Source organism: Acanthaster planci, linkage group LG20 (assembly GCF_054643075.1).
Source record: "Acanthaster planci isolate LZ-2023a linkage group LG20, COTS_SCS, whole genome shotgun sequence".
NCBI classification, from domain to species: Eukaryota; Metazoa; Echinodermata; class Asteroidea; order Valvatida; family Acanthasteridae; genus Acanthaster; species Acanthaster planci.
Window position 1 is genome coordinate 3,650,020 of NC_141796.1, and position 141,641 is coordinate 3,791,660.

The window sequence follows — 141,641 nt, forward strand, 5'->3', positions numbered from 1 at the left end:
GGAATTGAAAACCTGCATGTAAGAACAACCCCCTCTTCATGTTTTAATAGAATAGTATACATGTATGTAAAAAGACACGGCAGGATCTCCAAGACTCAATTGAAAAAGAAAATTAAACCAGGCATGAAACATGCATTCCATTTAAGATTTGTAAATGCCTGACGAGTAATGCATTTTGCACATACTATTGTAACCAAGGCAAAGCTGTCTTTCAAATGCCGGTTGTAATCATCAGTTTTCAAACGCATGTATGGAAGATGGCTCCCACTTGGTTCCAGAGATGAAGATTTCGGTGCCACCTACAGCCAAAACTTTCAGATAAAGCCTTTGCCTTGAGTTGAACAAGGTTAAGATAAGAGGTCATGCCGTGTGGTTTATAAGCAACAGTTTTTGGGAAGATTTGGAACAAAAATTTGCCAAATTTGAGGAATATGGTCCGGACAACTTGAAAGCCAAAACTCAAACTCTTACAAACTCATCGAGTTCATAAGTTGCAGCAAGTTTTCCCTGAGGATCCCTTATATCTCATTGAAAGTTTCTGTGAACATTTACATGTTATTGAGAACAAGATACGTACATGTACGTGTATACATGTATGTACGTGAATACATGTACACATGTACTGTACATGTACATCCATATTATGTAAAGATATCAGTAGATAACACTGAAATAATAATCATGGAACATTTCTCCTTTGAAAGTTGACATTGCAAACATTGTACACTGTTCATAAAATGTACTTTGTGCACAGGTTGGAAAACCTACAGTATTTGAGACAAATATAATCGTAATTGTTTGGTAGGTTGTAGAGTTGTATACATACATGTATTTATGGACTGTATGATTCCATTTTGTTGATTGATTGGATAATACCTTGGGCATACATGTTACGGACAAATTAATGAAAACATTGTCAATATTTAGTATGTTATGAGGTTTGGAAATGAATCTTGGATATTTTCAAGAGGGACTGATGAAAACTTAATAAAATTAATGAACATTCAGTAAAATAATTGGCTTTGACAGTGTGAGGAATATCTATGTAAAGAATCTAAGGTTTTGTTAAATCTTTCCAGAACAGAAGTTTTCATATTTTAGGTGATTTTGTTATAAAATGTATTTTAGTTTAAAATAGTGATTTTGAATTATTGTTGTACATGTCCAAGTGTTGCAGTTAAGTGACAATTTAACTTAGGGATTTTTAAGTATTGTTATGGAAAATTACAATGTATGTAAGAATTATCAATCTGTTTTACTATTTTTTTTTTGCCTACTGTGATGGACAAGTGAATTATATAACAACTTGAAAAGATAAAAAGACCTCATTTTATGCCTGGTTTAATTTGTACAATGGTTTTGAATAGAAATATCTTGTGCAAAATCCGTTATTTGTGAACTCTTCTGAAATCTCTAAAAGCCTGCACAAACTGTGAGTGCAGAAAGTTCACCATGAAACCAGGATGCTTGAAGCGTGGAAAAAGTTTCACAACACTCCATGCATGCTTGCAGCATGCATTTATATTTTCTTCCCTAATTGCAAATCAAGACACTGGTGCAAATGCGGTTCAATTTGTCTCCCCTCACAAAATTTCTAAAATCAGCTACAAATGGTGTAATTCAACAAGAATTGGAAGCCTTTACAGAGTACCGAAGTGAATACGTCACGCGCACAATTAGTGTGTAAAAGGCATGAGCACGTGAACCAGCCATGAACCAACACGCGCGCGTACTCCATTCCTTTGCACTGCACTTTCTGGTTCATAGTGACATCACACTTCGGTATTCTATTGTGGTGGTACAACACTTGCGCACAGGTGGTACACACGTGTTATGTGCCTCTTCAACCAACATGCCCTGAGCTTTAAGTGCGCCCCATTGGCAAAAGAAAGACAGGTGGTTACAAGCAGGTTCTTGCGTGCGTTGTGTGTGTACAGAAAGACCATACAAGCTGGAATAAATTAGTTATGCATACTCAGCGTGCTTCGTGTCAAACACATACATGTATATACTTGCGCGCCTTGTGGCGTGCTGGAGCAGATAGAGCCTGAAAATAAAAGGTGACGTAGCCTATTTATGTGATTGCTCCGAAGCAGTCAATTGCTGATACACTGTACTAATGTTGTTATCTTCTTTCTACGTGTAATGTTTTCTGAGCAGAGTTCCCCTTCCAAAGGAATTATGCCCTATACCGCAAATAACAAGTTTAAAAAATGCTTGGGGGTGGCACACAACAGATTGGCAGAAACATGACCGGGGGGGGGATACACAGTACACAAAAGATTTGATGTCCGTTGGTCAAATACAGGTTTGCAAAAATCCAGCTTAGTAACAAGCTTAGTAACTTAAAATAAAAGACATACATTCAATCAAAATGCCAACAACACGCAAAACCTATTCTGAACCTGTGAACGAAAAAAGTCAACTTCGATTTTACAGAATTGCTGACTAAAAGGAATTGTAAAAAAAGCAGAGTAGTCAGAACTTACGTGACCAAGAAAAGGTTTGAAAAATATATGAAGAATACAGTGAACAGAAATAAAAGAAATGAAATACACTTGACGTACAGAAGGCTCGATTTACCAGGTGCCTGTATGGACCAGTGCATGTAGATTTTTGCTTGTGCACGCAGCTTTTTCACTGACCATGCACGACCTGCATGTAACTTTTTAACCACCAAAATACTCATTTCCTGCATATACAGTATTTACCAATAAGTGAGAATAAGTATAAATTTGTTGAATTCTCGACCAGATAGTGTACAAACGTGTTATTTCTTTCTCCCATTCCTCGCAGCAGATTCATAATACATATACACTCCTAACCTTACGTGTATCTTTAGCTTATAATCCTTAAATTGCTACATGTATATACAGGAATATGCGCTATCGGTATGTACAAAATTATGGTACATGTAGGTTTTTCCTGGTGCATGTAGGTTTTTGGTCAACGTGCACTAGTGCATGCCACTTTTTTTGTAAATCGAGCCCTGGACGTACATTAAATCAAAACTGGAACGATATGGAAACTATCGACTGGAAAAGTTCTGCAAGATGTGTTGGCTTAAGTGTTCATTCTCTTGACTGGCACTCAACACAGGTAATGACCGTCGTCTTGCGACTGTCACTGTGTACCAAGCAAGCAAAGTGATCACATTCACTGCACCGACGTCTTGTTTTCCTCTTGTCCCCACGGGGACAAAAGTCACATGCTCGCTGTGGTAGCAATTGATGGAGTCCAACGGGTGCCTTGGGTGCGTACTGGACATTGAATCCTGCGACCTCCATGGCTTTCAGGGTAGTCTTGTGTAGTCGCTGGGGCTGGGCTAGGCGCAACATCACCTGTTGGTTGACCAAGGCCATGAGGAGCTGGTGAATGAAGTCGTGGCGGGTTTTTTGCTCACCACGCAGATTGGGGTGCAACTGGAGGTAGAGGACGAAGCTGTTGATAACAGCACAGTTCAGAAGGTGATAAAATACCACCATGGGCCAGCGTCTGGTGATGCGAGCACAGTTGTAGAGGGAGCACATTTGATCCACTGTGTCCACGCCGCCCTTGGTGGCATTGTAGTAGGTGATGATCTCTGGTTTCATGGAGGTGGGGTTTGTTGCAGCGTCATGATGCAGAGACGACAGGAGCAAGACGTTCTTTTTGGGCTTGGGCACAAATGAAACCAGTGTCGATGTTTGCGTGAACAGAAATTGTGATGATTTCACTGGCCGGGTCTGTGTATTCTCCTTCCGTATTTCCTTAGGAACCTCATGGCGATTGCCTCTGATCGTTCCCACCAGTGTCATGTTCACTGTGTAAAGATAATCGGATAGGTCCTTACTGACAAAAAAATGGTCAGCAGTAATATTCCGACCTGTACCGAACAATGGCTCCGCAAGTTCCTTTACAACTTGGGACCCCAGTTGGCGTCCTGTCCGTGAGACTCTCTTTCCGATGTAGGGTTGGATGTTGCATATGTAGCGGTATTTGCTGTCTACAGATACCCAGAACTTCAGTCCGTATTTTGACGGTTTTCTCGGCATGTACTGTCGAAAAGAGCAGCGTCCCCGAAATGCTACAAGCTGTTCATCAATGGTGATGTTTTCAGAGGGGTTGAAGTACTGGCGACAGGCATGAGCAAAAAGTTCAAAAACTTCTCTGATGGGAGCAAACTTGTCCGTAGCTTTCCTTTGACTCCGAGTTGCCTTGTCATCAAATCTCAGCATAGTTATAATGTCTTGAAATCGCTTGCCGCTCATGGTCGCTTGGCATAGCGGTCTGCCGAAGACCCCTTGTCTCCAGAAAGAGCGCACTCTTTCATGCCCGGATTTTGTCAGTCCCAGGTAGAGCAGGAGACCCAAGACAGACTGCAGCTCCATCAGTGCCACATTCACCCACTGCCTCCCTCTCTTCATTGCCCCTTGGGCATTGGTATGTTGCAGGATTATCTGCAACATGGCAGCAGGAAAGAACAACTGGAAAAGCTCCAATGGTGTTGTTGCTTGACCAATATTTTGGGGGCCAGCTGTCTGGGTTAGTATGTTGGGCCTTGCCGCTCGTCCAGCTGGTTTTGGATCCGTGTCCCAAATGGTTCCATCTGGTGATATCATTTGTGTTGGCTGGGCTGGTGGGGGTGGCTGGGCTGGCGGGGGTGGCTGGCCTGGTGGCTGGGCTGCACGGCCCCGGCCCCGAGGACGGCCCCGACGGCCACGCAAAGGGGTAGCAGGGGCCAAGGGGGCGGCAGAGGGAGGCGCTTGCGCTGGCTGAGGAACTGGCGGTTGTCCTCGTCCTTCAGGAGGAATGTTCGCCGAATATGTGGGACGTTTCTTTCTAGGTTGAGATTTCACATCGGAGTCCTCACTGTCGGTGTCCAGGGTGATGTCGCTCTCACTCGAATAGCTAGGGGCTTCAGAGCTGCTTTCTTCCGAAGAGGAGCCGCTGGAATTATCTGAATCTTCGTCAAAAATACCTTCTAGTGCAGGAGCACTGGATATCTTACTTACGGAAGCCATGCTAACACCAGATCTGAATACTTTACAACATGCATGATGTAGGCCACGCGTCAGCTGAACCTCTAAATTCTTTCTTTTCGTTCCAGCAACTGCGGGAATAGATTTTCTGAACAGAATAAGTACATTAATTACCAGAAATAACAAATGCAAAAATTTTCCACGTGCTATCCAGCAGTTTTTTAATAATTAGGGTAGAAAGAGTGAACTATTTTGCCGTCGGGGAAGCTGCGTGTGCGAAATTCGCCACGTTTAAAAATCGTTCGCGATTGAAATAATACGACCACTTGATGTAAATTGTCCAATCCGAGACTGGGACGAAGGTCATGGGTCACACAAAGCAGGGCACAAGGCTGTTTTCCAATACTCAACTTAGTCTCCGTCCCAGGCTTCGTTCCCAAAACCGTTTAAATTACATTGGATTACTGTAATTTTTGGATTTCTTGCATCTTATTTGATGTTCTGTGGCACTATCAGACTGATTACTGCACTTACAGCTTCAAAGTCAGCTATTAAAAAAAATTGAAGCTTAAACGGAGCCGAATTGAGTATTGGAAAACGGCCAAATCAGTAAACATGGCGACCTTCAGCGATGCAGACGATATGTGCATCAACGCCGACGAAATTCAGATGTTTAATGCATGTAGAATCGGTCAAATTCTAAAGAGTAAAATCCCTTACGAATGTCTGATGGAGAAAGTTCACTTCATGTGCAAAAATAAGGGCTTGATTTATGCGGCAGAGATCGCGAAATCACCGAAAAAACGAGCGCGATGGGCAACTCGCGATCTGCACAGACAATGCCTGTCATTGCCTGTGTGGCGAAGCATATGAATTAGGCTACGTCACGTGTTCTACAGGTGTAGGCCTACATGTACAGAGGTTTTCACGAGACATGCTTGAGTAATAAGTAGTACATGTAGTACTGGCGTTTTAAACGCCCAAATGCTGCTAGAAAACGAAAGTTACACGAAGATTCTCCCTCTGAAACTCCATCTTCTCCTAACTCAGACTTAAACTCTGGCACGTCTGGGCTGTGAATCAAGATTTTCTTCTAGCATGTCTGGAAGATCTCCAACATTGTTCAAGACTCTGGCAAAACATGCAAAAAGTGGCATGCATGGTACATTGCCTTAATTTGAATGCATCATTGAGTAAAGTTGAGCTGTTTGTCACTCGACATGGGAAACGTGTCAAGGATTAGCTGTTGCAGACAGAAATTTCTGATGGAGGTAAACTGCAATACAATCACATTGTAATCAGGCAAGGGCATGTTGATTGAAGTAGCTTTCAAAATTTAATAACAGTATTAAGGTCTATGTTGCTTTTTAATTTTAGCCCATCATGCCCACTATTGAAGCTATCCAAACCTATCCAAACCTTTTAGTATTGGAAAGTTGAAGTACAGTACATACAGGCAAAATTTGTTGTACTCGTAGTTCGGTACATTTCATGAAGGGCATTGTGCACAGTTGCAATTAAGTGCCCTTATATCTAATCACTATTTTGACTCATTGAATTGTACAAACATAATTGCCTAAGTAAGGCCAAGTCACTCTTTCCTATTTGTCTCTTGCGTTTTCTCAGAATGGGTTCAAGGGGTGTGATGGGAAAATCTGTTTTGATGACCTGTATAAAAAGTGCTGTTTACTGTCTGATTGTATTGAAGGAGTGAACTTCAGATGGAGCACCAAGAGGCCTACGAGATGTTCAACAGAGATAGTGATTGATGGCCTCACTCATGAGTATGGCAAAGATTGCACAACTGTTTGTGACAGCGATCAAGAAGCACGACGGAACTTACCTTCAATCGCATCGGTATGCAGAATGCGAAATTAGACCAAAAAAGTGCTCGGACAAAATGTCGTAACACAATCAGTTTTGTTCTGCCATTACCCTCTTTTAATCTGCCATATTATATAAAAGCTACAGTTGTAACATGCAGTGTCAGGTGTCGAAATACACCTTTTTCCTGGTCCTACCAGAACCGCACACGCAGCCGCAATTTGAGCAGTCCTTGTTCGCGAGCAGGGCTTGACAATTTCTTCTTTTTATTTTAGTTTGCCCAATCTTGCAGGCCTGAAATTACACCAATTGAGTTCTTAATGGATTTTGCTTGATCAGAGGATTCCAAGGTAATCCCATAAAAGCTGAACTGATACCAAATTTATGCACTGGTACAAGAAATTGCAGAAGGAGTTGACACTGATCACAAAGATCGTGCGCAAGGGTGCACCGAGCTCAATTGGCTACACGTAGTGCGGCGGGCAGCTGGGTTAGGAAGCTGGATAGATGAATTGCTGGATGTGGTTCTGGTAGGCAAAAGTATAGGCCCTACATATTACAAAACATTCTTAACTTGCCAGTTTTTGTCTGCACTTTCTGTGCTCAGTCAGGCAGTGATGTCAGGGAAACAGAACTCACTCAAATTAGCTCTGAATTTGCACTGACATATCCCGAGAAACTTGAACTCTGCAAATGGCCTTTTTAACATTTAGGTATGGTTCCCTTATGTCCAAATGATGAAAAAGGCTATTAACAGTGATTATGTAAGTCCTATGTGTTCAGCACAATCCAGTGATTAACTTGCGCATATTCATTAACTCCCTGCTGTACCACTAAGCAAGGAAATTATTGTGATGGTAAAAAGGCCTACTGTTGCATTGACATACAGACAGATTGCCAGTTCTGATTAATGCAGTCATGAATCAAAGTTTGTGTGTACAATGTATGTCTGGGAGGGTACATCCATGTACCACCAACATAAATAGTTTCCCCCATGAACAGCCACCTGCCCCCCCCTTAACACTTTCTGTGACCTGAAGGTCCCCACATACTCCTCATTTAGTGAGAACGCAAGGTTGCTGTGCCAATGAATACATGTGCACATGTATGCTGTATTTGCACGTGTTCAAGTTCTGACACAAGTTTGTATGTGAATGTGTGTGTTTGGGGGGTACATCCATGTACATGTACCACCATTATAAATGGTTCCTTCATCAACACCCACATGCCCAGTCCTCCACTTTAACATTCAGGTCCCCACATACTCCCCATTTAGTAAGAACCCATTATGGCACTGAATACATGTACACAAGTATGCCATATTTGTGTTCAAGTTCTGACAGTTTTAATTTCCATGCATCGGCATATGTAGTGCAGCACTTGTAATAAATGTTTTCCTTTTTGCGATGATACAGATGTTCATCAATCAGCACAGACATGAGGACAGTCTTCGTACATGGTTGATGTCCCTTATGCAGTTTGAAGATGAAGGTCGGCAACCAAGCAAGGAAAATAACAAGGTAATCAGCAATGAGAAGGCCTGCTGTTGGATATTGACACACAAGAGATGGCCAGTTTTGATAAATGCTATCATGAAGCAAAGAGAGGTGGGGGACCCATGCGTATACTTATGCAAATTACTCATTGACCAACACCCATGTATCCAGTCCCCCACTGTAACATTCCTTCCATATGTAGCCAAGTGATATCAAAAGTGCTGAAAGTTCTTACACCTTTTTTCCATGCATCAGCATATAACTGATGCACAATGAATTAATATTTTCCTTGTTTTTAGATGACACAGAAGAATTTTTACCAGCACATACACAAAGGAAGTCTTTTGACACGATGGTGTGGTCGATGGAAATGCATTTCGTACCAAGACTGATCTACAGAAGGACTTTAACGAAATATCATGGTTATCTGCAAAAACTACCGCCAATAGGACATGAGATATATAACTATACGAGTACACGTGCCTGGCATGTTTTATTCAAGATACTGCAGAAATTGGGAACACGGATTTTGGAAGCATTATACAAAGTTTTCAGCGGTCACAAGATCCTGATATTTTAAAGGTGTTCCCGTGTCTTCTTTAGTATGTAGGGCAAAATAATCTTTACCGGTATTTATATAATATACAATAGTGAAATGCCCTAAAGCACAAATAAAGTTTTCCTCTTTTCCTTTATACATAGTAAGGACAGTTAAACAATCTTTAACTCTGATAATCCTTCAACTTCTGGACCAGTTTCACTGTTCAATATTTTGAGTGTAGTTATTAACACACCCTTTAATTCCACAATCAGAGTTTGTGCTGCTGTGCACTCGCGAATACAGTTGTTAAAAGTAAGCAAATCCCTGATCGGGCAATCTGTGCATCAAACCCCTTATGAGAAAACTGAAGTGCGCCCTCACTTGATGAAATTCCACGTTTGCATTACCTGACTGATTAATAATTCAAAACATTCGACCATAGTATCGACAGGGATGAGGTAAAGAAGTACGGAGTGAATTGAATTAAGCATTCACATTTGAAATAACTATTCATGAAATCATTTGTTGCCCATTATTCTTTCAAGTAGGCAAGGTAAACATACCTTGCTCTTATTTGAGATCGCAATTTAGGTCATCTTATTCCAAACAGATATTGAAGAGATGTTGAACTTTTGTTTACAAATTAAACTGAACTGAAAGTGTACAGTTTGTGGTGGTGTCAGTTAAATTTGTACATGTATTATGAAAAGAGTGTAGCAGGCCTTCACTTGATGGAAGTCAACATTGTGTATTAATTGTGTCAGTCATTAAGATAGTTAGTAACGAAGGTGTTATAGACGAAAATTGACGTGTGATAATGATGTCATTTGATGACAAGTCACGTGACATTAAAGGTGCACGCTTTGAAGCCCTGTATCTCCAGAAGTGCATGCCTGAGCGGGATGAAACTTTGCAGATATGCAATCACGACGATGACATTTTCATTGAAAAGCGACAAAGCCCTGGTTCTGTTGCAAACAGACGTAGAAGCTCTCATGAACTCTCTTTTTGCATTATATCTTTTTATTCTTATAATCCAGATCAAAATCTTTTAAGAAAAACATAAAGCCTTTCTGTGGTGTCACCTGACAAAAATCATATGCTGTCTTTTCTTAATTTTTTATTTATATTCATGATACAAATCAAAATTTATAATATTGAAGCTCTGACATAATCACACATCTCTAAGTTGGAAGTGCCCAAACAATGCCTTGGAAGCGTATAGCGTATGATGCATTATAGCATACAAGACTATGGCAAACGTTGAGATGGGATTACTAAAAAACTGCAAGATTTTTTTGGGAGAACTTTTAACATAACATGAGAATTTGGTTTGCGTGTACACCCTGGAATCAATCTCTTTTGGACGAGGAGTGGTCCTTAAAAGAACTGGCGAGTATAAACTCGACGTTTTGGCCACTCGCAAACCCATTTCTCGTGTTTCATTCACAATGCAAAACTTCAAATCTTTTAACATAACATTTGGGATGTATAGAACCTGACATTTATGCATTCAAAAGTATTCCCTGCGTTGCTGGAACGGAACTCATTTTTTACAGCCTGTTTCTTAGCCTCAGCTGGCAGCTTACTGCCCAGCTATAAAACAGTAAGCTTTCGCCCTACCAATAGGCAAGAGAAAAAAGTTGTAAGCTTTCACCCTACTGCTGTCTCATCTCTCAGTAACAGGCAAGAGAAAAAAGGAGTAAGCTTTCACCCTACTAAGTTGTGTTAAGGCCAGAAATATGTCCGCCGAGCTCATACACTCAAAACATTCTATATTAGAGGATCCTGAGAGCCAAGGAACTGGGGAATTGAAGAAATATGAGACTGAACCTCTAGGCCGGACTCGGGGCTTCCCATTCTGAGTAATTGGGATGCAATCGGGTCCGAAAGTGGCACTATTTGAGCCATTTTGCAGAGGGATGCTTTTTCAAAATGGCCACTTTCCCGGGCAGTGAAATTTCCTTCGTTTTAGGGATAGTCTTCTTTGGGTGAGAATTTCTCAAAAAGTCATGGTCAACCCACTAAAAATTGAAAGGAAAATGAAAGAGGACGTAGTTGTGGAACATCATTTTTCTGTGCAGCCTGAACACCTGTGAGAGTTGTTAGTATTTTAAAAATATTTTTGAAATACGTGTATGGGGATTTATCACTGCCGTCTATGGGAATTTATTTGTAAGGATGCGCCCAAGAGACCCGCTCACCAGCTAAGGTAAGGTAGCGGTGACACCAGGGCAGGCACGAAGATCACGTGATGGCCAAACGAACGCTCTCGTTTATGTTTGACTTACACGTGTACGCTAATCGAACGCACCCAGTGTATTCACCAAGGCATTCCGGGAAAAAGGTCGCATCCCTGCCATGTTCCATCGTGTCGATGCTCAAACAGTCCATCCATGATGTCATTACACTCGGGCAGCGTCCAGAGACCTGCTCGCTGGTCGTGGTGACTTACACGTGTATATGGTGCGCTATTTACGACACACATTTCTCTCTCTCTCTCTCTAGCCTCCCTCAAGGCGACGCAACTACACAACGCGACGGCACGACGACTCCCTTGCGTCGTGCCGTCGGGTCGCACCGTCGCCTTCTTGCCATTTCGTTTGTACACACACGACGCATCGCGTCGTGCGTCGCGTCGTGCCGTCGCCCGTCGCGTCGTCTTAGGTCCTTTCTTTGTTGCATTTTTTTCCGCCTAAACGTCACCCCTTCCGTCATCCGTCGCGTCGTGTCGTGCATCGCGTCGCCTGAAGCACGACGCGTCGTGTTCTGTCGCATTCTACATCCTGGTGTTTATAGAGGGCGCCTTTACTGTTCTCTTTCATTTCCGTCCACCTTTCTTGCAAAGTACATGCAATTCGCTCTTTGGTGTTGATTTTTAATTGTTTTTATCTCAGCGATTCGTTTATTGAGATTAATTTCAGTCATGTCTTAATTGAAAAAATGATAAAAGAGGAAAAGAAAAACCGCAAGCTCAGAATTCGTCACGCCTTAATTTTCCAGCCAAGGATTTCTTTTGTTTTCTCTCATTTCCGTCCAACGCGCTTGCAAAATACATGCCTTGAGCCGCAGGGTTTTTTTTGGGGGGGGGTGTTTCACCGTTCATCAAATTGAATTAGTTTTTTCATATTTCATGGGGGAAAAAAGAAAACAGGCAAAAAGAAAATCTGCGTATGTAGGTGCTCTGACATTATAAGTGTAAGCCCAGAATTTGTCACTTTTTAATTTACCCGGCTGATCCTTGTTCCAATGTCCGTCCAATTTCTTTTTAAGACCGTTGATGAAGTTCCCATTTGTGGGAGATTTGTAACCTTATATTTCTCTCTGGTCCGTGCCTGCAGTTTCCAAGTAGTTCTCCCACTCCTCCAGATAATTTGTCTACAATTGTACGACTGCAAGTTTGACCACGGGTTTAGGTAGTTACTATCCAGCCTGCATTACATTATTTCCCTCAGAATATACAGTCTACAATAATTATCAGACAAATCAGAATTAGATCAGGAAAAGCTAAAACATTGTTGTGGCTGACGTTAATGTTATATATTTCCTGAAGACAATGCTGTTTAGTCGCGAAGCTCTTTCTGATCACATTTCATTTAAAACAAAAAGGAAAAGAGTTTTCTTCAACAACTCACTCTTGATGAAAACACAAAGTTAGAAAGAATGCAAGAAAAAGAACAACAGAATGAAGGCCTTGTACCTATGGCATGTACTGTGCACGGGCCGGGGGAAGGGGATGAAAGAAAACAGTAAAGGCGCCCTCTATAAACACCATGAAGTAAAGGGAGACGGCACGCAACGCACGAGAGCACGACGCGACGGGCGACGGAAGGGGCAACGTTTAGGCAGAAAAAAGTGCAACAAGGAAAGGACCTACGACAGCACGATGCGATGGGCAACGGTACGACGCGACGCGTCGTGTGCGTACAAACGAAATGGCAAGAAGGCGACGGTTCGACCCGACGGCACGACGCAAGGGAGCTGTCGTATCGTCTGGTTGCGTCGCCTGGAGGGAGGCTAAAGAGAGAGAGAAATGTTTGTCGTAAATAGTACACCATACGTGTAAGCTAATCGAACTCTACCATAGTGCTACATGCATTGATCGCCAGATCGAATTGAAATAGTCTCAGATCCTTGCAAGTGTTTTGCGACTGGTACCAAACCATCTCAGAAATGTTGCCAGCTTTCACCAACTGAAAAACCCGCAACATTATTTTGACAAAGTTTAGAGAAGCTTTCCAAGTTACCGAAGTCGCATTCTGGCCTTCACGTAAAAGTTCGCTGAGGGTGCCAAACGTCGCCGTCGTGAGGAGGTCGAACTAATATTTTCCGACTTCTGCCGAATTTGCAACATAAAATTGACCACAAGTTGACAAAAATCGTGCCACCATTGTAAGATATTGCATGAATGTCGCAGAAAATTCCAAACAAAGTCGCGACTAGTCTCTGGCAAAAGTCGCCCGAATCGCTTACTCTCAGTATAGGCCCTATGAGCCACCTTAAGACCGCTTGAGTTGCCCCAGAGCATCCTAGCCAGACCACTTTGCAGATACTTCATTGTCCAATTCAAACCAATAGGTCTATTTATGAGCCTCCTGTTTCTGCCGTGCCTGGAAAAGAGGGATATGATTGCAAGTAGCAAATCTTTGCGTTTTGAATTTCTTCCTTGGCCACCACGTGGGCCGCGCCCGAAGGACAAATGATACTATCCCATTATCTGCTGATTGGTTGGCACGGTAGGATGTCAGCATTAAACATCTTTGCGTCTTGAAAATGGGCGTAAATCCCTGGAAAGATGGGGGTATATACTTTTTGAGGTGGGGGATAGGCTATTGATCCCCCCCCACACACACACACTTTTTGTGGTGAACAAAAAATTACAGCCCATTGTGAAGAACTTTTCAGACTTCCGTCGACTAAAGTGCGTTCATTGTCACTCATAAAAGGAAAAACAATTTTAAAAGCCATAAATATGCCCTGAACACGTATTACAGATACACATCAATATCACGAACCTCGACTTCTAGGCCTATATAGTCATATGGTTTCACACCCCACCCCCGCTTTTCAAGTTTGCATGGCCGGGCAAGTCATCCCCTACACCTTTTCCCCCATCCCTCCAAATTTCTGGTACAGATTTACTAACACCGTGCACTGGTCTCAAAACATGAGTCTGTAAAATCTTATTCTAGCCGAAAAACATGTTAGGTCCGTAAGATTTTACTGAGTTTAGGAAATTGCATTAGAGATTGAAAAACTCTCTGTTTTGAAAAAAATGCATTCTGTTACTCGAAAGGCAGGAAAAGCAGTTGCTTTTAATTGCTCTCGGCATTTTTACGCCTTCTGATTTGCTTTGGTTCTAATTTGGTCTTTCGTCTATGTGTTGATTGTGAACGGTAGATTGTGCGCTCTTGGAGAGCATTTGTGATCAAGTTTGCTCTTTTGGTGATCTTTGGAGCTGTTTTTGGACCCTATACACCATTGATCTCAGCGTGGTTGTCAGCCAACGGTACTCGGGAGGCCTACTGCAATGACAATCCATTGACTGTGTTGTTAAATCGCACGAGAAGCTTATTTTTTCATTGATAGGTTGTTTTAAATTTGCGTCAATCTCCCACGGGAGGCGTAAACCTAATGCAGTCGGTGTGATGAGTCCCCTGGAGGCTTTGCCGACTGTGTCATACAGTTACAGCATGTCCCTATACCTGTTTGGAGGCTGGGCCGTTTTCCAATACTCAACTTCCGAGTCGGCTCCGTCTGAGGCTTCATCAGCTGTGTTTTTACTAGCTGACTTTGAAGCTAGAGCGCAGTAATCAGTCTAATAGCGGCACAGAATATCAAATGAGATGCAAGAAAGCCTAAAATTACAGTAATCCGATGTAAGTTAAACGCTTCAGGCCCACAATCGGGGATTGGTTTTGGGAAGGAAGCCTGAGACGGAGACAAAGTTGAAAAAACGGCCCTGCTCTTCGTTTAGGATCTGTCATATACTGTACATGTACATTGTGAAACTCGCTCGCACGGCACCGCGGCGCACTAGAGGGCGCTGTCAAATACAAATGTCGCCCTCTCTCGATATACTTTTTTGGCACTGTGCTTAAAAACGGATTTTCCGACGGCCGGGCGCGGACAGACGGCCGGCACGGTACTGAACTACTATTACTAAGTGGCTATATTTTCTAATATTTTATGATAGCCGACTGTCATTGAATTGTTCATGCTTTGTGTTGCAGGTGAATATGTATTAATTGTTACATTTACTCCCATAAATGTTTGTATCTAACGGCAGGAACATTGGAAAGTTGAAATTAAATTGACATCTATTTTTCTATGATTGATGATCAATCAAGACGATTAACCACCGACACGTACGGGATCAGGTCAACTCGGACCCAAACCAACTCGGACCCATTCCAACTCGGACCCATTCCAACTCGGACCCATTCCAACTCGGACCCACGCCAACTCGGACCCGATACTAACTCGGACCCACCACCATCTCGGACCCACAACCAACTCGGACCCACATCAACTCGGACCCACGCCATTTCGGACCTAGCCCCACTAGTGTGGGATGTGGCACGGATCACTCCCGATTTATCGGGAGTGATCCGTGCCACACTAATGGGGCTATTTCGGACCCACCTCGAGTCAACTCGGACCCACTCAGTCTCAAGGTTGCATTACACCAAATACGCGCCCGTAGACCGAAATAGCGCCGACTCGTGAACCTCGCGAAGAGGTTGGTCTTCATTTTTTTGGCTGGAAATTCAAGATTATGGCCAGATTGATCACTTTTCGTTTCAATTTTATGAACTTTTTTATTCGCTTTTTCCCAAAGATACCCCCCTAATAGTAGTAAAACTATGCGCTCATATGAATGTACCCGCCTGCCTCTGTCCAAAATAGGCCCGCATTGTAGGGCTTTTTGTGAAAGAAATACTCTGAACCGGAAACTATCAATCCCAAATTCGAGATTTATATAAATAATTCTATGATCCCTCGTGATTATGGCACGTCTTATTGCAGAAAATAAGAAACCGTGGGATCACAAAACGTTAATAATGAGCTCGCGAGCAGACATACGACGCTTCAAAACCGTCTCCAAGTTTAAGCCAATAGGAAATATTCCACATTTTTATTTTAAAATGATTTGATTCGTGTTGTTCGAAATTACCAACCTATTTGCGTTATTTGGACAGTCAGTTAAGGCCTGTATGGATGAATTCCTCCATCTGCCTAAATCTTGCCGGTATTGGAGGTGGGGGAGGGAATGGGTCAGGGTGGAGGTGTAAGACTTGCCAGGCCAAAAAAAAAAATGAAAAGTGAGGTGGGGGATAACACCATTAGACACTGTATAAGGTCAATGTTCGTGACATTAATTCATATCTGCAGTATCTGTTGTACGTATGCAGCATCTCTTATGTACATCAGAAGGGCCTATCTGTGGCTTTTTATTGCAACAAAAACTTTGGGGACTGTTTGGTGAAAGTTCATTCGATTTCTGCTGGTGATCTGGAGTGCCAAAAAAACTTCGGAGAAAGGGCGTCAATGATTTGGTACTGTCAATCACACTCCAAAAGCTGCTCCCATTGGTTGTCCCAAGCTCCCACTCCCCGATCATAGGGTTTCAAGAATGGAAGGTGACAAAATCAGTCTTTCTGGTCAATCACGCCGGTACCTCGGAAGCTAATACCTGATTCAGATTCCAGATTACAAGCGGCAAGTAAGACATCAAAGGAAATGTGCCTCCATAAAAATATGACGCTCGTTGGTTACTTATCACTTGTTCCAAGACATCACTGATATCAAATCTAGTCCTGTACGGTTTTTAACCACCATGCCTGTTCAAACTCGAAAATGGAAAAATTCTGGGAAGCCTGTGCCACTGTTTCCATGCGTAACGTGTAGAGAGGACGTTAAATCTAGGCAGCATGCAGTGCAAAAGTGTCATTTACCAAATGCTAAAATGTAAAAGTGGACAAAATAAACATTTTCAAAAAGTTAATCACGCTCCTGGGGTTGGGTCCAAGTTGACTCAGGGTGGGTCCGAGTTAGTATTGGGTCCGAGTTGGTTGTGGGTCCGAGTTGGTCGTGGGTCCAGGTTAGTACTGGGGCCGAGTTGGCATGGGTCCGAGTTGGTCGTGGGTCCGAGTTGGCATGGGTCCCAGTTGGTATGGGTCCGAGTTGGTTTGGGTCCGAGTTGACTCGAAACCACACGTACACATACTAGGCCTATGCGTAGGCTAGGCCTGTGAAGTATGAACTATTTTACCGGTAGAATGACGACCCTAGGTGTGCATGATGTATCCATAGTTGTACTGTAGCTACTGGCTAAACAGGGCGCATTGACTGAGGAGTATTGTGTGATTCAAAATACTTTATATACATGTAGAACGTAGAAGCCATTTTACTGCCATGGCGCAGTGCCTGGAAATTCCAGTGCCTAGGTGCTACCCCGAGAACTTTGGGGTCCGATGTCCTCCCCGCTCCCTGTTTGTTCGAGCGGGGCAGACGTCCGACCACACAGTTCTGGGGGTAGATGGGTGCCAGGTGGTACGTGCCTGTGTGTATTACTGTGGTTAGCAATACACATACATGTAGCACTCATCAAGCAGTGAAAATATCAAGCATTGTACATGTAGGCTAATAAGCGTTTGTCTTGTTTCTCATCTTTCTAGGACTGTACATGTAACACACCGTACATGCAGACATGACTTGCCCCACTTCGAAAATATTTCACATTTTTCATCTCGGTGTCAGGGTTAGGGTACCGGGTGTCTGTAATGTCTGTGGAACTTTTTCCTGGCTTTCTTAATACATTATCAACAAAAGTGACAGCACTTTTCATAGTCATGCCTGTTTCAAAATTTTGTTACGGTAATCAAGCAAAAGATCTGTTTTTCAGTCAGACATCTGTTATTTACAAGCTGACTTTCTAATGAAGAGTTTCTCAATTTAGCGGAAATGTTTTTGTATCAGAATTCCAGTGAATTACAAAAAGAACTACTGTAGCATAAATTTTAACTGGACTTTTTCAGCTAGGCAATGAGGTAATTGTCCAATATCCTGGACAGCACAGTGACAATCTCATACATTTTTTTTACATGTGCATCTGTAAATATTTGAGTTTGCAATGTATGTGCATATACATGTACGTGTACTTCATACGTCATTTAAAACTAGGAAGAAAATTCAGCCTTTGGCAAATGTTTGAAAGTTGGAGATTCTAATCATTTTGATGTGATTTAACATTCAATGCAAGAGTTCTGATCAGTGTATAAAAAAGTGCTTGAACATACTGGAATAAGGAATTGCACATGTGACATGTAAGTGACGTTTTCTCCTTGTGATTTTTTTTGGCCCCGTGATCTTTGACAAACCATCTGGAGTGGAAGTGTCAAAGTGAGAATCAGAAATCTGATTGAAATTTCTCTTCTAGAAATTTTCTTCAAACAAAATCTCTACAGCACTAAGCATACATGTAACAGTTTACCTTTCCAAACAACTCATCTTACTTGTACATGTACATGTGTGTGGTTCATGTACAGTAACTTTCTTTTGAAGTGATCCAGAACTAGGAAAAATCCAGAACTGGGAAAATACTATTGTAGGCCTACACCCGCATGTACACGATCGTAAAGGAATCATTCATGACATATCAGTCATGTCAGTACACATGTGATTGGGCAGAGTCAATTCGGATAATTCACTATTCGAATATTCAACCTTCAATTTGATCAAATGTCAGAATATTCGGATGCACCGACCGGCAGATGTTGATGAACAAACCATATACAAAATCAGTTGCAATATCACACACAGTTGTACATTATGATATTATGATAGGAGTATCTCCAGTCAAGATTTAGCAAGATTGACGAGATGAACAAGACTTCTTTCTTTTCTTTTAAATTGTTTAATGAATAATTTAATTTTTAAATCTTGCTAAGATTTCTGATGCTTTTCATTTGAATCTGCTTGGAACAAGCTTCCATGGTGCAATTTTTCTCATTTAAAACAAAAGGAAAGTTTCCCTTCTTTTTCATGAGTTTTGCATTTGAATATTCAAATTCGAAAAACAATATTTGAATATTTGACAATCGATTGAATATTCGGTTATTCGAATATTCGGCCGAGCCTTAGTGCATGGTGTGCAATGTTCTAACTGTTAACTTGAGTGTACTTGTATACAGTAGGCATGTACATGTACCTCTGCACGGTTGCCTGATTACTCTGCATGATCATGACGACTGGTCAATTCTGCTTGAGATCTCCAACTTTTTATAGCTCATATTTTAAAGTACTTCTTTTACAACTGTGAATTGGGAAGAAAAAGCAATTGGCTGATGGTGGAATTATTGACTTAGCTTAATCATGCATTATTCAGTTGTTCTATCCTATTGGTCGAAACGCGTCACATGACCTTGTACATGTATTAAAATCGGGTAATGCCTGCTGAGAAGAGATAATGCCTGATGGGTAAATCACGTGCTAGCACATGGATACGAGAGAGCTTAATCGGGTCTGATTGGTCAGAAGTCTGTGTGCTTAGCGCGTGCGCATGAGTTCATTTAAGGGGGTTCTACTGGACAGCTGTCAAAAGGAGTATGGGTCATGCTAATATTAATTTCGATTATTTGGGTTCCAATTTTTTCCTGTGCCTGTTACGTCTGGCTTGTGATTTTTTAATGTTTAGAACTCATTCTTCAATTTCAAAGACTGAATACGCATAAGTACTGCAAATTACCTGCCAAACAAATAGAAATAATTTGAAATCAATTTCAGTGATACATCCCTTGTCAAACATGTCAGATGGTATACATGTCAGAGGTAACAGGGATGGAAAAATTTATAGAATGACCCACCTACCATAAAATGGACGGGAGGTGTTCAGGGAGAATGAAAGTAAAGTTTTAGAAATCCATCACACGTTGGCTTCTTTTGACTCTCTTAGTAAACATGTATTTATAAATGGGAATAACTACATGTGCTTGAGCAGTCTTAAACAAACATTGTAGACCTGTCTCAGAAGAACGAATGCTCCGGCTTGGGCATTAGTCACGTCCATTTTCATGAGCCGGTCTTAAACACACATTTCAGACCAGCCAAGCACATACATGTACATGTATTTATTCCCTTTTGCACAATGATCAAACAATTGCACATTATCAATCAATCACACCCAACATGTGCATACATGTGCGTGTACATGTAGGCCTACTATGATCCTCTCTCCACACCATGGTACAATGGAGTCCTTGCATACTGTGATGTCTTTTCATTTTTCTTGGAAGTGCCCTCACGAACACACCCCTTCCACTACTCTGTAAACCATAGGAAAGATGTGAATTGAACATTGCTAAATATCTTTCTTGGTGGATGTGAAATTCATCTGTATGAAGGTTTGCTTTATTACCAGGTAGAGGGGTATATTTGTAATTTTGTATCGGAGTAAACAAACTTAACATGTAAGATTCATTTTTGGAAACCTTTCAGCAAATACACGCCTCATTCCTATGTACATGTATCTCTCATTGTCCCAAGAGGTTGTAGAGTAATACATGTATTTCAGATGTCTTATCTTAGGCTTCCTCTGACACCTCCGACTTTCACCAACGGCCAAAACAGAGGTATAGGCTAGGAATACTTGACCAGTTTACAACACTATTACATTTTCATACCACGCATGTATGTGTAAATGTTAGTATCAAGAGTAAGATATGGTGTGGCATTTAATATGTGGACATGTGTATGAAGTAGAAGCCCAAAGGTAAATTTGATAAATGCCAAAAAAATTAAACGTCTCATTTTTATTCACCATGTTGTTTTCAAATATTGGGGATTCAAATTGACTTGATCTAAATACTCGACTCCACATGTACCGGTATTCAAGATTTTGCCTAATAACCTGACTTAAGTCACTGGGTTACAGTGACTCAGCTCTCCTTACAAAAATTATTGACTCGATACTATTACAACTCTGGCATAAATTTTTCAGGCAACCTTAAGTACACTGTATTTACATGTAGCTTTTAGAAACATGTCGAAAAGTCTTACAGTGTACATGTATGTATGTATGTGTGGTGTGTTGACTGTGTTGTCACTGTGTAGTGATGCCATCTCTTGTTTGCAGTGCTGTCAGTTGGCCACCTTTTTCTTTGAAGTAATGTACTTACAGTGTATGCCTCAGGGAGATTGTTCTGCAAACGGGGGAGTGAAGTCAGAGGTTGTCTACAGGATCAACCAATAAAGCAGCAAGATCCTATGACTCTGTTGGTCTGCTTATCACACTAACACCCAACTAAACATCCAAGTACATGTACATTTATTTTTTGTCTTTTGTTCAGGTTGGTTTTGACTGAAAAACGTGACTTGATTGAAATCTTCAGAGACACTGGCAATGGAGGAAAATCAGCCTTTGGCAAGGGCATCATATCGGTCTGTCAGCTCTAGAAAGAAGAAATGTAAGCGGTATAGGGTCATTTACTGGACATTTTGTGGCGTACCAGTACGAAAACACTATTTTTTGTTATTAAACCATTTTAATAATAGTCTGTGATAATGAAGCTTCAGACATTCTACAAGTGAACCATGTTCAAATCAGTTGGCTTTGGCCAGTAATAACATGTACACTTGTACAATACGTGTATCAAAGTCACTGGCTTCCAGTTGGCCATTTCCCATGGACATGTTACTGCCAGCTGCATGGAAGTCATTGGCTTCCAGTCGGCCATTGACATGTTACTGCCAGCTGCATGGAAGTCATTGGCTTCCATTTGGCCATTTCCCACTGACATGTTACTGCCAACTGCATGGAAGTCATTGGCTTCCAGTCGGCCATTGACATGTTACTGCCAGCTGCATGGAAGTCATTGGCTTCCATTTGGCCATTTCCCATTGACGTGTTACTGCCAGCTGCATTGAAGTCACTGGCTTCCAGTCGGCCATTGACATGTTACTGCCAGCTGCATGGAAGTCATTGGCTTCCAGTTGGCCATTTCCCTCTGGCATGTCGTTGCCAGCTGCATGGAAGTCAATGGCTTCCAGTTTGCCATTGACATGTTACTGCCAGCTGCATTGAAGTCACTGGCTTCCAGTCGGCCATTGACATGTTACTGCCAGCTGCATGGAAGTCAATGGCTTCCAGTTTGCCATTTCCCTCTGACATGTCGTTGCCAGCTGCATGGAAGTCAATGGCTTCCAGTTTGCCATTTCCCATTGACATGTTACTGCCAGCTGCATTTAAGTCAATGGCTTCCAGTGAGCCATTTCCCATTGACATGTTACTGCCAGCTGCATTTAAGTCACTGGCTTCCAGTACTGCCAGCTGCAGGAGACATCCTATACTTTATAAAGTACAGTTGCTTGAAGTTAATAAAAAAAACTTCCCCTCAGCAATTCCTTGTGAGACACCAGGAGAGTTGATGCATTTTTGCATCAACCAAATTTGTGCCAATTTGGAGGAAAATTAATTGCATTTTCATTGACTGCCAGTGAAGATTTGATTTACATTTCAATGATCTGTGTGTGATGCAGTAAATCGTTCCATCAGCTGGCGGGAACGGCTGTCCAAAGGCAAAGAGACATTCAAAGGAGACCTGGAGCACTTGTTTCGTGACAAGCTACATGTACCTGGCAACCATGCTGCTAAAATGGCTCGCAAACGAGAGCGTGTCACCTGTGAGATATTCACTACTGAGAGAAAGTATCAGAACCACCTGTCCATTATTGTAGAGGTGAGATTTGAAAGTACACATTTGATTTAATTTTTTGAGATGTTGAAACCAGATCCCTCATTTGTTGATATTTGCATAGCTTGCCTGCTGATAAGCTGACTAGCAGATGTGGCTGCCAAAGAGGCTAGCTGTACATGTAGCCGGATGTAAACGTCTTCATTATATTTCCATTTTACTGTTGAGAACTACACTGTCGTGTATTATACTCTGTTATATGTATATATTATGTGTATGCATACGTGTGCTTGTATGGGACAGTGTTTGTGTGAAGAAATCATGGCGATGATGCCTAGAACTCATTTGTGGTGTGCATGTGTAAGGGGTTTTGGCATATCAAATATTGAATATTTTCGGAGTTGTTTGATATAAACACAAAGCAAGAAATATCTTACCTACATGTACATGTCCCGCATCTCATTTGTTTCGTGAAATTGGCGTGTGCATGTACAGTGTGTTGCAATGTTGTATTCGAGTCCAGTGACAAGTGCAGTCTTTTGAAGTCCCTTCACAAGACCAGTCATAAGTAACAGGGTAAACTATGACAAAAAATTGCTTTTGTGACATGCGTAGCTTGTGAATTGGCTTAGGACTGAATGACATGTGATGGACTTACAGGGACTTGTGATGGACTCAAATACACCACTGGTATATTGTATACTGTACATGTACATACGTGTATGCAAATGTCTATGTGTCTCATTTCAAAGTACATACATGGACAGAATGTGTAAGTAACTGATCAGTTGTGTGCGCATATTGTTGGAATGATTTAATTTGATCGGAACTGTTCTCTCACATTAATCATAGTCTGGTCATTGTACAATATTGACCAGACCACTCCATCGTGAAATTGCTTTTTCTTGGGTGTACATGTGTGACACATTGATTTGCCTTGTCAAAGTTTATCACACGTACACTGTAATGTGTTGCATTTTTCCTCCCATATGTCTTGTTTGTTTGCAGCATTTTTTGTCTCCCTTGGAGTCTCTGGGCCTGATCCCTGCAGATGATCATCGCATCATCTTTGATAACATCGCAGCTATTCAAGCCGTCAATCGAGAGCTTTTAGCTCATATGGAGGAGCAGGGCATAGCTGAAGCCTTTATCCAGCTGGCTCCATTCATGAAGGTGTATTGCACATATGCCAATAACTTTGAGAAAGCTTCACAGAAACTCCAGGTGAGACCAGATGAAAAGCCAAGTGACCAAGATTTGATGACCTTTCCTTCTGACACTGTAACATAATTGTGCATGGTTGTTTGTAATACTTAACTCTGATAGACATAATAAAGTACAACAGGTGTTCAGATCAGTTGGACGATAGCGAAAGAATACATATCTTTCCTCGTTATGTAATTGGATCTGTTTTGAATTTGACTATATCAGCTAGAGCGACATAAAATGCCAATTCAGAGACATGAGAGTTGTTTTCTTTTGGAGAATGCCACTACCAGATCTTATAAAGGGTCGATAACCCCAGACTCAATGGCTATTTGGTCTGACCAGGTAAATGACCTGTTGGATTTGGACCTGCGATTTGTAACTGTTGCAAATCACTTGATTTGGCATAGTTTCTGTCCAAAATATATGTACTGTATATAAACAAAATCAAACTTACATGTAATTAAGATTTTAAGTCATACATGTACAGTTGTATAAAAATGTGTAACTTCAGGCATGCGAAACAACAATGTGAAATGGTGACCGGTCAAATTACATATACATGTATTAAACTCTACTAGTGAGCCATCAAAAAGACTACAAATCCCAAATGCAGGTTTCTTCATTCATATTAATACACATGTGTGCATGTATTTGCAGGATTGGGAGCACAAGCGGGCTGCATTTGTGCAGTTTCTAAGAGAGCAAGAGGCCAAACCTGAATGCGCGAGTCTGACCCTACATGCTCTGTTGATAACACCTATCCAGAGAGTACCAAGGTATGGAAGTCATCTCACCAACCTGACCAGGGTTCCAACATAACGCTGGTCCGGTGGCCAAATGCCAGTCACAACATCCACTGACCAGTCAAAGCCTTGTTGAAGTGGTCCGGTAGAACAGTCAATACAATTACCAAGGTTTGCCGTTTTATCATCAAAGTGCCACTTACGATGCCGTTTACAGTAGCTTGGGTTTTACCTTGATGTTTTGGGAATATAGAGTATAATCTGCACCAAGCAAAAATCTGCAAATTAAGATTTAAAATCAGCGTATTGCTGGCAATGTCTAACCATGCACATGTAAGTCATCGCATGTGCTGCACTGCTGAAGCGCTGGTACATGTAGACCATTATGTGGTACACTTTGACGTTCGTTTGACTGTCTTCATAGTGCTGGCAAACCTCTCTGTTCAAAAACTTCAAATCCTCTTGGTGAATAACCGGAATTATTGCATGTATCTTCATGATACTGGCTTCTGAACCTTTGTGGACAATTTCAGTGTCTTGCGTCCAGGAATTGGGCAAGAATTCAGCTGAATGTCCCCCACCTGGCACCCTTGAGAAAGTCTGAGAAACTCCCACAAAATCATTTCAAAATTTCTTGAAATTATTTATCAATTTCTTTAAAATTGGTAAATTCTAATCAAACATTATTGCGTCCAATCACACGCCCAACTAAAAATTTATTGTGGGGTGCATTTGAAAAGAGTTAATTTTGCACTTCAGAAAAATAAAATTTCATTAGAACTTTGTAGCGGATATGTGAAATCGACATTTGTCAATCAGACTATTTGATTAAATTTCGCCTTTTGTGAAATTGGAGGTAAAATGTTGCTCCAATAACACACCAACATTAGAGGCAAAACTTCAAAGTGCCCAATGTTAGGGTTTGCGCTACTTTCGGGTAGCAATCTTCAAGTGTAAGCAGCACGTGAAGAGTGTGGCTCTTAAACCTTAACTTTCTCAAGACTGAAATTAGCCATTTTGTCAAGCTGGATTACATGTAGTGACCTTGCTGGGTGGGCCACACTGTGGTTGTTCTTGGTCCTTTTTTTTCAAGTCACCAAATGACTAGTGAAATAATAAACAACATGGATTACACAACCATAAAACAGACGGAAATGAACAGATGCATCACACAATTGGAGAAGTGTGAACAGTACGTATGGTACATTTACAAGTCTATTCAACCCCTCTGGACTGGTATCCTTTATTCCCAACATGTGAGTAGAGTAAGTAATGTACATGTAAGTTTTCTATGCAACTCCAGTGAATGTAAACAGCAACCAACGAAAACATGACTTCCTTATCCCTGTATGGAGTGCTGCGGCACTTTTAAGAATGGCTGGCTGATGTATGCTGAGGCATGGCATGGTGTTTAGTGACTGATTTCATTTTGCACATTGTCATAATGTTGACAAAGAGAAGGAAGTCTCACCGGAAAGTAAAACCTAGGTTTCGAGAAAATCGCATTTGAGGTTGGTCTTCAAACGTTTTTTTCCCAGTATTTAGCCAGCCTTGGACTCAACCAATGCTACATATACATGTACTTCATGGAAGAGGGGTTCTTAACTGACACAAAGCCACAAAATAACATTTATAGAAGTCAATTAAAATTGTTTTTATTTTTAAACAAACCTGTTTGTCTGTTCATGAAAAATTAAAAAATTTGTGTGACTTTGTCTCATGAAAACAGCACATACATGTACACTGCACATGTACAATACATACTTTTGCTATTGCGTGTGTCAGGTGCAAAATGACATTTCTATGCATTTCCTGAGTTGAATTTGTCTCTTCATAAAAACTGCAAAATGAGTTTGTCCTTTTTTCCCCAACCCGAAAGAAGCTTGAGCCAAGATGACTAAATGGAAACAAAAGAGCTGAGAGGATTGTGTGAAATGCAGAAACATAAATAATTGAATTTAGACTACGTGCACAATACAGTAAATGGTAACAAGTAGAGAATAAGTCAGAAATTTCTTCAAGACAAGGTTTAGTTGAATTTTTCTCAACATACCTGTACATGTAGATAGTGATTGGGCTGATTTCAGTAGATTTGTTGAAAAATTATTATACCAAGTTGTAGGCATTGCATAGAGCCTGGTTGATTTTGCCCCACCAAAAACACGGAAATTTGAAAAAGTCATGATTTGGGACCAAATTGTGTCAACATGACAATGGTGACAAAATGTTGCCGTATAAGCCACCCAGAATATAAGCCACAGGGACATTTTTCAGAAGAGTTCAGCTGGAAATTGAGAAAAATAGTGAGAAGTTGAATGTAAATCGTTAAATATCTGGTATTGGGATAAAATGCAGCTACATGTATGAATGTGTGACTTTACTCACATACATGCATACAACCAACAAATTGGTGTGGAATTTTTGTCTGATATTTGTACACTGTGCAACAGATACAAAATATAGAGGATCGGTCAGAACCTTGGCTGGCCAGTCAAGATGTGGCAAGTTTTAAAAAAGTTTGAAGGAAACCCTGTTGACCTCACATGCGTTGATAACACCTACATGTACATGTGTACCAAGGCATTTATATACAATCCACCAAGGTACCTGTACATGTATGTAAGTCATCTCACCGACCTGATGCTGCTCATTGCTTTGACCTTTTATGCCTGACGTCTATGTAAACTGTATGTTGATGTATTTCAATGCAGGTACAAACTTCTCTTGGAGGAGTTGCTGAGTTGTACTCCTGAGAATCATGAGGAATATGAGAAACTTCAAGGTAATTTATCAATGACATTTGCATCAAACTTACGTGTAATTTCAGTGATGGAAATAACTGGGTTCGCATCGCAAAATACGATACATTTTTGATGAAAAGCGAGACAAATCTGAAAACGGTTAGCATTTTTTGTGGATCCAAATTTCTGATAATTCATGCAAAACCATGACCGATGCTCAACATACCTGTGCGGCGATGGCCGGCTGGCTAGATTGCCGAAATTATTTTGGCAACGACGCGACGACCGATGTTCACTGAAAATGCATGCCCAGCAGACGCGGCGCAGTGCGGTATACGTGGTGTGCAACAGCCGGCCAAAACCGTGCGTAAATCAATGGCAAAAAACACGCTGGCACTTACCCCGAGTTTCCATCGTTTTTATACGCGCAGCAACTGTGGTCTTGGGCGGAAGTTGTTGCACTTTTGTGTGTCAGCGCATGTAGTTCGTACAGTAACGTACATGTGAGCGACACACACAGTACATGTACATGCGGTTGTTTTGGCAACACAAACTACATGTTCTTGGCAACACAAACTTAATGTTCTTGTACATATACACGCTATTGTTTGACACTTTTACACGTGCATGCTATACCCATGCATTTACGTTGCTACTAAAAGTGTCAAACATGCCGAAAGTTCCGTCGAACCACACCATCAGGAATTGGCAGAATGACATGCCATGGTTGACGCAGGAGCAGCAGTCTACAGGCCTGATTAACACATTCACTACAACGGTTTGAAAATGAACATTTTTATTACACACATTGTTGCATTTGTTTTTGCTAGTCAATTTATTATTTAAATTGCTAATCCAATGACAATTTAATTAGCATCATTTGCTAATCATTTTCCCCCTTATTTCCATCACTGAATTTAGAACTCATAGTTTACACAACTCCCTCTTGAGTCTTGAAAGCACCCAGTGTTGTTGGCAGGACAGTGAACGAGTATTGATTGAGCATCGATGATGATCTTAGGAATGTCTCACAGGCATGTCACTTCTCCTCAGATCAGCTGATTTCCTCGTTTGTCACTTCACACTCACGCCATTGAAAACTGGAGAATTGGAATTGTCTCGCTTTTGTCAAAGTCCCAGTCCCATGTCTGGTCTCAGATGTGAAAGGGGCCATTTCTGTTCCTTTGAGCTTGCTCCTTTGGAATTGCTGCTTGCAGGAGGCTCTTGGTTGTTACAGAAACATTCTCCCGGCATGATTGAGGTGGTCTGGTATTATTCATACATGTAGACAGATGTTCCCATTATGAAACATTTGTTGTTCCCCTGCCATTTTACAATGGGAGGGGGTTCTGATCCAAAAATATATTTTTTTAATATTTTTTTTATATCTTTTTAGCAAAGATCTGGTAACTTGATTGTGCAACCTTGCCATGAATTTAAAAACAGCATCCAAATTGCTCACGTGTAGACCGTATAAATTTGCATGATAACAAGCAGGGCTTCCAAAATGCAGCCAAACATCTCTCTAGCTAAATATTAATTCCAGTCATTCTGAAAATAAAGAAGCTCTTCAAACACACTTATCTTGTTTCAACCAGCAATTAGAGAAGGAATGGCTTGCCATTGACATCTACATGCAATATACCATAAACAGGACATCCATAGTCTCTGATAAGAAGCAGATTTCTGAAACACTGATCCTGTCATTCCTCTGAACGGTTACCAACTTTTTATTGATGATGACTTTGCAAAGGGATGATGCTAAATGAACAGGGCTCTTGACTTCATATACACATGCTCATAGATTTAACTAATACTATGGCTCTGCATATGTGTGTTTATTACTACAGAGGCTGCTGCTAGAATGACCGAGGTTACGTATGGGATCAATGAGTACATTCGTGAGCATGAGAACTTCCAGAAGATGCTTTTGATTCAGAACAGTCTGACAGGTGGAGCACCTAGAATCATTGCTCCTGGCCGCACATTTATCCGAGAAGGAACACTCATGAAGGTACGGGTACCAAGCAGGGCAGTGTGATGCCTTGATCTTTGGTTTTTGCTTCATACAGTGTTTGTGTGAATCCTGGGAAAGCATCCCTTTGTGAATAATTGCCTGCAACACTCACATGTATAATTTAGAATTCCTGTGACATTGCAGTGGATTGATGGGACGTCAATCAGTCCATTAACCTCTGGAATGGAACGTTCCGTGTGTGTGATTTGACTACACTACATGTGTGTATTTGAACTATCTACGTGTATGATGTGGTCAATAATTACCTAATGAGTTAACACAGATCAGGCATTTTGTAATTAAAAGGAATTCAGTGCTTGAAATTTTGTTTTGAGCAGCGTATAGAATTCAGGTACTACTAATGATCTAGGGACTTTGGGGTCAAGTCATATTTGTCAATGTCAACTGTCATGCATGTGTCCCTGATTTGCTATATTTCTGTCATTGTGTCCTTTAGGTTAGCAAGAAGGGTTCGACTGCTCATGAGCGCATGTTTTTCCTATTCAATGACATGTTGATATATGCTAAACCCAACTTACTGGACCCACTAGCATCCACACGCAGTTATTGCTGTCGTGGTGTCATTCCATTGGATCAATGTGAGGTTCAGTGTGTATTGGGTGAGCTCAAGACATCTGGCTCAGGAGCTCTATTCAAGGTAATGAATCCTCCGTTTGACCAGTGTGATGTTCAATTTATACTGAGAGAAACACAAAACTCAAGGCGCTATAACTCTATGAAATCATTGTGCACATGGAAATATGAGTTGTATACAGATATATGGCTCAAAATTGTCCCATTTAAACAATCCTAAAATATTTGGAACAAAGAATATTTTCCAAGATACTTGTGGTTTCTGTGAGAAATGGAGGGTGTGATTTCAACAAAGTGGAGCATATCTCTGCATCACATTCTGAGCTTACTACCGATGGAACCACCTACGAATGTACATGTACAGACACTAATCTGATTGCATAACGAACAGCAACTAACTTTCTGACCAGAATTTGCCTCAAATAGTGTGCAGTAGCAACCTTCATATGGACATGTACATGTTAGTATGTGACCTGTGGCATGAAATGTACCAAAGGCACGCACAGCTCTTCTGATATTTCTAGATGTCGTGAATTTCAAGATATACTTTGCTTCAGGGAGACGTTAATATGGCCAGCCAACCCCGGCAAGCTCGGTGGTCGAGTTGTTAAAATGTCTGCCATAGTTTGATTTTTTTTGGCAAGCATGTCTGACGAACAAATCGGTGTAAGGGCAAAATCTCTTAGCAAAGATCAGATGTCATAAAGTTGGCCTAAATTGCCAAAGGCAAGCCCCGTCTAAAGCCATTAACTTGCACAGTTTCTTATTTTCAAGATGTTTTTGCATTGGGGAGATGTTAATTTATATAACGGGGTTTGCCCTTACCCAACGTTTCTTATTTACTCCACATTCTTTATCAAATGAACTTTACAAAGTTGAATGTGTATGTGTCTGATACATGTACATGTTTGTGGAGAGGGAATGAGACTTTAACCACACCCTCCTATTAATGTTGGCAATGTTGGCTGTTTTCAGTATTTAACACGTTAGCATATATATACGTACATGTAACTAAACAGTGAACATGCTCACATAACAGGAGTAGTTTCTACAAATACATGTAGCTGATAGATGATTCCAGAAACAAAATGAGTATCATAATTTTTCAGGATACAGATTACAAAACCCATCAATTTCTAATAATATTGATATATCAATATATTTCTATCAGTATTTTGATATTTTCCGACATGGTCAATTGGCTGGTTTCAGTTTTTTGGGTTGAATGTTATATTTCTCTTGGTCACCTGACATTACAGTGTAATGTCCAGTGCTACCTCCTATCCCTATCCCATCTTAGAATTACATGTAAGTCGAGAGGTTTGAGAGCGGTTCATGGTCTCTTTCATGAAGCATCATGAATTGAAAAGTTCTAAAAAAAATAACCAGTTGTATTCTTTGTAGAAGATAGATGAACAAAAGACAAACATTACCTGCATGTTATTATATATACATGTACACGTATCTTACACTGGTCAACATTATCGCCAGATTGTGCATGTATCTTACACTGGTCAACATTATCGCCAGATTGTGCATGTATCTTACACTGGTCAACATTATCGCCAGATTGTGCATGTATCTTACACTGGTCAACATTATCGCCAGATTGTACATAGATCTTACACTGGTCAACATTATCTCCAGATTGTGCATGGTGAAAACAGCCTGTTGCTGTACTCCACCAATCACAACATAGCGCTGTCTTGGATAGATGCACTACAGGGAGCTATACAACAACTCCAGCACAAACAGCGATCAAGTAGAAAGGCTCACCATGCCATGTCTGGCTCCAAGACTCCAAGACACAGCATCCCATTAGGCAAGAGGGTCAGGCACATTGGACAGCGAACCAGCATGAGACTTAAGAACATGAGAAACTACCCAGAAGCAGAGGTTAGTTGATATTTTATGTACGTGTGATATGCTTGGTTTGCAGTGCAGAAGCAGTCTCTACATGTAGTTTGTACGTGTACATTATGTTCATGATGTGGTACCTTTGTGATGAAAGCACACATTGCAAGCTCATATTAAGATCTGCAGAGATTGTGCTCAACCAACCAATTTTCATTTGTTTGTTAAGCCTTTGGCATTGTTGCTTATGAAGAACACTCCTAATTACCACATGTAGATAGGGCAGCCTTTATCAGAATAGACCTTTTTCACCCATGTGATTAAATGTAAACAATATCACCACGTGTGGACCGCATTGGCCACGGTGATCGTATATATACCTACGGACAGCTTCAACGACCTACAAGCCCTCGTGCCAACGCTGCATGCTTGACTACTTAATCTTGAGTAGGTAGATTACCATCACAACACTATGCACTCATTACCATCACAACACATCTTAGGTCCAGCACAATCGTGACATCACAGGATAAAGGTCTGTAAGAGAGGCTTTGCATGACAGCAGATTAAACAATTCATATTCTTAGTTACCAAAAGCCATTACCAATGACAATCGTAGCGTCCAATGGCAGCTGCCAGTGAGAGCCTTTATCAGCAAGTACATGTATTCCTTGAAACATGAATGACAAACGTTCTTTTGAATCCATCCTTTTTCCATTCAGTCACTATTGACATCTCATCCCTTTTCTGTTCCATCTTTTCTATCTTATGTAGTGGTAGCCTTCACCTTTAGTGCCTTGCGATGGGCAGCGTGCAGAAAAAGTAATCAAATTAATGCGCAGAACTTGACAATTGACCACACATTTCCAGATAAACACATTTATCAATGCCACATACATCAGTGCCACATACTAGAGTGTTTGCAAATGATAATGATTTGATGATACATTTGGATGAGGTTGTATGACCCGAAAAACTAAGCAACATACATGCACTGTACATGTAGTCATCATCGATGATTCTTGGCTGTCTTGTTTATCAGGATGGGAAGCATGATAAAGACAGTCTGCATCCCTTGAGGATGGAGCTACGTCGATGTAAGAGACCACAAGGACCCGGTAATACACCCATCAGGACAGGGCGCCCTCGCAGGCTTCAACGGGGACCATTACAAGTCAGAAGTAACAAACAGGTAACTAACATTCACTTTAAGTTTCTTCCAGTGAGGTTTTTCTGATAATTCATCTTGGGTGCATGAGGAAAGCGGTGCAAGGATGAGGTGGATTTCATGCATAGATCTACATGCACAGTCAGCAATGAAATGTCAGCAAAGCAATTTTAAAAAAACATCCAAACTACAGTAGCAAGGTATTTATTGAAAATTTCTGCAAGGTAAGTACATGTTCAGTAACAAATGCTGGGGTCACTCTGCATATTTATGTTTTGAGGTCAAATCATTTTATCATTGGTCAACCTCACCCCTGCAATTGCTATGTAGGCTACCCATCAACAATACTTGCATTGTAAACGGTACCACATGTTGGCCATTGTTCCATCATGAGTGCAGTTTCCTCAACTTGGAGTTATTACCAGCAATTCAAAATGTTTCTTTTATTCAAAACAAATTTTTAATGTTCAGTAAAAGTGTACAGAAAATCGTGAGCCAAAGGGGATGTTCGGTACTGGTATAGCAGTGTCATAGCAACGTTCCACTATAGATAACAAATCAAAGGAGAAGGTATTCCAATGACAATGGATAAATGCCGTGCCAATGACATAAAACATGAATAAGATCACATGGAATATAATCATCTGTGTTCTTGTTGAATCAATTTTTATTAAAGACTTGCTTTCAGAGGAAACGTTAAAACTAAGTTCCATGTAAATTGCTCCATTACTCATTGCATTTCACATGTGGCAATTGGCATTTTGCATCACTTCAGTTAGTTAGGCATGCGCAGTGAACAAACTATCAGGTAGCACCAAAATGAACCTGTGGTACATGTATGTAGCTTCTCGCTGTAAAGGTTTTTCTTACTGATGCATTTGTAGGACACCCTGTCAAGCTCCACTCTTTACTGGCCTTCATTACTTAACTGCTTGCTGCCGGGTGTTTTTAAAAATGCAGTGCACACATACATGTCCTGCATGTACAGGCCATTTTCAAGATTTTCAGTTTTCAAAATTCTTCAAAAATTCATCATTTCATTTAATGGACATATACACCAACATGAATGACCGTTTGGTGACTACTCTAAGCTGAAAGGCAACCTCCATTGACTCATGAGTATTTGAGCCAGGCCCGCCGCCCTGTAAAGAGAGCGTAAATGCGTAATTTCCTTTGTTCCCAGTGAATGCAAGTGGCATTTTTTCAAACGCGGCTGGAGTAGTGTGCAGCGGTGCTGTGTCACTCATCAATGGGGCCCCGAAGCACTTTTGTCCATGGTGCTAATCCGCAGGCATGCTGTGCCCCAAACAGTGGTATACTGTTTAAAAACAGTGACGGATAACCTTAGAATGCAAGCCGAAAAATGATGGCAATTCCCGGCAGCAGGTCTTTTGTTCAGAGTACAGTCTTTTGTTGCAAGGACCAGCTCTTTTGTCCAATTTTGGGCAGCCCAGCTCTGCGTACAAACCCATGGTGCCCGAAACGGGGTTCCCGGCAGCAAGTAGTTAAAGCACAGTTTAATTCTGTATGTACATGTATGTGTATTGTACATGCATTTACAGGAAGAGAGCCATGATGCCAGTGTTTCCATAGTGGATGTTACTGGTTATCCAGACAGCCCAGATGTCACTGACTGTCAGTATACCTCTGGCCAGCTCCCTGACACTGCATCATTCAATCAGGATGCAGCACAGCAAGCTTTCTGTACCATTCTGTAATCAGACGTATTGCTTTGAGTCCTCCATGAGGCAAGTAGAAAATTCTGTATACATTTTTCTGAAGAAGATTATTTTGTAACGGAACCAGATAAGTTTGAGGAAACATGATTCGACTTCGGAAGCGTTGATTGGCATGGTTTTGATTTACAGATGTATTTATGCTACTCTCTGTGTATGGATCCTGGTGCAAAATATTACCATGAACATGTAGTCTATCAAAGTTCAGGAGGCTCAACATGGGTTTTGTACATATTGATTAATTGGGGAGAATCGTGTAGCAACCTGGTACTTGCTGGTAATCACCCAGGGTGGGAAAATGTAGTTCAATGTTCAGTTGTAGGATTGAACCGTTGCTCTGTGCAAATTCAGTGAAATGTTTTGTCTTCAGCTGTACATTTATGTACATATATACATCTCAAGACCCCACTGCACTTTATCAAGAGCACTTGTCTTACACTTTGTGAAGTGCCAAGTCTCTTTAATCCATGTAGGAGCCGTTTTCAATCATTAGAGGGCTGAAATCAAGAGTTTGTGCCACATGGACAGTGGCTACTAACTGGAGTACATGTTGTGAGGGGGCACCTCGGGGGTGACTGAGTGGGGTTGGTCAGTTAAAAACTGAGCAAAACGGACCATCATCAGAGTTTTGCCTCTCCATTTTTTTGAGGGGGGGCGCACAGGCCTTGAGCAGGGGGAGGAGCCATGCCCCCAACTTTCCCCCTTAGTTATGCTACCGCATGTAGAAAAAGGCCCATGTAACATGTACATGTAGTTATAAAATTGTTGGCCAAATGTTCTAATTGCATGTCAGAAATTAAAACTTCCACGTCACATGAACAGGTAGTTATAAACTTGTTGGCCATTCATCCATTCATTTAGTACAATTTGTCCACAGTCTCTCGCACCTACATGTACATGTGGGATTGCATTGTTTTGTTGCAATGTACGTGTACATGTATATGTACATGCGTAGAAATACGCCAAATTGTAAATGGAAAGGAGGAAGAGAAAAATGAAAGCTGTACTTGGAGTTGCTTCTAAATATTGGCAGTCATAGTCAGAATAAGTGTCTCTCCGACCCCCCAAAAAGGAAAAGGAAATGTGTATTATTTATGCTCATGAACCTTACTTGAAATGCATGTGTAATTACATGTTTAAATGTATCTTTGTGGTATTGTGCAGGTATATATTTCTGCTGAGCAAAACCCTTTTTTTGTCTAGGCCTGAAAGTTCAATGTGGTTACACTCATTAAATACACCATACCATAAACAAAACCTTGAGAAAATAAGTTGATTATGACAAAGACATAAAGACGAAGCCTACTGTAAGGTACAGGTACAAATGGATGCTGGGTGTTGTATTTGCGTGTAGCAGTTAATGATCACAGATAGATTGTTTCAATATTATGATCAATTAAACTTTATGTAAAAATTAGGATTGAAAGAATCGGCAATTTGATCAATGAAGATTAACATGATTAAGAAATTACAGGTTGAATCATGACTTCATTCCATAGAGCAGTCTTTAATTAATTACAGTTACCTGCTAGTTTAGAGATTTTCACAGAGTGCTTGTTATTGTAAAAGCTTGACCCTAGAATTAATGCTGTAACTATGTACGGTATGCATTTTCAAGGAGTGAAAGCATGAGTATGGAAAAAAGTCAAGTACATGTACAAGGAAAACTACAATGTCTGTAGCAGTCATGAAAGTAATGCCTGGTGTGGGCTCACCAAGTCATGTCAAAGATGATTACACGTGGTGTGGGCTCACCAAGTCATGTCAAAGATGGTTATACCTGGTGTGGGCTCACCTAGTCATGTCAAAGATGGTTATACCTGGTGTGGGCTCACCTAGTCATGTCAAAGATGGTTATACCTGGTGTGGGCTCACCAAGTCATGTCAAAGATGGTTACACCTGGTGTGGGCTCACCTAGTCATGTCAAAGATGGTTATACCTGGTGTGGGCTCACCTAGTCATGTCAAAGATGGTTATACCTGGTGTGGGCTCACCTAGTCATGTCAAAGATGGTTATACCTGGTGTGGGCTCACCAAGTCATGTCAAAGATGGTTACACCTGGTGTGGGCTCACCTAGTCATGTCAAAGATGGTTATACCTGGTGTGGGCTCACCTAGTCATGTCAAAGATGGTTATACCTGGTGTGGGCTCACCTAGTCATGTCAAAGATGGTTACACCTGGTGTGGGCTCACCAAGTCATGTCAAAGATGGTTACACCTGGTGCGGGCTCACCCAGTCATGCCAAAGATGGTTTTAGTCAGAAATGGCATGATAAATTTTATACGGCAGGTTTGTAAATTAGTACTTCAAGATGAATGTGTACATGCATCCGAATACATTGTGAAAAGGAGGACATGAAAAGTTTTTTGGGTTGTTTTAATCAAGAGCTTTTAATCTTCATGTGAGGGGGAAAACTGTAGATCTTGTGGTTGGTTTCCATTTCATTCAGATTCATGTACATGTATCACTCTTCTCGGATCTGCTTGCGGGATTTGCTTGACAAGTTTCCTATTCGTGTATGTGTTAATGCATTAAAAAAAAAAGGTGTTTAAACGGTCTATGTGTTAAAATGTGAATACATGTTTTACGTGAGTGTGGAATGCAGCTTTAGTAACTGGCGTGTAAAAAGCAAAATTGAAACATATCTAAAGTCTTTTGTAGAAGGAACGGTTTGTAGTCTGGTCAGGTCCAGCCCATACATCCATCACTAGTTATAGCCAGTATTATAGTTACACTTAACATGTGGTGGACGTGCCAAGTCATAAATGTACTGACTTAATTTCCTGGTTTATATGGTGTATCGGTGTCAATGTTTTGTACTACCTTGTTTAAATCAAGATTTTAAAGGTTAAGGGCATATGGCTCTCCTGGAGGAAATAAAGTTATAGAACCTACTCTTCTGTCTGTAATGGCTGATGTCTTGTGTTTGTTCAGCTACATTTTGAGCAAAGCAACCTTTTTTGTTCCATAGTTTGACACTTATCAAGAGGATGGACAAATGAGCGAGGGTGTCAGTCAAACATGTACCAATTAGAATGACAAAATCAATCTCAAAATTGCTGCAGCCAAGGGACTATATGCCAGGGAAACCCAACTACAAGGTTCTTTTTTCCACAAAAAATCCTGACCCGAGATTTGAAGTGAGAAGGGACCAGAATTTGACTTCATAGGTGCTGTTTTAGTGAACAGGACTGGATATCTGACTACGTATTTTGCTGTTAATAACCAATTTTGCTGATGAAAAAAATGGGCCTCCAGTTATGCCTCCAAGTATGCTTATACTGCTGTTACTAAAGAGGAAAGCATGTATTCATGTGTACAGTGGAACACTGTCATCGTGGATGTACATGTAGGAACCGGAGGGGGGGCAGGAGCCCCCCTAAAAATATAGTTGGGGGCCAGGCCCCCTGAAAAAGGTTTGTAATTTGCATTTTCAGAGGGGAAGTTTCAGAGTGGATAGTATTTGTAGCAGTGTGTGATAATTTTACTTTAATCACATAGAAAAAATGACAATTTTAATAATCACTTTCAATCAGGATCTTGCGGTTCCTGTCCCTCCTGCACCCAATAACGAGTCCCATTTCACGCAGTACGCAAGCGACCCACATCGCAGGCCACATCGATGTCCGAAACAGGCTTCCAAAACTCACGGCTAGTTCTATTTTCTCGGTGTCTCCATGTGTTTCCAATGGAGCAAAGCCATAGACCAAGCTCTAGACAATGGATTCGGATGCAACCGGTCCCCTTGTCTACATTATTTTAATTTCTTCCTGTAGTAAAGCCTTGGGAGGGTAGAAATAATAATTTCTACCCTCCCAAGACATTACTACTGTCTCCATGTTGAAATAAATCCCAAAATGACACACCCTCAAATAAATATTTTTTAAATCCCCAAAGTTTATTCCCAAAATCAATCTAGAAGAGAGAGCATCTCTGAATGGGATAGAGCCATCACTTCTTATCCAAAAATTGAAATAGCCACAAGCTTCTTTCTTTTAATGTTTTAAGTAAGATTGTGTTCACAATGACCACTCATTTGGGGGGTTTTCTCAAGTAAATAAAAGTTTTACTGAAACATATCCCAATACTATTTGAAACTTAAAGATTTAAAGCTTGTGCATGCCATCTAAGGCAAACCTTTAACGTCGCAGCTGGTTTGTGCACAAAAATGAAAGATTTCCACCAATGAATGTTTAGGCTTTCCAATACTTACACTGGACAGTAAAAGAAACTTGTCACTTCTGTCAAAGGCCACACATAAAAATTCACTCCATGTAAATAAACAATTTTTGTACACAGGTATGCTGCAATCCCCCTTACTAATCACATGCCCAAAAGCAAGTGATTATCTTTATAACAATGAACAAGCACAGCAACTTAGTTACTGAATCAAAAGTCACACACAAAAGTACTCTCCACTAAGCAAAAATGACCCATGAATGGACAACATTTTAAACAACCAATGACAAAGTGACCACCCGTTTTGTCAAAATGATGTGCATGAGTGGTTTCTGTATAGGGATGCCATCCTTACTGACTACGCATGCACATTATTGAAAATTATTGTGACCTCTTTATTTCGTCCTGTGACATTAATTTCTACGTAAAACTTAAGTCTCATTCTGTTACTTTTGATTCAGTAACCAAGTTGCTGTGCATATCAATTTCTTCTTTGTTATAAAGATAATCACTTGCTTTTGGGCATGTGATTAGTAAAGGCATACCTGTGTACACAATTCGTTTATTTCTATGGAGGGAATTTTTATGTGTGGCCTTTGAAAGAAGTGGCAAATTTCTTTTGCTGTCCAAAATTTTTATGTATTTTAAGGTGACCACCATTCCCTTTGGCAAAATTTGGGTTCATGATTTTATGTTTAATGCTTCTGTGAGACACTTTTCCTGCTACGAATTTACATGTTCAGTTTAAGATACCTGTACGTCATTTTTTGAAAATTTAATCATTAAATCGGATCTTACAAGAATTAACTTTCTTTTTTTACTGTCAAACATGGATTTGAAAAGCTAAAATTTCAAAATATATCGATTGCTCAAAAAACCTTCCAGTGAGGCTTATGTATCATGCACTACAGAGCACAAACAAAACCTTACAAAAATTTGCCGGCCTCACACAGTACAGGTTTCGTGCTACGCGCTCACAATCACATGCATTGGACTCCCCATAAAGAGATTTCACTTTCTGGTCCCCTCTGGTAGAATCATCTTCCTATGAGCCTAATCATAGCAAAGTCCTTGGCACCTTACTAACGCTTCCCAAGTGAATACCTCGCATACACAATTTTGTGCATATGAGACATTAGCATGAGAACCAGCATGTGAACCAATATGTGCACGTACGCCATTTGTTTGCATTACATTGGTTCAAAATGACGTCACACTTTAATAGGTACATGTACTCATTAACCCAAAAGTTTCGTGTTACAGACATGACTTGTTATTAACAGTGCCCAATCTCCTGAACTGGAATGCATCTACATGTCCCTGTGTGGCAAAGGATTGGGGGTGAAATTAGTTCTTGCATAATTCTACCCAATGTCGGAGCAAAAATGGTTGAACATGACAGGTAAACAAAATTGTACCTCTTTCATTAACCGAAGACATTCTAAATGACTGAGGCAAACCAAATAAAAAGAAGTGTTGTATGTCCCCGCACATAGGTAGTACACGTAATGTCAATGTACAGTGAAGTAACAAATTCAATGAATATCTTCCAATGCAAGAACGCTTTTTAAATCTGGGTTTGCATCAATTTGTCAACCGAAAAACAAGGGCAGTTTGTCTTTAATAAGCCAAACAGTATATCTTGAAATTATGCTTTGCTCTTTTATGACATTCTTTTGAGCACTAAAAAACAAAGCACGATGATGTACTATAAAAGTGTGTAATAACTATTCGTGCTATGCAACATATTCTGATCAGCTTCACACACTTGGAACAGTTACAAAGACACTTCACAAGAAACTGAAGATGCACAAGAAGTTGAAGATGTATTTTCAGTTTTTAATCTTCCTCCATGGTATGAATCAATTAATACAACAGCAGCACTGAACCAGGACACATCAAGAATACAAAATGCTTTTGAAGATCAGTTTAGATTCATTTTAAATACGATCAACTCCAAATTTTGAGCCGCGCTGCCCTTGGGACCGAAAGCAGGAATCAGGAGACTTGGATCTGAACGGGTTTATTGCACACGACCGGTGATCAAAGGAAGATCTAATCCTCAACTACTGACATGTCAGACTGTGGTTGTCAGGGGACTGCCGGGGGGGGTTCAAGTCTGGAATCTATATAGGTTAAGAACAACTGCAGTTACAAGTCTGCTAGGACAAGGTTTAGGCAGTATAGTTTAAAGGTGCGACTCTATTCTACCCGATGATACAGGAACTCAAAGATCTCTGCCATACTTTGTGTATTCACACAGATATATATATCACTGAGCAATCTTGAATCAAAGCAATGTGTATGATCAGATCTAAACTATTCAAGTTGGGCTGCAGCATTTAAGGCAATCATGCATTCCATTACAATGCCAACGTTTTTTAATGCACATCTCAACTTATTTTTCCACTCATTAATGCAACTTTTGGTTGCGGATGTACACATGTTACAAAAGGCAGACAGAACATCAACAGAGGACACAAACTGTAAGATCTATACTATACTCTACTTGACAATTAGAACATAGGTCAACTAGGGTTTTCTTAGTTATGAAAGTACTTCTCCCTCAGGACAATGTGTACACAGAATATGACAAACAAAACCAATGCAATGTTGACTGAGAATCTTTAGATATTTCAGTCACATCATTCAACCTGCCAAGCTATGTGCAAACAAGTAGTGTACACTTTACAGTCCGTCATCCAGTCTTAGGCAGTATCTGTGTTATTATGCATGTTGCATACAACTGAAGGTCTTGTAAAATGTCAAACAAGCCATTTTGAGAGAATTTTCCGCAACTTTAAGAGCACATGCAGCTTGACAGTATAATCTAAGAACGTTTTCTGAGATCATTCCAAACCATTAGGCATTAGACATAATATATGCAGCGACCCTTTTATTGAAAGTAGTCCATGTATATCGTGTCTCAAGGATGCCTAAATACCTTCTACAAGATCAAAGCTACAATGACACCATGAAGTGGTGACGGACTAGCTGAAGAGCTGAAATGCAACTACCGCTATGATGTCAGCAACCTTCATCCCTCCCTGTAAAGCATCTGCATCAGCAATACAATCTCTTTCCTATTTGCAAGCCCAAATGTATCCCCCAGCAACAAGACTTACCCGAGGAACACTAGTCTGTCATAAAGTTGAAGCACTTCTGACACACGGGGGTTAACAGAAAGAAAATCCATTCATTAATAGCAATCTACACAGGTATGAACTCCAACAGCATCACAGGCAGGCCAAGTGACATCTCAAAATGAAACTACCATGCACAAGACAAACGTGTACTACCCGTCATCTTACTTAAGAGCGTACTTAGACAATAAAGTGGGCAGACTAAAAGGTTCTGAAATATAACAAACACTAATCTGTGGTTGGTTACATTAATATATGACATCAGCTCTGGTTCAACTCTGGTTTATTCATGTGAATCAACAATTTGATGAATTTTCTGTTTGCTTAAGATTCAAGGCATATTATTGGTCTGGACGATAAACAGCGTCCACAACTTTAAATCGAATTTGAAAGCTCAACATTACAAATCAAATAACAGGGAAAAGCCAGCACAACCTGACCTTAGGGTTCATGTTCCTATCCCACTCCATTCGGCCTTGACTGATTTTTTCTATATCCCTGTTCAATTCACTGATCCCTTTTTCATTTACACAAAACTAAAGTAAGCAGCGTTTTGTTCGACAGCATTGTGAGCTGTGTGTTGGGTATGTGTAGCATTTGTTTACACTTCCTAACCTGTACACAGAGAATTAGTGAAAAAGAACATGGCAAACACTGCCCTGGCAAATCTACAACAGTGAATTCATTTCCCTCTAAGTTATGTACATATTTGTCACATGTTTTTAAAGAATTTATGATACAAAACCACACCCAGTGTCCACCACACTGCACACATTGGTAATCCATTTCACAGACTATTCAACAGCATTTTAATAAACTGCAAGAGGAAACAACCCTTTTAAGTTATACTGACGTATGAATGAAACTAAAGGAGACATGGCGAAATTGCTGCAGACCAGACCCAGGCATTGCTGAATACACCGGGGTGATGAGATGAGTATACATGTGCAATCCTACATCACTTAGTTTACGATTTAACTCAACCAATGCAAAATGTTCCTGGGCCTTTTTGGAACTACAATTAACCGGAGTATATCAGGCATACACAAGGACAGGTGTCTTCAGGAATAATCAGACAATCATTCTCAATATACAGTGCCCTGGAGTAACCAGACTCTTCTCGTCCGCAGACAGAAACCAGGTCCAAGGCAAGCATTTCTGTTTTTCATATTGTCCTGATCATCTTTTTTTTAACCGTAGAATATTCTTCTACAAATCCAAACCTCATTGACTGTGTATTTTTTAGAACAAATAGGCCTCACCGCTGTAAACATGCAACAGGCTAAAATATAAGTCATTGAAACTTCCTAACAGTCTTAAATAGGTAGCCACAGCGGAGAAGCAGCTGCAATAAACTGACTTCATACCAAGTCTCTTTGGTGAATCATACACTGTACCAATGAAGAACACAAAGCCTTCAAAGCTCCAATGCACAAGCACAAACCGAGTGCTACAAACAACCCAACTCTGGAGGTTGCGTCGGATGATATAGTACACTACATCACTAGCTGGTGCTAGGTACATACACAGAATGCGGGGCAATGGTTACATGATACACATTGACAGACACTGCTCCAGCAAATTAGACAAATTAGAAAGCTCTCACATAAACTCTTCTTGCTCTTCAAATTGAGCACAGCATGCTTTATAAAAACAAAATGCATACATCTTATAATAGAAAAGACAATGTTGGCCCAAAATAGCATTTGTATTTGTAGGTTGGCCTTGTGTCTATCAGAACGACGTGCCTGGCAAGGAAATGTTGGAAGTTGGCTTCTGGATTGATACGCATGAAACTACATGTCAAGTCAGCCACACTTCATCCTCAGTGAGCGGTTACAAATCACCTTGAAATCACAGAAGTATCTAGCTAAGTTGTACTATGTACATAGCATGTAGTCCATAGTGGAGAAACAATGTAAAAACCAATGCACTGTTCCAAAGAAATGAGAGTTGACTGGGTGGGATGATGAAGGCAGTTGTACATACTCTACATTATTGTACCCTATGTCTTGTGGGGGCTGGTAATAAGATGACCAATCTACTGGGTCTTGCACTCCTGTGGCTTCTGGCCATCCTGTAGATTAGAAATGACACTGACATTACATCATCATGACATCACAGCAGGTGGAATTAGGAGTGGAGACAAAAGCACGCAAAAGCTCTGTGTTCAGTAAGATTTCAGACTGACTGATGCACCCAAAACACCAACCTTGAGCTCCCAAAGGATGTTGTCTTAGGTTTGACATTCTAAAGTGCTGCTTGACCATACAAGGCGCTGATGATACGATCATTGTGGATTTCTCTGTCAGACTAAAAACTTTTGAGTGATATCCTGTTGATGTTTGACATCAAATCTGTGAGATTTTGGTAAACTATTCTCAAATTTCCAACCACGGAGCCAACCAAGTTGTTATACTTTTTACTAATCATCAAGGGTGCGATGTGGAACACTAATGACCACTTGTAACATACAGTGTAGCTGTCCAGTTTAGCTAAAACTAGCCAAAAAAATAGAGCCTGGATTTGGTTTTACACATTTCTATAAATCTGCCACTGCACACTTAAGATCTGAAGGGTACAGACTTCCTGTTCCTAGGGCTTCCGCTTTTCAGTACACTCTCAGACTGAGCTTTAAGAATGAGATTGAAACTAAATCCTTGGACAAGGTTACCTTCCAATCATGTCAACATGAATAAAGATTTATCTAGAGGAATATTAGAGTATTTATAGAGAGACACTACGTAACAACCATAACCTCTGACCAAGGTCAGTGCAGAGTAAGTACAGAGGCGATGGTTCCTTGCTCATGATGTTAGCAAGCCATCCTTACCTTATTGGGATCATAATCAGGATCATTCTCATCTTCCTCGTCACCTTCTTCACCATCAGCATCCTGTCAAATCAAAGCAAACAATCACCAATACGGGCGATTCACAACAGTGCGCCTCCACAAGTTTGCAACGCATTAGCTAATCAGAATGCGTGAAATCTGTTGACCCTTTCCAATCGTGTACTGGGTCAACAAATTTCGCGCATTGTGATTGGCCAACGCTTTGCAAACTCTTGGAGGCGCACTACTGTGAAACACCTGTATCATGCAAGTCAATATGACTGCTTGGCTGATCAGGTTACAGATCACACCATTACACTTCATGTTTATTTGATGGGATAAACGTACAACAAAACCTGGGATTAATTGTCACAATCACAGTATTCAAGAGAATAGCAACATGAGAAGACAATCAGTTTTTATTTTCAGTTATGTAGAATAGCCCTGGCTGAATTGTCACAAGAGACAGGTCAACCTGACAATCAGTTGAATTGTCACAAGAGACAGGTCAACCTGACAATCAGTTGAATTGTCACAAGAGACAGGTCAACCTGACAATCAGTTGAATTGTCACACAAGACAGATCAACCTGACAATCAGTTGAATTGTCACACGAGACAGGTCAACCTGACAATCAGTTGAATTGTCACAAGAGACAGATCAACCTGACAATCAGTTGAATTGTCACAAGAGACAGGTCAACCTGACAATCAGTTGAATTGTCACAAGAGACAGGTCAACCTGACAATCAGTTGAATTGTCACACAAGACAGGTCAACCTGACAATCAGTTGAATTGTCACAAGAGACAGGTCAACCTGACAATCAGTTGAATTGTCACAAGAGACAGATCAACCTGACAATCAGTTGAATTGTCACAAGAGACAGGTCAACCTGACAATCAGTTGAATTGTCACAAGAGACAGATCAACCTGACAATCAGTTGAATTGTCACACGAGACAGGTCAACCTGACAATCAGTTGAATTGTCACAAGAGACAGGTCAACCTGACAATCAGTTGAATTGTCACAAGAGACAGGTCAACCTGACAATCAGTTGTTAGCATGCAGCCGTTTGTGATCTTTACAGCTGTTAATCTAACTGTGCTCACTGTGACAAACTTCCATGAGTTCTTTCTTTCTTTCTGAAGGGTAAGTTTGAACCAAGCACTATGGGAAACCTAAAACTACACATGGATTTCCCAGTGACCTTTGATTTCCATACTGGTGTCTTTACTGAGTGAGTTACCTTTGAAAGCATCCTGATTACGACCCAAATATTGCTACCATGGCTGTAAGCTATCCTGATCAAGACCACATTGCAGTATTTCCTGAACTAGGCTTCACATCTTTGTTATGCCATTGACTGTTTAGAAGACTTGGACTCCAAACCACACATGACTTACCTCATCTTCGCCATCCTCTTCATACTGCAAGAAATAAAACACATCATTTCGGGCTTTTTCACAAAATGGCTGGACACGGATAAAGGTCCTTACTCAACTCAAAGATTTGATGTCACTTTACTGAATGCGCTTCTATCTACAAACCAATTTGGCAAATACCAGTGTTTTCAGTGTGAATAGAATAAATGATTTCACTGACAAGAAAACTCTCCTTTCAATTTTGCCAAAATCTTAAACCATGGCTATGTATATATTCCTTCTCACACATTCTTATCAATCGTAAGATTTTTCAATTTTATCCGTAAATTTGACAAAGAATTCAATGGTTCTTAGCAATTCCTACCTCATCATCCTCAATTGCTTCCCCTGTGAAGTATAGCACAGCTCGTGGTATAATGCGCTCACGGATAAAATGACCAATCTCAAAATCTGCACTCAACAGGTTCTCTGTTTCCTCATCCTGTGACATAGACAATCAATGCAAACAAGCGGTCAAAAGCCAGATATCCGGAGCGATTTGTGATACGTGCAGCCAAGCGTTATCTCAACCGATAGGGGTGACTTGTTTAAATGGTGTGCAACACAAACAGAAATGCGTTCAGAAGACCACTAGACACACAGGGTCTAATAATGTAAACATTTCTTTATTCTGGTAACACAGCAAGTGTTTAACATGCGCCTTTTCCAGAAGTTGGTCTGGTACCGGTACAGCAGCAGCCTCTTGCTACCAAATGGTATGATGAGTGACTCCTGCTTCTTCAATAATTCACAGTCAAGTCGGCAAATAGGATTGTTCCTTGTCTTCGTTGCATAATCTAGCTTCCAATCTCACCCACTTTGTTATCACACTTCAATCTACTTTCTCCTATCAAACTGAATTCAGATTTGCTAGCAAATACATGCATGGCCTAGGCAATAAAGACAAGCAGAAGTAACAAAAATCAAAGCTCATAAATGAGACCTCTTCCCAAAGGAAATGTTGTGGAAAGGCTGCACAATGTCAGAGCTGAGATTGACTAAACACTATCACCCACATTAATTACGTTAAGAAAGTTAACAAGGGCCCAGCTTCATAGAGCTACAAGTATCTTGAAACAGAACATTGGGAAATGATAGCATCAGGTCAGTGAAACATTCTCCTTCTAATACATACTGCAGAGGGGGTTACATGAGAGTTTACTGATAGGCCTTGACATTAACACTAAACCGGTGCAAAATAAAATCCCAGTAGAGAGTGCTGTGGACTATTAAAATTCATTCTTTAACTTGCCTGGTGGGCTGGTAAAGAAACACCTGTTGGAAAGTGTCATTTGTCATATTTGTAAAGATAAATACAACAACTGTTGTGAAACTGATTGTGGATGCTGTTTATTATTAATTGTAACGGTTGAATTCTACACTATTTTGACAGCAAGACCGTACTGTAACGGTTGAAGTTTAAGGATAAAATTTTTAAAAGCCAGTCAAAGTTAGTTAAGCTAAAAAATGTCCATCGGGTCAGTGGAAATTCCTGTCATCATCATCATCATCATCATCTTTGCTTTTACGTCCTTCTTTCCCTGGAAGCAGGGGTTGGGCTAGTAAAACTAAAAACCAACTGGCCCGGCAGGCTAAGTGAAAAGCATCAAGGTCTGTTACTGGAACAGCTCCTTGGGGTTGACTTACCACCTCAGCCCCATCCTCAGGGCCTTTGGGAGGACTGAAAAAATTGAAGAAGGAGTCATTCTGCACCGTCTTGGTGATCATGCGCGTGGTACCCTTGCCTTTATGTTTCTGCTTCTTCTTGATGACCTTCATGGTCACATTCTTACCCTTCTTCCAATCAATTGTGCAGCTGGAAACGGGATTCAAAATGTGCCAATTATAACTCACAATGTCAAAGGAAGAGACACGGTACATTACAGCAATCATTCTGTGACTTGGGATCACCTTGAGAAAAAAAATTGCAGGGACCATAGAGAGCTGGGGAACCTCTGGTCCAATTACAAAAGTACTCTAGCCACAAAGTCATCCATACGGCGTTTGTAGAAGACTGGTGTTTTAGAAAGATCTTATGCACAATTGCAATACTCGCATCTTTGAGATTACTACCATCTACCAGAGCTTCAGTTTATAAGTCTTCAAAATTAGCTACTACCAGCAGATGGTAACTACTCACAAACTTTGGTGGCACCTTGCTGTATGCCTTGCAGAGAGAACTTCCAGTTCCCATCTTTTTCGTTTTTCCAGAAGTAACACACATAAGGTTCAGGACAAATTTCCCAAATGCAAATTTTTCTGGTCAAAATTGCTAGGTATTATATTCCAAGTACTACGTATGAATAATCATGTCAAACTTTTACAAGTATTTTTCTCTGAATTGTACTTACATTCATATATGGTAGTTTGTGAAAACAGAAATCTTAAAATCACACGGTAGTGTATAACTTTTAATGTACTTGTCACTATGGCGTGCGCCTGAATGGCTGCCCCTTGCGAGTTGGTCTTCGCTATTCCTCAATTTTCCATCGGAAAGATCTTTGATGAGGAAACAGAAGCAGCCTGTACACCTGGTCTCTAAGATTACGCTGGGCAAGTTATAACTACCGAGGATTTCGGACTTTGCCAGAATAACCGGATTCTCTATGCCGATCTCGATCACCCCACCAGCAATGTGATGACCACCATGATACATCATTGGTGCTACTGCCTGCTTGTGCTTGCATTGATCTGCACAATACTCATCTCTTTGTGCCCAACCAAATGTGCCATCCAGACTTGCAACATGGCGCGGTACAGCAGCGATCGTCTTAAAGAAATACACATAGGCATCCCATCCCCACAGCTTAGACTGCCTAGGGAGACATTCAACCACATCTTGTCCCTTGGAATTGGTAGACGGCGCCACGTACACAGAGGTTGCAGGGCCGGCAAGCGTAAAAAGGAACAGGCAAGTAATCTGCAATCCCAGAACATGCCGCACCCTTCCCTTGTAAACAGTACAATGAAGCTCGGTTTGATAAATTGTCAGTCAGCCTGCAACAAATCTGATTTAATAAGGGATCATATCCTCGACCATGGAATTGACATATTAGCCCTCACCGAGACCTGGTTCCGATCACAAACTGACCATAATGTTGCAGCCACCACCCCCAATGGATATCAGCTCATCCACGCCCCCAGAAAGGGTCGGAGAGGTGGCGGGGTTGCATTAGTTTACAATTCGGCACTTAAGGCGTCATTGACTACCGAGCAACCATTTAGCAACCAGACGCCGTCGCCCACATCCTTTGAATACATCCAAGTCGATATTATGCATGACAATCGGCACTTCCGTCTCATTGTGGTATATCGTCCTCCACCTTCACCGAAACACCGGGTCCCATTCAGTTCGTTCATTGATGAATTCTCCAAACTACTCAACCAGCAAGTGCTGTTCACTGGCACTCTCATTGTGCTTGGAGACTTCAATGTTCACTGGAATGAAAACACAGCTGAAGCCAAACTCCTCAGTGCAGTCATCCAACAATTCAATTTACAGCAAATGGTCGACTGTGAAACGCACAAGTCTGGCCATACCATCGACCTTATTATCACTAGCCGATCAGAGACTCTATTGAAATCGGTCTACCCCTCTGAGTTTGTTTCCGATCACTGCGTCATCCACTGCATCTTGAACTTACAGAAACCCAAATTCACAAAAAGACAAGTCAGCTATCGGAAATTGAAGTCTATTGACCTCAGTGAATTTCAACATGACCTTATTGCATCGCCCCTGATAACTAATCCTGCAACTTCCCTGGATTCCTTAGCCGATCAGTACAATAGAGTACTGGGGCAACTTCTAAATAACCATGCACCCCTCAAGAAACATGCAATAACGGACCGACCTGCTGTCCCTTGGTATAATGAAAGCCTTACCAAAGAAAAACGCCGACGTCGTCAGTTGGAAAGGAAATGGCGAAATACTAAGAACCAAATAGATCATGACAATTTCAAGGCACAACGAGACTTAGTCAAATTCATGTTTCATCAAGCTAAGTCTGACTACTACCATAAGAAAATTCAGGGCTGCGCAGGGGACCAAAAAGCCCTTTTTAAAATAACAAATCATCTCATGCATCGAAGTTCTACTCCAAAACTTCCGACCTGCTCATCCCACGAGGAACTAGCTAGTCGCTTCTCAGCCCATTTTGTCGGCAAAATACACAACATTAGAGACAACTTACAGGCGGTGGCGATTAATCTTCCACCTGCAGTAGTTCATCATGAGTCTGCGTGCCAGTCCTCCCTCACAACTTTTGCACCTGCATCCGAAGAGGAAATCATCAAAACCATCAAGATGTCCCCGCCCAAGTCAAGCCCACTGGACCCTCTTCCAACACAACTGGTCAAGAACTGCTTGGACACACTAGCTGGGCCAATAACTCGACTTATCAACATGTCATTTGAAGACGGGCAGTTTCCTAGCTCTTTCAAAGCTGCTCTAGTTACCCCAGTCATCAAGAAAGACAATCTAGACTGTAACGACATGAACAATTACAGACCCATATCTAACCTTTCTTTTGTGTCGAAGGTAGTAGAGAGGGCTGTGGCGGACAGGTTAAACGCACATCTGACTAAGCATCGCCTACGGGAGAACCAACAATCTGCTTACAGAAAACTCCACAGTGTTGAAACGGCTCTAGTGAGTGTTCACAACGATATCATGTGTGCTGTGGATGCCAAAAAAGCGGTGCTGCTCGTCCTGCTTGACCTCTCTGCTGCATTCGACACAATCGATCATGCTGTACTTCTTGAAAGATTGAATGTTAATTTTGGTATAAAGGGATTAGCTTTGACCTGGCTCCAATCGTATCTTAGTAATCGCCGTCAGGCTGTGCAGATTCTAGGAGCATCATCAGCAGAAACTTGTGTCCCATACGGCGTACCCCAGGGCTCTGTCCTCGGTCCTGTACTCTTTACCCTTTACACTTCTCCACTTGGACACATTTCTCGCAAACACGGTCTACAGTCACATTTCTACGCCGACGACACACAATTGTACACAACATTTTGCCCGACTATCAGTGGCGACGACTGTAATGCACTCCACTCCATGACATCTTGTTTACATGATATACAAGAGTGGATGGCTGCAAACTTCCTGAAGTTCAACTCCCAAAAAACGAAATTTCTAATTATCTGTTCTCCACAGCTCAGAAATAAATTCCACATTCCAAACATGCAGGTTGGTGATGCCCAGGTAGTACCGTGTTCAGATGCACGTAATCTTGGCGTTTTGTTCGATCAGCACGTGACCTTCGAGAAACACGTCTCACACATTTGTCAAACATCATACGCTCATCTCCGGCGCATCGCTACTATCCGGCGAATGCTTACAAATCAGGCAGCCGAACAGCTCATTCATGCTTTCATAACTTCCAGACTCGACTTCTGCAACAGCTTACTTTCTGGTCTCTCTAATAACACGCTCCGTCGCCTTCAACTGGTTCAGAATGCTGCTGCACGCCTGCTAACTGGCCATAAGAAATCCACACACATCACCCCTATTTTTCAAGCCCTTCACTGGCTGCCTATCCAGTATAGAATACAATACAAGATCATTTTGCTCACATTCAAAGCACTTCACGGTTCCGCCCCAGACTATGTACAATCACTATTACAGGTTCGCAGCTCCAGGTCGGGCTTGAGGTCATCAGGAAAGTCACTATTTGTTCCTCGAACCCGCCTGAGCAGTTATGGTGACAGGGCCTTTTCAAGTGCCGCCCCCCGTCTTTGGAACTCCCTCCCGGTAGATCTGAGAGAAACACATAACCCCACACTCTTTGCCCAGAGATTAAAAACCCACCTTTATGTCCTAGCTTTTCCTTCTTGAGACCGAGGCTCTTTCATCAGACCGGCGCCTTTGAATGGTCACCAGATACAGGCGCCTTATAAATGCTGTATTATTATTATTATTATTATTACTTTTACGAAACTGCTATAGTTAATTAACCCCTTGACGACGGGAATTTCTTCTCGAAAGCCGACTCCAAGAATTTAAGCCTCGCTTGGCCACAAAGGCCACCTGCCAAACCGCAAATTTTTGGTTTATGGCCTCTGCACACTTTGAATTACACGGTGAAAAGGCCGATTGTTCCGTGGCACGCGGCTCTACTCACCCTTCCACATTCCCCTTGCCTCTTTTCAAAGTAGGGACTCTTGTGAAGCTGGTGATTATGATGCAAAATCGGTCTTTGCATTTCTGGGCTACACACAAAGGCCAATCACCATATATACAAGAGCCAGGGTCTGCCCTCTTTCACCGTGTTCGCTCCAGCGTGGGCCAAGAATAATAGCTGAAAAGCGGGCTGAGGATCTCAATTTTTACGGTGGCTATAGCAGCTTCCGGGCGCGAAGGGGTTAAAGATGTTTTCAAATAAAGGTACCAAATGCATCCAACCTAGACTGTGTGTTAGTTCATGATGATGTGACGATATGTCTTTGCCCTGTCCTATTCAAAATCTTAGCAATGAATAGATCTAATACACAAGCCACAGTTCAATGACTTTCTGTGCACCATTGGCAAAATGAGTACACCCCTTAGTTATGCCAGCAGGTGCTAAGCCTTAGGAAGAGAACAGGCAAACACATTACCTTGCAGTATAAATTCTCTTCACCAAATCATCACATTGGGTTCACATTCTTTTGCTCTTTGCTTGAGTGGTATGGACTTACCCTGATGAGCTGATGATCTCAGGTCCTTCAAAGCTGAATGGGTCATTTTCATCTGGCTCTGATCTCATCTGGTAACTCTTAGTCAGGACGGCATTAGTGAAGTAATCATTCGCTGAAAAGTGAAACTCTAATGTGAAGCCCTACAATGAGAAAACATAAAGCTCATTGAGATATCAGTCCAGGCATGTAAGCACATTAACCACTTCCCACCGGGGAGCCCTGTTTCGAGCACCGTGTGTTTATACGCAGAGCCAGGGTGCCCGGTTTCGGACTGTACTCGGAACAAAGGACCTGCTGCTGGGAATTGCCATCATTTTTCGAAAGTAATCTGGCACTGTTTTGAAAAAGTGTACCACTGTTTTGGGCATAGCGTGCCTGTGGATTAGCATCGCGGACAAAAGTGCTCCAGGGCCCCATTGATGAGCGACACAGTGCCACTGCACGCTACTCCAGCTGTGTATGAAAAGACACTACTGGCATTCACGGGAACAAAGGAAATTATGCAACACCTCAAAATTCTGAGCTCTCTTTTACAGGGCTGAATATTCAGGCATCAATGAAGGTTGCCTGACAGATAAAAGTAGCTACCAGAGAGTTGTTCGTGTGGGTGTAAACGTCCAGTAAATGAACACATGAATTATTGAAGAATTTTGAAAACGGAAAATCTTGAAAAGGTCCCACCATCACATCCCTCTAAGAAAATCCACCTGGCAGAGAGTGGTTAAAGACCAACTCCACAACAACAGTTTTAGAAGTTTCTAAAACAAACTCTTTTTGTGTTTAGTGTGTAATAAATCACATATTCATTACCAGATCATGTCTGTATTGCGTCTGTATTTTTTGTAATCAACTAGAAATTTCCATGATAGGAAATATCATGGAAATTATATTTATCATTTAAATATTTCTATTAATAGAAATATTTAATATTTTATTAATAGTGCATAAATAACAACATGGATGAATTGTTCACCTTTCCTGTACCTTAGCTATAATCGAAGTCGTGTACGATATCCTTTTTGTGCAACGGCATGCACAATGTTGAACGCTGTAACTTCTCGCAGGATTTTAATTTTTCTTTTTTGCAAGAAAGAAGAATTCTGATCTCTCACGTTCCAGATTGTATTTATTTAATTTTTATTTGCATAGTTTTATACCAAACACTTGCGGTCCAAGGGCCGAATTGAGGTTTGATGTACAATTAAAATACTTTAAAATAAAACGAGCGCACAATGACCCATATTCGTATAACACAAAAGGTTGAAAGCAAAACCAGTATCTTGATCCGAAGAGCCGTTATGAACAAAATGTTCAAAGGGAACGTATTGGTTGCTAGGAAGGTTTAAGTCTGTATTAGACTCAACTATTTCAAAGCTTGATTTCTTAGTTATGGTTTAGCTTACCATTTGTGTTCCCTCATGGAACTTGACTCTAATGTCTTCAAGATGATGAAGAATTGGCTCATCATGGTCTTGTATCATATCAGACAAAATGACTACATTTCTCATTGTAGTCAGCCAGAAATCGGGAATACCACTGGGTGATTCTGTGTACCAAGAGAGGGGAAAATGACTTCCACTCATTAAAAAGCACAACATAAAAAGCTTTCTGTTTGTCCCTTTTACTGACATTGCAAATCTGTGACTTTAAGTTTGTTTGAACCACAACTCCTTACATCCTACGAAGTACACGTTTAAAGGTTTCAACAATGAGTGGATTGACAGAAAAATTGACACCTTTAAACATGTGCTGCTATACATTGTCTGACCACTTTGGGGGCCTAATTCTACACATTGAAGTGTTCTCACCAGCTTTTTATGTTTTAGGGGAAGAGCTCCTTTCAGAGGTGGGGGAGTTTGAAAAGCGGGGGACTGTACGTTATTTTAAATCTGGGGGCACTGTTCAAACACTTATGCAACAAATAAAAGTTATTGTGTTCACAAAGCTAGTTACCAGTGTAAGCCCCGGCAGTCATTATATAGTAGAGTGCAACTGAAAGTTGGGAAAACGACTGGGGAAAAATGGGAAGAGAATCGCATTCTGCTGCTTTTCCCCTCTGTGAATTTGAAGTGAATCTGGTACAAAAATGTGTGAAAACAATGCAAAAAAATTGTGAAAACAGTGCAAAAAATGTGCGAAAATGGCACAGAGCAGAAAATTTGCGAACAATGTGCGAAACATCTGTGCGCAAAAATAATGCAAAAACTGTGCATAAATAATACGAAAATGATGAGAAAAAAGGTGTGAATATGTCGGTGCAAAAGCCTGCTCGTCTAGGCCACATAGATTCTGGACGATGTAGACGTCAGAGGCATGGAGCAAACACACTCTCAACGGATGTGAGTTATGGTTGTACACTGGGCCCATGTGTCTAGGGTCCAAAATCGGCCACTGCGCACATGATGTGGGCATGGGTCGTTTTTGTGTACAAACGCGTAGTCACCCAACTCCCAGTAAACATGATGCAGTAAACTGATTTCTTTTGACTTTTGTTCCTGGTTTTTGGCGCACTTCACTGATATTTCTGAGTCTTTTTATATGCTTAAGTGGCTGAGGGTTGTAATTTCTAGCCACACTCAAGTTTCTGGAGAAATTTGCTACAAAAAATTTGCCTTGTAGGCCAGATTTTTAGCCTCATGGCGCGATTTTAGTGTCACAGCCCAGAATGTCAGCATCACAGCACCCTACGCGAAAGTGAACTGGCAAGAACACTGCTCTGGTAGAGCCTATGACTATGTACATGAGAATTTTCTTGAATATTTGGAGCTGTACTTTTCATCCATAGATCAAGCTACAGTGTGTAATTGTTCATTTGAAAATCAGAAGTCAACTATTATTAAGCATGTTAATAAAATAAATTTATAAAAAAGGCCAACTACTAGTCACTCAAAACTACAAATGTTACGTCCATCAAAAGAAACTTCTGTTTCAGAATACAAACGCTACTGCTATAGTTATAATACATGAGAATCTCTTCCCTTGTGTGTCATCAGACATATTATCTAGGAAGCCTAATTAACACATTATGTCATGCAAGATATCAAATCATTTAAAAGACTAAAATATCTTCAGGTACATGTTCTAGATAGTGCATGGTTTCCATAAATACACCATCAGTATCCAATGTCATTTCACTAATTGTTTATACTTCTTTCAATTTCAGTTCAACATTCAGAATAAAACTTGGCTTTGAAGTTGCATTCTCCAGGTTTTATCTCCTGTACTGCAGCTTTTAGATAATGCTTACTTCCAATGTCAAAATAACAATAATTTTAAATTAGAAATTAACAAAAATTTGGAAATAAACGGCTTACCTTCGTCTTTATCTTCATCTACCTTGGCCTTTTCTTTTAAATCATCCTGAAAATGGGAATGACTGATTGTCATGGATCTGCAATTGTCACATTTAAAGTTCTTTGCACAGACAAGGCAATGAAACTGAACAAAATGCATGACCAATATATTCTACTGGACCACTTATCTTTAACCCTATAACCACCCAAATACATTAAAATCCATTTCAACTTTTGGGTGGATTTTGATGGATTCAGTCCAGAAGGCCTAAGGAGACGTGTTGATGGGTCATGATGGAGTTGGTCCAGGTGGCCTGAAACACTGCCGAGACATTCAGTGCATGTTGTCGTGGCAACAGTACTGATGACATCATGTGAACCACGTGTAATTCATGTACATGTAGGTCTGTCAAAAAGACCATCATGCCAGTGGTGGACTTTTAGGCAAGAAATGTGGATTGCACAGAGGGTGCTGAATTGGATGGATTTGGTCCAGTGCTTAGAAAAGGACAATAGGGAGTTAGGGTTGAAAGCTCTGAAAAATAAAGTCCATGAGCCATTTTTGATATCTGCACTGTCTACGGGTATGATACATATACCAAGGACAATTTGTCTGTTTATTATGCCCTTTAACCACTTGCCTCCAGGGTTTCCCGAACTGGGCTTCTTGGGTTTGTATGCATAGCCAGGGTAACCGAAATCTGACAAGAGTTGGGCCTAGTAACAAAAGACCGTACTCAGAACAAAAGACCGAGCTGCTGGGATTCGCCATCATCTCACATTGGCATTAGCAGAGGTAATCCATCATTATTTTGAAACAGTATACCACTGTTTGAGGCATTCAGAGCCGGCAGATTATCAGTGGGGACAAAAGCGCTCCAGTGCTCCTGCGATGAGTGATACAGTACCGCTGCAGGCTAATCCGGCCACGTTTGAATAGATGTCACTGGCATTCAGCAACTGACTGGGCCAATTTCGGGAACAAAGGAAATTACGCAACACCGCACAACACTGCCCAATACTAGGGGGCAGGCCTGGCTGAGATACTCAGGCATCAATGGAGGTTCTCTGTCAGATTAGAGTAGCTACCAGACAGTCATTTGTGTGGGTGTAAACATCTCGTAAATGAAATTATGAATTTTTCAAGAATATTGAAAATGGAAAATCTTGGGCTCCCCCTGGAACTCATCCCACACATGCAAATTCCACCCAGCAGGAAGTACATTTTGATTTGTGTCTGTACCAAGTTGGACTGATAGTTCTAGAGAAACTGATTTTCAAAAATCACTATTGGAGGCGTGTCACGTATGACCTCTGTCGATGCCATCATGACCAGCATGCACCGGTAACTATTCCAGAACAATCCACGCATAAACGTCATTCAACCAGTTTTCTAACAATGTAGAGCCTATTCGCATGCATGTTTGCTACATCAGAGTTCAGTGCTGCAATGTTTATTACACTGCCATGTCACCATTCTCAAGGACATTATACTTGGTACAGTGTGATTTGGCGACTTTCTAATGTGCGTGTCAGGAAAATTACGTCCAACATACAAGATGATAAACACTGACTGTTGGTACTCACAGCAAGTTCTTTTAATTTTTCATCAGCCTCTTCTTCCTCGTCATCGCTGCTTTCCCATTCACAGTCTGAATCTGTTGGTTCAACCGCCCCAGTTACCACATCTCTCCTCTATAAAAAGAGAACACATCAGTGACATCACTGCCACACCTATCAATGAATTCAGGCAATTCACAAAACACTGCGCCTCCAAGAGGTTGCCACAGAGAGGGTATTTTATCAAGATTACGGTGGACAAAAACAAGGCCAACTTGCTGCGATTTGCATTTGAGCGCAACTTGAGGGAAGTTTTGGAACACTGGGACATTCCATGTTGAAGAAAGAAGAGGATTAACCCAAAACTGCTACTCTGTATACACTGATGCATCTTCTTCCTTGAAAAACACTGGGACTAATTCAAGATCACTGTGTGCAGTCAGTGAATAGAATTTGTCTTCGACCATTTCCCAAAGTGCAGTGTGAAATATGGCCTTTATGTGGCAACCTGCTGGTGGCACACTGCATTATGAATTGCCTGTATTGTATCTTGCAGTCAAATCAAATGGAAGTCTGAAACTCGGCTGCATTTGTGAGTTACATGTAGATACACATGTACATTGTATACATATGCACATTGTTATGACTACTTTCAGCAGCAAAGTACCAACTACTACATGTACAACTATCTATGAAGCTGGCCCTATTTGTTTTTAATGAACCCTTCCGAAAAAAAGTCTTCTGTTACACGGTAGTTTGTTTTCTCAATTCTGAAGGGAAATGGTTGAACAAATTTCTTAACTCCATCCAGTTTGAAACATTGTCCAAAATCACCATATTCTTGTAAAAAAGAATATTTAACAAAATTCCCTGAGGTTTTACTGGTGAAAATTTCCACTTTTTTGCAATGGGAAGTACTGGTACACTGTCACAAACATATGCAGCATCATTTCAATATAGTGAACAGTGCCAAATGAATCCTTTGTTGTTCCATCATAACTCCAACCCATTATCATATTATCCAGTCAGACAATGAGTCTTTACACCAAGCTTCTTTGCGTCTATTGATATAGCCACCTACCTTTTCAAACAAGGCTTCATACATCTTGGCATACTTGCACTCTAGTTGGTGTACCTCCTCATAGAATTTGGCCTCCATCTGTGTGTACTTAACTTGGTAATTCTTCAGTGCTTTGACTCGTCTCTTCACAACTTGTGGTAAACTGGATAAAGGAGAATAAAATTATGTTAGTCGGCAAACTTTCATAGTCTCAATTATTTAAGCTTGGAAAAGTAGGAAGTAATGCTTACATACAGCATTAATTGGCACGAACAACACTTTCCTTAAAAACTGTATTTTGCAAAGAACTAGGACAGGTCTTAATATGAACACAAACATTTGTATGTATGTATGTTTAACTCCCTTTGGGCCTGCATTGCACATGGCAAGCGACCACATTATCATCCAAGTCCCTGTGACTAGACACATACCCTAGTACAGCCAACTATCTACACAGAATACTGATTTGATTACATCACCACACATAATTAAACCTGTGAAAGGCACTAGTATGAGAACCAGGGCTTAAACCACTTGTTTGTAAGGCACTTCCTGGTTCTAAATGACGTCAGACTTCAGTAAAATACATTTATTAAGTGCCAAGTCTGAAGTCCCAGGCCTCTTGAATCCTTTTTGGTTTTGTTTTAACTTGAGTTCAATGTTAGGTCAGTGGCTTTTGTTGTTGAATGAATGTCATGAATGAGGTAATCTTTTTGGGCAGCCAAGTCACGCTGACAACTAATCTTCAAAGCCTGCTGCGGCTTACACATGGAGGACTTTATTAACATAACAATTGATGCTACCAAAACAATAGCTTATCATTAATGAGCTGTGGCCTGAGCTACTTCGCTGCATCGCACCACGCTCACCTAGATTGTCCAAGGGATAATAATCCACTGCAAAGGTGCACAGTGGCGCGCCTAGTAACTGCATTTGGACGCCGTCCCTAATTTTATGTAGCAGTTTTTCCACAACGTAATTGCAAGGAATCACTGAATATCCATACCAATTGTTTTCAACAATGGTCTATCAAATTATTTTCAGAGCAAAAAAATGATGTCTGTAAATAATCAGGGATGGCAGTGGGTTCTCAAGCTAGGGCCAGAAATTTTACAGTGGGCAAAATACGCATACAGTACCTTAAAATACAAGTAAAATACCTGCGCACAAGATCCGCCTAAACACAGCTGCACAATGAACACCAATGGTTAAACACGCCTGAGCATCCTACCCACTTTGTCTGATGAACTCAAGAGGAGTGCCATATATGGACACTGCTTTACACCATGTGCACAAACCCTACGAGAGAGGTCTGAAAAATTCTGTTTTCTAAGTAAACGACTTGGTATTTTTCCCCCTTAAATTGAACTTTTCAGGAAATGTTTTTGCTTTCTGATGGCTAATACCCCTGTAGGTCACTGTAGAGACTAGGGAATAATTAGAGGCGTCCGTATATGGGAATTCTTTCCCATCTGAATTCAATGAAGAATCTGGCCTTTAGTTTGCTTGCAATAATGTGAACACTTGTGTTGGCTTTCTTGTGTGGCTGGCGATGGCTTACATTTCCCAAGCCCACACCACTAACATAAAACTACATTTCACAAAATCTTGAGAAAAACAGATACAGATCTGTCCACTTTATGATCCCACAATCACCACACCAGATAATCAGTAGATGACAGAAGACTCTTTCCAATTAAACTGCAACCAACTTGCATGAATGCTGGCCACCTGATCAACACATACCTTTCATTGTATCCACTTCGTTGTCCCACCAGGTTATCTAGCTGATGTTGGAGAGCTGCTAGTACCTGTGGGTTTTGCAGTGCTTTCAGTTCCACTACAGAAAATGAATCACACAGCAATCAACGTCACTTCAAAATATAATCCAATAACAATTTCAATACTAGTTTTTCTACATGTTCCCCATCACCAACAAGGAAAATACTCACAGACAGGCCATTGGGTTCTCTGTTCAGGGCTGAAAATATTTACAGTAGGTATTAAATACTGAAAGATATGAATAAAATACGCACGTAGGCACACCTTCCTGAAAGCGGTTGCACATAACGAACACTGACAGGTGTGCTGCTAAAAACACCCGAGTATCCCCCCCCCCTTCTGATGAACCTGATGAACTACGTTTTGCTGTTGAAAGACTCTGGCCTTTATTTTGTATGCAACAGTGTACACATTTGTGTTGGTTTGCCTGTCGCCAATGGCCATGGCTGTACATACATGTAAGCACTGTGATTTTCCTGCTACAACGATCCTCCCTGAAGCAAATGTAGTCTGACACAAAACAACCATCGCTGTCTTCTGATTCCAGCCAGTGTCAGTTAAGTGGCCAGCTAATGGCCATGATGGATACAGGCTGCACGATCACACTTCATGCATGCACATAACTAAATCCCAAGTTTGATTATCCAAAGTGAAGACGAGTTGCACAGGAAACAACAAAGCCCCGTGTCAGGTCCTCACAAACTGGATTTCTGCACAATTTATGTAAGGACATTGTTTAAACAAGTGCCAATACCATGTCCATGTATACATCAAATTGTTGTATGCATGTGTAACAGCATATGGAGAGAGGAAAGCGCTTCATCTTTTCAAAGTTCCCATGTGTTAAAAATATTGTCGTTCTAGTTCTCAAAATCAGAGGGTTTCACAAAACATAAAAAACCCAGAATTATGGCAACTGCAGAAAGCCTGGTATTCTTGTGCACAAAATCAGTACAAACCAAAAAACTTTGTAAGTCACAACTTGATGTAAATTTGAACAATTTAGAAACAGAACATATATACATGTACCACACATATTTCTCCTTTCAATGTGGAATTGCCTTCTAGTTGTATGAGTAATCTTGAAATCAGCAGGGACTCAGTCCCAACCTGTCAGGTTGGGCAGCTGATTTACCTAATGGTTATTTGAAGTAGCATAGCTTTACAATTGACCTCAGCAGAAATTTTCCACGTAAAAAATCTGGATTAGTTGCACTAATCGCATCAGGCATCAGCCGCTGTTTCGATTAAAACATCAGACATCAGATCGGCAATTGAAGCCAACATTAGTTGATCCCTAACTTTAATAACAAATACATGTACATAGTTTCCCAAAGTGCATTGTAGACTAGGCAACGTAGAGCAAACTGGAAATATTTGGATCATTCCAGGACACCAGCTCCTGAAAACTTGCCCATCATGGTACAATGCAAGTTACCCAAAGCTCGGCAATCACATATTTCAGAGCACTGATTTGATATTATATTCTTGTCGATATTTTGATCACGGTGCTACACCGCCCTTCCATATTTCTATGACACAATGCAATAGGAACAAATGCAAGAGAAAATGAAGGGGGACTAATACATACTTGTAGCTTTTTCAGCCACTTCAACTCCATCAACATCAGCAGAATCCCCCTGTGCACCAGTGTCAATGGTAACCACAGTATCACTGGTATCCATGCTGCATTAAGAAAACAAGCAATTAATTATATACACGTAGAGCGATCTAACTGAAACCTTCTAGAGTTTTACACATGTAGAGGTTTGAAAAGAAACCTTACCAGAGAAAACAGTCAACTCACAAGGTTTCATGATCCACCTCATATTTGGTCCAAAACCAACAGTACCCACTGAGATTCAATGGCACATCAACAAGGGAATAAATATGTGCTTGGTCGGTCTTCAACATGGGTTTAAGACCGACTCAGGGGAACAGATGCGACTATATGTAATGCCCAAGCCGTCACATATTTATTCCCTTCGTAAATACCTTTTTTTGTCTGAGAGCCAAAAGAACACCCTTGTCCATTTTACATACGTGGGCTTGGCAAGTGCATCACACGTTCCCAACAGGGATGCATTAAACTGTCTCGTATCCAGGTGCCAGAACATTTTTTACGCGGTGAGCATTATCAAATCTAATCGGCCTTTATCACATGTTAATACACGGTCAGGTTGCACATTGTTGAATCAGGAAACTGTCTGACATGTCTGAGGTATTTATGACTAAACATTTAGAAGTGTACATGTGCATGTATCCTCTGCATAGAAGCATATTACAGACCTGCCAACCTCTTGGATCACATAACTGCACTCTCACCATTCAAAACTTATAATTTTCTTTAAAAATTCTGTTTTGCAAAGAATGAGCATGGGCCGATTCCTGCAGTCATTTTGACCACTTGTCTGGATTAGGTCTAGTCCTAGTAACTCCGATTGTGTCAGCATTTCTTCACACATAAAATAATCACACAAGAAATGCATTATCGAGGTTGAACAGTGAAATGGCCCTATTCCCACCTGAATTGATCACGTTTTCAAAATTTGACATCTTGAAATGCAAATCGCATGTCCAGTAAGCCTGTTCAATATTCATTTCTTTTCATATTATGATATCATGAAAAAATATCGCGATATCTGATATTATCGACTGAAACACCATGTCTCGAGGGCCACATTAAAAAAAAAAAAGAAAAAAAGGAAAGATGTACGGCCTTTTTGTTATTTCTACATTTAGACCTCTTGTACCTGTTCGCTGGTGGAAAGCAAATGTCAACATTGAAATTGTGCACATTAAAGTATCATATAATGGCACAGTACGGAAAAAGCCATTTCCCCGCACACATTAGCGGTAAAGTTCGCTCAATAAGGCAACCCCCAAAATGGACAGAGCACATGCGTGTTACTAGAGGGGCTACTGGTATTGATGCCCTCACCTCATTTCTAAGTCATCATTTATTTCTCATAAGTCGACATATTTCGCTCGGTCCCTTTTCTACAAGACCACAAAAAATCCTTTGTGTAAGTCGGCAATAAAAATATCGCGCTTCGGTATCGGTTTCCTTCGCCGCGGGTTGCCTAAATGCGTCAAGCGACAATCAACACTGCTCAACTGATACATGTCGCTATTTTTTAAAAATAATCGACAATTCACAACAATATGCACAACACTAGCCATGACAGGAAACTGAGAAGGGAAGTTGTTAAACAATGGCAATTTCTTCTTAACAAAAAAAAACCGAAGTTTGAAAATAAACACAAGTGTCTCAGATGTAAAAAAGTGATTCAGAGGCTTACTAAGAAGACAGAAAAGACAACAGGATTTAAATTTTTTTATTTATGTATTTTAACTTACAATGAAATATGAGGGTAACAAAATAAAAACAGGGTCAGTTGGGAAACCGGAAGCGCAACTGTTGGGGGCGCCTTACTTGAAAAATTGGTAAGCCCACATATACGTGTACATACCGGGTAATCTGGCCAATATTAGCACAGAAAATTACCAAATTTTGCAGAGATGTTTTCAAATTGCCTTCCTTTGTGCAACACATTTTTATTCTCATACTGTACATGTCCATGAACATCATTAATGCTTTGCTATCATCACACACACACACAGTGATTCTACTCTTTTGTGATCTTACAAAACACTCTCCAATTCAAAAACATAAAGAGAAAATGCAATATTCAATCAAAGTCAAAACACCTGCATGTAACCTTTCTATGTTACAATGCATTCCTCAAGTTTGCAACTCAAAGTATACTTACATGTATCTGTACTTTCAGTTTCCTGGTTTGACTAAGAAACTGAAATTTCTGTTTCAATAATTTGGTTGATGTTTCCAAATATGAGAAACATTTATTTCATCCCACTGTGTCAAGGACTGATTCTATTTATTTAGAAGAGACATGTGCAAATTACGCATGACTAAGGGAATAAACATGGGCCTGGCCAGTTTGAAAATGGGCGTTTAAGACTGGCTTCCAGAGAATGGATGCGATTCATTATCAGCTTTCAGTCTCCCGAGCCAGTCTTAACCGTTAGTTCAAGACTGGCCATGCACAAATTCCCATTCATATACCTTTTCTAGTCATAGAGTCAAAAGAAGTCAATATATGATGGATTTCCAATTTCTTTGGTTTTAGAATTTTACTTTCGTTTTCCAGAACACCCCTGTCCATTTTATAGTATATTCCTTGTGCAAGTTGTTCAATATAATCTCCTTATGGGGATTCCAGAAATTAGGGGTCCAAAAGTGTGACATTTTTGTGTCCCTGTTACATCTGACTTTTGCTTTTTGACATGAAAATATAAATGGAATTGATTTCAATCTATTACCATTTGTTTGCAGGGGTGTGAGTGGCCACTTAATATCAAAGCCGAAAACAGCTAGCAAAAAGCTGAAATGTAAGAAGTGCCCGTACAAGTACGTGTGTACTCAGCAGGTGCCAAAAAAGCTGAAATTCAGGGTCAACATCCGAGCGAAAAAAAGCTGAATTTTCACATCTCTGTGTTTGGCAAGTAATTTGCATTAATTCATCACTCTTGGAAATTATAAATGTGTTCTGAACTTACAAAATCACGTCAGATATGACAGGGACACGAAACAAAATGGACCCCTAATTTCTGGAATTACACTTATATGGACTTGGCACATGCATGACGAACCATGTGCACAGAATTGATTAAACTGTTTCTTATCCAGGCGCCAGTGCGTATTATCACTTCTCAGCGGGCATTATCATGTGTTAATGCACGGTCAAAATTGCACGCTGTCGAATAGGAAGCCTGTCTGAGGTATTTACATGTATGAATTAGCAAATAAACAATCTAACACTTCACCTGTCAGTTCCACCTTGGTCTGCCATCATAGATCCTCCTCAAGAACCTGCACAAAACAAACAGCAATCATTAAGCCATTTACATGAACCTTGAGCTTGGCACAAGCCTAGAAATTCAGGCTGTTGGACTGAATAGCTGCACCTGTACATACATGTGGGAAATACTGAACAATGCACACATGTATGAATTTGTACAACATACATGTCCATGAGCGTATGTGTTTGCAAGTGCACACTGTGTAGGAGTAATTTAATATGATGCCTCATGCATAGAAGAGTCGAGCTACCAGATTACAGACCAATAGTCTGCATGTCCTCAAGGCCGATGTTGTTTGCAGTAATTTGTTACTATAACCACCAATCGACCACATTAATTGAATTATAAATGTACAATGTACGTATTTTGACACAGAGAGGTATGGTATACATACACCATACATACCATACAACCATACAAAGAGCTACAAGCAGCTACATACATTCATGTTCCAGACATGTAGTACGGATAGGAAATTAGGGATGCACTTAGCAAAATTATCATAAAGACCGTAAGACTAACGACCATACTTAAAGATTCCACCAACTTAATTCATCAACGAACCAAGACAAACAAATATTCTCTTGTCCAAGACACTGCAAAGACATGTACATTCAACATATTTATGGTTTGCATACACTACAAAAATTGCATATTTCAGTGCATATGTATATGCATTACATGTATACGTATTTCACATGTGAATGTATTCATCATGTACATGTACAAGTTCATTAGACAATGTGGTTACCTTTAATGCAACCATGATTAAATTCAGTTTTCCTGTCAATCTTAGTCAGGAAACTGCTCCTAATTTTGTACACATCTACATGTACCCTCCCAAACATTCCCCTCAGCATGGCCTACATGTACACGTACCCTCCCCAACATCCCCCTCAGCATGGCCTACATGTACCCTCCCCGACATCCCCCTCAGCATGGCCTACATGTACACGTACCCTCCCCAACATCCCCCTCAGCATGGCCTACATGTACATGTACCCTCCCCAACATCCTCCTCAGCATGGCCTACATGTACCCTCCCCAACATTCCCCTCAGCATGGCCTACATGTACCCTCCCCGACATCCCCCTCAGCATGGCCTACATGTACCCTCCCCGACACCCCCCTCAGCATGGCCTACATGTACATGTACCCTCCCCGACATCCCCCTCAGCATGGCCTACATGTACCCTCACCGACATCCCCCTCAGCATGGCCTACATGTACCCTCACCGACATCCCCCTCAGCATGGCCTACATGTACATGTACCCTCCCCAACATCCCCCTCAGCATGGCCCAACATCCCCCTCAGCATGGCCTACATGTACCCTCACCGACATCCCCCTCAGCATGGCCTACATGTACCCTCCCCAACATTCCCCTCACCATGGCCTACATGTACATGTACCCTCACCGTCATCCCCCTCAGCATGGCCTACATGTACCCTTCCCAACATCCCCCTCACCATGGCCTACATGTACCCTCCCCAACATCCCCCTCAGCATGTACATGTACCCTCCCCAACATCCCCCTCAGCATGGCCTACATGTACCCTCCCCAACATCCCCCTCAGCATGGCCTACATGTACATGTACCCTCACCGACATCCCCCTCAGCATGGCCTACATGTACCCTCCCCGACATCCCCCTCAGCATGGCCTACATGTACATGTACCCTCCCCAACATCCCCCTCAGCATGGCCTACATGTACATGTACCCTCACCGACATCCCCCTCAGCATGGCCTACATGTACATGTACCCTCACCGACATCCCCCTCAGCATGGCCTACATGTACATGTACCCTCACCGACATCCCCCTCAGCATGGCCTACATGTACCCTCCCCAACATCCCCCTCAGCATGGCCTACATGTACATGTACCCTCCCCAACATCCCTCTCAGCATGGCCTACATGTACATGTACCCTCCCCGACATCCCCCTCAGCATGGCCTACATGTACATGTACCTTCACCGACATTCCCCTCAGCATGGCCTACATGTACATGTACCCTCCCCAACATCCCCCTCAGCATGGCCTACATGTACATGTACCCTCCCTAACATCCCCCTCAGCATGGCCTACATGTACATGTATGTGTTGAATGGTTACTCTTCACCTCGACTATACATGTACACATATGCCATACATGTAGGAACCATTTTCATGTGATGCACATAGCATATTGCCCATGTCACCTCTACAGAAAAGAGTGCAATATATCTACAGCAAAATCAAGTCACAAGAATTAGAAGCCATTACTGTGAGCCAAGCCTGTACACAACGTCACACGCAGGTGATACGATCGTGTTTGGACCAAAGGGTGTCGTGACTTTCCAAAGTGTGCACTCACACTCAATTTAAGAACATTGTACGAGTGCCAAGGCCATGCAGGAATGGCCTCTCCTCAGATTTATCTATACATGCCCTTAATATGAGAATGCTACCAGAACAAGTTGCATCTTACTGTGGTATGACAAAGGCTCAATCCATGTGCACAGATATGTCTAACAATAACGAAACCTACAGACAATCATGCAGTGGAACTGAATATTGTTCAGGGATTCAGATAACATGTGTATCAATTGGCGTATATACACTTCCCGACTTGAAAATTTTGTCAAACATGCAGCATAAAACCTCATGCTGAACGTAAAATGCGCAGTGATTTCTGCTATAAAAAGAGTGCCATAAGTTTCTGTATTTTTCATGTTTCATCAATTACGCCCTGCCAGACAGAGTAACATCTGTAGCCGACGCTACTGAAACCAAATTTGTTCATGTTCGTCTGTGTACAGCTTTTCCTGCCACTTTCTGCATAACCATGGTAACTTATTAAGAAAATCCAAAATCAAAGGGCAGGACCCAGCCTAAAGCGTGTTGTAGACCAAAATGGGCTACAGTGCATGCATTGTGTGCATGGATTATTTTTATGCACAAAACTTTGCTCACCAGACTCCCCCAAAAGACTGTGCAGTAAAACAGATTTCTAGCATGGATGACTGCAGTGATATTATAAAAGAACAGCTGTTGTAAAAGCAGTTATCATCCTCATCCAAGAAATTTAATGTGTAATTAAAATAAAGAACAGCTAAGCAACTCTTCATGAAATGGAACATTGGGGTGAATGAAGCAGTACAAGAAATGCGGGGCTCATCTTAGTCAAAGGGTCCAGACAACTCCACCATTTGCCAACTTGACTTGGGCCAACTTGACCACTGACACTAGACCGTTGAGACAACTCAAAACCATTCAACCATTAAAAAAGATGTCCATTGGATTAAGTCGTCCACTCAGCCAAGTCGTCTGTTGAGACGTATGAAATACGTCAAATTTGAACTGTTTACTGGCTTCATACTAGGCCTAGATGCTTTTGAAACTTTGTGCACTGTCAGGATATTTAACCACTTGCTGTCGGGGAACCCCTTTTCGAGCACCATGTGTTTATACGCAAAGCCGGGGTGCCCAAAATGGGACAAAAGAGCTGGTCTGTGTAAAAAAAAAGCTAAAAAGCTGAATTCCCACACACCTGGTATTTGGTCCGAGATAAATACCAAACTACATATAACATCTGGAAATTGGGCAGATGTCGGACCGACAAGCAGGGCAGTGCTAGAGAGGGGATGATGGCGCTCTGCAGTACCATCCGTTAGCAATGTGACAGGCTTTACAGTCACTTCGCCCCATTTTCATGTCAACCCTAACCACTTTGCCCAATCCCCACACCGCCCCATTCCCACTTCAACCTATTTCCACTTTGCCCTAGACTTGACTCAAGTCGGAATCTCCGTGACCTCTTCATTTCTGCTTTGGTGGATACACATTGAACGAAACTGTAAGCCGTTACTTGCTTCGTGCCCTCTTGTGTCCATTTCTTACATGTACTACGAGTTCAGTTATCCCAACTTGACGAATCTGCCAACCATTTGTACATTATGAATGGGCTCATCTACCAAAAGTGGTAGTAGCCAATCACATTGCCGGACTTGTTTTTACGTTGTTCTACTGTACCTGCATTATAATGAACGAGTCTGCAAGTCTGACTACATTGATTGGTGGAAATTCCGTACACATTATGCAAGATCATGTCATTCATATGCAATAATGAATAACTACACATCACTGACGGGGGTCCGATAAGCTTATCAGTCAAGTTGGACTTACTGACAGTTGACATATGACACATGTTGTACAATAAAGCCTATAACGAGGGCGCCTTATAAGGGTTATGTGAGGTGCCAGGCAGAGCCTGACGACCGTGTGGTGCATACCAGCGGAAGAGATGGCTGACTAAACAAAGAGCAATGTACATTTAAGTCTGACTTGATTCAAGTCTACATGTAACTTTGCCCAATCCATGCTGGAGTGTGTTACAAGCCTCTTCAAAAAAATGGTCGAGAGTGAGCGAAGTGGAGATGGGGGGAAATGGGAGTGAGCGAAGTGGGGATGGGGCGAAATGGGAGTGAGCGAAGTGGAGATGGGGCGAAATGGGAGTGAGCGAAGTGGGGATGGGGCGAAATGGGAGTGAGCGAAGTGGAGATGGGGCGAAATGGGAGTGAGCGAAGTGGGGATGGGGAGAAATGGGAGTGAGCGAAGTGGGGATGGGGAGAAATGGGAGTGGGCGAAGTGGGGATGGGGAGAAATGGGAGTGAGCGAAGTGGAGATGGGGTGAAATGGGAGTGAGCGAAGTAGAGATGGGGAGAAATGGGAGTGAGCGAAGTGGAGATGGGGCGAAATGGGAGTGAGCGAAGTGGGGATGGGGCGAAATGGGAGTGACCGAAGTGGGGATGGGGAGAAATGGGAATGGGGGGAAGGGGGGATGAGGCAAAATGGGAGTGAGCGAAGTGGGGATGAGGCGAAATGGGAGTGACCGAAGTGGGGATGGGGCGAAATGGGAGTGGGCGAAGTGGGGATGGGGCAAAATGGGAGTGAGCGAAGTGGGGATGGGGCGAAATGAGAGTGAGCAAAGTGGGGATGAGGCGAAATGGGAGTGAGCGAAGTGGGGATGAGGCGAAATGGGAGTGAGCGAAGTGGGGATGGGGCAAAATGAGAGTGAGCGAAGTGGGGATGGGGCAAAATGAGAGTGAGCGAAGTGGGGATGGGGCGAAATGGGAGTGAGCGAAGTGGGGATGGGGGGAAATGGGAGTGAGCGAAGTGGGGATGGGGCAAAATGAGAGTGAGCGAAGTGGGGATGGGGCAAAATGAGAGTGAGGGAAGTGGGGATGGGGCGAAATGGGAGTGAGCGAAGTGGGGATGAGGCGAAATGGGAGTGAGCGAAGTGGGGAGGGGGAGAAATGGGAGTGAGCGAAGTGGGGATGAGGCGAAATGGGAGTGAGCGAAGTGGGGATGGGGCGAAATGGGAGTGAGCGAAGTGGAGATGGGGCGGAATGGGAGTGAGCGAAGTGGGGATGGGGTGAAATGAGAGTGAGCGAAGTGGGGATGGGGAAAAATGGGAGTGAGCGTAGTGGAGATGGGGCGAAATGGGAGTGAGCGAAGTGGGGATGGGGCAAAATGGGAGTGAGCGAAGTGGGGATGAGGCGAAATGGGAGTGAGCGACGTGGAGATGGGGCGAAATGGGAGTGAGCGAAGTGGGGATGGGGCAAAATGGGAGTGAGCGAAGTGGGGATGAGGCAAAATGGGAGTGAGCAAAGTGGGGAGGGGGAGAAATGGGAGTGAGCGAAGTGGACATGGGGCGAAATGGGAGTGAGCGAAGTGGGGATGGGGCGAAATGGGAGTGAGCGAAGTGGGGATGAGGCGAAATGGGAGTGTGCAAAGTAGAGATGGGGAGAAATGGGAGTGAGCGAAGTGGACATGGGGCGAAATGGGAGTGAGCGAAGTGGGGATGGGGCGAAATGGGAATGAGCGAAGTGGGGATGGGGCGAAATGGGAGTGAGCGAAGTGGGGATGGGGCAAAATGGGAGTGAGCGAAGTGGGGATGGGGCAAAATGGGAGTGAGCAAAGTGGGGATGGGGCGAAATGGGAATGAGCGAAGTGGGGATGGGGCAAAGTGACCGACACCCTGTGAAAGCTATGCCATACCGCACTACATGTATGTCCAAGTAGAGTTGCAAAGTCACACAGCGCACACAATACCAAACGCTTTGAATGGGTTAATATATCTTGCATCCACGCTGACCTGGCCATGTATTTGAATGGTAAACATGTAGATTTCTCACACAGTCAAATTGTCTCGATGTCAAAGACATGTAGGCCTTGTCTTCGTCTTAATGGATGACATGGAAAATGGTCAAATTGGCTGGTCTGGACAACTCGACCGTTTGGCAACTTGACTTCGGACAACTAGACCGTTGAGACAATTGACCATTAAGACAACTCGACCATCTGTGCGTAAAAAGGAGGAACAAGTCGACCGTTGAGACAAGTTATCCGTTGAGACAGTTTGTCTGCTCAGTCCAGGCGTCTGCTGAGACGACAGTGTGTAATACTTTGCCTTAATAATGGAAGGGAATTTCATATAGTAGATAGACAAGCCTACATGGACTTTCTGAGGTATTATGAAAATCAAGTCAACCTTTGCCCCAATCGATCGATCTTGCACCTGTGCTGACCTAGCCATGTGTATGTATTACAGTCGTTTTCCCTGTTTGGAGTTTTCCTGGTTCCACATCGCTTGAAATAAAAACCTACGTCCTCTGTGTTGTTCTTCATTTTACATTCTCAGACAAGTTCTGTTTACAAGGTGAAATGAAAGCCTCTTGCGGAACAAAACTTGTTCTGGGAAAATTTCTACAAAAGAAATTTGGGCCAAATTTCCGATGCACACTTTGATATTTTTGAACGGTTTGTCAAAAATCTTAGTGGCGGAAAAAATTGACAAATAATTACAGGGCGATATGTCACTCACTACGAGTCATCCCAAACACTTTTTATACTCAACAGTCATATAAACTTTTGCATTTAACGTCAGTTTAATTAAAATGATTTTCAAAGTTTCCGTTTTATTATAACTGGCCGAAAACTGAACACATATTGCTTCTTATATTTAGATCGCACATTAAGGGCATGCACGATACATATGTTGCAAACTCATCTTACTATATGTCACATAATGGGTTCGTCGACCGTGTGGCACAAGGTAGTATCGTTGATGGCTTGCGCCGTGTAGCTGAAAAAGTTGACATGCAAGATACCCTTTTTTAATTCATTGGAATTCTTATTTATAAACTAATTTTCTCTGAATTAAGACATTTTTCATTAGAAAATCAGCTTTTCACAATGGTTCTGGCTGAAAATGGATTTTACTGCTCAAATGGTTACCTTCCCGAAATGGATCCAGAACAAGGAAAAGTGTCGCCACCACTTTTGTCTATCCTGTACATCTAAATTAACCCTCCAATGCTGAAGTCACTCTTTGGGTCATTTGGTAAACACCTCCAAGAAGCACAGCTGGGTCATGTTGTGCACTGCACCAACAGTCCCTCACAGGAATATCAGATTGCACTTTTGTGCTGCCCAACAACTGTGCTTCACTGTTTCATGTGCATCATTGTGCAGTAAACCAAATGCAGTGAAGAGGACTGCACAAAAGACCCTGGGTCATTTTGTGCTGGCAACTGTGCACACACTGAACCTGTGCATGTTTGTGTTTCATATAGAAAATACATGCTCACCAGTGACTGTGGGCATTTGTGCATATTGGTGCTATAAAACCAAAGGAGGGTTAAAAGTCTAAAATTTGAAATTAATTTGGTAGTATCTCTAACACACAAGGTGCACAACGGACCAAATTTCACTGGATTTTGAGGATTTTTGTAGCTGCAATCTGACTGAATAATTTTCGTGATCCGGAACAGGGAAAACAACTATATTATGCGTAGAGATCTCATTGGTCGTCGAGTTGTCTCTCTGTCAAAGTCGAGTTGTCTTAATGGACGACTTGGCAAATGGCCGAGTTGTCTCTACGGTCGAGTTGTTTCAATGGTCGAAGATGTCTTAAATGGTCAAGTTGTCTGAAGTCGAGTTGGCAAACAGTGGAGTTGTCCGACATCTTAATCAACATGCACATGATGCAGGAAGCTTTATCACTGACTATGGACTGCTTGCCCCTTTTTTACTGAATTCTACCATTGTCTTGTCTCCACTAAAGCCGGATATGGAAGTAGCCTTGTGGAGGGTTGTTCTAAAACCCCCTCGACCCCTTCGACCTTTCGTTCAAATCCTTCAAAAAACAGATTAACGGGTACCTGAACTCAAACAGAGAGCTTTAGAACTGTGTTACTCATCGTTTCCCTAGTTTGAGAAACATCAACGTTATTAAAAAGTGATGCATGCACTCGGGGTCATGGCTACGCGAGATACATGTGCGACTCGTGCTTTGTTAATGTACTGATGAATGTGCTGATTACGAATCAGGCTGGCCATGTGGCGATTGGGATGTGGGTGACAGGTTATTGTTATCAAATGTGCGTATCTGCACCACTGCACAAGCGTATTTTCATAGGAAGGTTGGGGCAATCATCATAAATGGGGTGGATGAATTTTTCAAAATAAAATACAACAAAATTGCTTTCTCGGCCAAATTGCACGGTAGCTCAGTTAGAAGAGCACTAGACTTATAAGCGGTAAGGTGCAGATTCCAATACGTGAATTACAGTTTAGTTGGTTGGAGGATGTTTATATTATAGGAAAGTAAAGCCTGACATTTACCTTAGAACTTTATTTTCTTTAGGCCTGCTGAATAAATTTCTTGATTGAGCTTGTAGCTGTTAAGCCCGAACTACAGCATCAGTCCCACTATAGTTGGGCCCGTCCCAACTACATGTGTTGAGTGCTCAAGTTGGGTCTTCCAAACTACAGCACAGAGGTCTGGTGTGCATGTGCCCAGCATTTTCCAAAGTCATATTGTTTACAATGTCACAGACGAAGTGCCACAGTTTAGCTGACTTGTGTCGAGTGTGAGATGCATTAACTTAAATAAGGTTGAGAAAGTTTCTACAAAAATTAGTCAACAATAATTGGGCCAGCCCAACTGTAGCACTACAGTTAGGACTGTCCCAGCTATTGTTGGGGCAGATGCTACAGTTGGGGCGTAACATGGTTAATCATGCCCATTGCCCCTAACCCTCTTAGAAAAAGAATTACCCGACCACGGTCGGGCAATTTTCCCCGCAGAAATTGATGCGCGAGAGTCCGAGACGAGATCTCGTTCATGATCAGCGGCGAGTATTAGGCCTACATGACCAAAAGTGAAGCTGTGAATCGAGGGGGGTTGTGGGGTCGTGGGCCGAGGGGGTTTTAGAACAACCCATGGCCCTAGTGGACAGTGTACAGGCATGACGGGCTATCCACCAATCATGACAACACGTCTGACCATCAATGACCACGATTACTAATCACGGTCATTGATGGTCACTAATCAGATTAATCATGGAGGAATAAGAACACATGCGCATGCAAAATATGTGTGTTTGTTGTCATGAACTCCCGTTGACAATATCACGTACGAACAAGCAGTACTCCAGTAATGGTCATCGTTCGGCAGCCAGCCTTGTGCTAAAAAAATCTTTATCAGATATATCGCTGTTGTAAATCCGTCACGCAGCAGGCGGCCTCCACTGCTTTACCACTGGTCAATGAGGGGCGTTAATTGGTCAGTAAATAACCTGTGGGGGCTTGGCAGGTCGTTCGAAGTCCTTGTGTTCTTATTATGCATGGATTAATGATCATGATGACCACCACACCGGTAGTCATCATAAGACGCAAAACTGCAAATGCTGGGAGTAAGATTCATGTCCTTAAACCAACCATGGTAATAATGGCTAACATACATGTAGGACTAAGCCCCAATCATCTTATCATGGATTCATGAAAGGAGACATTCATTCATGAAATTCAGCATGTTCAGACAGTCAGACCATAGAGGAATAGACACTGAGACAGTGTCAGCTTCAGCATGCAACGTTAGGCCTACATGTATTTCCCACTTGGCATTGTGCTACCATGCACTTCGCTACCATGCATGTAGGAACGACGGAGTCAGAACCCTCGTGTGACATTCCGAGCATGCATGTTCTGATGTTGAACATGTCGAAATAACGCAATTTCGTCATGTTCACGTTGTCTAATCACATTGTGACAATGAACACGGTGAACGTCACGATGAACGCTCGGCTTTTCTTTTTACGCCTAAAACTTATAAGATGAAAGCCTCAACGTCTTTAAATTTCCATTCTGTAGGTTCATAAAAAAGATTAATTTACAACATCAACATGCAATTAGACAAATAACCTAAAATACAGGGATGTTAGGATGATAATTCATCATTTTGTCCGGTTTACCTTACCTGTTGTGCAAAACTCACGTTCTGATCAGATTTGCAATATGGCGTTGCAAGCACGTAAAATCTACAATGATTGGCTTAAGAATACATCAAGGGTGAAGGCGAGCCAATGAAATGAAACGAAACAAATGACTAGGGCAAAGGAAATTTCCCGCGATTTTTTCCATCAACGTGGGTTCACCCATGGAGTTCATCGAGTGGGCCGCGGGGCAGCTCCACTGTACAGAACCTGATACAGATGCCCACTCGCATTTGTAGCTTAGAAATACATAAAATACAAGTTCAAGAAGAAAAATATGGAACTAGCTCGCACATAAAAATGACTAGTTCGTTGGTTGGTATACCATGCAAAGGGCAAGAACATAGCCTGATAAGGACAAACAGGGACGTGGATGATAAACAGCAAAAAGGAAAAACCTAATTATAGTCTTCAGGTATATATGGAAACTACAAAAACTAGGACATTCGGGGGAAAATGGGCTTAGGGGGGCCTACACACCTACACAGAAGGGGAATCTTGCACAGGATGAAAAAAATGCTATTTGGCTGTTTTTTGACTTCGGCACAGTGGAATTTTGACGTTTGAAGCAGTGGCCTAAATAATTCGCACGAACAATGAAAACTTATCGCAGCAGAAAACCGGAAACCAGCAGCGTATGGCCAGGCTCTTTTGTAGTCCCCTATACGTTGGGGCACTGAGCTGCAGTCATAGGCGTAGCTGAGCTGCAGTCATAGACAAAAAATCACATAATAACCACTTTTTGTCTATTCTCTGGCTTGAGCCACGTTTTGCCCAAAAGGTTTTTTTTTTTTTCATTCTGAGGTTTTGGGTTTTTATGTGATTTGAACTTTTAAACTGGGAAGTTGAATATAACTGTTATTGCCGTAATTCAAAAAAATGACCACATCATATTTATTCGTAAGCCACTATTTGACTTAATTTTGCTTGATTTGTGCGAGCCAGTGAGCCAAGGGGGCCCGGGGAGGGGGCGGGCCAACCCCCCCCCATCTCAATTTCTGAGGGGGGCATATCCCCCCCCCGGCTACGACATTTTGGAAAACCCAAATGACCAGAGGAAAATTCATTTCCACCCACAATCTGTCGTAGGGTTTTTAAAATTCTCATACTACGGTTAATGTTTTGAAGGACAACAGCAATCCGAAGAGCTTCTCCTCTGAGGGTCGTCGTCTTTTTGCCATGGGCCTTAGACCGGTTCCCATCCTCGACGTCTCCAGGTGTCTTACACACTTCCTCCGAACGTGGGGACCGGTATTAAAAATCAGAAACGACACCCGCTCAATGAACAAATTAAATAGGAGCTGATAGAATATTTTGCTTTTTCTTCTTCGTTACCGAAAATACATGGAACTTCACCATAAATTGTTCATTTATCTAAAAGAACCACTGATTTGAAATAAATTGCCGTAAAATGATTTACCGATGATAACCATTCAAAAATAAATTACTACACAGTGATCAACAGAGGCTTAGCAAGGATACGTACTTCATATCCCTTTTTCACCTTTCCGTTGAAATGTACTTCATTTTAAAGCAGTGCTGAAAATGGCCTGACAGAAACAAAATAATATTCAGCATCCAGTCGCACACGTTAAACTGCACAGCCAGGCCGGTCCCAATAGGGACGGGGACCAGTCCACATTTGCCTACAAAAACGTAATCCGAAAATATACGCCGTAACTGCTGTGGTACAGCACCCACACGTACATGTAAGCCTACATTTTTCACTTGAAGCTCGTATGCTTTGGGCAAATCCTAACGTCCTATTGATCGAAGAGGCATGTAACGCGCGCTTACAACCTGTCCACGAGCGTTGTGCTACCGAAGTCAGGCTTCTATATTTGGGTGTCGAATTACACTCTAAAAGTTTCTGTTACAGCGTGACGTAAAGCACGTTTTAAATTTTGGTGTCTCTTTTTGAATTTTGAAGCCTTCAAATCATCTTATCTTCAGGCAAACTGGAATTCTCAGTTCTGATTGGTGGATCCATGGCAACAAATACTGTGATATATACAATGTATTGCACGGTTATATCAAACCCCGTGCAATGAATTATTCTCAACGAAATGTGGAACGCTAAAAGTACACCACACAATTGTAAACGTTACTTTAAGTTTAAAGGTGGTGCGTTTGCGCGCATAGGCCCTTATGACATCTTTTCTGCGAGTCAGGTTTTCTTGAAGCACAATATCTATGGCTTGAAGATAAATTCCTTATCACGCTTGTAGAACACGGAGTGATGTAGTACGTCTGTGTCCCGAATAGACAAATCCTACGACCAAAATTAGAAGCAATTACTACGAGGCCGGGTGCTCGCTCGTGAAGTTCCTCCGCGTCCTTGAATTACCAAAGTGCGTGCGCACGCTCAGGTTGATACAGGTGCGTGGGTGTAAATGCCCCCTCTGAGTGGCGTCCCGTCGGATTTGCGTAGGCCGCTACCCTTGGCCGTTTGAAGCAAGATATGGGACGGAGAGAACCCCCCCCACCTTTGTGTTGGTCATTGTTTGATCGGAATCTCAGGCATTCTTTACAGACTTGGGGGGGGGGTGTTAAGTAACAATAGTCTAGAGTGTGTATAGGGATTGGACAGGTGGGGGATACCCCTCCATCCCATATCTTGCATGATATGCACTCGACCTTCGGCCTGGTGGTATGGGCCGGACACAGACGCACAAAATTATTGTGTGTTCCACTTGCACTCTTTAATAACTGTTAAGAACCCGTTAAATATAAAGTTTGGCGAAGGTTATGCAAATTAAGTGGGCCAATCGATTTGCGAGTCAAGTTTTCTTGAAACATAGATCTATTTCTATGTCTTTGGCTTGAAGATCAATTCGTTATCACGCTCGTAGAGCACGAAATGAGATTTTGTTTGCTCCCGCGCCGTAGTCTGACGCATTTTTGACCAGTGGAATTAGGGACTTTGGAATTTTCTACCGGACTTAAAAGTGTTTGAATTTCATCCCTTGGCGGTTTCTGAGCTTTCAGCTTGCTGGGCGTGGACAAGCAGGGATATTTTCTCCTTGCATGGGGCCACGGCATCATCATGCCTCCCTGTCATCTGCATTGGACCACCTTTTCGTTGCAGTGCCGGCAAGAACACATTCTATCACTACTAACTGTGGTCTTTGTCATACTGTTCTAGCCGGTGCCACGCCCTTCCACTAAATGTCGTCTGTCGAGTGCTAGACCTCGCCCACTGGTCATCATCGTCCACCCCCGCTCCCGTCGGAAATTGCTGTAAACAAATACGAACTGCCGCGTCTTCGGATTCGTTTGGTCCTCGGCAGGATCGGATGGAGGTACCTCCCCTCACAACGGCCAACCCATGATTTGTTTAATTTATTTCTTTACGCATCCATTTCATTTAATTCAGTTTATGTGTTAATTGGTAATATTGAATAAGTAAATTAATTTCAAGTTTATTTTGAGCAAATTCTTTGATTCAGATCCTCATGTCATTCCAGTGTTCCTTTCCCATTCTTTGTCTGTTACGTTGTCTTATACGGATTTCCTACTTTGTAACATAACTAATCGGCCTTTCTTTATATTTATGCAAATTTTATTCAAAACGACTGAAAACGAGGTTCTGGGGGACTCGCGGGTCACGAGGGGATCTTTCCGTGGTTCCCGACGCGAGATAACCTGCTATCTTGTACTTTTTGTTGACGGTACACGCACCATAGTCCTAAACAGCCGGTTGTCGCCACAATCGAGTAGGCCTAGTTTGAAGACTTTTTGTCCTTCATAATTCAGTAGGTTGCCTTTAATGACTGGGCTATTTCCTTCCAAGGTTCAGAGTTCTACAGATGCGAATTCGAAAATGACAGCCATTACTTCATTATGCTGGTGCAATCAATCATAAGGAAGGAAAGACTGGATCAATCGAACTGCACCAAAGTGCAATTTCGTGCATGATTACGATTTTTATACGAATATCTTAAGTGCCCAAAGAAGTCGTTTCAAAGTCAAAATCTACCTTGGATGCCCCTCGTCTCGTTTGATCTGAACATTCCGCTTTTCTGCAGGATTTTGTCCTTTGGAAATTGATGAAAGCTTATAATTTCTGGCGAATCGGATGATCTTCGTTCGTGACTGCTACAACACGACACTGAGCAATGCTTCATCGCCGACAGCGCGGAGTCCCCTACTGCCTCCTTTTCAGTTCCGGTGCATAAAATTTCCATAAATAATAAGAAAGGCCTATAAAATTATTGTGGTCAAAAGATTACGACTATTAAAACCATTTTTCCTTCCGTAGCTGATAAGCCGGCTCAAGAACATGATTTACATTAACCTATTAAGAATTCAAAAGACAAGGTCAGATATATACAAAAATAATGGCTGCCAAGAACTGGGCTGAGCCATATTGGACATTTCAGGTCTAGGGTGCATGTTAATGTCATTCACAACTGTGGAATTTTCAAGGAGATGCATGATGACTGCTGTTAATTCCAAGAGAAGTACAGTAGCCTCTGGTCCTGAACAGAGCCCTAATTGCTGAGGCCAGCAGAACCCTGAATCGAGCTCTGTCTCAAGTACATTATACAAAACAACTTTATTCCACAAAAAGCCGATATTTATTGATATGTATTAGTTATGGATTATTAATGGATGCAAAAATTGCCTCAAATTTTCAAGATAGTTATCTAATATAACAATTTTGCTTTTGTTCTAAGAATCAGTACCAAATTAATAACGAATAAACGTTTTTTAAGATAATGACTATTTTAACAAAATCAATCTTCAGGTGGGTGACAATTTACAGTTAATTGAAGTCCCTACTATTAGCTTTAAAAATTCTCTTACAGGGATCATGAATTTTTTGTTAAGAATTTTGGTAGTAAATTAAGTTGAATGTGTACCTCTGAATGTGCTGTAACTTGTCCGGACAACGAGGAGCGCTGTTCAAGTTGAAAGAGAATTTTCTTTTTAGACTGTGAACCCAACTTTACTTTGGTTACTGAAATATTTATGCCAAATGTTTCAAAACGAGATTACTATCACATGGCAATGCAAAATTTACGATAGCAAAATTCAGAAAATTCTAAGTATCCTAGCATAGTTAACTGTTAACATTGAGGATTAAAAAAAAGAAAATGGAAATATGACAATACCAAATCACCAAAGGCCCTTTGGCTCCCATCCTGGAAATTAATCTCCCCAATTAGTACATAAATCGGTTGTACAGGGAATGTCCAATGTCTAAAAAAATATGACATTTGCTGTACAAACCTCTGGGAGTGTCCAATGTCCAACATTGAGGATTCTGTATACGTATTATGTCAAGGTTTTATTATGTTGCGGGAGTCTGTCAATCAGTACATCACGCGAAATTGTTGGAAATCTCAGACTTTACTTCCCTTTTTTATGGTGTTCTATAGCCGCCAAATGTGCGTCGCGTCGTCCCGTCGCCCCGACACCACGACGCGACGCTACGACAGCTCTGTCGCGTCGTGCCGGCGCCTCCTTTCTCATTACTTTTATGCTGCGTATAATGCATTACGTCGTGCCGTCGTGGAGTCGCGTCGTGCCGTCGTGACGTCTCTGCGTCCTGTCCTGCTGTCTTGCTGTCGCGTGGTATCGTCGCGTCGTACTGTCGCGTCGTGCCGTCGCGTCGTGCCGTCGCATTGTAAGACTCTGGTCGTCGCCTCATTAATGGTAGAAATAGGGGGCGCCCTTAGAGACAGAGTTAAGTTCAATTTTCATTTTGCATGATCAAATCTTGTAGGCCCTATGGGTGGATTCCACCAAATCGTTGGATTCCTGGGCGAGAGCTCATTAATATTTTATGATCCCACGGGGCTTTTATGATAAGACATGCCATAATCAGGCCTGGATAATAGAAACATTTCTATAAATTCCGAATCTGGGACTGATCGTTTCCACTTCGGGGTATTTCTTTCACAAAAAGCCCCTAATTGCGGACCTATTTTGGCTATGTTCTGAGCTGAGTGCATAGTTTTACTACTCTTTGGGGGAATCTTCGGGGAAAGGTGAATAACAAAAATTCCTGTGGCTAACCCCCATAAAATTGAAATTATATTCTGGACATAGTCTTGAATTTCCAGTGAAAAAACGCGGCGCTATTTCGGTCTGATTTTGCACTGTTTATTATGGGCGCGTATTTGGCGTAGTGGCAACCATTGATCTCCATTATAAAGACTGAATGTGTGTACAAATGTGCGGCGATACAATGGCGACACGCTGCGTTTCAGGAGGGTAATGTGATGCTGTATTGGTAACAGACCATTTTCTTATTAATTAACCCACTCGAAAGTGATGATAATTAACCTGTTTTTTTCTGTTTGTTTTTTCTTCATTTTTACACCTCTTGTCAACGGTCTTGCTCGGGGAATTTTGTCACTTTGGGTCGGTTCAATCGTGATTTGTTGAGTGTGTAAACATTAAAGTTCCTCCAAGACCCACAATAGGTTTTACATTATAATGTCAAAACTGTCCACGACCGTCTGGTTTCAATGAGTCAACACTGAAAAACTTCATCAATTAAATGAAAAAACCTTAATTCTAATTTGGAAGATTCACAGGAAACACTGTACTGAAATTCATTCATATACTGAGTAGATATATTGAAAACTAACAAGTGTAAGAATCTTTTCTGTGAGCACAAAATGAGCAGAACTTTGACTGTGAGCCAAAGTAATTAAGTTTGTGTCACTTTCACCACAGATACTTATAAACCAAATAAAAAAATTGAGTTCCCAACTTGACTAAAGATTTACATTTAACAACGACTGTCTGAAAAGAAAAAGGTCAGCGTTAACTGAGAACGAATAATTTTATAATTCAGACAAAGTTTCTTTCATTGCGTTGATTGAATTTCCTTGTTTGTTACTTTACTCGACGAAAACGTCAGCTCTCTGTATCTCGCTCTATTTTCATCTCTGCCCTGAAGATGGATATTCCGTCACTCATATCACATCGTCTATCACACGATTTGGGTTCCGTGCGTCTGCAGATCTCACATACACAATTCATGGTTTTCTTCGAGGTTTTGCAGTGAAATCGGCGGAAAATAAACGAAAAATTAATCATTCAGTTTTTAAAACCACTTTTACCGATAAATAATATTTTGGACGGTCCCAAGCATTATAGCACAAGGCGTGCAGAAAACCTTCTGAATGTGCGACTCACATGTCAACAGCTGCTCCTTCTTTCAAACTTGATTTTACCATCGATCTCCAGCAATTCTCGGCTGCGCACACCTCAACCGTTATTCTTTCCAAATTTATCCATTCCGGTGGCAGAATTCAGTTTTTCTTTGAAATCTGATGATTGAAGTACAATAACCTCAACCAGCAATTTTAAAATATCCGTTTGAAATTGCACGCAACAAAATTCGCAACGCTTGTTATTTACCCTCCTGAAAATATGCACACGCGGGACGCGTATTGGACGCAATTGTCCTATCCAGTCTTTATAATGGAGATCAATGGGTGTAACCCTATGCACGCACATTTTTCCCAAGACTTGTGACATACGCCCTCTATTGACATTAGTAATTACCAGCCAATTTTAGAAACAGTCAGGCACGTCAGCACGATACGACGACACGACGTCACAGCACGACACGAAGCAACGGCAAGACATCAGGACGCGACTGCACGACTGCAGGACGCGATGGCCTAACCCATACTGCATAAAAACCATACAATGACAGGTGACACGACGCGAAATAACGACGGCACGATACGACGGCAAGACGGACGGCACGTCGCGACATTATCAAGAAATAACAACACGCGACGGCACGACGCGACGCCACGACGCGACGGAAAGACGGCACGACACAATGTATTAAACACAGCATAAAAGTAATGAGAAAGGAGACGACGCCACGGCGTGACAGGACGACGCGACGGAGCTGTCGTAGCGTTGCGTCGTGGTGTAGGGGCGACGGGACGACGGGACGCAATTTTGGCGGCTATAGAACACCATATTTTTTAGCACAATCTTCCACAGCTGCGAAGTACACTGAGACAGACTATAAACCAGCAGATGTGCAATTGGCAAGATCGATAGACTGCGTATATACATCAAGCGATCGCGGCCATCATATATTTGCGTATAACTAACTACTCTTCTGCTGGAACTTGAGTTAAGCCAGTGGAAATGTAACTGCAGACACACAAATCTATCAGAAAGTGTGCGCATAATTGTGTTCCATCAACATCACTCCTAGTAGCCAAAAGTTACTCCCGAGCTAAAATTTAGTATAAGCTCATTGCCGAAGTTCTCTCTTTAATGCTTTTCAAAATCTCTTGACCTTCTTAAGGGAGACATGCATGATTGGATACAAAGTCATGTGGGAAGGCCTTCTTGCAGAGTTCCTATTTCTTCCGACCTCCTTTAAGCAGTAAAAGGGAGAAATTTCACTTGAACAGTGTGGATGATATTTCCACTGTTCATAAGCCAACGCGTGACGTCACCACGCAGAATAACTTAGTCTTCACAACTCTTTTGTACAAAATTACAGGCTCTTTTTGAAGAGCAGCGGGTTTCAGTTGAACAAAATGGCTAGTATTAAGTCTTTGTGGGTATATGCAGGTATAATTGCGCCAAGTGTAAAAAAGCAACAAGAAGTATTCATTGATGAAAGAACTGTCTAAGAAAGGAAAACTTTACTACTGATTGTCAATTCGTATGAAAAGAAGTATTCGTATCTTATGTGTTACGAGTAATTCGCATGAAAATGTTGAGCTGAAAAGTGTCCAGTGCGTGCGGTTTCCTTTAATGCAACGACCCTTTTATCGGCACTTTATAACACGAAGTACGAGAAGAGGTCATCGTGTCACCTAGAGCACCCACTTACGTCGACCATTGTAGCTCTATGCGTCGACATAATCGATTACAACAGGTGGCTTTCATATCTGTCTCATAGTATGTATGGTGTTCTAAAGCGGACAGGCAAACCGTATTTGTCACGGTGAATCGCGTTTGTGAGAAGTTGAACGTACGGTGTTCGTGAGATTTCATGGATCATTCAAATGTTTTTCCCTTTATAAAAAAGATTACCAACCAAAATGTTCATGTGTTGTATATTGCTTGTGACTGGTGTTCAGCTGCTGTCCCCTTATCATAAAAATGACATCGATTTTTGGCTGGTAACCCGTTTTTCCTGAAAAGCCAATACTGTGCTAAGCAAATTTTTGTGCATAGCAGCTCCATGAAATTGGCCCTGTCCACTCACAAACACGACGTTCGAACTCACTCACACGACGTTTGCCTGTCCTCTTTAGAACACCACACTATGCATATGGGTCCACTCTTTGTAGTGTTGGCCTACATGAACATGAAACATCCACTATTTACCGCATGACATATCCGGCTCGTAATTCTGTATCCATCGACAGACATGATGTGAAAGTAGCCTTGTAGTCAGAGTTTCTGAATCGGCATAGAGCAAGTCCTGGGCCGTAGATGACAACTGAAGGAGAGTTTAGGTTCTAAACGGAAGCAGGTAAGTCTGCAGGTTGAGCTCAGTGTATGCGTGTACCTGCATCTAAAAATGAAACGAGATGAAATGCAAAGAGATTGGTCTCTCGCATAATGTTGAAAATACAACCATACATCAAATTACAAACGCACGTTTCAGCGTTGAATAGGGAAAGTGTGATTGCATATAGTAATTTTGCCAGGTCAGGTCAGGTGACGTGTGGATTAAAGCAAGTAAACCACTTTTATTCAAGTGGGATTTCTTCTGGGTCACCAGGGCGCGTTCAATAACACGTACTACGTTGCATCGGTGGTGTTGTCAATCGGACCGTCGTTTTTAAGACCATCACAGTCCTACAATACCAACAAAAACCTCTAGCCTGATTTGGGTCATTCCACGAAGTTCGGGCACAGTTTATGACGGCGTCCCTTGTTACATCAGTGAAAATAAACATCTTTTTGCCCTTCATGTGGATTCTAAATTGACATTGTTCTAAATCTTGCTAGGTTCTTGTAGTGGTGTGCTTCATCTTTGCTGAATAATATGACTTAATCTAGTGTAATGTGAAAATAATGGACAATAAAAAATACCGATGTGTAGCAAGGGACGCCGTCACTAACTGTGCCCGAACTTCATGAAGTGACCCATTTCAAAAGTCAAGCGAACTGCAACGAAAACATGTCTTTATCATTGTTCATCCCTTTACTTGTGAGTAGTCTTGTGACTGACCTTCATGATGCATGTCATGGCATGTAATGACCTTGTGATTTTGTCCACTGCAACACTTTTATACACGTGCATGTACATGTACATTGTACACGCACGAATACGGCACTAATACTGCGGCCGCCCGTATGATATTGCACTTTTGATTTCGCCCTAGATGTCGCGTTGTCTGTATAAGTCTGTGATACTCTTCCTCTGGCATAATGTGTTATGATCTTTATAGAATACCCGTGCTTTTCTCAGCTATTCCTTGGGGGTTTCGTTAAACATATACATGTGTAATCAGTTGTCCTCAACCTTGCATAAATGAAAGTGTAGAACATTTAATTTGTCAACAATTTGACGACTATCCCATTTACTATACTTGTATATACATAACTTCAAGACCTCCAAGACAGTGCATGCAGATACTGTCCATTTTAAATATAAAATATCAACACGAGGGATTTATAATGTTTACATGGTTTGGACGGGGATGGCTTGATGTGTTCAAATTCATCTTGTTTCCTTTCAGTAGTCTAGAGATAAGGCCCTGACTCAAACACATGATATTGCATGTTTGCGTTCAATGGGGCCGTATTAATACAGCAAAATTGAATGATTTAGTTTAAAACACCAGCCGAACATATTTGATGCTCAAAATGTACGGTATTTACTTGAACCATTTGCGGGATGGGCTACAGATTTCTACATATATTTTCAACCTGACTACATTACAATAGATGGAAAGTACAAAAAGAAGGTTTTTGAAATGCAAAGGTAGGTCGAATGCTGCCTAATACTCACATGCAGCAAACAGTTGTTCTTGTTTGGATTAAGACAAATCAAGACATCAGAATAACGCATTGTGAAAGTGAAAAAAGACCAGGAACTTTAAAAATATTGATGAACAGCTGTACGTTTTTTTATTTGATTAGCATTCCGATTTTCCACAGGCATTGATATTTTGTGGATCGTCGTACAATTTTAACAAACGTTGGATTACACCAGGTTAATAATCCAGCGATGTTTCTCTAAATATTTCTGATACCGTCCCCTTTGAAAGTGGAGAACATTGCGTTTATAGTTGTATATGGAATAATACCAATGGCATACTCGTCCAGATTCTAACTGCTGAACGCATGTTAGGTCTTGTCCCTTGGATGTATAGGCTTTCAAAGTGTGCGTAGGGGGGCCTATAGTATCAGTCGTAAGATACCTGTATGAACAAAATTACATCACTTTATAAAGAAAACTTTTTTTCCAGAAAACTGATGACAAATGGCAGTTTCAGTTTGCAATGCAGTCCTTGTCAGACGGATTGTCGTCTTGGGCATCGTTTTTCTCTCTGGTAAGAAAAACAGAATGAATCTCGTGCATTGAATATTAAACAAAGAGTATCGTACTGTGATTAAGCCTTAATTGATAAGAACGGTCATTGTTTTGTTAGTTGAAATAATTTTGTGGATTTGCAGAAATAGTGGGAAAACGGGTGTCAAAACAACAAAAGTATCATCACCTCTGTTTCTAGTAGCAATACGGAGGAAGATGGGGAACATTGTCTTTTCACCTACCACTCGTAAAATGCACGGGCATCACGGGGTGTCGGTCACTTCGTCCCATATCCACTTTGTCCCATTTCCACTTCGCCCCACTGATTATCGTTCATTTTGTTCTTTTAGTATTCATGGAGGCCTAAGACTAAATACAACAAATAATAACATCGAAGTTTTAGTAACCCAATGACGGTCGGAGAATCCAACTTGCAAACGCGGCCAAAACAATGATGCTTCCGATTTCCCGACCGACCCTAAGTTTTCGGCGAGGCCCTGAAAGTTTTATTGGCAACTTATAGAGAAATCAAATTTAATAAAAATACATGTAACAATGACAAATAAAGAAATCCTGTTTCTTTTCTGTCTTCACAAACACCCAAGAACAACCTTTTTCTCCTGTGTTTACCTGTGTTCCCAGTTACATTTACAACATGTGAGAAGCAACTTTTTTTAATTTCACGCGAATTCTCGTTTTGCTGTCGCCAATGTTGGTCAAAACACGTGCGCTGGCTCCCGCCTCGTCGTACCCATGCAAAAGAATGCGTGATGGAGTGTAGCAACCAGTCGATTCATACCGCGGAGATCGTACCTGTACATGTACGTGACCTCAACGCATCGAAATAAACCTCGATGTTGCAAAAATTCTTCCAATTAATTCACAGAATTTAGTATCTTGTCTATGTGTGTGTTTTCTGTGTTCATGAGTTTATATTAGGTTTTTTGCTCATACTTGAAGCGTCCATGTTTCCACAACATTTTCGCCGCGGCGCGCCCGGGCATCTGTCTAGTCTGGATGCTTCGACAATTATCAGAACGTTGCGTACATAATTGTGTAGGCCCACCGCTTTGAAATATACTTGAATAGGATGAGAAATAAACCCAATGCTTGTCCAACCATATGAATTAATTCACCATAATGGACCACAGTCGATATTAATTTAATGCTGTAGAGTTTAGTAACTACATGTCGTTTATGGAACTCCTCCCTCAACCATGTTTTCAAGAGGCCTGTAACATTCACATACTCGAGCACGGCCCTTCATTTGAAGCAAGATATGGGACGGAGAGAACCCCCCCCGCCTTTGTGTTTGTCATTGTTTGATCGGAATCTCAGGAATTCTTTTCAGACTTCTGGGGGGTGTGTTAGGTATAGTTAGGTCTATTGTTAGGTAAACAATAGACCAGAGCGTGTATAGGGATTTGACAGGTAAGGGTGGGGGGGTAGCCCTCCGTCCCATATCTTGCCAGGTATATGGCCGTGGACGGGGCAAAGTAGAAATGGGCTGAAACTATGGGGCGAAGTGGGGATAGAGCGAAGTGGTTGGAGGCGAAGTGGTGAGGGGTGACGTGGAAATGGGGCGAAGTGACTGTAAAGCTTCAGTTTACATAGTTATTACTGTGGGTACAGGTTTCCTGCACATGTTGAAGGAAGGACGGGAGTTGTTAGAGTACCGACGACAAATTCAAACCTCACGATTTTGTTGATTTTCGCACCTTCTCGTGTTTGCACCTTGAAACATTTCATTTACTCCAAGTGGATATAAAGATTTGGGTTTACCTTGGCAAAGTAAATATCAGGGGCAGAGGGGGGGCAGAGCAACCAGTGCCCCTCCCTCTCTCACTTATTCGAAGGGGGGGGGTGATGGCCCCCTACCTGTTGCAGTTCCTTATAAGGGATTGAGGCTTAGTCGGTCGGCTTAATAACGGCTGATGACTGATGGTCTCACAGCTGGCCCCCTCACTTTGAAATCGTTCCGCTGACAGTGATTGTAGGTCCATTTTATTGTCACTTTTACTGACCATTTTAATGACAAGTTTGCTTGGACAAGATTGCATTCATAGTATGTTAAAGTGTTTTTGTAACTCCCCCCTCTCTCTCTCTCTCTCTCTCTCTTCGATATGCAGCCTACCTGCTAATCCGTGTATGCAAAACGCACCAATATCTCAATGTTCAATGGCTGGAAGTGAGCACTTTAAAAAATGCTCCATCATCATTACGGTGTAGCGTGGCCGATATTGAGAAACGACCAACCACAGTCGTGCTGGCCACGACAAACGCTGCGTTCCTCGCTCTGACTGAGAATATGCTGGAAAGCATTAAGAGAACCGGAGCGTGCCCCAACATTACGGTCATAGCTGAAGATGAACCGTCTTACCAATACCTGACCAAAAGGAAGAATTCCCAACCAGGGCTGCATGTGCAAAAAACACATTTTGAGATCACGTTGTCTGAGCATCTGGTGATAAATTCACCTATGTATAACCAATTCGTTAATAGGCGCCCTAGTTACATTCTTGAATTTTTGGAAAAAGGTTACGACGTTCTGTTCGTGGATTCGGATACATTCTGGTTCAAAGATCCATTCAAAGATTTTCATGGAAACTTTGATATTGCAATGCATAACGAGAAATCCTACCCGAACATTGCATTCTGTGACGGCCTTGCCTTTTACCGGTGCACAGAAAACACCTTTCAGTTTGTAAAGGCGTGGGTTTTTCTACTGGAGATCAACAAAAGGAATAAAATGACAACAGACCAGAGCATAATGAATGGTTTGATTGCCCAAGAGCACATTCCTGGCCTACGGATCAAAGTACTTGGAAAATTATATTTTCTTACGAAAGACTGGAGGGAGAAACATAAGAAACCAACTGTTTTACATCTGAGTTTTATCCTTGGTAATAGCGCGAAAATCAACAAGTTACGGAAGGTTGGTTTGTGGTTGACGTAGACAAAGGTTATAGTTTTGGACTGAGGCGGATTTGCATGGGATCAGTGTGCACACTGACGTGTATATAGTTTCCCATTAAGTGCTTTTGCAACACTTTCCAACAGATGCTGGGCTGAAAAAAATGAATGTGATTGGTATCCAAATCGGGTTTAGTATTAACTTTAGGGACGGCAGCTCTGTGTTTGAATTCAAATGGACACTGAATCACTGAGGGTTTGTTACATTATCACTACACTGTAGTATCGTTGTTGTTTTACTGTAAACAATTCCTGTACCTTTGAAGAAATGATACCGGAGAACGCTTCTCCAGGCCAACCGAGTCAAAACTCAAATACTCTGGGCGTCCCAAATGATGATTTGGGGCCGTAATTTACTGCGGTTAGAGCTTGGAAGGTGTTGTTGTACAGGTGTATGTTATTGCATCAGAACACGAAAGCACACTAGATCCATAATGAATCACGAACGTCATGCAGCATCAGATTATTTAACATTCTTGCCGTCCAACTGCTGCCTTAACACTTTTGATGGTAGCGAGCGGTTCAGGGAAAGTTTTTATCCTTCTGCAGTACGTGTATATGAGGAGTCTTATTGGGTTTGTTTCTTTTTAATTTATTTTGTAATTGATAAGATATTTTAACCCTTTTATGTTATGTGAAATTTTACCTTTAAGAGCTCAAGGAAGAAGCAAATTACCAATGTCAAGTTTTTTTACATTTTACATTGGTTGAATAAACGATAACAATAAAGGAAGTAATGATTACAAGGAAGGTTAGTCTTAATCTTTGCTTCTTAAATCGCACCCATTGTCTGTGTTCACGTTACCACTTCTCCAATCATCAACAATGTTTGCAAAGAAGGTAGATACATAATAAAGTTTGGTATATAGAAAAAAGAACCAAAACTCGGCTCCTCAATATCATACGTCTTTTAACGTCTCTGGGTCCCGTTTTTAGTGGCATAAAAAAGGCGCCCCCAGGCCTGTGCCTCCCCCGTTGTGTGCCCCCGCTCAGGAATTAGAGAAGAGAAACAATCTGCTTTTCGCTGAACTGAACAGCAACAGCGCCCTCAGTTATCCTAGAAAACATTGATAACATTAAGCCCCTTTTTGTGCTGTTTGCTTTGCATTACATAACAGAGTTTTCATACAATGAAAAAGAGTACAATGTTGCAGAAACATTGTCTTGAGACAAAATTACTGCAGCTTAACTGTCACTGAACTCACGGAGAGCCCCCTCCAAAGATTGAGGTTCCCCAGGTGCCTGCCCCCACCCTGCAAAATATACCCGAGTTACATCACCGTCCGATAATTTAGCAAACAAACACAGCAAGGGTCCCTTCTACTGATTGCGGCATACTATGTGTGCTCGATCGGTGAGCCGTGGGCACCAGTGGCTCCTTGGGAAGCAGCACAACGTGGACGTCATAAGGATGCAGACCGATATATTTTGCATAATACTTGTATGCGCTCGAATTCTCTACGAATTAGAGCATGGCCCGTGCACTTGAAGATTTCCCGAAAAGAAAGTTTTTTGCCGACCAAAACGAATACCAGTTTGTGTCTGGGTGAGATTTGGAAGAAATCGATCCTTGAAAACTGTCTAATTTGAGAAGTGCGGGTATTGGTTTTTTTCAAAATGGCGAGGGGCTTCACGACTGCTGTTTTAGTGATGACCTTCTGTGGAAAACATATCTTCAAAAGTCAGCCTGTAACAAATGGAAATTCGAAAAGAAAATGAAAAATCATCAAATATGCTCTAATTTGATGTGCGTCTCGAACGCCTGAGAAACTCTTGAGCATTTTTCCTGATTTTTTGAAGTTCAGGTACATGTATCTATTACTGTTGGCTTGGACAGTTTATTTACAGGCCTACCACCATAACCAAAGATCGTAAAGGTGAAATCCCGACCACATATACAAACTGAGAGATATGTTTTGTCTATTACCTAACATGAATGCTATAAACCGCCACTGTATATCATTGCATATATTTTTGTACAGGAGTTTCCGTCAAACTCCGAGTCTGATTAACTTTCACTCGATTCCGGTCTTCTGATCTGATGAACGACTCGAGACGAGTCTTGGTTTCAAAGGCTAATTTGATACTTTGAATGTGAGCAAAGAAATGATAATTTCAATAGCTGCCCTTCGTCCATTCTCCCAAAATCGATGACGGTGCATAAAACCACGTTCCGGCCGGTACATACCTGAATATTTGGGGCCAGGTTAAATATTCGCGTTGTGAATTGGTAAAAGTTCAACACATTTCAACTTCGGCGAAATTTCTGAGGAAAGTTGTCGTGACTTCACATTCGCTTCGCTTTCGCATTCACTTGAAGTACGAACTGGCCTAAAAGGCAGATTTGACACCAAAAGGATTTTAAAATGCATTTCTATTTACAGGCCGATTTAAATTTGCCCCAAAACCTTATGACCAAAATATTAAGAGGAATGACAAAAACTGAATCTGTTCATTTAATTCCCTGCCGATCGCCACACCAAAGGAAATTACCCTGATGGCTAAACGAACGCTCTCGTGTAAGTTTGACTTACACGTGTAAGCTAATCGAACGCACCCTATTTGGGATATTTAAATAAGGTCTTTAGTCTGTGTGTTTATGAGCAACGCGGATTTACTCGTGCGTGACGTGCAAGAGAATACGTTGGTGCGAGCGCGCAACTTTGGAAATACGAGTGTGATTGACTACGTTTATGTATATTCATCTTGAATAGCTAGTCTGAGTCATTTTTGTGTTCTACACGACCAGGGGTTACTGAAGGAACGCGCACGAAGCCCATGGAGTTGAGATTGCTTTTAGCTCACTTCCGCCCACCATGGCAATGGCGGCTGCACGTACTGCATACGTCGAATCCGGAACAAGAGAGGGCGTGTTTTTTGGTACTCACAGCGTAGGCGCGCAAGTATATGCACGTTTGACGCGGAGCACGCTGAGTACGCTTAACTAATTTATTCCGGCTTGTATGGTCTTTACGCACACGCAGAACGCTTGCAAGAACTCGCTTCTAACCTTCTGTCTTTCTTTCGCCGATTGGGGTGCACTTTAGCTCGAGGCGGATACGGATTGTGCACTCTAGGCTTTGGTGCTCTATAATAGTCTTTTCCCATTTAATAGGGTTACCGGAATTTAATTGCAAAGATTGGGGGAAATGACTGAATTAATCATAATAGAGTCCTTGTCAAACGCTGATTCTGCACAGAAAAATCCTTTGGTAGTTGTTTTTTTCAATATACCCAGCAAGATATGGGTCGGAGGGGTTTTTACTCTAACTTTTTTAGAAGACCACCCGTATGTTTTGTACACAGTTGTCAATTGGGGACCCTCTGTCAATCGGGGACCTTATTGTCCGCTATTGTTCAGGGTCCGCAATTGAATGCAGAAACAAACTCACACACACCCAGAGGCACATGTTGCCTGCCATTGGGAATTCCCATTATTCCTCGTTTGTTCACGCTGTTGGTTTTGCTTTGTAGAGTTTTGTAGACCATTGTCAATCGGGACCAGACCAAGCTCGGCTCCATGGGCTAGCTCGCGCGTTCCTTCACTAAGATTGCGCAAGGTATGTTGGGAACCAACACGGCGCGGCAAGATCATACCCATGGGAACGAGGCTGGGACCAGACCCTATTGTGTGATATTCAGGGACCCGGAAAGCAAATGGAAACTTCCACACGTGTTTTGGTGGTAAGAAACAAACAGAAATGTGTTTTAAGTTTGTTTCTCGCTTTTCAACAGCCGCTATGAAAAACGAAACAGTAAACATAGAAATAAAAAGGGGGGCATGATCGTCACTCATGCAAGCCTTCGCGAGACTTTAGACGGAGCGAACTTGTGGTCTTGTGGAAGCTTGAAAAATGCAGCTCTGGCATCCGTCGTGGGCTTGATACATACAATGACACACAACATTTCACATGAACCATTTGGGAAAATATAGGAATTCAGGAGCGGATCTACCTTTCAGGAAACGGGGAGGGGGTTTATGGGCGCACTGAAGGGATGCCATGTGTTACGATCCGAAAAACTCCCAACTATTTAAGAATAGTAATTATTCAAAAGTTTGAATCTTCTCCGATGCAACAAAAACCAACACCCTCCCCCAAAAAACAGTTAAACTAAATAAAACTGGTATAAGAAACAATGAACCTGTATGATTTAATGAGAATGTTACACTTACAAAAGCAACAAAGAAAATGTTGATTGGAATAGTTTACAATGATAAGCAATATCTCATATAAACAAGATGTTCTCACGGGCGAGAACTTGCCAAGGCTGGACTCCACAGATGACGAAAAACAGTTCAGTCCAAAGTAAGCTATTACGGGGACGAAGACCACGTCCAATAACAATGACCGGGATCGAGACGAAACGGCGAGGGTGTGATGACCGTCGCAAATACGGGAACTTGATGATCCCACAAACTGGAACTGGATTCAGTTCACGAGCTGTCTCTTCCGGAACAAAAATCACCTCTGCTCTTCACTTGATCTGGACGAACTTTTCTTACAAGTGTCGCTCCACAGACGACTCGCCGCCACAGGTTGAAATGGTGCAGAAGTCAACAAGTCAAAGACTTCTCACGTACGGTAGAATTGCCTCCCAAAATCTCTCTATCTGTGTGTGTGTCTCTGTCTCGCTCTAGTCCTGTCTTGGCCTGCCAGAGCCTGTCTTTTATAGTCTACAACTCGTCTAGAAATTTCTTAGTTTCTTCAAAGTTCTTTTTCATTACATAGGTTCTTAAATAGACTTTTTTGGCATTACATAATCCTACGGAAAACGTCCAGAACGTACACTTTACGCACAGTTGTAGGCGTTGGAATTACATAATCTGTTACATGTACAGAGACTGGGTGTGTATACATGTACATGACACCTGCTACGGGGGTCCAAGAGCATCATGCACTCTTTTCCGATGAAAAGAATCTTAACTGTAGATGGACAGATGGGCGGCGCAATACTCGTCCATTTTTTTGTACTCATATTCCGCCATTAGTTCTAGCACTAGCCCACAATGCAACTTTCACCCACAATGCACCACCTATTTCGTTACGTCATTATGTTGTGGGTCTACTTAATGAACTCTTTTGATTAATATTTTAGTTACATCTTAGGTACACTCGCTACATGAAAATTGAGAGCACGTGTGAACAAAACACGGTGTACATGTGTTACGCTCCTCGCACAGAAAACGGGAAAAATACACGCTGCTATTGCCGTACTTTTTCAAAATTGCTGTTTAGCTGTCTGTCTACCACTTGCACCAAGCGTTCCGCAGACGTCAAAATCGCTCCCAGGGCAATCAACGCATCAAAAAACAGCATAAAGGTGAGGTGCCTTTGTAATGTATTGTGCATGATCATAACTGTATTCCTTATGCACACCATGAATATTCATGTAACTGATGACGTCACGCAGTGTCAGCATAATAGATCACCTTTTTCCATCATGGCAGCTCCCAGTGTCGCTTGTCCACATTGTTACCCCCGGTATAACCCACGCAAATACATGACAGCCTTTATGTGCGCAAGACTGGCGGTCTGCGCATTAACGTACAGCGCGCCACGTGCAACTTGTACATGCACATCGCCACGTTTATACATACGCTAGCTTATTGTAAAGGTACAGTCTATCCTTTGTCATTAAATTTTGTACATTAACCCTATCAGCCCCAAGACCTCTTTGGTCATTCATAGGTTCCTTACCACACTATTTTATATGCAAGTTCCCTTTGTTTACCAGACACAATTAAGCAACTTTTAGTGTATAGCGCCCTCACCAGTCGAGATCATGAAAAGCCACTCTTAAAGTGACACCCCATTGACTAATAGTAATGATATCCAACAAGGAGAATATTACTAAAGTTGTTTTGGTAAAAATCAGGGGAAAGAGTCCCATACAGGAAGTTCATTTTACACCCTGTGTACAAACCCTCTGAGACTGGTCTGAAAAAATGTTGGTCATTGAAAAATCTTATACTCTGTCGCTGCTGAAATGGACTTTCCTGACCCCTAACTGATTTCTGAGAACTAGTTGATGCCCCGCCTCCCTTCAATGTTGCGTTACAGGCTGGTGCATGCGCGTCCAGGGCGATCCATTCAACATTGGAATGGGGGGGTGGTTGAAGGGGAGACGGGAGGAATTGTGTGGTGGCAGCCTGCATTGCGTTACAGGCTGGTGCATGCGCGCCCAGGGCGATCCTTTGCAACATTGGAATGGGGGTGGGGTTGGGGGTGCAATCTAAACTACCCGAGTTTATGTTAACGTACACTGTGAAATGTTTCAAAGAATTGCATTAGACACATTGGTTTCTGGCAATTCTTACAAATCATACGAGTCTGTTTACGTTCGGTTCTCGTACCGCAAACAACACTGTTTCGTTTTTGGCCTTGCCTACTTCTTTGGGATATAATGTCCACTTGAAATGAGTGCAGTTTCAGGGGCATGTGGCGTTGAGTTGCAACAATTCATCGATGACCTGGACCGGAAATCCAAGCTAGTGCGCGGACGCTTTGTGGGGATGCTGTTGTACACGATGGTAGCATTAACCAAACAGATGTCAAGAACTGCAAAGAAAACGCGTTTCCACCAGTTCAGGGATCTATAATGATGCTTGTAGTACTGACACATCTGTGATGCCAAGTCACTTCCGCCCATGTACACGTACTTATTATAATCGTTGACGACTGCAGGTCTTTGGATTGTACGACGTCTGGTGGAACTTTTTTTTGCAACAAATGTCTTTGGCGTCACTTTTGCAGTCGCCATAAATAGTCAGAACTGTTACTGCCAAACAAGACGTAGTTGCCCCGCTTCAGAGAATAACTGCGGTGGACCATGTCGGTTCATTGGGACCTTCTTAGGGTTTGCACTGTCTGGAATGCCATGTGTGGTATAGAGCGCACAGTTCCACGAACTCAAAGCCCTAGCTGGGACAACTTGTGAACAAGAGCGGGGCTAGTGTACCAATTGTCATTGAAAACAACATGTCCCTTATTTTCAAGTCCTTTAAGAAAGTCGACGGAAACTTGGCCTGATGCTGTAAGGTTGGGTAGATGGTTGGCTTCAGCATACGCAACAGAGTGTGAGATGATTTGGTCTGATGGAGCCTTGGATCCAGTAAACACCTCCCAGTCACATGTGTAACCGGTTTGAGACTCGTTCAAGGAAAAGCATCTCAAGCCATATTTGGTCGACTTGCGTGGTATGTACCGTGGTAAAACCGAGTCGACCATTAAACTTTATCATAGTCTCATCCGGTAAGAGGTTTCGTCCGGGTTTATAGATGCTACGAAACAACGGAACTACAATGTCCCGTAGCGGACGAACTTTAGACACTTTGTCACGGGGAAAGTCGTCTGCTGTGTTGTCGGCAAGGTGGAGAAATCGAAGGCGTGCCATAAATCGGTTGCGACACATTGTCGACGGATACAAAGGACTTCGAAGAACTTTGCACCTGGACCAGTACATTGCGTAGCTAGGCCTTTTGTTGATGTCCATCGAAAGCAACAGTGCGACAAAGGCCATCATTTCAGGAACATCCGTTGGAATCCAAGTACACTGAGAGTTAGTGGATTCTGCAGATAGCGTCTGATCTGCATATCGGTTGGTCTCCCTCACCAGCAACTGCCAAACTGCTTCACAGAAGAAGAGTTGAAATATCTGTAGGGGTGACAGATGACTGAAATTCTGGCTACACCCAGTCATTCCGTGCAGTTCACAGGTACATTGTAGTGGCTTTTGGTGAGGGGAGGTTGCTTGGCATCCAGTCCTGCATTATTGAAGAATAATATTAAGACTAATAAGAACAATATTTACAAAGTGTTTACACTAAATTGTACATGGTAAAACTAGGCGTTAGGTAGGTAGGTCTTATTCAGCTGTTCATTGAAGTGGTGATAGATGGGGCTGCCCTAATTTGGGTTGGCCTGAAATGCCTATCTTTGATCATATCTTTGACTTAATCCAACATGTACGAAGTGTCAAATGTTTCCTACGGGTTTCTCTCTCCAGCCTAGCTGGAAAAAAGTGACCAAATGGTACCACACGCACTTTATGTAGGTTAGACATAGTGAAATTCACAACTCAACAACGTGTAAACAACAATAAAAAGACTACCAACAAGAAGGTAGCTACTGAGCAGTTAATCTTTACATACTATGAAATCCTGCGAAGTTGTAATATAGGTTGACCTTTCGTGTACCAACATTTATATCGCAGTAACAAAACTATATATGTGGTCACTGTTAGAAGAGCTAAGACCACAGCGGATGAACTGAGACACTGCACCAGTATCACACTTCCCAGACTCTCGCTTTTCTTGAAGTTGCCTCTAACGACGCAGCCCAGGAGAAGTGACTGAACCTACAAACATCGGCAACGGGCTCGTTACCCGCTGGATCAACAGCGTCTCCAGGAACTGCGTTGGGTTTAACAATTGACAGCTGAACAGGATATGAAGGAAAGGTCAAAATAAGATCATCTTCAGAACCATCTGACTCAGACTCATTTTCACGTGGTTTAGAGATCGCAAACCTAACGGTAATTCAAATTCTCTTCGTGGGTCTGGAACATTTTACTATCATCTAATGCCACATGCTTAATTAGAACCACACTCAGGTCATCGTCACACTCAACTTTAACATAGGATTCCTCCCTTAAATGGTCAGAGAGCTTATGACGGCCATTGTGAGCTGCCTGCTTCAAGAGAACCCGATCACCTATCTTCAACACTGCTGCCCAAACCCGCTTATCATGACGACGCTTATTTGCTTCTGCTGCATGATTCAACCAGTTCCTGACGATCGCAGTTGTTCTTCGACTGATTTCGGCTTGCCTTTTGATACTCCTCACCCTTATTGCTCTTGATATTACTCAACCTATGGTCCGATGGCACCACTGCCTCACAACCAAACATCAAGGTGTGGGGAGGGGATACCAGTGACACTGTGGGGTGCTGTGTTGTAAATATGAACCAGATGCATCAATTGATCAGGCCAGTGGCTAAGAGACCTTGGATCCGAAGATTTAATGAGGTTGCATAGGGTCCGATTAAATCTTTCCACTTGCCCATTTCCTTGGAGGTGATAGGGCGTCGTGCGCGTTTGTTGTTGTTGGTTGGTTGGTTGTTTGTTTGTTTGTTTGTTTGTTTGTTTGTTTGTTTGTTTGTTTGTTTGTTTGTTTGTTTGTTTGTTTGTTTGTTTGTTGGGGTGTTTGTTTGTTTGTTTGTTTTGGGGGGTGTTTTGTTTTTATTCTTTACAAGGTACAATATTTTTGAATTGACTGACTTTTGAAGTTCCGCCCCTGGTCTGAGTGGATTCGAACTGGCACTCCATAGTTGACGAACTATCCATCACAAAGAGCAGTGGCTATTGACGATGCCGACTGATCTTGACACAGAATTGCCATTGAGAACTTGGAGAACACGTCCGTGAGAACCAAAACATCCTCCATAATACCATTACTGCAGTTGAGTTTCAGGAAGTCAGTCGAGAGGCACTTCAGTGATTGAAATGCCAAGAGACGTTTCAAAGGTGGTAGGACAGTTGGTGTTGGTGCCTTTGACCTTGTACAGTTAAAACACTTCGCCGCATGGTCCTTTGGTTAACCTGACATACCCGGCCAGCTCCCATCTTGGCAGTCTTGAAGTGTGCCTACGGATTATTGTCAGTCAAGACCAGAGTATGGCGCCCAACAAGGTATTCTTGAATCTTTTTGGCCACAGGTCACTTTAAAGCAAGGAGTTCCAACTTAAAGCTGGACAGATCCGAGTAGGATTTTTCTGCTCCTCTATTATTAAAAGGCACTTGCTGGCATAGGCGATCGGATGCAGGGCCCCAGAATCATCACACAATGCCTTCTGAAGGGAGCTGAATGCCGTCTCTGCTTCCTCTGACCACTCAAATGACGAACCTACCTTCCCTGCTCTTCTTCAGCTTTACGGGTGAGGCGATGCAATGATTCTGCTATCCGAGCAAAATTTAGTACCAACCTTCTATAATAAGAAGCCAACCCAAGAAATGATCGAAGCTGGTGGATATCAGTGGGAACTGGCCATTCCCGAACTCTGTGTGTTTTTTTCAGGGTGTACATGCACCCCATCGGCACTGACAATGTGACCCAAGTTTCGAACGGACGTCTGAAAGAGTTGACATTTCTTCCCATTCAGCTTTAGGCCATTGGATTCAAGTCGTTGTAACACCCTGTCCAACCTCCAACCTTTCAATGTGTTGTTTAGGCTAAATGAGCTTGAGAAAACCAGAAGGTTGACTAATTCTGTCAAATGAGATCACTGAATACTGCCTCAACAATCCTCGGGAATATACTGGGACTTCCAGTCAAACCCTGCGGCATCCTTAAAAAACTCATAAAGTCCCCACGGAAAGCAGAAAGCTGACTTGTCGACGGAGTCTTCATGGTGTGTGATTTGAAAATAACCGTGAGCCAAATCCAAGGATGAGAAGAGCCTGGCGCCTGCAAGTGACTCCAGAGTCTCCTCAATCCTTGGCAAGGGAAAGAGAAAGTTGACGGTTTTCGCATTTACCTATCTATAATCGGCTCACAGTCGCAACTGCCTGTTCTTTTTGCTTACCAACACAACGTGACCGGCGTATGGACTTGTTGATTTCTGAATTATTCTTCTGTCTAATAAGTTTTGAAGCAACTTTTTCACCTCTGACACTTAGTCAGGCATCCCTCTTCTATAAGGTAGATTCACCAGGTGGTCATCGACAAGTTTAATCTGATGTGGTGTCAGGTCACAATGACCGATATCTAAAGGACCCTTAAAAAAGCGGCATCACGCTTCTTCATAAGCTCAGCTGCTTTCACAGTATCTGCAGGGCTAAGATTAGACAAACTGATCCCTGGAGGCAGTGAATAAACGGTTCCATCTGGAAATCTGAAAGTCTCCCGTCCCGTTCTTGGTCAACCCCATCTGCTCCCGAACCCGCAAAAGGAGCTTGGTCAAACCCCTCATCGAAGGGTTGACCAGTTTCCCACCAATGGTGAGGCAGCTGGATCTACAAGTGCACGGTGTACATATACAAAACATTCCGTCTCTCTGGGCTCAACAAATATTTGCTCATTCATGTGAGCCTTCAAAACTGTGGCCACGTTTGGGAAAGTTGGAATTGAGATTTCTTCCAAAATTTTGTTGGCGTTAAAAACACCCAGAGAGACACCACTTGGTTTCATGATGCCCTCAAGGACTTGACACCGTACAATTTGACAAGGAACGTTCGACCGCGAGTCACCGATACCACCATTTGGAAACAACCCGAGAGGTGAAGCATAGTGCTCATTTGTTTTGTTGGGAAACTCTGTATCAAGAGTACAAGACACTTTTTGCACCACACCAGGCGGAACCACGGTACATGACACCCCACCGTCTACACATCATAAATTTCAGGGAATTTTCATTGACCTCAGTTTGATCAGGAATCGAAGATTCCACAGCACCAGCCAGCGCAAAGCGAGCTCCCAATCTGACCCACATTCACAGTCTGAACCTGACTCATCATAGCAGCAATTTTTCTGGAACATTGCACCCAAACAACACAGGGCATGTCTTTTCTCTCCGCCTTAGTGGAGATGAAGTGATCCTTTTAGAAACCAACAAACTCACTTGAAGTTCCTTACCAAAAATCTACAACTTGGCATCAAAACATCCCTCGATAGGGATTTCTGACTGGTTGGCCCCAAACTAACCTTAAAAATGAATTGACTGATGTGAGTTTCCCTGCGCCCGATAGGTGCTCATGGAAGAATTCCCAAGAAACCAAAGATCTTCCTGCTCCTGTATACAACATACATTGTGTTCTCACTCCAAAGAGTAAAATTGAGGTTGTAGGGCATCTGGCCAGGAGTTTCTGTTGCATTTCTGCGACACTACTCTTTTCTCCACTCCTAAATTCATTCTGTTCTGAAACATATAGAGAACTACCAGACAACTGTGTTGTGGGCAATTCATCACAAAAGATTTCCTCCGTTGCGGAGGCTACTCTTATCATTGGATTGGGGCTGCGCAGGCTAGTTCGTTTTCCTGAGCCCTCTGTCGTTTGAAGCAGTTCTCAGCTCAGTTACCCAATTTCTGGCCGAAAGTAAAGTACATTTGCACTCTAGTCATAGCTTGCATTTAGGTATTGGCTTGCTGCTGCTGGGTCACTAATTGCTGTACTGAGGTCAGCACTTGTTTTTGACTTTCCACGATTTGCATCAAGGTTGCATTCTGATTTGACTCTCAGCCTTCTCTGAGCGCACCACATCTAATGAGAGCACTTGGTCATTGCCAGAGATCTCAGAATTTCCTCCAACCTCATGATCCGTGAAAAGCCCCAGTGCCATCTCGCGCAAAGCAAAAAATGAGAGGTCTGAGTGGTCAAAAACTAGCTTGCGCATCTCGCGCTGCAACTCGCGCTGCAACTCGCGCTGCAACGATGAATCGAGGACGCCTGGAACATACCGCTCTTTGAGGCCATTTTACAGTAACTGTATCAACGTCTTGCGACCTTTCTCCCTAATGGCTGCCAACTCCATTCTGTCATAGAGACTTATCAGCGCACGGCTAAAATTGGCCAAACTCTCTCCCTCTAACTACCTTCGGCTTACCAGTGAATGACTGAATAGTCTCAGAAGACCCAAATCAACTGCACAGCAATTCAGGCAACTTAGGAAGCGTATCTTTCTCCTGAGAGGGACTACAGTTTACTTCTTCCCTTGCCACCCCGCCTAAGAAATCCAAAATTGCATTTGCCTGTTCTTTCTCCGAAAGCTCAAGTTGCCGTGCATACGTATCATGGAGCCATTCGTCCAAAGTCTGGTCTCCTGCCTTCTTAGGGTGTCCATGAAACTTAAGTGAGCTTTATAGTTGGTGCCCTCTGGTATCTGAGATTTTTGAAAGCACCCGCTAATGTTTCTGCGAGAGTTTGGTTGGATTGCAAAATGGCATCTGCAATATTTTCAGACAAGGCCATGGTCTGTTTAGATAAGTGTGAAGCACAGAGCCTTCATTTAACTATGTCACATACGATAAGGTGAACCGAGATGCTATGTGTACACTAAAAGCACGTGCACAGATATTACTCAATATACACAACCAAAGCAAACATATCTTTAAGATAGAAGCATGAGTTGGCATCTCAAGTCCACTAAACATATACGCTGCTGACACAGCCTTTTAAAAAAAATTTCTACATATTTCATAGCCAAATTTTTACAATTGCACCAGGGGTCCAAAACAATATTTTGCACAGCAACCATGACGATGCTGATTAGAGATGACAATAATGATTTTGCTTGATTGAAGTCAGACCCGATCCAAAAACATCCCAATACGACGCCAAAATGTGACGAGGCCGTGGCTTGTTCGTTCCACTCTCGTCAAGAGAAGGAAGGTGTAAACACAAACAAGTAGTTACTGTTTCCAAATTTTCAATTTATTTCAAAATTCTCCCGTTCAGGTGGATTACATCATCAAGGACCGTAATCCCACCAAAAAAGACCATACTCTGTCTGAAGAACAGCCCTGTCAATGAAATATATTTGATTCAAAATAATCCTGGTATGTAGATTCATTTGCTTAAATAAATATTAAACACAATATGTGTTACTATATAAAACTCAAATGACATGTTGTTCTATATTCAGTCCTCCAAAACCATCATGAAATTAGCTAACCTTAATAAATGAACGACCAGTCATGACTACAATATAGGAACCCCAATCTTACCCTGGTGCAAAATAACTTTGGCTATACAAGTCCTCGGGTTATGCACGGGAACAACAGCCAAATCAGGTGTAGGCTAAAAAATAGATGTGAACAAAACTACCCTTACAAGTCAGGCATAAATCTTTAAGATGGTGCATCAACCATTAAAGCGTGATGAAGATTTGCACTTTAAGCACGTACTAACAATAATGTTGTAATACATGTAGAGTACATGTGCATTGTGTAGGATGTTTCCAGACAGCGCACGTGCTGTACTGTAAACTAGTTCACAAGGCACGCTCACAGTTTGCGAAGGCTTTGACATCACACAAAGTTGCGCGTCAAGAACTATAATAACACATTAAAACAATACACAGTTATCACGCCAACCAACGTGTTCAAAGTCTCTTAAAGTAACAGCTGATGACGTGATTTAAACTTAACTAACCCCCCGAATGGCATAAATTGAATATTTCTCCAACCCTTCTTTGACAGTACGCATTGAGAATGAAAAAGGGACAATTCATGTGCTCGCTCTTCCAAGTTTGCCACAACCCCCCATAATTCGTGACAAATAATTACGACAACCGGCATTAGTTTTTATAACTTGAGCAACAATGACCTAAGGACAGAATAGAATAATAATTCTATCAATTACACTTTTAAGAACTCAAGATGAGACCATAATGTTCCAACTTTGTTTCAAAGAGGATGTGAAACCAGAGGGAGTAAGAAGCCTAAAAAGAACTCGTCAGCATAGTCGCTAAATCATGTATGCCACACATGAAAAAAACTCACCTCGCGTGCGGAACAAAAGTTCACATCACTGCAATTATATTAGACGTGCAATAATAATCCTAACAGGAAACAGCAGCGATTTGATACTTCCTCCTCATTCCCAAAGAGTGACAACTCACTCCTTTCGACTTAACTCACATGGATAGAACAGGTGGAGTTTTCACGTATAAGGGAAATTTGTTTCGAAACTTTGTCAGATTTTGCTCTCCCTTAATTGTCTTGTCTCTCGTTATAAGAGGGTGTCTGGCAGACTAAAAATTGTCTGTTTGTAAGAAGTACCCAACAAAAAATCATAAATAAGCCCACAGACCATAGTGAACGCCGATACAAATTAACTCTAGCCGAAACTGCCCCTTTAACCATTGCAATATCGAAGGTGGCCTCCGATCGGGGGTATAGTTCATTCCGACACTGACAGTAGCAGTACCGGTACACGAATTACCACAAGGGTGGCACATAAGAGAAGCCTTTCGATTTGGACCTATTACAACTTGGATCTCGTGGAGTGATTTGAAGTGCCTAGTAATGCAGGTTGAATCGAAATCCATGCTACCTCCAAAGGTTCGTATCTTCATTTCAACATAACAAACATTGTAGACTTTAATCCTTTTACTACACCTCACCAGTGACAGCAGTTCATCTTTATGCTGCTGGCTGTTTCATTGATTAACTGTAGGACTACACCGTGTACGGTCAGAATGTGCATGAACATGAAAAGTACCTACACTGATGCGAAACATTCTTCACGTACATGTAGCCAGTATGTTCTGAATATATTACATTATGTTGCAGTATGATCATGGGCATGAGGACGATCGTTGGGGGAGCCCTCTGATTTGTACAAAGAGCAACAAACTGTAAAAAGATGCCAATTTTGATTTAGTTCCTGTAAAGAGTTCACGCTATACTATGTTTGCAACAAATCTTGACGGTGCACATTTTTGTATCAGTTGAGAACCACATTTGGGGAGGATCACAATTGTTTTGGGGGAGGGACAAGAATTTGGAAGTGTTTAATTCGCGTATCCTTTAATGGCCTTTCTGGTGAATGAGAATACATTGGAGGCATTTGTACAGTTTTGAAAAAATGAAAAATGAAATAGACCAGTATCACCTTTCTATGGTTATTCTTTGAACGTTTTTATTTGTTTCTGAAGGGGACATGTAGGGGACCCAACACCATCTGCCCCTCATCTTCAATGAATGGCATTATCCAGAGCCGGCATTATTACAGCAACAGAGCCCTCATGCAGTTTCCCAGAAAAGCACGGGCAATTTAAATAATTATTTACATTATAAAGTGCACTTTTCAATACACTTTATCCCCAAATGATTCCAAAACGGTTTTCCTACTCTAAAGAACGGTATAAAGTTGCTCGATATGTACATGTAAAAAAAAAAGATTAAATAGACCAGCGCACATTGTGCCGGGTCGGCTCGGGCGACACCATATGACACAATACGGGGGCGGTGTTCATGATACAGATGCATGTCTGAATTATGTATTACTTTCATGCAGAATTCGAATGGCATATTTAGGGCTTTTTAATTGTTCTCCCTTTGTGATTGATCTGAATACTGCTTGCTACTTTGTGTAAATGGGCCCTAGAGATCTTCATAGGTCCACGTAGCATGAAGTTCATCACTGTACAGATATTTAGTCTCAAACCCACAGTACGCCACTCGCTGGTTTCCTGATAAGCATTTTTGCTTTACAGGCTGAATCTTATACTGTTAAACAACGTCCTCTTGAAGAGAAATAATTTATACTTCTTAGGACGACTGTGTTACAGGTGGAGCTGCACATTCATCTGGATGGCGCAGTCAGACCATCTACTGTGTGGGACTTGGCAAAGTAAGTTACCTCATTACTAGTACGCCTTCTTAGATCAGGGATATTTTTAGAACTTAAACACGGATCAGCAAAATATGAATTTCTATCTTCGTCATGGGAATCAGTCCGGAAAACTTCTTGCTGTGTCCAGTAATTCATATGGCTAATATTTATGAGCTATACGAAATCTGTATGGAATTCCATATCTGCCGTCGCCCGTCGTGCGTCGTCCGTCGGGCGTCGCCTGTTGTCTGTCGCACGTCCAGAATTCAACCAAGTGTTTTTAGGAAACAAGTTCTTTCCGCAAAAATGTTTAGGCAAACTTACCTGCAGTGCAATTACTTCACTCTTGCCTACTCTAAAAATCAGCTGACTTGTTTTCATGAAATTCTATAAAGAAATCTACCAGCCGATACAGACATTGCATTATTTCCTCTCAATATTACTTTGAAATCCACAAATACTAGACAGCAAATTGTTCTTGTCAATTGTACTGTGGATAAGTAACCGTCTATTGAATTTTAGGGCGTAATTATTACTTGGTTTGATTTTCAGAAAGTCTGACGTGTTGGCTTTTGTGGGTGTGTATGCTATGATGGACAGACCAATGACCACAGGTAGTCGAGCATGTCAGCGCAATTTATAGGCTAACAAAGTAACATTACTGTTTAACAGACTTCTGACATGTGTGCCTACGTCCAATTTGGAGTATACAGCAGATTTCATTGTAGGTGTACCCGGAATCACACATTGTAAGTAATTTATTATATATAACTCAGTTCAAAGTTTCTCTTGTATTTCCGGGGGGGGGGTTATCTGTTGGGATATCGGGGAAAGACAGACAGGCATGGCGGATTGATCGAACAAGTATCAAGGGCCAAAGTGAAAAACAGCACTGCGCAAGCGTGACAAAAAAAGGATGACGGGCGACGCACGACGGGCGACGGCAGATATGGAATTCCATACATTTGAGAGATCTGGTTTACTTAATAAAGTTTCCCGTTATAATTTTAGTTTTCTAAAACCTACTGGAAATCGTCGTTGTTCAACTGCCAAAAAATTGTAGTTGAATTTTCCAAACAACATGGTTCGACCTTGCAAACGTCGCGGTTGAAAATTAGTTTGGTTCGACATTTGTTTTACTTTATTGTTTACTATACCTACCAGTTATTACGGCTCTTGTGTAGCTAGTGTTCCTTTTAAAGCTTCATTATGTACCTCAGCAAATGCCATGATCTAAAAATAGGTAACCTGACATGCTGCTTTCTATTACCGCGTGCAATTTCCTCTTCGCATTTTGCGAAAAAGACATTCTTTTTGTCAATTTTTTTTCTTTTTTTTGCATTTTGCGAAATGGGCATACTTTTTGTTCTGTTGATGCGATTGTGAAATATAGGACACTTTCACCCGGTCACAAAGTCGCCTCGTTAGTTCTTTGTTTTGCCTCAGTTATATCCATAAACATTGCCACAGACACATTGCATGATTTTTTTTTTTGGGAGAAATTTGGGAGTTAAGAAGTTACAAAATGCGTGATTGCGCAATTCCCGCTGTACAAGTCAATGCGATTTGACCTAATATGACCGCGTCAGTAAAATGCATTTTTCTTCACGAGAAACCTTTTCAAAATACAATCGTTTGTATCGGTTAGATTCTAGGAAGACATGTTCTTGGTAATCAAACTTTGTTTGAAAAACTTGAACAACCCAGGAGGAAATTTCACTACAATTAAGACAAAAAAATTATTTTTCACAATAACCGTTATTTCCGGACTTTTACATGCACCAATTTTCTACCCACTTTGCACTTCAGACTTGGCACATAAGCGACGATCACTTTTCTCGTGACAAGCCATCAAGGTTGAATTCTTTAGAAGCTTATAACTCCAGAACCATAAGTCTGATCTGAGTAAATCTTGGTAGAAATACAAAACAAGACGTGTTATAGATGATTGGGATGATGTCATGATGATTTCTTGCGAGTTTTGTAATTTTTTCGTTTCTAACCTTCTCCTCAACGTATTTCCTGAACAAAACAATTTGTTTCCAAAATTATTTTTGTAATACCTCGGGTTGGCAAAGTAGATGTTTGAGTTATTTGGAAAATGTGTCGGCGTCATGATGACATCATCACAAATACGATTTTAGGCCAGAAAAAGACTCTGGTTTCTGGCTGGTCATCGGTTTAGTCTCAAAGTGGTGCGGTGAGGCGGTTGTTTTTCTTCTTTTTTCCTTAGAAGTGATGTACATGCACAAATACGTGTACTTTAGAGCGCATGGCATTGTTAATTCAAGAAGTGTGAATTAACAACTTTGAAATAATAAAAAAAGACCATAAAATATGACGAGAGGCAATGATTTCAGTCATCTCACTCAAAAAGAAGCTTCTAATCTTGGCAAGAGTGAGCTTGAATACAGTAGCACAACCATGAAAAATCATATGCGAAAAATAAATGTTTAATTCTAGGTTCTGGTTTTAAATGAAATTCTCATGAGTTAGTAGTATATGACATTCTTTGCACATTGTTTTCTACTTTATTTTAGAGGAAACAAGTTGCATGTCAAATAGCCCATAAAAAAATGAATGAAAACAGTTCAGCTCCAGAGTCAAAATGAAAATAAAATTCTCATGAGGTAAAATGATATACTGTGCACACTGTTTTCTGTTTTATTTGTAAGTAACAAGTTGCATTTAACATATGGGGGGGAATCAGCTCAGAAAATAAAATATCCTCTCACTCTAAAATACCGTTGTTCTTAGCAAGAGACTCTCAACGATGCACAAGTTGTTACATGTATGGTTGTCATGGCGCGATGCATGTCCATCGCCACTGCATGCACTGCATGCGTATGTAAGGCCACTGCCTCACCGACACTGAAATAGGCTGGCCCCTCATGGTTTGTTACTCAAAAGCGTTTTAAATTTGTATACTTACGCAGGACCCAAGACAACTTGGTTTGTCTGGTTCACAGACGTACTTGGGCCCGGGTCCGAATCAATTGGCGCGGCCGGAAACTACACCGAGTATTTGGCAGCATCCACGGCTAGTTTCCGTAGAATCATGCATGATATCAAGCCGCAGCCAACTGATTTGGACACGGCCTACGTGTAAAGGTACATGAATGACGTCATCTGATCAGAGTGCCCGACTGAAATATGTAGAGGCCTTATGGGATTCCTTCACCGTACATATTACTCAATCACCGATCAAAAACACGTTCAAATTATGCGGTAGCAGAATTCCTGCCGATCATGTAAGTTTCGCGTCTTTTGGAAATCGGTTTGTGAAAAATAAAAAAAAAAATCTTTATTTTGGCAACGCGCAGGTCTACGGCAACGCGCGCGGTGACCAGAAACCGGAGACTTTTGGGGGGCCTTATTGTACATACTAGACAAACTCCGATCAACATGAAATTCTTGGGTACGTAGACAGTTGGCCCAAATTCCTGTTTGCAAAGTTACGTTGTCATTGCCTCATTCATTGATTTCTTATTAATTTTTGAATATTTATCGTTTTTATGAGAGTTTGTGCACAGTAACCTTTGCCCTCAACTAACTGTGCGATGATACACATCGTTCTGATGTTCGGCCCAGCAGCTAGCTGGTCACACAAGCGCTGCACTTGCGTAGGCCTACTTGATTATCTGTGTGCCATGCGCCAGCGGAGTTTCGCACAAAACGGTGCGTAGGATGATGACGGCTCTACGTCGAAGCAAAGACTTATACTAGTTATACCAAGTATCAAAATCGTTTGGTAAGTAAAAGGAACACGTCTGTAGAAGGAACTCTTCTGTGTGAATTTAATGATAAAAGTATGTCAAGAACGAATATGTGTGCTTGATCAAAAGGCTAACTTCAACTTGTCATTTTGTTAACTTTACAATCCTGTTCCGTATCGATATCTCATGTATTGCCAGCTGGCTGAGCCCACAACGGCAAGCTTCCCTTCACGGCAGTGAATTCTAATGACCCGAGGTGGTTGCCCAGATGGACAGAATTTGTACGTGGTCAACCGTGAGGAAATCAGTAAAGACAATAACTTTATGCACAACAAATATTTGCAGATATTACCTGTCTGTTCCTGAGTATTAACGAAATGAGTTCAGCAAATGTCGGCAGGTTTCGAAAATATTCGGAAACGGTGAGGAATTATTCCTGATTTAGAAACGTGACCGTCTAGCTGCTACATCAAGAGCTATCGAAAATGTTAAAACAAAGACCCATATCTTTTTCTGCTTTCACTCAAGATTACATGCATCAGTATTGAAATGCACTTAAGGTGCTCTAGGGTTCGATAGAGCAAAGAGGAACCACTCGACTCCCATTGGAAAATGTTCAGACCAGCTGATTCATGAACAATACCCTTTAAATTGCCAAACGTCGATGCACTTGAACGATTTGAATACTTCAATGCAGAACCATACAATTCACGCAAACATCAACTTGTGCCTTTTCAATTCAAGCGCTCTGTCCAGTTCAAGTCTTTCCAGTAGTGTGTGGTTTTCTTTACATCGGTTGCTAAGCTTGCCTAATAGATAGGGCGATGGCTACGAGCAAAGTAGTAGACAAGGGACTGGTTGACTGCTACATTTTTTTAGCTGATACTATATTAGAAAGATTGATATAAATTGGTAAGTTTTGTCCCATCCAGGAAGCGTGGAATCAACGTACCAGGATCAAACGCTAAAGAGATGACAAGTTCTATACGGAACTTTGAAATGGGAACCCTTCCTAAGTTTTTGGACACGTTCAAGATTTTTTTACCTCCTCTGATGTGAGTGATTTTTCTTTATATCACTACAATAAGTTTGTATTCATTTGTGCAACGAACAGATTCATGACAGATTCGCAATGTTACTAAATAATCGCCTTTTGTTTCCATCCTCTTAGCGGTGATAAAGAAGCTCTTCGCCGAATTTCTTACGAAATTTGCGAGGACAAAGCCAAGGAAGGTGTCGTCTACTTTGAGGCTCGATTTAGCCCGCATCTTTTGGTCTACTCGGATCCGGAGAGTGGCCATGTGAAAGAGAAAGCGTTATCGACTCACGACGTGATGCGTAGCATCGTGGAGGGAATAGAACAAGGACAAAAAGACTTCAACGTCAAAGCGCGTCTTATCATATGCACTGCCAGAGAGACCCCTGGCAAGTTTTCTTTTCTGTTTTTCCGCAAACCTCACCCTCGCAAAAGGAAAAGGCATATCAATAGTCTCTTATCAGATGAAGTGACCTGAGTTATATTGCAAGGTACAGATTGACAAGTAGAGTCCTTTTCAGCCTTGATTTGGCTTAAAAAAATTACTTTTGTTTGCGTTATCGAATTTGCTCACCTTGTGTCGTGTTTCAAAGTTGTTGATATCAGCGACTCATATCACATTTTCGGAGTTGATGATCATTCTGAATCATGAATCGTGATTTCAAAATATATGATATCAGCGAGCCTCATATCGATATCCTGTACCTATGTCTGTAGTTCCTGATCGAGACTTGTATGTGTGATTCGTAAACCATGCGTGTATAGTATCAAAATTTTGACAGGTGGCTGTTTTGGTTGTAATTGTAGGAGGAGGGGTTCAGATGTTTGATTGTATGTCAGCATTAAACAAGTTTAAAACTTATTCTTTCTGTTCATGGTAAAAATAATGTACATGTTTGACAATGACACTTCATTTCGTATTCAGCGTGGGCCTTGGAATGTCTTCAGCTATGCCAGAAATTCAGCAAGTTCGTTGTTGCCATTGATATTGCCGACTGCGGCGGTAAAGATGAAACAGAAGGTGAAGAATATCACCATGAAATAATCCGGGTTTTCCAAGTAAGTGGGTAATCCCTTTCCCTACTTGCAAAGTGTAAACTTGAGGTTAAATGTCCCAAGTTTTATAAAGGTAATTCCCAGCTATTCAAAAACTGCATAAGCGCTCTTATCATGGCATACAAATTAAAGCAGATGCGTACCTCATTATCATTATGTGACACTGCTATCAGTAACGAATAAACGGTCTGTAAAGGATGCCTTACCAGTGTATTAGGCCAAGACTAGACGCCTTGTTGCAGGCGTGCCAAACTTAATACGGGCAATCCACAATAGTGCGCCTCCAAGAGTTTGCAACACGTTGGCCAATCACAACGCGTGAAATCTGTCCATTTACAAACGCGTGCTTGGTCGACAGATTTCGCGCATTGGGATTGGCCAATGCGTTGCAAACTCTTGGAGGCGCACTATTGTGAATCACCCGAAATGTGTAGGGCAATAGCACGAAAACAGCGCGGGAGTTGATCTGAACGCCAGTAGCACTTTAACGTATAGCCTAGGCCTTATTTGCTATATCGATCCCTGATGACGGTGAGGAAACTCACACAAAACCGTGCCTATGACTCCATGATCTAGATACATGTAAGATAAAATCTGCGGATTTTGTATAATTATTTGGAATATTGAAGCTAATGATTCGATCGAATTCCCGCTTATCTCCGATGTTCGCTTCGTGACTTGTTGTGTATGAAACGGTGCTTTTTGAAGCAGGCTCTACCCCATCCCAACACCCGGGGGTTAAACACGGCAGCCATTTTCCCGGTCAGTGTTTTTGTTCTATACGGATACTTTAGCAAGTCTACGGGACTTCTTGTCAGAGCTGCGCTGTACGCAAGTTAACTCACATCACGAGAGAACATCCGCCCTTACATTGACCGCAAGCTCCAATCAGGAACTGTACCGCACCACAAATTAGCCCCTCATACTACCGAGCCCTTCAACGACACACGCACCACTCGGGACTTAGGCACAGTCAGACTAGGCTAGGTGACTTTAACCCTTTCACAGGATTCTCGACCCTTACCTCAGGGTCAGCCCTTGACTCCGGACGACTAAACCTTGACTGTGCGCCCCTTACATAGCTTTGCGAGCCGGCCGCTGCAGCAACTACGCCTAGCCTACGCGCGCGCGCTACGTGTGATCATGCGCAAGGCGGAGCCTATGCGCCGCGCTTCCTTAACACACAGCTATGCGCGGCTAACATCTGCCCTTGTTACTGGGCAGAGCGCCATCTATAACTTCGCACCGCACCTAGTGTCTAGCGCCCTATGTCACGTCACATAACTCACTCACGACGTTCAAACTCACATACACGACGTTCAAACTCACAAACCTGAGGTTCAAACTCACAAACACGACGCTTGCCTGTCCGCTTTATAACCATACCCCATAACAAAAGCATTGAGCGGGAAGACGGCTGCCGTGCATAACCCCCATACAGGAAAATGAGTTGGGTTCCTAATTCAGCATGTAGTCCCTATAACATTTCATCAGACGCGTGATAAGATATGCGCACTGGCGTATAATGCGTTCACGCCTTGCGCCTCGGGAGTCATTGGTCGAGTTCGGATGGTCTGTTCTTGACACGGGTTTCTTGTTCTCGCGCTCGAACGGCGGGAGCACGACTCAAGAACACTGTTCTCGTAACAGGATCACACATCACCTCCTCGTCAGGGTTTTACAGAAACACACGGAAAAACTCGTGAGATTTTGATTTTTAAACAGCTGCAAAAGTGGAGAGGTGGCTTCCAAAGCCATAGACCATGTAGACAATGGATAGTTTTGCAACATTAACATACATTATTTTCCCAAACACAGAAATGAATGTTCCTGTTTATATAGAAAAGAATTCAACCCATCCAAAACTTAACTCTCGAGTAACGTACATGGACGCCGCCATGTTGCGTGTTTCTTCCCGGCGTGCGAGCGGCCGACCTACGAACAACAAATCGAACTGTTCGTGAACATATGGGAACAAGCCGCCCGAACTCAGCCATTATGTACTGACGAATCTGACGATCAATACAGGCGTTTCACAATAGTGCGCCTCCAAGAGTTTGCAACACGTTGACCAATCACAGTACAAGAAATCTGTCGACCTTTTCCAACGCGTCGCAAACTCGTGGAGGCACACTGTTGCGCATTGCCTGTATTCATACTAGCGCCCCGTATGAGGACACGAGAGAGAGAGTTTCTTGTAAGTTCCCAGTGAAGCTGCTGTCGCCCTTGGTAGATATTGGGCTCGGCAGTGAGATTTTACAATACAATTAGCAGACAATGCTGTTGAGCACTAATATGGTCGAATGTTTGGAAGTTGTTCCTTTTGGTTTGGCATTTCTAAAAGATTTCTACTGCTTTAATCATTCCTATAGGAGGCTGAACGTTGCGGCGTTCATCGCACTGTACATGCTGGTGAAAGTGGACCAGCCGGCAATGTGAAGATTGCCATAGAAGAACTGAAAGCTGAGAGAATAGGACATGGCTACCACGTCCTGGAAGATGATGATATCTATCAGGTAGATCGTCAATGTCATATACAGGGTTTCCACATAAAATGTATACCGAGATAAAAAATTACTGTAAAGCAAAACTACTTTATATATGGGAAAGGGAAATATATCTGTAGAAAGGGCAGAGTGCCCTCTTTGCAGTGGTATACAGCTTGTGGTGTTATTGACACAGATGAGTGAACAAACTAGACTGGTGTTAAGGGTACGAAATCGGCACTGTGACAAGTTTGCGTATGTGATTAACAAGGCTAGACCATGCAAGTGTCAGAATACCAAATGCGTTTCCTTTGAGAACTGTGAGAAGTTGCATATTGTGAAAGTTTCCAACAGTTAACGAATCATGATATAAATGTTTTTGGACAAGTTACTTCGGTAAGGCCTGTTGGAACTTATAGAGCTGAATGCTGGACTCGGAACAGAGAGTTAAGATACTACAGGCGTTTTGCTGCTTAATGTAGTATTTATATACATGTTTAAAATAAGCATAAATGATCGTTGTAATTAAAAAAGTCGCCTTTTATGCGAATTTATATGAGTGTTAGTGTATGAGCGTTTCCTCGTTCTGTGCCCATGACCAGGAAAATCACTTTCCCGGTGACATATTCTGTCTTGCTTTTACTTAGATGTCTACATAAGCGAATGACCGCTGTACGTTAGAATTGTGGCCGTTTCTAAATACCAGTAGGAAAAAGGTCAGAAAACATATAGAAGCTCAAAAATATCAAGGAGAGAATATACTTCTATCTTTTTTTCAGATGGTTAAAGATAAAGGCATCCACCTTGAAATCTGCCCAACATCCAGCGTCTACACTGGGTCATGTGACTCGGACTTCACAAAACATCCTTGTGTCAGGTTATCATCGTTTTTGTTAAGAACGTGTTGATTTCGTCAATGAATAACACAGCTTTTTATAGATAGTAATATATAATATTATCTTAATATTTCTTGACGCAAAAGGATGGTGGGCCCATTGGAGTAGTGAAATGCCCATTCCTGTTACATTCCACTCAGATGAAAAGATCAGCGAATACTTTCAGGGTTATCGTTCCAATGCAATTCTTTCTGCTAATGCCTTTTAGTGGTGGTCATGGTAAATCCCAGAAGGGAATATATTCCAAACTAGTCCGGGATGGTCCGTTTGATCACCCCCACACACAGAAGTGTGTATTTGCCTGCAACTGGGGACCCCCTATTGTTCCTCTTTTGTTTGTACTTTAACTTTTTTAGAAGGCCACCCATATGTTTTGTACACAGTTGTCAATCGGGGACCCTCTGTCAATCGGGGACCTTATTGTCCTCTATTGTTCAGGGTCCCCAATTGAATGCAGAAACAAACTCACACACACCCATCGTTTTGAATTAAGGCAGACACAATAGAGGGCGTTAATTGAAGTGGGTAAATTTTTGCTCGCCGCCCAGCTCCCTGTTCGGTGAAAATGGAAGCTGCGTAGGATTTGTAGTAGGGATGCGGAGTTCTCTGCGCGTGGGAAGGAAATGCTAGGTTTCTTTCATCAGCGCGGTTACCCTCCGGCTATCACAGACGCTGCCTTCAACGCCGTATCTTCAATCCCGCGCGAAACGGCTCTGAAACCCATCGGGGCCAAGCAAAGTGATCGCGTCCCCCTCGTACTCACATACCACCCTCGAAACATCCCAGTACCTAATGTTCTTCTTAAACGTTTTCGTATACTCGGAAATGATGCGGCCACAGCTTCCATTTTCACCGAACCCCCGATTTGCGCGTTTAGGTGCGATCGGTCTGTCGGGGACATGGTTGTACGTTACCGGTTAGATTCTGTCTCGCCGTCAAAAGCAGGCAGCAATTCCCCTTGTCAGCGCCCCAGATGTAACACTTGCCCCTACATAGTTAACAGCCCGTTGGTCGTCGGCCCCTGCGGTAACTACAGAATACGCGGGGATCATACATGCATTACAAGTAATGTGGTTTATTGCATTACAAGTCGTCGCTGTGGTAAACTGTTCATCGGAGAAACCAAGCGTCGCCTTGGTGACCGCTTTGCGGAACATTTGCGCAGTGTGCGCCAACAAACACCTGGTTTCACTGTTGCGCAGCACTTTTGTGCGCCGCCACATTCCCTCGGTGACGTAAGCGTCTGCATCCTACGGAAAGCATCATCCGATGTACAGCGTAAGGAACTGGAGGCGCGTCATTTTCGAAGCTGGAACGCTACATCCAGGTGGAATGAACATGGATGTTTCTGTGTTCATTTAGAAGTGAATCTGCTTGCCCTGACGAAGGTACTCAGTTACCGAAAGCTCGGCACTTACATAATTCAGAGCACTGATTATATATTATATTTTTATCTATATTCTGATCACGATGCTACGCAGCCCTTTCATATTTTTCAGCCAATAATTATGTCCACAGCGCAGAGTTGGTATACTTATGTAAACCTGACAGATAATAGAGTACCGAAGTGTGACGTCATTGTGAACCAGAAAGTGCGGTACAAACAAATAGAGTACGCGCACGTGTTGATTCACGCGCTGGTTCTGGCTCTAATGCCTTTTACACACTAATTGTGCGCGTGACGTATTCACTTCGGTACTCTGTACACGACTCTGTTACGACTTTTCATTTAGTATCCAGTCCAGTGTCAATAACAACATGTTCACTTGTCGTTGACTTAGGTTTATCAAGGACAACATCAACTTTTCATTGAACACAGACGACCCGACGGTCTTTGGGAATACCATCAATGATGAGTTTGAGATTGCAAAGAAGTTCTGTGGACTGTCTGATGAGCAGGCAATACAAGTGGTATGTAGTGCGTGTAAACTGTAGATGTAAAAATACATCTTAAAAATAGTTCGCGGTACCCGCTGCTTCACCTGACTCGGACCGGCCAGCCGACCCCAGCGAGCTCGGTGGTCGAGTGGTTAAGACGTCAGCAGGACAGCATGAGGTCGTGGGTTCGAGTCCCACCCAAGTAAACTTATGACCTTTTCTTGCAAGCTCTCGGACAAGCACTGAGCATACAGTGTTTATTAATATATACGTTGGGTAAGGGCAAAACCCATTATATAAATTAAAACTGTACCGTTGTAATGTACATGTATAACTAATTTACATGTTCTTTAATCCTTAAAATAAACGTTTTCTCGAATACATCGCCCGTGTTTTTAAGATGTGAAATATTTTTTCGTGGCCATCGGTCCTACTATATCACCGCAGTTAATAAACGAGGCTTTTGCATACAGTAAAATCAGTGCCAAGTAATTGGCTCAAGGTGAACAATGTGTTGAGGCGAACGTTTTTCCCTTGAATAAAATAAATCTTCAAGGTTACAAATTTGGCCTGGAATTAAACAGGCTCTCAAAACTGATATTTTCCCATAGGAAACAAATTGAGGAAAAAAGACAAAAGACCATCCACGACAAAGCGATGAACGTCATTTCTCTATGCAAATCAGGTCGATAAACTTCCACCCCTGACGTCACGTTATTGTTTCGCCGCTCCATTATTTTGCATGAATGGAGTGATACCTTTCCATTGTTTCGGACAATATTGATTCCATCCATTCATTCGTACTGACTACTTTACATGGAGTGGTACATTTTAGGGCAAAATAGACACTAACAATAATTACATCGCCAACTTCCAATTTTAATACATTTTGTTCAATCAAGTTTTACATGCACAGACATACAATAGTTTTTATGCAACTGCAACACAAACACACTACAATATATCTAAAACGTATGAAAGAGCGCCATTTTTAAGCCCCTAACGGGATTTAAGAAGTTTAAGTGAATGAGTCTGGTGCTCCTTGCTGGCAGTAATGCTGCAGGGGAAATTAATATTGTATAGCCCATTAATGCGCATAGGTATACCTCAGCTGTTTACATATTGTCTGATTAGAGAACTCGGCATCTTGGAGTTAATTTGCTAGCCATGCTAGTAATTTCCACGACAGTCCAGAGAAATAAAGTCATGGAATATAGTAGAAACTTGTTGCAATTTGCCATGAGCAGATTCTTCTTTCCTTTTAAACTTTTCCAGGTATTAGGGATCAGAAGATATTGAATATTTACTTCAACAAGTTCTAACGTTAAAAATCTGACTACTGAAACCTCTAATTTTATTTTGTATTTTGAATTTGGAATCTTTTGGAAGCACGTTGTAAATAAGAAATCATACAAACAGAATACTGTGTTTTAATGTCTGGCACTGGGCGACGAGCTAATGGTATCAGTAAGTAATCATCATCAGCGTCTCTATGCAGCCAAAACAAAATCATTATCGCTGTTTCATGTTATGGCCATACGTCCAGTGGCATATACACACCAAATGATGGAGGTTACCGTGAGCGTGGCTGGAAATTTAAATCACAGTACAATACGTAACGGCATCGTGCACCTGAGTAGTAGTATGTCCTCAATTTTTGTACCAAGGAATAGATTAAGGCCTTGCTTAACGAACTGCTTGTAAGCTCACTTTCTACAAAACGAAGACGCTTCATTCGTGCAAAATAATGAAGCGATGGAAACAATTGCGTGACTTCTCAGATGGAGTTAAGTCGGATAATACCCGAGGTAAGCGCCATTTGTAGCCTTGTCCAAGGCGGTTTACGCGGCCGTTAAACCCCGGCAGAGATCCAGGGCACGCAAACCATGGCAAACGAGCTGCCACCCTAGTACGGTACAACGGCCGACCCCAACGGATCCCTGTACACAGACTTACGACGGCTATGCCACCGCCGTAATACAAACCGAATCACCGCAGACACGTGTGCATATACATGTACATAACCCCACGTACGTAAGTGCGTCATCTGTCCATGGCCATAAGGTGAGAGTTGGGTAACAGCTTCACTGGGAATCGGATGTCACTTGCAAAGCATGATGGCCCGACGTACTGTGCAATGTACCGTACGTGTTAAAAGCGAACCTGCTGCAGCGGCGGGTATTGCGCATCACACCGTGCAGTATTTCCGCCACGAACGTACAGCAGGCCTAACGGCCGCGGTTGTCAAAATCATCGCCCAACGCCTTGATCAAGTCTAGCCATTAATTGCTCTCAGCACGCGCAGTTACCGCAGCGCGGACTGCGACACAGACCATTCCCTTGCAGGCAGCAAGGTGCACCTTCAACTCGAGTAAACCCGCCGCTCTAAACAGAAAGGGCTCGCACGTATCAACGCTGCGAAGACCCCTATCCCAGAGCTGCGTGTGCACTTTGTCAGTGCCATTGAAGAGGCGCTTAAAACCCTGGGACGCGTTCCCTATTTAAACTCACACGGTGGCTGGAGCGGACTATTCCGTTGAGTCCGTTTCATTTTCTAGGTTTGCAGAGCCCTGAGTCCGTCCTGAAGGTATATTAATGCTTCAGTGGTTGTCCCTAGCCTCTACAGATCTTACAAACCACCAAAACCCATCAAAAGTACATCACAGTGCCGTGGGGGGCCGTTTTCCCAGGCTATCCGGATTTGAAGGGGGGGGCCTTGCCACGCTCCAGGCAAGCCATACCACCACCAAAACACCCCCAACAAAAATAACACTTCAGAGACAGCCGACAGAGGCCTCTGACAAGTTCCAGACAGCTGTCACTGATAAAGAACATTCCACTACCTGCCCCAGGCACTGTTTTGTAAACAACCCATCAGATTGTGCACAAGGGACCACTTAGCACACAGTCCTATGGGAATTGCCTGGAGCTGGCTCAAGGCCGTCTGGTTTTTTTTTTCTTTTCATTTTTTCTGGCTAGGGGAGGCCCTGGCTGTAAAGTGACTAAACCAGGTTTTTCAGCATGTTCAGGGGTAGGATATGATAAGTAGTCGTGGAATTTGGACTTTAAAAAAAAATTTCAACGGTTTTGGACACATGGCAAGAAAAATAGGAAAACCCAGGCTGGTTTGAAGCCAGACTGCCCGAACTCGATCCAGCGATTACAGCCAAGAGATCAGCGCTGCTGAACTACAAGATACATCTTTCAGAGCACTTGCAGCGCTCAAGAGAGCTAGGAAGACAAGGTGTATTGCTCGGAGATGTGTCAACGACTATCAGAGCTATACGAAGGCATGAAGAAGACTTTTGGTCAACGTGTGTCCAAGATTGTCCTTCTAAAGTCATCATCCAAGGATGTCATCACAGATCGCTGCAAACAGATGGAGAGATTGGTTGAGCATTATCAAGAGCTGTACTCAAGGAAGAACCCCGTCACTGAAGATGCCATCCGCCTTCTATTGACGAACTTAGAAAGACCATTGAGTCCTTAGCCTGCGACAAAGCCCCAGGAAATGACGGCATTCCTCCAGAAGTCATCAAGCTGACCAGTAAACATTGCTGGTAAGAAGGCGCTATACCGCAGGACATGTGGGACGCCAATATCATCACCTTATACTAGAACAAGGGTGTCTGGAGCGATTGCAATCGGGTGTATCACTCCTCCGTATTGTTGGCAAAACTTTGGTCAAGTGGTCCTGTGCAGACTGCAACGTGTCTATCCAGAGGCCCAGTGCGGATTCAGAGCGAAGAGATCCACCAATGGCATGATCTTCTCGCGGAGACAGCTACAGAAGAAGTGTCGAGAACACAGACAGCAGCTCTACATCGCTTTCATCAACCTCACCAAGGCTTTCTATTTATTCAACAGAGAAGACCTCTTCACCTCCTGGAGAAGATCGGTTGTCCTCCCAAACCTCTCACCCTGATTGTTTCTTTCCTTGGGGATGGGAAAGGTATCGTCTAATCAGTATGACGGATTCACCTCTGACTCATTTCCAATCGAGCAGAATCAAGCAGGGATGCGTTTTGGCGCCTACTCTGTTTACTGCTATCATTCACATTCACCAGGTAAGAGGGTGGGATCCATCTCCACACCAGAAGTGACAGCGGCCTCTTCAACCTTGCCTACCAAAGTGCTTTCTGGAACTGCTCTTAGCAGACGATACAACACTAGTAGCACATCTTGAATGCATTGAGAGGATTCAAAAACGGATCCTCTTACACATCATTACGATGAAATACTTTCCCCGCTGTTCGCTCCAATCTTTGGAAGATCGGAATGTCCACCAATTAAAGTAGTCAGGCTTGTAGACTCGCTCATTATGATACAGGTATGAACGACGTAAAAACAAGTCCGGCAATGTGATTGGCTACTACCACCTTTGGCAGATGCGTCCATTTACTGTGTACAAACAGTGGCGGTACTCTAAAGCTGGGTGTTTAATTAAGATGTAAACCACCCAATAATCAACACGAAAAAGGGAAACGAAAAGAAATTTCAATTCACCACCTGACGAACATGCCTTTAAATAGATCCTCATGTCAATTACAACCTGCCCATGCTATGTATGCTATGACATTATACCAGCTCAATTACATTTTTGTAACAAATTTCAAGTAGTTGAAAAAATACCTTTTGGACGGTTAGATATTTTAATAAATATTATCGTACTTCTTTGCTTCTAAGTGGGTTGAATTTGTGTTCACGTAATATTCGAAATCTTACACCGGGTCGGTTCAGCATCATTATACAAAGTATTTATCTGAAGAGTTCTATATTCTCGCTAACACTAGCTCCGTTGATGGATTTAAACAGCTTCTTTTTGTTTCGATTACTTTTACAGACGTTGAATGCAGCGCATGCATCCTTCCTGCCGAAGCAAGAAAAACTTGAGCTAATTCAGCAGTTGAGGTCAGCCTACCATGTCACTGATTGATTCAGATCCAAGGTTATTTGATTCAGATCAAGCAATTTGATACAGCATGGGAAAAGTTCTTGACTAATCCAGCAGTTTAGCCGCAGTTCGTGATGTCGGGACAATAACAAAATAATCGGATTAGCAGCAACTACAAAAGATAAATGCATTTCATTGTCCTTTACTGTTTGGTTCCACTGTACCTTATTTTGATTTTTATTGTACCAGTTTTAAAGGCATTTTGGTACCCTTTTGATTTTTATGCCAATGCAAATTTCCGTTCTTATGCTTTAAGTGCTTTAAGCTATAATTTCACCACAGTTTGCCAGAATTTTGAGTTTTGTTCTGTCTTTATTTGTTTGTTTTTTTCGATTTGTTGTTCCTTTAGTATATGGGACAGCAGGCCATTTGACAAAGCTTCCTCACAAAATAGTTTCGGTGAGCACGAACAGCACCCAAAATGAACAACTGCTTCCTGGAATGACATTTCAGAAATAGCGACGTCATTCATTGGGAAAACATGGAATATGTTAATAGGGGCACTCATTATAATAAGATTGACCAAGAAGGGATATTCAATCATTTCTATATCATCATTGCAAACATTTGAAAATGTAAATTCTTACTAAAACTTTATCTCATGGGTCCAAGTTTTAATATTCTGATGTCTATTTGCTTGATTACAACGCCATGTCTGCAACAATAATTTCCAGCTAATGTTTTTAAAGTTGTGGGCCATCTTCAGTTATTTTATTTCTGATGACTCCGCCAGTTTCTTTTCCAAATTTTCAAAGTTTAGTTTTCTTTACAAAAAGCAGATGAAAACTAATGTTTTCATCAATATCGATGTTGGCTTGATGATGTTCATAATGTAAACTGCTATATATTACTGGTAGGCGTCGTAGTTCCGAACCTCAGCTTCATTATAGCTGTTAGTACTGTGTAATAGCATACATCTGTGCCCAAAAGCGACTCTGATGAGGTGGATGATGGATTTGTAGTGACGGCGTGTGTTGTTCGATGTACTAAATGTCATTTCCAGTGTATGAGAGGAGGTGTTGAGATTTGGATTGTTTTCGGACCATTTCAATGACAAATTCCCTTACGTTAAAGCCGCTGAACAGAATTATTATCGATAAAAAGAGATGGTTAAGAACTCAGCAGCTAGTCAGGTATCTCCTGTTTGCCTGTCATTTACGACACCTCGAGCTTTTGTAGGGAATAATGTGTAGAATGTTTGTGACATCCTCTTTAGAGCACTCTTGCAAAAAACGTAACAGATTTAACTAAAACTACACAAGACGGTCTGTATAGTAGAAAATAGTAGAAAGTAGAAAAGTTATTGTTTACAAAAATGTGATTTTTTGTATTGATAAATTGTGGTTAGGCTACGAACAGAGATGTGCGAAGCCACACGATCAATCGAGGTTAACATCACCCACACAGGTGTACGCTCATATAGATTAAGATTATCCTTTTGGCTTTACAGTTATTTAAATATGAACTCAATGGGTTTAGACTGAATCATTCAAAAAAATCTTTTTGAGTATTTTTGTAGAGTTTTCCAAGGTATCAGTGTTTGTCAACAGTGGTGAAATCAAACTAAACTTGTCTGCTGCAACATGACTCTAATTAATACCATATGTGCGTTGCTTACAAACTAATAAAGTTTTGTTTCATTACCTGGCCTGCTTAATCTTTGTCGTAGGCCATTTTACAGGTTTCTTATTACAAGGAGATCTTTCTTCTGCGTTAGATTTCTGGTCTTTGACTTTTCATTCGTTACAAAGCCATTCACAAAATTCTTGATAGGCTACTTTGGAACTTATTGAGAGGCATAAGGGTTTCAAAGACTTTTTCAATTGGGGTGTTTCAATCCATTACAAAAATTTCAAAGTAAAAATTCAGCCAAGAATTTAACAGAAAACACACAGAATTCAAACGACCATTTGAAAAGCTCATGGGTGATGAAAGCCTTGCATGGGCAACTTGAGATCACCGTGGAGCCTAGCGAGCAAAAGCTTCGGCGGTAGCGTCATGACGCACGCTGGACTGCCGCAGTGGACATAACGCAATATGGTCTAGTGTTTTGTCATCGACCATGCAATCAGCAGCATTAGACTTTTTTTATTAAAAATCTTTCTGCCCTATTGTAAGACTTGACGTGAGAGGCACAAATTGAGGTAATGGACCAAGTTTCCCAATTAAAGTATTTTTCCTTCGTAAGAAACCAGTTGCCTTGTCTATGCATCAATCACTGCTCTTGACCGCGGAGATCGAGATATAAAGATAACACATACCCCCTCGATTGCCAAGGCTTAAGAAATCACTCCCTGAATTCATATTGACAGGACGGTTGGAATGAAGCTCCTTACAGACACTCTGTCGAGTTTGCACGGAGCATTTCTCTACGCCCTCAAGAACGTTCCAGCCCATAAAATGAACAATTAAAGTGTAAATAGAGCAACAACTCTCAACAAAAAGTTCGTTCAGTCAAAAATGGGAACTCGAAAAGAGTAAAACAAAATGCATATACTAAAAAATCCATGAGCGTTTTATCCTCCCGTTACTTTTGCATGCACCATAAGTGACTCTAGCATATTTTCAAGAAAGTTAATTCGAAAGAAACAGGACGTACTTGTGTGGATTTCATGGAATATTACAAAAGGGAAACATTGCAAACCTGAAAATTGAAATGTCATTGCCAAGAAGTTAGTTATGGACAGTTGCGTACCCAAAGGGCGGGGCTCAACGTCCTCCCCCACCCACCCCACCCAAGAGATTTTTCTTTCTTCTTTTCTTCTCTTTAGAAAAACAAACATACATTATACTCCTGCATCTTTAACCACAAGCTCAAATCCCTGTCCCCTTTAGTGCAACCGGAAAGGGGGCTTGGGCATTATGGAGGTAAATTCGAGTTTGAGGCCCCCCCCTTCCCGGACAGATTCTGGGCGTGCCACTGGTCACGGAATATTGCCTCCCACGTGAAACGAGCCGGAATTTTTTGTGATTCCACACTTACCTTTGATCTACTTACCAAAGCAACGTTATCTATCTGCACCGAAGTTTATTTTACGAGTGCCTTGTAAAATTGGCCAGACTGAATTGATAGCACTGCAGGTCAGTGGCTGTGTTTCAGGAGTGGGCTTTGTCTCCTCTGCAGTGGATCCAGAGGTGGAGCCCCCCTTGGGGACAGACTCAATTTCTCCCATTTTTTTTCTTTTGTACTCAACTGGTCAGTTAATAATACTAAAGACGAAAATTATCATTAAATGTCCGCTCGTTTTTGGAGTTCACCTTCAGTTTGGCGCCCCTTTTCCCACATTTGTAAGTGCTGTAGGCCTACTCGACCCTGATATTATTGCTGGGTAACACGTAAAGATATCCCCAGATGATGTGACTACTTTTCAGAAATGTATGTGGGGTCCAAGTAAACAATGAATTTAAAGACAAAATCATTTATGAGTAATACAGTATTATATTTTAAATCATACTGTTGATTAATTACGTTTAGCCTACTTACAATTTAATTGAACGACGCAAAATCCCCAAGTTAATCAACCCAGTGTGCCAATGTCGGAGGGTTAAAGTCCGAATGAGGTTTTGCTATTGTCAGCTCCACAAGAATTGCATTACGGTAACTGTGTGCCTAGAAACGAAACACTTTGATTTTGTTACAACTAAGCCGATATTGTCCCTTTAATCATTACGATGTCAAGGGTGACCTCTTAAAATTAGCATTTCTGTACATGAAACGAGCACATTTTACTCACCACGTGACAACTGTAACAATTGAAAGAATCCTTTCCACAAGCGACAGTGTGGATCGTGTGGAGTGCAGGGTACCCATGAAAAGTAAACGGCAATGCAAGTTGGGGCGAAATCTCATCTACGTCCAAAGGTTTGTATCTTCATTTTAACATTGTAAGAACTATAGAAGTTCACCCTTTCAGTATGCCTCACGGATAACAGCGATTTCTGCCGATGGCTGTTTCACCGTTTAACCCGGAACTGCGTTCAGAATTCGTGTAAACATGCAGCACATGTACATGTACAGTACTCTGTGGGCCTGCAGACACAGGGGCCTTCCTTCATCTCAGCTCACAGTGGGCCTGCAGCGACACAGTGGGCCTGCAGCGACACGGTAGGCCTGCAGTGCCACTGTGAGCCTGCAGATACAGGGTGCCTTCGGAACCTGTGCGCCTTCATCTCACGGTGGGCCTGCAGTGCCACTGTGAGCCTGCAGATACAGGGTGCCTTCGGAACCTGTGCGCCTTCATCTCACGGTGGGCCTGCAGTAACACAGTGGGCTTGCAGCGACGAAGGAGCCAGCATCGACACCCTGGGCCTGCAGCGGCGTAGTGGGCCTGCAGTGATGCGATGAGCCTGCAGACACAGGGTGCCATAGGACACAGTGTGCCTTCTATGACAACTCACAGTGGGCCTGCAGCGACACGGCTTTTTCCAAGGCGGTTTACGTGGCCGTTAAACCCCGGCAGAGATCCAGGCCGTACGCACTCAAACTGAGGCAAACGAGCTGCCACCCTAGTACGGTACAACAGTAGACCATAATGGATCCCAGTACACCGACTTACAAACCGAACCTCCGCAGACACTTGTGCGTGTACATGTGCATTGTACATAACCCCACGTACGTACGTGCGTCAGCTGTCCGTATCATTTTATCGAGTTGAAAAACCGCCTTGTCGCGTCTGTATCTCCCGGGTTTAGGCCTAATGTTTTTCTTGACATTGACGAAAATGGGGGATCAGCGATATGCGCTTATGCCATCATGAATAATTCAATGCAGTTCTAGAGCCAATCACATAAATCGTGCTTCCTGAAAAATATGAATTGTTCATTTTGAAAGACCAATCGTAAGCCTCTTTGATTACACATGTGACGCAGTATTGAATAAACATCTCCACACACGATCAAGTAGGCACACACGGTACACGGTTACCAGCTAGCTATAGCGTATGGAATTCCATATCTGCCGTCGCCCGTCGTCCGTCGTGCGTCGCCCGTCGTCCGTCGCATTTTGCTTTTTGTTGTGTCCCAATTCTGCCATTTACCAGTTCCAAACATGCCATTTTCCGTCGTCCGTCGTGCGTCGCCCGTCGTGCGTCGTCCGTCGCCCGTCGTGCGTCGCCCGTCGTGCGTCGCCCGTCGTGCGTCGCCCGTCGTGCGTCGCCCGTCGTGCGTCGCCCGTCGTGCGTCGCCCATCAAATGGGTTGCATAGGACATGCAAAAGCCGTTGTTTAACAAATGACAATGTGATGATTCCATTCACTTCTAAAGATTCTTTCCAAATAAGGCAAGTACAAATCCCACCTGCAAAGCATATACTAGTCACATAATTAATTCCAATAATGCTAGACTACCCCTGCCCCTTGACAAGAAAATATCGCCTCTCTGAGAATTCAACCAAGTGTTTTTTGGGGAAAAACATTTTCAGCAAAAATGTTCCGGCCAACTTATCCACAGTGTTATTCTAATTTGCATACTGTAAAAATGTGCCGACTTGTTTTCATCAAATTCCAGGAAGAAATCTGCCAACCGATACAGATATTCTATCTTGTCCTCTCAATTTCACCTTGAAATCCAGAAATACTAGACGTGCTGTGGATAACAAACTGTTTATTAAATGTATTGTTAAGGGGCAATTACCACTTGGTTTAAGTTTCAGAAAATATGACGTGTTGGTTTTTTTGACGGGCGACGCACGACGGGCGACGCACGACGGGCGACACATGACAGACGACGGGCGACGGACGACACACGACGGGCGACGCACGACGGGCGACGCACGACGGACGACGCACGACGGCAGATATGGAATTCCATAATAGCGTGCGATAGTACAGTCTAGTACATGTGAACACACGAGTTTGCTCTCCTGGGTTTCCTTTTACAAATAAACAGCCCTTTCTCAGAATTGTTTCCAATGAAAAATTTTGGGTTCAAAATCTGAACAGAAAAACCTATAAAAAATGAGCAGTGCCTTTCCTTAATGACGTCACTGCGACAGCACTTACACTCAAACACTTGCCAAGAGAGGCATGGATAGTAAAAGGGTTGCGAAAAGTGCTTTTCAATACATCAAACACCAGAAGATTTGAAATAGTTTTAGTTATAAAGCTGAACAAAAAGAGTGTGATGGGGGTTTTATAGGAATATTTCTTTATTTCTTGGTCACAGTGATAAGTTGTAGTAAATTGCAAGCAAAACACCATGAGTATCGCTAGGAAATTACTGTCGGGCATTTGTTTAGTATCTTCTATTATTCGTCTGACTTGGAAGCGATACCATCATGGAGCCCTTTGAAGTGCCTGGGTTGTACCTGCTTCTGTGTACTTCTTTCACACCTTCGGCAAGCATCCGCCCCCGCTGACCATCAACCACCCACAATTACATCAGCTCCCCTAAATTTATAGTCTATAAGAATGTTTCAGAACATCTTTAAAAACTGTGGAGGCTTTTAGAAGACCGATAAACAACAGCATTGTCAACAATAGCCTGTATTCTGAGGCTAGAGAAACATATTACATGTATTGACTATGGAGATGCATTAGCAATTATTAAAATTAAACTATGTCTTCTTTGCTGCTAAACGTTTGAAACTGAAATAAATGTAGGTTTGTGCGTGCCAACTAAGGTGAATAAAGAAAGTCAAAGTTCCACCAGTCCAGTTCAAATGTTTTAAGAAAATAGAAAACTACCACAATTTCAAGGGTATGAGAATTTAGCTGCTGTACAAGCTGAATAATGTTTTACAGTGTTCTCGTGAAGGTGAGCTGATGTCTGTTAACACGACTGTATTCTATATCTAGAATTCTTCTCACTAAGGTATAGCCAGGAGTTGAATAAACCAGCTTTTCTTATATTTATATATATATTTGGATTTGTAGGTGGAGCTGCACATTCATCTGGATGGCGCAGTCAGACCATCTACTGTGTGGGACTTGGCAAAGTGAGTTATCTTATATTGCCAGTTCCTTCTTTGTCTCAGGAATGTGTTTGTTCCAACGAAAACCTTGTTCAGTGAATCAGATAAAGAACAGTATACAGAGAGCACGTTTTGCTGACACGTGCTTACTGGGTATAATGCTTCAACTATCAAGAAATGTGTGACATTATAACGAACGGGTTTTTACATATTTCCTCTGATGATTTTCTTCATTTCATGGTGCATTCAAAAGTAAAATTCCACCTTTGAAATGGAACGTATTTACTTCGGAATGTACTTCCATGTATTCAAAAAATGGTGAGAAGGAAACGCAAAGGATTGTTGATCAGTTAAATTTTCTTAAAGCTGCTCTGATAACAGTGGGGTAACTTTGGCAGCGTTTTTCTGCATTTAAAGAAAGCGTGGAATCAGCGTGCCGGGTTCAACAGCTGAAGAGATGATACGTATTATACAGAACTTTGACATGGGAACCCTTCCGAAGGTTTTGGAGACGTTCAAGATTTTCTTACCTCCTTTGATGTAAGTGATTTTGCTTCATATGACCGTAGTAGGTTGGTATTGTCTGTTGCAGAAAATGCATTCCCAAGCTTATAGCACCCCTTAAAAAGACCTTTCTGTCTCAGATAACCTTATATTATTGGTATTTTTTTCTTTTTTTAACAGTATTTAAGGTTTTTATTTTCATGCCTATGAGTATTTTAATTTATATCAGCAAAACTGTGATCAGTGTTGTAGGACTCGATTCCGGACTCAGTCTTTGTTCCATTCTGAAACACACTTGGAATTTGTTATTATTTTATCTTATTATTTTTTTAGTTATTTATTTATTTCAATCAGACTTGCGCCTAAAGACCTGAGTCTGGCGCGAGTCTACTCAACATAAATGTTTTGTTATCCTTCAAGTTGGCACACTTTCATGTTTACGTAAAACATGCAAATAAATGGAAACTGTACAATAAAACCCCTGGATTGTTCCCAACCTAAAAGGAGTCCTTTCCTACAAAACCTTACCTGTGGTAAAAAAGTGACTTCATGCCCTTATCCATCCGCTGGCCCCACGTTTATCTTAGATTCATTAACCGTATACATGTTGATATATAACAACATGTTTCCTAACTCTGTTTAGGTTATCCGTATGGAAAATATAAAAATATGTATACTTGGTCTTATAATTATGCTGCAAATTGTAAGAAAGACAGTAGTGTAAAGGCATACACTCGATTGATATTAAGTCTACAGCAGCAACTCGAACGCGCGTCATGCTGCCCAGACACCCTGCTTCCATGTGAATGTTTTACAGCATCGGCGTCCGAATGCATTTTTTCCTCTTCCATCAACTGAATTTCTTAATGTTAAAGTTACAAACTCACGTAACGTTTATAACTCTCGGAAATAGCGTGCCTTGCAGACTTGATATTAGTTTTGAGCTTAACATTCAAACTAAAGTATGCAATGGTACTAAACTTGTCCCATAACTGTTCGAAAGCCTAGCGAGGCACATGTTGATCATGCGTTTAACATTCATGGTAACTATCCACAGGCTTCCAGTATTTCATTTCTCTAGTTTTACTATAATTAGTTTTGATGCCTATGAAGAATTTCGAAAATATTGCGTAAAAGTTATGTTACCAATAGTTGCAGTCTCGTGCATGTGATAACGACCCTTGCCTCTATCGGCTTCCAATACTCAGTTGATCTTAAACATAATTGCTGAAGACCGGCCATAGTTTTCCAGACAAAGAAGAACGGAATAGAGCACAACAGACAATTCATCGCTAGGAACCTTTGAAATAATAACTACACATCTTTTGTTTCCATCCTCCTAGCGGTGATAAAGAAGCTCTTCGCCGAATTTCTTACGAAATTTGCGAGGACAAGGCCAAGGAAGGTGTCGTCTACTTTGAGGCTCGATTTAGCCCGCATCTTTTGGTCTACTCGGATCAGGAGGGTGGCCATGTTAAAGAGAAAGCGTTATCGACTCACGACGTGATGCGTAGCATCGTGGAGGGAATAGAACAAGGACAAAAAGACTTCAACGTCAAAGCGCGTCTTATCATATGCACTGCCAGAGAGACCCCTGGCAAGTTTTCTTTTAATCATTCTGTAAGAAAAAAAATTCTAAAACGAATAGTCTAGTACTAATTTAGTGACTCGAAAAAAATCCAAAAGGTGGGAGTGATCTCAGAGTTCATTTTTTAGCTTTTGAAAAATATCCTTTTTCTTTCTTTTATCGAGACAGGATACACACTGTCATGATTTCAAGGGGAAAGATATCCCCATGTACATGCATGTACTTACATGGACCACTCTTTTCATTTCTGATCATCATGAGGAGTCATCTGTTCACTGTTTTATCTTGCCAAAATTTAATAATGAAGGGGTTCATTGGGGTTGGAATTGCTTTGGAGATGAGTTGAGATTCTTCATGTTTGCCATCAAACATAAACCTTTATTATTCGTCTATTCTTGATGTGAAATAACGCTGATAGTTTGATAGTATTATTTCGTTTTCATATTCAGCTTTGGCCTCAGAATGTCTTCATCTATGTCAGGAATTTCATGAAATTGTTGTTGGCATTGATGTTGCCGGCTGCGGTGGTACAAACGAAATAGAACGCGAGGAATTTCACCGTGAAGTTGTCAGAGTTTTTCAGGTAAGTGGATAACATACGCAGCGCTGTGAGTAACAGCGTAATTACCAGGGGAAGGGGGAAACTTAACCCCTCCCCGCAGATGCCCCTCCCCTGGGCGCCACCACCCACCCACCCCCCAAATCTGTGAATGCAGCTGCAACTTATTTTCTTGTGGTTCCCCTTTGAACAAATGTGTGCACCTCTCGTGAGTACCCCTCAGACATTTAGCCTTAGTTACGCCACTAGCAGTGAGGGTTGTTTGCGCGATGGGAGTTGTTTGGCAGTGCGATGAGAGTTTTTTGGCAGCGAGATGAGAGTTATTTGGCAGCGAGATGAGTTGTTTGGCAGCGAGATGAGAGTTATTTGGCAGCGAGATGAGTTGTTTGGCAGCGAGATGAGAGTTGTTTGGCAGCGAGATGAGAATTGTTTGGCAGCACGATGAGAGTTGTTTGGCGAGCATCTGTTCGTAAGGTTTCGTTGCTTTTGGGTTCAGCGTTGCAAAAATATTTCTACTGCTTTTATTATTCCTGCAGGAGGCTGAACGTTGTGGCATTCATCGCACTGCACATGCTGGTGAAAGTGGACCAGCCGGCAATGTGAAGATTGCCATAGAAGAACTGAAAGCTGAGAGAATAGGACATGGCTACCACGTCCTGGAAGATGATGATATCTATCAGGTAGATCGTCAATGTCATATAGGCGCCGGTGTCGAGCTCGACCACAGGGCAGGTGTAATAGTGGGAAGGTGTTATGTTAAACCTAGCTACACCATCGAGCAACTGAATCATTGATAAGACTGAGTCCAAATATCTAAGTAATTGTGAGTCTTGTTTTTATTTCCTGTACACTGTTTTGAGTGGTAAACTTTGTCAACTATAGATATACATGTACATGTATATGATAATGTATGTACCACTTTCACGAAGGTAACTTCGCTCGGCTCAACCTCCCCAAGGGTAAAAATGAGCTGGTCTTCAATATCCATGGCATGATTATTCCAGTCTACGTTGAATCGAATTCGCTTGAACCATAACTTCCGGGTGCGCGTGACACAGGCGCCCTAAATAAAGCAGTCGGAAATCAACACTGATATGTGTGTCCGTGGCTGCGACACACTCACGAAAGTAATTAACCCATTCGAACACTTCGCAAGAACGGCAGGGACGAGTTAAACTGAAATCACATGCTTCAATATATTTCGTCGCGTCTGTTTTAATGGCATGTGTTTGTGAAACAGCCAAACTGAACTGTGTGGTAGTCTGGTACCGCTATAACAGATAACAGATAATAGTGTAACAGATTGGAGAACGAACAATTAATTATACACTCATTGTATGCACCAATAATTCATGTGTGAAATATCTTTCTGAATTCTTAATTTGCCAAACTTCAATCAAGTAAAGCCAATCCTTCAAGAAACAAGTATTGCCCACATTTTCAAAAACTTGAAAAGGTAGACTTGGTTAAAAAAGAACGGTTTAGAGGGGCTGGAAAACTTCAAATTAAAGTCTTTTCTTCGAAAGGAAATGCCAACAGTTTATTCACAAACAAATTCTACTTGGACATGGGTTGGCCATAGACTATAATGTCCCCAGTTATTTCCCCCTTCCCAGTAGCATTTGAATAATCACTGCACGTTAAGATTTTTTTCTAAAACCATTAGGAAACGAGGAAAAGCAAGGTCAACAATTTATGTATAGAAGCTTCCAATAAAAAAACCTGCAACCAACATTAAGAAAAGATCGTAATGATTTTTTTCAGATGGTTAAAGATAAAGACATCCACTTTGAAATCTGCCCAACATCCAGCGTCTACACTGGGTCATGTGACTCGGACTTCACAAAACATCCTTGTGTCAGGTTGTCATCTCTTGTTTTTCTTTTGTTTTACACGCATCTGTTGAATTCGCCAATGAATACTTACCGCAGGCTTTTAAAGCCACAAGAAAAAACATTTGAGTTGTTTAACTTTTAAACAGCCATCATGTAGAACAAACGGTACCAAACCTCTAACTGCACCGTATTATGAAAGATCAAATCATGTTTTATAAAGTGCACAAATTTTACATAATTCTGAGCTTTATAAAACAACTATATCATGAAACAAAAACCCCGTAGAATAATGCTGCATCCATTCCCACCCCACTCCAATTTAATCTTAGCAAAGCAGTTCAGATTGGAGGTATTTCCTTTTTTACAGACAAGAAGTATGTTATTTGCAATCAGTAGATTCATTTCGTGACTTGACAGACTTTTTTGGCGGCAAATCGGTAATTGGATGGGTTGTGTACTTCAGACTTTGCAATGCGATACGTACAACGTGTACAGTGCAGGGGGAGTCACATTGTTCACATGGTTTAAAAGGCCAAACCCGTAATTAAAATTTACATCGTTCTCAGTATGCATAACCGACCTTGCATTCTCTGACCTGGAAGAAATATTTTCAGTTTTGTACAAAGCCTATGAGAATCTATGCCAAGTGAATTCGATCCCAGTAATAGATTTTCTAGACCCAAAAGTGCTTGAAAACCGAATGGAATATTATTTCATTGCTGAAACGTTTTACGACACTTGATGTGCCAACAGAATATGTCTATTTTTCTGTTTCCCCCATTGCCTCTAACCTTCATTATTCTTCATTTTCGTTTTATTACCTGCACTCTGTTTAGCCTATAGAAAAAAAAACACACTACTGGCGTGTCATACATCCCCGCGAGCACTGACAGCGATCCTTGTAGTGTTTCTCCCACTTCGGGCCAGAAACGTCTTCTCTCTCTCCTTCATAACGCCATAGTATTACGAAAAGAAATTCTTTTCCCATCAATGATTGTGAAAATAATGTTTCATCGCAATTTTTTTAACCCAGTCATACGTTTAATAATAAACCATTGTCGGACATGCATTTACATTGAAAAACCTGAAACAAAAATCCAATTTCTAATGATGGATGCCCTTGTGTCTCAAACAGGAGTCATTGGCTCTCTCCACGTAAAAGCGTATGCAGTGAGCTTAGTGCAACCATGTTCTTGGCCGTTAAGTATTTTTGTGAAGTCGTCATACATGTCGAGACCTAGCTGATAGTTTTCAAATTTGTCTTGCATAGATGCCCCATGCAGCGCTGGTAAATTCGTCAAGAAAAAACTGTGTCTCTGTTGACGATTCATCAGGTCTACCAGCCTAAGCAACTTGTTGACTTGTCGTTGTGACCTAGGTTCATCAAGGATCAGATCAACTTTTCACTGAACACTGACGACCCGATGGTCTTTGGGAACACCATCAATGACGAGTTTGAGATTGCTAGGAAATACTTTGGACTATCAGATGAGCAGGCAATACAAGTGGTATGTAGTCTAAATACCATTAAAAATTTGCAGATTTATCCTAAATTGAATTTCTTTATGGGAAGCATCGCCTGTGTCTTCGGTGCGAAATATCTGGCTAAAAACTAATATTTACAATTGGGGTAAATTTGATTTTATAGACAGCGCAAGGAGGCTGTAGGAGGTGTGTGTATAATATGTGATTATGAAAAACCAAAACACTGACAAATAGAAGAAGCCCTGCCTGTTTAGGAAATCGTTCCATCCCTGCTGACATTTATTTTCAAAGGAGATCCGATACCATTTTCTGACCACCATAATACTTCGAGAAGCCTTGACAGGCGTAGGGCCCCCAAAAGATTGTCTCTGGTCAGACTGATGTTCCGGAGTCGATGCTTCGACGCGGCTTTTTCCCCCTCCTCTAGGGTTGGATCGTACAGACAATTATAGACACACGTTGTCGAGTCACAGAACTATACCAGCTTTATTATGATTATAAGCTGACAACAAAAACCGTCTCATCCATAGTCTGCTATCAGTGTTCAACATCGATCTCGTCGGGATCTATCACCCTTGGTAAAACATCCAGCTCCCTGCAGGAAAATGTTAAGGTTGTGCGGCAATCGGGGGCGCTGTTGCAGCTCTCACAGAAAAAAAAGATTGACGCGCACGCTTGAACGCGCGCGCTGACCACCTGAAACGAAAGACATTTTTGGCCTAATATCACCGGTCTAAATCTGTGAAGAATATAATAGTGCAAGTCCACTGCAACACCATATGATGGCAATGGTGCATGTTGTGTGCTTCCGACTTGACAATGTAATCTAACGAAGTGATTGATTTTTGTGCACCAGAAAGACCCCGAAGGATGATTCGATTGCGGGTCCCATACCCCAAGGGGTAAGACGGAATAACGCCATTCCTAGAAAATAACGTCCACTTGCACGGAATTTAGCTGACGGTAGTTACAATAGCCTATAGATGAATCCTGTGGCCATTGCAACGCTATCACTGGTCATTTGCGGTGTTTCGATCATGGGGCCACTGTGCAATGAGATTCGCCCCAAACAAACCCCAACATGAATGGACTCGTATATGGGTAGGCATTCAAGAGGTCATTCACCCCATAACCTCTTGCAATACAATGGTAGCCTGCTGAAAAAATTGACACCTAATGGCATTGCATTTTGTAATTAATATCTATTCATGCTTCTTTTGCTTTTAATCAAAGTAAATCTGTTTCAAGCTTACACTGGGTCGATTCATTATATCAAGGTCCTTATCTGCAGTAGCCTTGATCATTGACGAACGCCTTGACCAAGGCTATATCTGAAATTCATCGTTTCCAACACAAGCCCTATGGTGTTGTTGTTTTTAATTCTTTACAGACATTCAATGCAGCACGTGCATCCTTCCTGCCGAAGCAAGAAAAACTGGAGTTAATTGAAAAGTTGAGGGCAGCCTATCATGTTGCTGATTGATTCAGATCCGGGGCTGTTGGATTCAAATCAAGCTGATTTAATGCAGAGTATACCTTTCGTTCTTGGTTAGATCCACGAGTTCAGCCGAAATGCTGAAGTGCAAATAATAACTGCATTTCTTGCAATGTAATGTTTAGTTCAATCGTGGTAAAGTCATCTTAGCATCTCATTTAGCATGAATTTTAATTTTTGTTTCGCCATTTTGCAAGGCTTTTTGTTTGGTTTTTTAATGCTTATTTTAATATGCGTTTTCATGGCCAAAGTGCTATGAGCAATAGGCCTCTAATTCCACTTAAACTCGTCGGATTTTTTAAAATATTTCATTGTCTCAAATTTTTTATTATTTTGTGATCAGTTGTTTTACATCTCCTAGAAGATGGTGCAGCGAGAAAATCAAGACCAAACGTATTCCTCAAAGTCTGATTTCTTTTGTGTAAAAATGTACCCCTTTCTTTAATTAAACGGGTGGGTATGAATGGAGCCCCACAATCAATCCAAATAACGCACAAGTGGGCACTCATTGAAAAGATTATTACTTCGTCGTTTTTAGGTATTGGAATGTAAATTCGATGGGTTAGACTGAATGATTCATAAATTTCCCTTTTGTGGCCGAGTCTTCCAGGTCTTAGTGTTTTTCCACCATCAACACTGTGGTTCATAGTCAAATTCACCCTAGGTATGAGACTAATACAGGCCCATCAGAAAGTATAAGAAAAGGGGGCACGAGTTTTTGCCATCCTTAGGTGATCAATTTTTGCCAAGCCACGGCCTGGGGTTCGGGGCCCGCCCAAGGGCCCCGAGAAATTTTAGATTCTAGATGCTCTCTGGTGCAACCTTCAGGACTTTCCAGGACACTTGCTTCTGTAATTTGGCCCCAAATCTGCTTGCATTTAAAAAGTGAAATAATAAAAAGAATTTTTAGTAAAACCGTAAGCCAATATACACGTACGTACATACTGTACCACAAACCTCGTTTTATACATGTATATGTACATGTATGTGCTGCGTACACAATAGCACAACTCTACTATAGTTCTGCTAATGTGTGCGCCTGGTGGCCTTCAATTGAGGCTTCTTCAAAAAAATTAATATGACATATCGGGATAAATTCACCTTCATTAAGTTTTTGATGAAAATTGTATCGTGCGTATTTATTCAAAACGGCCACGGACATCGTATGCACAAATTACAAGCTGGGTTTGAGGATGCCTTTTTTTTTAAAAAAAAAAAAAAAAGAAGTGACGAATGCGGTAATTTATGTCATGGGAATTTTAAGAGGATAGTCAGATAGTAAACTCTGAGTAGTCGACTGGCGTAAGTAAAATTGTCTGGCTGTTTTTATTTGGGGAAAAAATGTGTTCAAAGTTTCCAACAATCTGCACTATTAAAGATTCCATACAAGTAGGGCTGTTCTGGTGACAGTTAAAAGACAGATTTCAAAAGAGAGCCATGATGTACGGCCCTACGTGTGTTTGGCTAAGTCGTGCCTACTGCCCATGGCAAGGTGCATCTCGAATTGATATTGTAGCGATTCTTTGCTTTGTTCTGCATCTTATTACAAGCTGGAATAAATATTAAATGAATGGAAGAACAACCATACCCATAGAATTGTTTGTAACCGGATTGAGGACTCGGAGGGGAGAGGATTTATGATTATACCGCAACTAAAACCCCTTTCAATATTGTCCGCCATCTTGTTTTGCACCATGCATCCTAATCATGCATACCTTCAATGTGGTCCAACGAGAGTCACTTACGTGGACCAACGTGCCACGGCCATGATGAAATTGGCCCCTTCGGAAGTAAGGTGGGACAAGAACACACGCCCCCTAGCTAGCGCGCCTTGGCGCAACCACCTACCAGACTACCTATCAGGGGTTGCCGCGTTCCAGTGTGCTACTCGAGTTATCCCAGGGCGCATGGGGAGAATATGCGTGTACTGGCTCCAGATGATGCGAACGCATCCTGTCATACATTCCAGAATAAGTTCGTTGCGCGCAATCAGCTTATCCCGCGTCAAACGCGCATAAACTTGCGCGCCCATGCAGTGAGTTTGTACCAACTGTAGAGAGACCCTTGGACAGGAAAACTAACAGGCGAAAATTTCAGAATTTTCTTTTTCGTTCATTTTATTCTTTAAAGAATAACGTCAGAAAAAAAGGCCTTTGCAAAATGTCTGCCAGAATGTTAATTTGTTGAAGCTGAAAATTACCTGACCTGAAAGATAATACTCTGCCGAAAACTGACCCTTTATGCTAGTCTATCGGTAAAAGCTCGTAATCAAAACAGGTTAAAGTATTTTAAGCATTTACTATTTATGAGGAAATAAACTTAAAGGAACTCTATACGTTGACCAAAGTTTAATCTAACCATTGCTGACAAAAACTCCGTAAGTAAATCTGTGCAACGCTGTATAATCTCGTTTCCAGCTAAGCACATGAAATGGAAAGAAACAATATTGCCAGAAGTGAAAGGTCGATATTAAAATTCTGTTTATAAAACCATCTCCAGGTAACTTTTCCAAGTGCTCCTTGAGGAAAAACACAAGGGTAAATTTTAGGCATGAGTTTGGGGTTGGTTGGAAACCACCATTTCGTTTAGAATGTCACATATTTCACGTCTACTAAAGTAAGGAAATTGGACTGAAAGTTTTCATTTCTCTCTCAATTTGTCCGTTATTTCTTGAGGGCCTTCAGAGGTCTGACGTTTCTCCAATTATCCCGAATGGCTAATTATCACTGTACATCTCCAGGAAGATGAATAGTGACCTCCAATTTTCTTCCAAATGACGAGAGTCCTGTGGAAATAAAGACAAAAATAACCCTCGTTATGCTGGGAGATGCTGGTAATTCTTTCTTTGTTGTAACGTGATCAGTTTGAGAGTGTCCCTTCCCCCATATCACAGAGGTTGATTATTTTGCGCGCCCCCCCCCCCCACAGTTTGCATGGTGAACAGCTTAACTAATTGGGCAACTCGATGACCACCTGACAATGTGCGAACTTATGTAATTTTCCAGAGAGTGAAAGGAATTTTACTCAATCAACCACTCCTTCATCGACTGTTTGAATCTGGTTACCAAACAGTTCAGCAAGCTATCTGTATCCTACTTTTGGCAAAAGAGCCTTGCGTTTTCCCGGTCTAACAAGTTTGGAAGCTTTTATCTTTAATTCATTTGAGTGGTTCAAAGCTGAAATCCAACACCATTACCAGACAGCTAATAAGTAGATTAATATGTGCTTCTGATTTACCCTTCTAAATCGGGAATTCTGACACTAAACCTTTTAAACTCGTACAAACTATGTTCGGACAGTCAACGGCCGGATATAACCAGCGGCGTATCCAGCTTTTGGAGTCGCGGGCAAGTTCAAAAGCGAACGCAGCTTCGGGCTCACTCAACATTATGTTGGGAAGAAAAAATCAAACGGTCCCAACATCCTTGCTTTATTTGCTGTTCTTGTTTCCTAGGTTTTTGGTGCTAATATTTGAAATTAAATATACCGATTACATTGTTTCTTACTCACATTATGAAGTATTATTTGTAAAATGAATAATAATGATAAAAAAAATTGGGGGGATGTTGCCCCGTGTCCCCTCCCCACCGGATACGCTACTTGATGTAACACGTGTGGCCATGGAAGCTGATGGATACGCTCCTTCATATAACACGTGTGCCCATGGAAGCTGATGGATACGCTCCTTGATATAACACGTGTGCCCATGGAAGCTGATGGATACGCTCCTTGATATAACACGTGTGCCCATGGAAGCTGATGGATACGCTCCTTGATATAACACGTGTGCCCATGGAAGCTGATGGATACGCTCCTTGATATAACATGTGTGGCCATGGAAGCTGATGGATAGGCTACTTGATATAACACGTGTGCCCATGGAAGCTGATGGATAGGCTACTTGATATAACGCGTGTTGCCGTGGAAGCCGCTGATTGGCGTAATGGCGTAAATCTGTTCCGAGGACTGGGGAGATCAAAAGTTTATCTGGAAACTTGAAAAGAGGAGAAGGGTGTGCTTACAACAGGTATCAGTAGGGATGCTGTTCAGGATACGAATGCACATGTTCAATATACTTAGACTGCATTCGAATCTTTTGTCTACATCTAGGTTTAGGTCTTTACTTCATTGGAAATACGCGGAGACGCCTAGACAGTTGACCCATATCATAGCTCTAGAAGCCCGTTTCGGACACGGCTATGCTCCCTTGAACCTTACATCAAAATAGCTTATTTCAACCATTGTTCATTTTCTTCTTTTCTGCCGTGCTAATGAACGCATTTTGGTTGTTGGGAAGTCCCAAAAAGTTTCTGTGGTGCACACTCATCGGTGTCAAAGGTCACCAAGTGGTCACTAGTTGTCGTTTTTATTGAAAATTACAAAATGCTTCTTCTTGCTCCAACTGACTCCATCCGATGAAGTCCAAACTTAGTTTGCTCCTCAGACCGCAGATCATATGAGGGGTACATAATTTGGCCACAGGCTAGCAACTTTGCAGTCATTGGTAAATAATCAAGCTACATTTGCCGCATTCTCCTGCCGATTTTAGCTGTATAGGGTCATAGGGTCATATAAAAGGGCATTTTCTGAAAAATGGACAATGTGGCTAGTTTGTCAGTTATCTAGGCCTCTTGCACGCTTCGGGTGGACTGGTTACCAGGGTCAAATGTCGCAAGAAGGGTAGTAGTGTATGG

At 41.8% G+C, this 141,641-nt stretch overlaps 5 protein-coding genes and 1 long non-coding RNA gene across 12 annotated transcripts in view; 4 read left to right on the forward strand and 2 right to left on the reverse strand.

The window, feature by feature from the left end:
* Positions 1-14,886: 14,886 nt before the first annotated feature.
* On the forward strand, positions 14,887-37,475 carry LOC110975548 (rho guanine nucleotide exchange factor 39-like). 2 transcript variants are annotated; one of them, XM_022228121.2, is made up of 11 exons: positions 14,887-14,967; positions 21,173-21,289; positions 22,362-22,561; positions 23,525-23,740; positions 24,383-24,501; positions 27,180-27,250; positions 29,060-29,223; positions 29,684-29,884; positions 31,468-31,716; positions 32,717-32,866; positions 34,405-37,475. In XM_022228121.2, exons 2-11 carry the CDS (start codon positions 21,226-21,228, stop codon positions 34,558-34,560), a joined length of 1,590 nt encoding a protein of 529 aa, XP_022083813.2. In that variant the 5' UTR covers positions 14,887-14,967; positions 21,173-21,225; the 3' UTR covers positions 34,561-37,475. The 2 variants fall into 2 exon arrangements, with proteins under 2 accessions (XP_022083813.2, XP_022083812.2); XM_022228120.2 differs by having other exon boundaries at positions 14,913-15,055.
* A 3,103-nt stretch (positions 37,476-40,578) lies between these two features.
* LOC110975437 (nucleosome assembly protein 1-like 1) lies at positions 40,579-75,845 on the reverse strand. Its single transcript, XM_022227942.2, has 14 exons — positions 75,730-75,845; positions 65,384-65,429; positions 62,127-62,221; positions 60,500-60,593; positions 58,775-58,916; positions 57,721-57,828; positions 56,155-56,200; positions 54,244-54,386; positions 52,841-52,980; positions 47,807-47,975; positions 46,485-46,601; positions 46,142-46,165; positions 44,737-44,799; positions 40,579-43,980 (listed from the first exon to the last, which is right to left on the reverse strand). The coding sequence occupies exons 2-14, from the start codon at positions 65,410-65,412 to the stop codon at positions 43,945-43,947; spliced, it is 1,206 nt and encodes a 401-aa protein (XP_022083634.1). The 5' UTR covers positions 65,413-65,429; positions 75,730-75,845; the 3' UTR covers positions 40,579-43,944.
* An 8,896-nt stretch (positions 75,846-84,741) lies between these two features.
* LOC110975465 (uncharacterized) lies at positions 84,742-90,962 on the forward strand. Its single transcript, XM_022227988.2, has 3 exons — positions 84,742-85,226; positions 87,175-87,258; positions 89,369-90,962. The coding sequence occupies exons 2-3, from the start codon at positions 87,189-87,191 to the stop codon at positions 90,193-90,195; spliced, it is 897 nt and encodes a 298-aa protein (XP_022083680.2). The 5' UTR covers positions 84,742-85,226; positions 87,175-87,188; the 3' UTR covers positions 90,196-90,962.
* A 14,140-nt stretch (positions 90,963-105,102) lies between these two features.
* LOC110975510 (adenosine deaminase-like) lies at positions 105,103-124,249 on the forward strand. Of its 3 annotated transcripts, XM_087130313.1 has the most exons (10): positions 105,105-105,273; positions 106,490-106,567; positions 110,464-110,546; positions 111,198-111,320; positions 111,437-111,690; positions 112,227-112,360; positions 114,730-114,873; positions 115,623-115,720; positions 117,521-117,650; positions 122,461-124,249. In XM_087130313.1, the coding sequence occupies exons 3-10, from the start codon at positions 110,512-110,514 to the stop codon at positions 122,551-122,553; spliced, it is 1,011 nt and encodes a 336-aa protein (XP_086986439.1). In that variant the 5' UTR covers positions 105,105-105,273; positions 106,490-106,567; positions 110,464-110,511; the 3' UTR covers positions 122,554-124,249. The 3 variants fall into 3 exon arrangements, with proteins under 3 accessions (XP_086986437.1, XP_086986439.1, XP_086986438.1); XM_087130311.1 differs by lacking the exon at positions 110,464-110,546 and having other exon boundaries at positions 105,103-105,273; positions 106,506-106,567; XM_087130312.1 differs by lacking the exon at positions 105,105-105,273 and having other exon boundaries at positions 106,519-106,567; positions 110,072-110,546.
* Positions 124,250-126,291: 2,042 nt separating this feature from the next.
* Positions 126,292-141,641, forward strand: part of LOC110990847 (adenosine deaminase-like) — a 22,151-nt gene continuing 6,801 nt past the window's right edge. Inside the window, exons 1-9 of one of the 4 annotated variants that reach the window (XM_087130314.1) lie at positions 126,293-126,433; positions 129,444-129,505; positions 129,899-130,021; positions 131,329-131,582; positions 132,023-132,156; positions 132,669-132,812; positions 133,897-133,994; positions 135,346-135,475; positions 136,843-139,015. In XM_087130314.1, coding sequence (XP_086986440.1) covers positions 126,398-126,433; positions 129,444-129,505; positions 129,899-130,021; positions 131,329-131,582; positions 132,023-132,156; positions 132,669-132,812; positions 133,897-133,994; positions 135,346-135,475; positions 136,843-136,935 — 1,074 coding nt within the window. In that variant the 5' untranslated portion in view covers positions 126,293-126,397 and the 3' untranslated portion in view covers positions 136,936-139,015. Of the gene's footprint in view, positions 126,434-127,075; positions 127,184-129,443; positions 129,506-129,898; positions 130,022-131,328; positions 131,583-132,022; positions 132,157-132,668; positions 132,813-133,896; positions 133,995-135,237; positions 135,476-136,842; positions 139,016-141,641 lie in introns of those variants that run through there. The other 3 variants (XM_087130316.1, XM_087130315.1, XM_087130317.1) reach the window with 3 other exon arrangements.
* The window catches only part of LOC110975511 (uncharacterized), a 31,959-nt gene continuing 29,364 nt past the window's right edge, over positions 139,047-141,641 (reverse strand). Inside the window, exon 4 of the long non-coding RNA XR_015423447.1 lies at positions 139,047-139,732. This is a non-coding gene — a long non-coding RNA (uncharacterized LOC110975511). The remainder of the gene's footprint in view (positions 139,733-141,641) is intronic.

Excerpts from the sequence above, each read along its gene's own strand:
- LOC110975437 (XM_022227942.2), bottom strand. The coding sequence starts at position 65,412 with ATGATGGCAGACCAAGGTGGAACTGACAG. Across the intron at positions 52,981-54,243 it reads TCCATGAGGGAACACAAATG|GGCTTCACATTAGAGTTTCA; the intron begins GTAAGCTAAACC and ends TTCTCATTGTAG. Across the intron at positions 44,800-46,141 it reads AAGAGGATGGCGAAGATGAG|GATGCTGATGGTGAAGAAGG; the intron begins GTAAGTCATGTG and ends TTGATTTGACAG.
- LOC110975465 (XM_022227988.2), top strand. The coding sequence starts at position 87,189 with ATGGCAGTTTCAGTTTGCAATGCAGTCCTTGTCAGACGGATTGTCGTC. Across the intron at positions 87,259-89,368 it reads GGGCATCGTTTTTCTCTCTG|CCTACCTGCTAATCCGTGTA; the intron begins GTAAGAAAAACA and ends TTCGATATGCAG.
- LOC110975548 (XM_022228121.2), top strand. The coding sequence starts at position 21,226 with ATGGAGGAAAATCAGCCTTTGGCAAGGGCATCATATCGGTCTGTCAGC. Across the intron at positions 21,290-22,361 it reads CAGCTCTAGAAAGAAGAAAT|TAAATCGTTCCATCAGCTGG; the intron begins GTAAGCGGTATA and ends TGTGTGATGCAG. Across the intron at positions 22,562-23,524 it reads ACCTGTCCATTATTGTAGAG|CATTTTTTGTCTCCCTTGGA; the intron begins GTGAGATTTGAA and ends GTTTGTTTGCAG.
- LOC110975510 (XM_087130311.1), top strand. The coding sequence starts at position 105,238 with ATGCAGGTTGAATCGAAATCCATGCTACCTCCAAAG. Across the intron at positions 105,274-106,505 it reads AATCCATGCTACCTCCAAAG|GTGGAGCTGCACATTCATCT; the intron begins GTTCGTATCTTC and ends ACTGTGTTACAG. Across the intron at positions 114,874-115,622 it reads AAGATGATGATATCTATCAG|ATGGTTAAAGATAAAGGCAT; the intron begins GTAGATCGTCAA and ends TCTTTTTTTCAG.